Here is a 144179-nt window from a genome sequence, read left to right on the forward strand (position 1 = left end):
ATGGGGTGGGAGGTCGGGGAGCCAGGGGGAAGAGATACATACATTTAAGCTAAAAGGCTCCGAAGGAATTTCAGGAAAGAAAAGACACCCAGAAGGTGCTGGGGGTTTGGAATTCATTGTCTGGGACTTTAGTTGAGGTGGTGGATAATCTTTTCACATTAAAGAAAAAGGGTTGGTACAGCACTTAAAATGAAATAACATTCAAGGCAACGGGCCTATTGCTAAAACATGAGCCGAATGTGAACTTAGTGTGGCTTCAGTGGTTACAGACACAATGGAATGAAGTGCTTGTCCAATTCACACGGATGATCCCTGGAATGGTAGGCTTAACCTATGATGAATGGCTAAGGATCCTGGGATTGTACTCACTACAGTTTAGAAGGTTGAGGGGAGAACTAATAAAAACTTACAAGATAATGTATGGTTTAGAAGAGGTGGACGCTAGGAGGTTGTTTCCGTTAGGAGGGGAGACGAGGACCCGTGGGCACAGCCTTAAAATTCGAGGGGGTCAATTTAAAACTGAAATCAGACGACATTTCTTCAGGCAGAAAGTGGTGGGCTTGTGGAATTCATTGCCGCAGAGTGCAGTGGAGGCCGGGATGTTGGACGCCTTCAAGGCAGAGATCGACAAATTCTTGATCTCAAAAGGAATCAAGGGCTACGCGGAGAGTGCAGGGAAGTGGTGTTGAAATGCCCATCAGCCATGATTTAAATGGCGGAGTGGACTTGATGGGCCGAATGGCCTTACCTCCACTCCTATGTCTCATGGCCTTATGGTCTAATTCTGGAGAATTCTCTTATTCTATGATTCTGGAGCAGGGGACAGTAAGTGGACAGCACAGGACAATTCACCTAACTTCTCCTTTACCAATCTTCTGTCTGCCTCCCCACTTCTCCCTATTTTTTTCAGAATCCCCTTCTCCCCCCACCATTTTTGAAGAAGGGTGTCGACCCGAAACGTCAGCTTTCTTGCTTCTCTGATGCTGCTCGGCCCGCTGTGTTCATCCAGTTCTACTCCTTGTTCTCTCAGATTCTCCAGAATTGGCAAGTTCCTACTATCTCTCGAGGAAACTGACTTGTTTTTGCACCCAAACTGTGGTGAGAATGTGGAACGCACCGACTGTGTGGATGGTAGAGGCAGAAACCATGATAACACTTAACAAGTCTTTGATTGGTCATTTGCGATACCAAGGCATACAAGGCTCTGGGTCAAGTGCTGGGAAATGTGATGAGAATAGTTCGGGACTCGCATCTTGTGAGGGCACATACAATTTGCTGAAGGGTCTGTTCCATTGCCATAGCACTCTATTATGCTGTCCCTCAATGATCCTATGACAAGTAAGTGAAGGTTTGCACAAACAGGTACTTTTCAAGGACAATGCCAAAAGGAAAACTGATGCACAGACAAAGTGCATGTAAGAATTTAACCAAGGATTAACACCATTGAAGAGCTGGAATTTGTGCCAATGCACCAAACGTGCAGATGAAAATGCAGTGTCCAGTTTGATTGCAAACTGCAACAACCACCAGTTAGTAACATGATCAATGGAAATATCTGAATGCCTGCTGTTGTGATCTCAAGCATTTACCTGCGTCGAGTGAAACCCACCACCATAGTTCTGTTGCATCGTTAGCCACCTCGCAATCGGTGTTGCATAGTCAATATCATTCCTTGACAATGCTTGAAGCAAGGCATAAGCAGTGGTTTCCACAGTCATCGCAAAAGCCTGTGCTGCTTCAATTGGATACGGCTTCTCGTCCTCCAACAATGGAGGCTTTCCAGGAACCGACATCACAATCTGTCATTTGAGAAAGGGATTAGCTGAGAATAAAGTTTACATCATATAGATTTTTGTTTGCATTTCAACAACACAACAATGGTTTTGCTGGTCAAGATCCAGCATTGTCTCACCACTGATGTCGAGAACATTCTCCATACTTCCCGCTCAGTGATGGGTCCTTTTGTTTGGGAAAAATAGGCACCTTCGAATGCAAATGAATCAAGATGAGCTTTAGTTTCTCATCAGGCTACATGGCAGTTATTACAAGATGTTACGAACAAAAGGTGAAGGAGCAGATGAAACCATTCATAGCATCAGTCTGGATGATCTTCTTGCGCTCATCCTGAGGAGGCATCACAGATCTTTACTTACACGCAATTCAAATTATTTCACGCAATGACAAGACTGAATGTTCTGGATACTGCAAATGCCATAGCACCTGGCAGCATCCCACAAACTGTATTGGAACAATGTGCCCCAAGGTCAGCACACCAACAGTAAATGTTTTCCAGTACATTTTTAAACACTTGCGACACTCACATTTCAGAGAAAGATGACCTATCACGCAATCGGCAGACAAATTGTCCTGACCAATTATGACCTCAATGTATTCTCAATCATCAGCAAAGTAATGCAACATCTGGATGACAGTGCTGTCAAACAGCTGCACACTGAGGCTCAGTTTACTTTTCGTCATGCCACACTTCTCGCAACCTCATTCAGGATTTACCACAAATATGATCAGAGATCCTGAGCTTGAAAAGGAAGGAAACTGCAATCTGTCATTTCCACCCTGGCAACTTCTGATTGAATGTGGTGTTCAGCAGAGGAATAGGAAGTTGAGTCAGTGGCATTCACTGGATACCTGCACTGGTTGAAGTCATGTCTTCACTTGAACCAAAGTGGAGACATGAATGTTCATTGAATATTGTCCAGGTGTCCAGCAGAATTCATGACTTTTCCAACAGTGAAGTCAACGATGAGAAAATACAGTGAGACTTGGACAATTATCAGGCTTGGCCTGACAAAGGATAAGTAACATTTGCACCACACAAGTGCTAAGCAGCAATCAGCTCCAACAAGAGAGAATATGACCATATCACAAAATTCCATGTCCTTACCATCATCCTTACATTTGGTTTAAATGTGCAAGTGTTATCCAAGCCATGCAGGGCGATGGGCCAGGTGTTGGAAATGAGGTTAGAAAAATTCAGTGCTTGTCTTTGACTCTCACAGAATCCGTGAGCTTAAGAATTTATTTCTCCTGTACTGTAGACCACTGAGGTGCTTGGCTATCCACTTCATCAAGGTTAACACTGATCTAAAACTAAACCGGAACGGTTATATAATCAGCAGTAGCCAGGTCCGTTGTACAAACCGCCCTGCTGTGGGACAGGGTCAGGTAAATCCAAGTGAGTGATCGTGGTTGGAGACTCATTCGTTGGGGGCATAGTTTCTGTAGCCACATTTGAGATACCAGGGCTGTGTGTTGCCTCCCTGGTGCCAAGGTCAAGGAAATCTCTGAGTGGTTGCAACAAATTCTTAACGGGGAGGGTGAGCAGCCAGAGGCCATTGTGCACATTGGTACCAATGACGTAGGTAGAAAGAGGGATGTGATCCTGCGGACTGTGTATAAGGAGTTGGCAAAGAGGCTGAAAGGCAGGACCTAGAGGGTAATAATTTATGGGTTGCCACGAGTGCCACATGTTAGTGAGTTAAGTCAGAGAAAGATAGGTGAGATGAATGCATTGGTTAAGGAGCTGGTACTGGGGGCAGGCTTTCAGCTTCATGGATAATTGCGACCGCTTCTTGGGCAAGGGGTGACCTGTGTAAGAGGGATGGGTTGCACCTATACTGAACGGGAACAAATACCCTCAACAGGGAGGTTTGCTAGTGCTACTTGGGAGGATTTAAAGACTGGCAGGCAGCTGGGAACCAGAGCAGCAGGTCAGCAAGTAGATGAATTGATGGCAGGTACATGCTAGGACCAATAAATCAGAAAAGAATGGCAGCCAGAGACAGGTACATGAACATGGTGGCATGAACAAGCTGAAATATGTTTATTTCAGTGCAAGGAGTATTATAGGTAAGGCAGATGAGCTTAGAGCCTGGATCAGTACATGGGACTCTGATGTTGAGGCCATTACAGAGGCTTGGTTGAGACAGAGACAGGACTGGCTGCTCAATGTTCCAGGGTTTCATTGCTTCAGACAAGATAGAGGGGAAGGTAAAAGAAGGAGGTGCACTCCGAACCTGTGGGAAATGTTACATCTGCACCTCGAAAGGACATTCTGGAGGGCTTGCCCACTGAGGCAATAGAGGTAGCATTGAAAAATAAGATAGACACAATCACTCTGATCAGATTAAACTAATAGCCTGCTCCCCTGTAGCCACTGACACACTGAGGAACAAATATGTAGGCAGCTTTTGAAACGATGCAATAACTCAGAGTTGTCACAGTCAGTGAATTTCACCTCCCCGGTATTGACTGGGACTCCCTTACAACAAGAGTTTAAATGAGGCTGAATTTGTTAAGACTATCCAAGAGAGTTTCTTGACACAGTATGTGGATAGAAGATGGGCCATACTGGACTTTGTCCTGGTCAGGTAACTGGTGAGAAGGGTGGGAAAGCATTTTGGAAATAGTGATCACAACTCCTTCAATTTTAAGATTGCTATGAAGAAGGACAAGTCAGGACCTTGGGGGAGAGTAAATTATATCAGTTTTAGGTAGGAGCTGGGGAGTGTTAATTGGGAGGAGCTGTCACATTTGCCATTTGGGAATTGTTTAAAGGCCTGCTTATGAGTTTAGGATCAGGAAGGAGGAAGGACAAGGATGGCGAGGTAAAAGACCCTTGGATAATTGGGGAGGTTGTGAAGTTCGTCAAAAGGGAAAAACAAAAATATGTCAGGTTTACGAAGCTAAAATCGAACAGGGCCGACATAAAGAAAGCAGAGAAAGAAAGGCTATGAAATGACCTTGGCAAGGAGGGTTGAAGGAAATCCCAAGGCATTCTGTGCATACATCTAAAACAAGGGGATAAATAGCAAGAAGGTACGACCATTCAGGATAAAGGAGAGAACTTGTGTTTGGAAGCAGAGGATGTGGGCAAGATCCTAAATGAGTACTGTGCATCACTATTCACTCAGGCGAAGGGTATGGAGGATAGTGGGATTTGTGTGGAGCATGCGAATATGATAACAGCATTTTGAAATCAAGAAAGAGCATTAAGGTGGATAAGTCCTCAGGACCCAATGGTATCTACTCAAGGTTTTTGAGCGAGGTGAGAGAGGAGATTGTCGGGGCAGTCAGCAATATCTTTGTATCCTTGGTAGCCACTGGAGGGGTACTGGAGGATTAGCAAGTTGCTAAATGTTCTTCTTCTGTTCAAGAAGGGAAATAGGGTCAATCCAGGAAACTCTCGACTAGCGAGTTTCTCATCGTTCATTGGGAAGCTATTGGAGAGAATTCTTAGGGATTGTATTTATCTGTATTTGGAACAGCATGGCCTAATTAGGGACAGTCAGCATGGCTTTGTGCAGGGCAGGTCATGTCTTCCTAACTTGACTGAATTTTTTGAGGAGGTGACGAATGTGATCAATGAAGGTAGAGCAGTGGATATTGTTTTCATGGATTTCAGCAATACTTTCAACAAGGTGCCTCATGGTAGGATCATCCAGAAAATTAAGATGCACCGAGTCCATGGTGGCTTGGATGCTTGGATTCACAACTGGCTTGCCCAGAGAAGACAGAGGCAAGTGGTGGAAAGGTGCTTTTCAGGCTGTAGATCCAGGACGATTGGTGTTCCGCAGGGATCTGTGCTGGGACCTCTGCTGTTTGTGGTCTATACAAAATGACTGAGGTGAAAATATAGATGGATGGGTTAGCAAGTTTGCAGACAATAGAATGATTGGTAGAATCGTGATGAGTGTAGACGTCATAAAAGGATACAGATCAGTTGCAGAAACTGCAAGTGGATTTTAATCCATTAAATGTGAGATGCTCCACTTTGGGAAATCAACTATTACGGAAAAATATACAGTTAATGGCACCCCTCAGTGCAGACCCCCTCAGTGCAGAATTGTTAAGGTGGGAATGCAGGTGCACTCAATCTGTTCATTGAGAACTGTCGACGTGATATCACCTCAATTTCTCTGTTCCCCGCACCAAACCCAACCTACGTCCTGCCCAACTGACTGCCCTCCACGCACTCATATCTCACCCTGACTTTGTTATTAAGCCTGCCGATAAGGTGGTGCTGCTGTGGTCTGGTGAGCTGAAGTCTATCTTGCAGAGGCTGAGCGCCAGCTCTCAGATACCTCCTCCAACTTCTCCTGGATCATGACCGCACCGGGCCATTGTATCTACTACAGTAACTGATCTTGGTCTGTCCGGTGATCTTCCCCCTCTGCTTCCAAGCTGAAAGGCCACAGCTCCCCACAGGTTGCTCCTACGCCCCCTAAAAATCCACAAATGAGACTGTCCTGGCAGACCCATTGTTTCAGCCTGTTCCTGCCCCACAGAACTCATCTCTTCCTACCTTGACTCAATCTTCTGTCCCCTGGTCCAAGCCCTGCCCACGTACATCCAGAAATACTCTGACATCTTACGCAGGTTTAAAAACATCAGTTTGCCGGTTCCAGCTGCGTCCTCTTTACCATGAACATGTAATTCCTTTACACATCCATTCCCCACCGGGAGGTTCTTCGGGCTGTCCTCTTCTACCTGGAGCAAAGAACTGAACATTCCCCTCACACCACCACCCTCCTCCACTTGGTCGACCTCATCCTCACCCTCAACAACTTCTTGTTTAACTCCTCTCATTTTCTTCGGGTAAGAGGAGCAGCTCCGGGCACCTGCATGGGCCCGAGTTATACCTGTCTCTTCACGGGGTACGTGGAACATTCCCACCCACAACACTTTCTCCGATACATCAATGATATCATCCGGCTGCTTCTCTCTCTTGTCTGAAATTGGAAAACTTCATCAACTTCGCCTCCAATTTCCGTCCTGCCCTCACTTTCACCTGCTCTATCTCTGACTCCACCCTTCCCTTCCTCAACATTTCTGCTTCCATTCCTGGGGGTAGGCTTCGCACTAATATCCATTACAAACTCTCTGACTCTCACAGCTACCTGGTCTATATATCCTCACACCCCACTTTCTGTAAAGACTCCAACCTCTTCTTTCACTTCCTCCATCTCCATCGAATATGTTCTCATGAGGCCAACATCAACAAGGGAGCCTGCAAAATGTCCACCTTCTTCCTCAACTGAGGATTCCCCGGCTCCGCGGTCAACAAGGCCCTCAACTGTGTCCAACCCAGCTCCCGCACTTTTGCCCTCACCTTTTCTCTTCCCTCCCAAGACAGCAATAAGCTTCCACTTGATCTTACCTATCAACCCACATGCCCACATCCATACAAACATCAGGCACCATTTCCACCACCACCAGCAGGATGCCGCCACCAGACACATATTCCCCTCCTCTCCCTTATCCGCCTTTACCGGAGGACACGGAGGAAATGCAAGCAGACACGGGGAGAACGTGCAAACTTCGCACAGACGATTGCCCGAGGCTGCAATGCGAACCACTGAGCCACCGTGCTGCCCAGAATCTTGGTGGTGTGGATGAGCAGAGAGATCTCGGTGTCCATGTGTGTAGATCCCTGAAAATTGCCACGGAGATTGATAGGCTTGTTCAAAAGGCGTACGGCGTGTTAGGTTTTATTGGTACAGAGATTGAGTTTCGGAGCCATGAGGTCATGTTGCAGCTGTACAAAACACTGGTGCAGCCGCGCTTGGAGTATTGCGTACAGTTCTGATCGCCACATTATCGGAAGGATTTAGAGGGGGTTTGTTAGGATCTTGTCTGGTGTGGAAGGAAGGTCTTATGAGGAAAAGCTTCGAGACTTGAGGCTGTTTTTGTCAGAAGAAGGTGAAGAGGCAACTTAATGGAGACATACAAGATAATCAGAGGATTAGATAGGGTGGACAGCGACAGCCTTTTTCCTCGATGGTGATGGCGAGCACGAGTGGAGATAGGTTTAAATTGAGGTGAGATAGATATGGGACACATGTCAGAGGGAGGTTCTTTATTCAGAGAGTAGTATGGGTGCGGAATGCCCTGCCTGCAACAGGAGTAGATTGCCAAGTTTAAGGGCATTTAAATGAACATTGCTAAATATATGGATGGTAATGGAATAGTGTCGGTTAGATGGGCTTCAGGTTGGATTCACAGGTCGGCGCAACATCGAGGGCCGAAGGGCCTGTACTGCGCTGTAATGTTCTATGTTCTATGTCATAATACTTCAGTGAATTCTGGTTACCCTGCCGTCGGAAGAATGCTGTTAAACTATACAGAGTGCAAAAATAATTACAAAAGGTCATTGCCGGGACTGGAGGGTTTACGAGGAGTGGTGGATAGGCTCGGACTTTTTCCCTGGCGTATCGGAGACGAAGGGGTGACTTTCCAGAGGTGTAAAAAATCATGATGGGCATTGATAAGGGGAATAGCCAAGGTCGGGGAGTCCAAAGCTAGAAGGGAGGAGGTTCAAATGTGAAAGGGGAAAGATTTAAAAGTGACCCGAGAGGCAACTTGTCGCACACAGAGGGTGGTGCGTGAATGCAATGAGCTGCCAACAGACGTGGTAGAGGCAGATAATATTACAGTATTTAAAAGACATTTGGACAGGTACACAATGAGGAAAGGTTTAGACGGATACCAAACGCAGGCAAATGGGACCGGTTAAGTTTGGGACACCTGGTCAGTACAGATGATTGGGGCTGAAGGTCCTGATTCGGTGCTGTATGACTCTATGAATCTATGACTGAAGAGCTAACTAGGTGTGTGGATGAGGGCAATGCATTTGATACAGTCTACTTGGGCATCAGCAAAGCTTTTGACAAGATCCCCCATTTGAAGACTGTTAGAACAGGAAACAGTCCATGGGATCCGAGGACACATGTGCACAGGAAATCATAACTCATGTAATTTGAATGAGTTTTTTAAAGTAGTAATGAAGAGCATTGATTAAGGCAGAAAGATGGACGTATATGGGCTTCAGTAAGGCGTTCAAGAAGGTTCCTCACAGAGGTCCAGTAGGGAAGTTAAATCACACGGAGTACAGGGAGAGCTAGCCATAGAACATAGAACATAGAACATTACAGCACAGTACAGGCCCTTCGGCCCTCGATCTTGTGCCGACCTGTCATGTCGATCTCAAGCCCATCTAACCTGCACTGTTCCATGTACGTCCATATGCTTGTCCAATGACCACTTAAATGTACCGAAAGTTGGCGAATCTACTACCGTTGCAGGCAAAGCGTTCCAATCCCTTACTACTCTCTGAGTAAAGAAACTACCTCTGACATCTGTCCTATATCTTTCACCCCTCAATTTAAAGCTATGCGCCCTCATGCTCACCGTCACCATCCTAAGAAAAAGGCTCTCCCTATCCACCCTATCTCACCCTCTGATTATTTTACATGTTTCAATTAAGTCACCTCTCAACCTTCTTCTCTCAAATGAAAACACCCTCAAGTCCCTCAGCCATTCCTCGTAAGACCTTCCCTCCATACCAGGCAACATCCTAGTAAATCTCCTCTGCACCCTTTCCAAAGCTTCCACATCCTTCTTATAATGCGGTGACCAGAACTGTATACAATACTCCAAGTGCGGCCGCACCAGAGTTTTGTACAGCTTCACCATAACCTCTCGGTTCCGGAACTCGATCCCTCTATTAATCAAAGCTAAAACACTGTAGGCCTTCTTAACAGCCCTGTCAACCTGGGTGGCAACTTTCAAGGATCTGTGTTCATGGACACCGAGATCTCTCTGCTCATGTATACTCCTAAGAATCTTACCATTAGCCCTGTACTTTGCCTTCCGGTTACTCCTGCCGATGTGCATCACCTCACACTTGTCTGCATTAAACTCCATTTGCCACCTCTCAGCCCAGCTCTGCAGCTTATCTATGTCTCTCTGCAACCAATCCTTTGTCACTCTCCACAACTCCACCTATCTTAGTGTCGTCTGCAAATTTACTAACCCATCCTTCTACGCCCTCATCCAGGTCATTTATAAAAATGACAAACAGCAGTGGACCCAACACCCACCCTTGCGGTACACCACCAGTAACTGGTCTCCAGGATGAACGTTTCCCATCAACTACCACACTCTGTCTTCTTTCAGCAGGCCAATTTCCGATCCAAGCTGCTGTATCTCCCACAATTCCATTCCTCTGCATTTTGTACAATAGTCTGTTTTGGGGAACCTTATCGAACGCCTTGCTGAAATCCATATACTCCACATCAACCGGTTTACTCTCATCTACCTGTTTGATCACCTTCTCAAAGAACTCAATAAGGTTTGTGAGGCACGACCTACCCTTCACAAAACTGTGCTGACTATCCCTAATCAATTTATTCTTTTCTAGATGATTGTAAATCCTATCCCTCAGAACCTTTTCCAACACTTTACCAACAACTGAGGTAAGGCTCACTGGCCGATAATTACCAGGGTTGTCTCTACTCCCCTTCTTGAACAGAAGAACCACAATTGCTATCCTCCAGTCATCGGGCACTATTCCTGCAGACAATGATGAGTTAAAGATCAATACCAAAGGCTCGGCAATCTCCTCCCCGGATTCCCCGAGGATAAATCCCATCCGGCCCAGGGGTCATAGCTATCTTCACCCTCTGTAGGATTTCAAATACCTCTTCCTTGTGAACCTCAATCCCACCTAGTCCAGTAGCCTGTATCTCTGTATTCTCCTCGACAACATTGTTGTTTTCTAGAGTGAATACTGTTGAAAAATATTCATTTAGCGCTTCCCCTATCTCATCTGACTCCACACACAACTTACCACTACTATCCTTAATTGGACCTAATCTTACTTTTGTCATTCTTGTATTCCTTAAATACCGACAGAAAAGTTTACGGTTTACCCTGATCCTATCCGCCAACAACTTCTCATGTCTCCTCCTGGCTCTTCTGAGATCTCTCTTTCGGTCTTTCCTGGCTACCTTGTAACCTTCAAGCACCCCAACTGAGCATTCACATCTTATAGTAACAGAAGCCTTCTGCCTCCTCTTGACCAGAGATTCCACTTCCTTCGTAAACCATGGCTTCCGTGCTCTACAGCTTCCTCCCTGCCTGACAGGTACATACTTATCTAGGAAGCACAGGAGCTTTTCATTGAATAAGCTCCACATTTCTACTGGGCCCATCCCCTGCAGTTTCCTTCCCAATCCTATGCTCTCTAAATCTTGCCTAATCTCATCGTAATTGCCTTTCACCCAGATATAACTCTTGCCCAGTGGTGTACACCTATCCCTTTCCATCACTAAAGTAAACATAACAGAATTCTGATCGCTATCACCAAGGTGATCACCAACTTTGAAATCTAACACCTGGCCGGGCTCATGACCCAGTACCAAATCTGATGTGGTCACTGCACTCCAACTCCATTAGTCACTGCATCCCATTTCGCTAAGTCACTGCATCCCATTTCAGTCAGTCACTGCATCCCATTTCCCACAGTGACTGCATCTCCATTCCCCGAGTCACTGCACTTCATTTCCCTTGGTCACTGCATCCCATTTCACTCAGTCACTGCATCCCATTTCTCAAGGACGCTGCATCCAATATCCGTCAGGTACTGCATCCCATTTCCAGAGTCACTGCATCCCATTTCCCTCAGTCAGTGAATCCCATTTCCATCAGTCACTGCATCCCATTTCACTCTGTCACTGCATTCAATTTCCATCAGTTGCTGCATTCAATTTCCATCAGTCACTGCATCCCATTTCACTCAGTCACTGCATCCCATTTCCATCAGTCACTGCCTCCCTTTTCACTCAGTCACTGAATCCCATTTCACTCAGTCACTGCATCCCATTTCAGTCAGTCACTCCATCCCATTTCAGTCAGTCACTGCATCCTATTTCACGCAGTCACTGCAACCCATTTCACGCAGTCACTGCAACCCATTTCACGCAGTCACTGCATCCCATTCAAATGAGACAGTGCATCCATTTCCCTTCGTCACTGCACCCTATTCCCCACAGTCACCGCATACCATTTCCCTCAGTCACCGCTTCCCATGACCCTCACTCACTGCATCCCATTGCCCTCAGTCACTGCATCCCATTACCCTCAGTCACTGCATCCCATTACCCTCAGTCACTGCATCCCATTACCCTCAGTCACTGCATCCCCTTTCCATCAGTCACTGCATCCCCTTTCACTCAGTCACTGCATCCCATTTGACTCAGTCACTGCCTCCTACGTCACTCAGTCACTGCATCCCATTTCACTCAGTCACTCCCTCCCATTTCACTCAGTCACTCCCTCCCATTTCACTCAGTCACTCCCTCCCATTTCAGTCACTGCATCCCATTTCCCTCAGTCACTGCATCCCATTTCAATCAGCCAATGCATCCCATTTCAATCAGCCACTCCGTCATATTCACTCAGTCATTGCATCCCATTTCACGCAGTCACAGCATCCCATTTGACTCAGTCACGACATCCTATTTAACGGAGACAGTGAATCCTATTCAACTGATACAGTGCATCCATTTCCCTCAGTCACCTCACCCTATTCCCCACAGTCACCGCATTCCATTCCCCTCAGTCGCCGCATCCCATTTCACTCAGACACCGCATCCCATTTCCGTCAGTCACCGCATCCCATGGCCCTCACTCACAGCATCCAATTTCCATCAGTCACAGCTTCCCATTTCACTCAGTGACTGCATCCCATTTCACTCAGTGACTGCATCCCATTACCCTCAGTCACTGCATCCCGTTTCACTCAGTCACTGACACCCCCGTCACTCAGTCACTGACTCCCCCTTCACTCAGTCACTGACTCCCCCTTCACTCAGTCACTGACTCCCACTTCACTCAGTCACTGACTCCCACTTCACTCAGTCACTCCCATTTTAGTCAGTCACCGCACCCCATTCCACACAGTCACCGCATTCCATTTCCCTCAGTCATCGCATCCCATTTCCCTCAGTCACCGTGTACCATTTCCCTCAGTCACTGCATCCCATTTCACTCAGTCACTGCATCCCATTACCATCAGTCACTGCATCCCATTTCCCTCAGTCACTGCATCGCATTTCACTCAGTCACTGCATCACTTTTCACTCAGTCACAGCCTCCCACTTCACGCAGTCACAGCCACCCACTTCACTCAGTCACTGCCTCCCAATTCACTCAGTCACTCTGTCCCATTTCAGTCAGTCACGACCTCCAATTTCAGTCAGTCACGACCTCCAATTTCAGTCAGTCACTGCATCCTATTTTACTCGGTCACTGCATCCTATTTCACTCGGTCACTGCCTCCCATTTCACTCAGTCACTGCCTCCCATTTCACTCAGTCACTGCATCCCATTTCACTCAGTCACTGCATCCCATTTCACTCAGTCACTGCCTCCCATTTCACTCAGTCACTGCCTCCCATTTCACTCAGTCACTGCATCCCATTTCACTCAGTCACTGCCTCCCATTTCACTCAGTCACTGCCTCCCATTTCACTCAGTCACTGCCTCCCACTTCGTTCAGTCACTCCCTCCCATTTCAGTAAGTCACTGCATCCCATTTCCCTCAGTCACGGCATCCCATTTCCCACATTCACTGCATCTCCTTTCCCTCAGTCACCACATCCCATTTCACTCAGTCACAGCATCCCATTTCACTCAGTCACGGCATCCCATTTCACTCAGTCACGGCATCCCATTTCACTCAGTCACTGCATCCCATTTCACTCAGTCACTGCATCGCATTTCCCATAGTCACTGCATCTCCTTCCGCCATTAACTGCATCGCATTGAACTCAGTCACTGCATCACATTACCCTCAGTCACTCCATCCCATTTCACGCAGTCACTGCAACCCATTTCACGCAGTCACTGCAACCCATTTCCCACAGTCACTGCATCTCCTTTCCCTCAGTCACAGCACCCCATTTCACTCAGTCAGAGCATCCCATTTCACTCAGTCACTGCATCCCATTTAACTGAGACAGTGAATCTCATTGAACTGAGACGGTGCATCCCATTACCCTCAGTCACAGCATTCCATTTCCCACAGTCACTGCATCTAGTTACCCTCAGTAACTGCATCTACTTTCCTTCAGTCACTGCATCTCATTTCCTTCAGTCACTGCATCCCATTTGACTCAGTCACTACATCCTATTTAACTGAGACAGTGAATCCTATTCAACTGAGACAGTGCATCCATTTCCCTTAGTCACCGCACCCTATTCCCCACTGTCACTGCATACCATTTCCCTCAGTCACCGCTTCCCATGGCCCTCACTCACTGCATCACATGACGCTCAGTCACTGCTTCCCATGAACCTCAGTCACTGCATCACACTTCCCTCGGTCACAGCATCCCATTTCCATCAGTCACAGCATCCCATTTCCATCAGTCACAGCATCCCATTTCACTTAGTGACTGCATCCCATTTCACTCAGTGACTGCATCCCATTTTACTCAGTCACTGCATCCCATTTCACCTAGTCACTTCCTCCGACTTCGCTCAGTCACTGACTCCCATTTCACTCAGTCACTCCCTCGCATTTCAGTCAGTCACTCCCTGCCATTTCAGTCAGTCACTCCCTACCATTTCAGTCAGTCACTCCCTACCATTTCAGTCAGTCCCTACCATTTCACTCAGTCACTGCATCCCATTTCCCACATTCACTGCATCTCATTTCCCTCAGTCACTGCATACCATTTCCCCACTGTCACTGTATCACATTTCTGTCAGTCACTGCATCGCATTTCACTCAGTCACTGCATCCCATTTCACACAGTGACTGCACCCATTTCACACAGTGACTGCACCCATTTCACACAGTGACTGCACCCATTTCACACAGTGACTGCACCCATTTCACACAGTCACTGCATCTCCTTTTCCTCAGACACTGCATCCCATTTCACTCAGTCACTGCATCCTATTTCCCTCAGTCACTGCGTCACATTTCCGACAGTAACTGCATCACATTTCACTCAGTCTCAGCACCCCATTTCACTCAGTCACTGCGTCACATTTCCGACAGTAACTGCATCACATTTCACTCAGTCTCAGCACCCCATTTCACTCAGTCACTGCCTCCCAATTCATGCAGTCACTCCGTCCCATTTCACTCACTCAGTGCGTACCATTTCCCTCAGTCACTGCATCCCATTTCTATCAGTCGCGACATCCCATTTCCCTCAGTCACTGCATCCCATTACCATCAGTCACTGCATCCCATTACCATCAGTCACTGCATCACATTACCCTGAGTCACAGCATCCCATTTCACTCAGTGACTGCATCACATTTCACTCAGTGACTGCATCCCATTTCACTCAGTGACTGCCTCCCATTTCCCACAGTCACTGCAACCCATTTCCCACAGTCACCGCAACCCATTTCCCACAGTCACTGCGTCTCCTTTCCATCAGTCACAGCATCCCATTTCCCTCAGTCAGAGCATCCCATTTCACTCAGTCACTGCATCCCATTTAACTGAGACAGTGAATCTCATTGAACTGAGACGCTGCATCCCATTACCCTCAGTCACAGCATTCCATTTCCCACAGTCACTGCATCTCATTTCCCTCAGTCAATACATCTCATTTCCCTCAGTCAATGCATCTCATTTCCCTCAGTCAATGCATCTCATTTCCCTCAGTCAATGCATCTCATTTCCCTCAGTCACTGCATCCCATTTCACTCAGCCACTGCATCCCATTTCACTCAGCCACTGCATCCCATTTCACTCAGCCACTGCATCCCATTTCACTCAGCCACTGCATCCCATTTCACTCAGCCACTGCATCCCATTTCACTCAGCCACTGCATCCCATTTCACTCAGCCACTGCATCCCATTTCACTCAGCCACTGCATCGCATTTCACACAGTCACTGCATCCCATTTCACACAGTCACTGCATCCCATTTCACTGAGCCACTTCATCATATTCACTCAGTCATTGCATCTCATTTAACTGAGACAGTGAATCTCATTGAACTGAGACGGTGCATCCCATCACCCTCAGTCACAGCATTCCATTTGACTCAGTCACTACATGCTATTTAACGGAGACAGTGAATCCTATTCAACTGAGACAGTGCATCCATTTCCCTCAGTCACCGCACCCTATTCCCCTCAGTCACCGAATCCCATTTCACTCAGTCACGGCATCCCATTTCACTCAGTCACTCCCTCACATTTCAGTCAGTCACTCCCTCACATTTCAGTCAGTCACTCCCTCACATTTCAGTCAGTCACTCCCTCACATTTCACTCGGTCACTCCCTCCCATTTCACTCAGTCACTCCCTCCCATTTCACTCAGTCACTCCCTCCCATTTCACTCAGTCACTCCCTCCCATTTCACTCAGTCACTCCCTCTCATTTCAGTCACTGCATCCCATTACCCTCAGTCACTGCATCACATTTCACTCAGCCAATGCATCCCATTTCACTCAGCCAATGCATCCATTTTCACTCAGTCATTGCATCCCATTTCACTCAGTCACAGCATCCCATTTGACTCAGTCACGACATCTTATTTAACAGAGACATTGAATCCTATTCAACTGAGACAGTGCATCCCAGGAACTTCAGTCACCGCACCCTATTCCACACAGACACCGCATCCCATTTCCTACAGTTACCGAATCCCATTTCACTCAGTCACTGCATCACATTTCACTCAGTCTCTGCATCCCATTTCACTCAGTCACTGCATCCCAATTCACTCAGTCACTGCATCCCAATTCACTCAGTCACTGCATCCCAATTCACTCAGTCACTGCATCCCATTTCACTCAGTCACTGCATCCCATTTCAGTGACTCCCTCCCATTTCTCTCAGTCACTACATTACATTTCACGCAGTCAGTGCATCACATGTCTTTCAGTCTCTGCACCCCATTTCACTCAGTCACTGCATTCCATTTCCCATAGTCACTGGGTCTCCTTTCCTCAGTCACGGCATCCCATTACACTCAGTCACTGCATCCCATTTCACTCAGTCACTGCATCCCATTTCCCACATTCACTGCAACACATTTCCCACAGTCCCTGCATCTCCTTTCGCTCAGTCACCGCACCCTATTCCCCACAGTCACTGCATCCCATGACCCTCACTCACTGCATCCCATGACCCTCAGTCACTGCATCCCATTTCACTCAGTCACGGCATCCCATTTCCCTCAGTCACGGCATCCCATTTCCCTCTGTCACGGCATCCCATTTCCCTCAGTCACTGCCTCCCACTTCACTCAGTCACTGCCTCCCACTTCACTCAGTCACTGCCTCCCACTTCACTCACCGCACCCTATTCCACACAGACACCGCATCCCATTTCCTACAGTTACCGAATCCCATTTCACTCAGTCACTGCATCCCATTTCACTCAGTCACGGCATCCCATTTCCCTCTGTCACGGCATCCCATTTCCCTCTGTCACGGCATCCCACTTCACTCAGTCACTGCCTCCCACTTCACTCACCGCACCCTATTCCACACAGACACCGCATCCCATTTCCTACAGTTACCGAATCCCATTTCACTCAGTCACTGCATCACATTTCACTCAGTCTCTGCATCCCATTTCACTCAGTCACTCCCTCCCATTTCAGTCAGTCACTCACTCCCATTTCCCTCAGTCACTGCATACCATTTCAGTCTCTCCCTCCCATTTCCCTCAGTCACTGCATTGCATTTCCCTCAGTCAATGCATCACATTTCAATCAGTTACTGCATCACATTTCACTCAGTCACTGTATCACATTTCCCTCAGTCACTGTATCACATTTCCCTCAGTCAGAGCAGACCACTTCCCTCAGTCACTGCATCCCATTTCCCACATTCACTGCATCTCCTTTCCCTCAGTCACTGTATCACATTACCCTCAGTCACTCCAACCCATTTCCCATAGTCACAGCATCTCCTTTCCTCATTCACTGCATCCCATTTCACTCAGTCACTGCGTCCCATTTCCCTCAGTCAGTGCAACCCAATTCCGAAAATCACTGCAACACATTTCCCACAGTCACTGCATCTCCTTTCCCTCAGTTACTGCAGCCCATTTCACTCAGTCGCTGCCTCACATTACCCTCAGTCACTGCACCCCATTACACTCAGTCACTGCGTCCTATTTGCCTCAGTCACTGAGTCCTATCCTCAGTCACTGCATTGCATTTCCCTCAGTCACTGCGTCCCAGTTCACTCAGTCAGTGCATGCCATTACCCTCACTCACTGCATCCCATTTCACTCTGTCACTGCATCTCCATTCCCCGAGTTACTACATCTCCTTTCCCACAGTCACTGCACAACATTTCACACAGTCAAGGCACCCCATTTCCATCAGTCACTGCATCGCATTTCACTCAGTCACTGTATCGCATTTCACACAGTCACTGCATCGCATTTCACACAGTCACTGCATCTCCTTTCCCTCAGGCACAGCATCTCATTTCACTCAGTCACTGCATCCCATTTCAGTCAGTCACTGCATCCCATTTCAGTCAGTCACTGCATCCCATTTCACGCAGTCACTGCAACCCATTTCACGCAGTCACTGCAACCCATTTCACGCAGTCACTGCATCCCATTTCATGCAGTCACTGCATCCCATTTAACTGAGACAGTGAATCCCATTCAAATGAGACAGTGCATCCATTTCCCTTAGTCACTGCACCCTATTCCCCACAGTCACCGCATACCATTTCCCTCAGTCACCGCTTCCCATGACCCTCACTCACTGCATCCCATTGCCCTCAGTCAATTCATCCCATTACCCTCAGTCACTGGATCCCATTACCCTCAGTCACTGCATCCCATTACCCTCAGTCACTGCATCCCATTACCCTCAGTCACTGCATCCCCTTTCCATCAGTCACTGCATCCCATTTCACTCAGTCACTGCATCCCATTTGACTCAGTCACTGCCTCCTACGTCACTCAGTCACTCCCTCCCATTTCACTCAGTCACTCCCTCCCATTTCACTCAGTCACTCCCTCCCATTTCACTCAGTCACTCCCTCCCATTTCACTCAGTCACTCCCTCCCATTTCAGTCACTGCATCCCATTTCCCTCAGTCACTGCATCCCATTTCCCACATTCACTGCATCACATTTCACTCGGTCACTGCATCCCATTACCCTCAGTCACTGCATCCCATTTCAATCAGCCAATGCATCCCATTTCAATCAGCCACTCCGTCATATTCACTCAGTCATTGCATCCCATTTCACGCAGTCACAGCATCCTATTTGACTCAGTCACGACATCCCATTTAACGGAGACAGTGAATCCTATTCAACTGATACAGTGCATCCATTTCCCTCAGTCACCGCACCCTATTCCCCACAGTCACCGCATTCCATTCCCCTCAGTCGCCGCATCCCATTTCACTCAGACACCGCATCCCATTTCCGTCAGTCACCGCATCCCATGGCCCTCACTCACAGCATCCAATTTCCATCAGTCACAGCTTCCCATTTCACTCAGTGACTGCATCCCATTTCACTCAGTGACTGCATCCCATTTCACTCAGTGACTGCATCCCATTTCACTCAGTGACTGCATCCCATTACCCTCAGTCACTGCATCAGATTACCCTCAGTCACTGACACCCCCTTCACTCAGTCACTGACTCCCCCTTCACTCAGTCACTGACTCCCCCTTCACTCAGTCACTGACTCCCCCTTCACTCAGTCACTGACTCCCCCTTCACTCAGTCACTGACTCCCACTTCACTCAGTCACTCCCATTTTAGTCAGTCACCGCACCCCATTCCACACAGTCACCGCATTCCATTTCCCTCAGTCATCGCATCCCATTTCCCTCAGTCACCGTGTACCATTTCCCTCAGTCATCGCATCCCATTTCACTCAGTCACTGCATCCCATTACTATCAGTCACTGCATCCCATTACCATCAGTCACTGCATCCCATTACCATCAGTCACTGCATCCCATTTCACTCAGTCACTGCATCGCATTTCACTCAGTCACTGCATCACTTTTCACTCAGTCACTGCATCACTTTTCACTCAGTCACAGCCTCCCACTTCACGCAGTCACAGCCACCCACTTCACTCAGTCACTGCCTCCCAATTCACTCAGTCACTCTGTCCCATTTCAGTCAGTCACGACCTCCAATTTCAGTCAGTCACGACCTCCAATTTCAGTCAGTCACGACCTCCAATTTCAGTCAGTCACTGCATCCTATTTTACTCAGTCACTGCCTCCCATTTCACTCAGTCACTGCCTCCCACTTCGTTCAGTCACTCCCTCCCATTTCAGTAAGTCACTGCATCCCATTTCCCTAAGTCACGGCATCCCATTTCCCACATTCACTGCATCTCCTTTCCCTCAGTCACCACATCCCATTTCACTCAGTCACAGCATCCCATTTCACTCAGTCACGGCATCCCATTTCACTCAGTCACGGCATCCCATTTCACTCAGTCACGGCATCCCATTTCACTCAGTCACTGCATCCCATTTCACTCAGTCACTGCATCCCATTTCACTCAGTCACTGCATCGCATTTCCCATAGTCACTGCATCTCCTTCCGCCATTAACTGCATCGCATTGAACTCAGTCACTGCATCACATTACCCTCAGTCACTCCATCCCATTTCACGCAGTCACTGCAACCCATTTCACGCAGTCACTGCAACCCATTTCCCACAGTCACTGCATCTCCTTTCCCTCAGTCACAGCATCCCATTTCACTCAGTCAGAGCATCCCATTTCACTCAGTCACGGCATCCCATTTCACTCAGTCACGGCATCCCATTTCACACAGTCACTGCATCCCATTTCACTCAGTCACTGCATCGCATTTCCCATAGTCACTGCATCTCCTTCCGCCATTAACTGCATCCCATTTCACTCAGTCACTGCATCCCATTTAACTGAGACAGTGAATCTCATTGAACTGAGACGGTGCATCCCATTACCCTCAGTCACAGCATTCCATTTCCCACAGTCACTGCATCTAGTTACCCTCAGTAACTGCATCTACTTTCCTTCAGTCACTGCATCCCATTTGACTCAGTCACTACATCCTATTTAACTGAGACAGTGAATCCTATTCAACTGAGACAGTGCATCCATTTCCCTTAGTCACCGCACCCTATTCCCCACTGTCACTGCATACCATTTCCCTCAGTCACCGCTTCCCATGGCCCTCACTCACTGCATCACATGACGCTCAGTCACTGCTTCCCATGAACCTCAGTCACTGCATCACACTACCCTCGGTCACAGCATCCCATTTCCATCAGTCACAGCATCCCATTTCCATCAGTCACAGCATCCCATTTCACTTAGTGACTGCATCCCATTTCACTCAGTGACTGCATCCCATTTTACTCAGTCACTGCATCCCATTTCACCTAGTCACTTCCTCCGACTTCGCTCAGTCACTGACTCCCATTTCACTCAGTCACTCCCTCGCATTTCAGTCAGTCACTCCCTGCCATTTCAGTCAGTCACTCCCTACCATTTCAGTCAGTCACTCCCTACCATTTCAGTCAGTCACTCCCTACCATTTCAGTCAGTCACTCCCTCCCATTTCAGTCAGTCACTCCCTACCATTTCAGTCAGTCCCTACCATTTCACTCAGTCACTGCATCCCATTTCCCACATTCACTGCATCTCATTTCCCTCAGTCACTGCATACCATTTCCCCACTGTCACTGTATCACATTTCTGTCAGTCACTGCATCGCATTTCACTCAGTCACTGCATCCCATTTCACACAGTGACTGCACCCATTTCACACAGTGACTGCACCCATTTCACACAGTGACTGCACCCATTACACACAGTGACTGCACCCATTTCACTCAGTCACTGCATCCCATTTCACACAGTGACTGCACCCATTTCACACAGTGACTGCACCCATTTCACACAGTGACTGCACCCATTTCACACAGTGACTGCACCCATTACACACAGTGACTGCACCCATTTCACTCAGTCACTGCATCCCATTTCACACAGTGACTGCACCCATTTCACACAGTGACTGCACCCATTTCACACAGTCACTGCATCCCATTTCACACAGTGACTGCACCCATTTCACACAGTGACTGCACCCATTTCACACAGTGACTGCACCCATTTCACTCAGTCACTGCATCTCCTTTTCCTCAGACACTGCATCCCATTTCACTCAGTCACTGCATCCTATTTCCCTCAGTCACTGCGTCACATTTCCGACAGTAACTGCATCACATTTCACTCAGTCTCAGCACCCCATTTCACTCAGTCACTGCGTCACATTTCCGACAGTAACTGCATCACATTTCACTCAGTCTCAGCACCCCATTTCACTCAGTCACTGCCTCCCAATTCATGCAGTCACTCCGTCCCATTTCACTCACTCAGTGCGTACCATTTCCCTCAGTCACTGCATCCCATTTCTATCAGTCGCGACATCCCATTTCCCTCAGTCACTGCATCCCATTTCACTCAGTCACTGCATCCCATTACCATCAGTCACTGCATCCCATTACCATCAGTCACTGCATCACATTACCCTGAGTCACAGCATCCCATTTCACTCAGTGACTGCATCACATTTCACTCAGTGACTGCATCCCATTTCACTCAGTGACTGCATCCCATTTCCCACAGTCACTGCAACCCATTTTCCACAGTCACTGCATCTCCTTTCCATCAGTCACAGCATCCCATTTCACTCAGTGACTGCATCCCATTTCCCACAGTCACTGCAACCCATTTTCCACAGTCACTGCGTCTCCTTTCCATCAGTCACAGCATCCCATTTCCCTCAGTCAGAGCATCCCATTTCACTTAGTCACTGCATCCCATTTAACTGAGACAGTGAATCTCATTGAACTGAGACGCTGCATCCCATTACCCTCAGTCACAGCATTCCATTTCCCACAGTCACTGCATCTCCTTTCCCTCAGTCAATACATCTCATTTCCCTCAGGCAATGCATCTCATTTCCCTCAGTCACTGCATCCCATTTCACTCAGCCACTGCATCCCATTTCACTCAGCCACTGCATCCCATTTCACTCAGCCACTGCATCCCATTTCACTCAGCCACTGCATCCCATTTCACACAGTCACTGCATCCCATTTCACTGAGCCACTTCATCATATTCACTCAGTCATTGCATCTCATTTAACTGAGACAGTGAATCTCATTGAACTGAGACGGTGCATCCCATCACCCTCAGTCACAGCATTCCATTTGACTCAGTCACTACATGCTATTTAACGGAGACAGTGAATCCTATTCAACTGAGACAGTGCATCCATTTCCCTCAGTCACTGCACCCTATTCCCCTCAGTCACCGCATCCCATTTCACTCAGTCACTCCCTCACATTTCAGTCAGTCACTCCCTCCCATTTCACTCAGTCACTCCCTCCCATTTCACTCAGTCACTCCCTCCCATTTCACTCAGTCACTCCCTCCCATTTCACTCAGTCACTCCCTCCCATTTCACTCAGTCACTCCCTCCCATTTCAGTCACTGCATCCATTTACCCTCAGTCACTGCATCACATTTCACTCAGCCAATGCATCCCATTTCACTCAGCCAATGCATCCATTTTCACTCAGCCAATGCATCCATTTTCACTCAGTCACAGCATCCCATTTGACTCAGTCACGACATCTTATTTAACAGAGACATTGAATCCTATTCAACTGAGACAGTGCATCCCAGGAACCTCAGTCACCGCACCCTATTCCACACAGACACCGCATCCCATTTCCTACAGTTACCGAATCCCATTTCACTCAGTCACTGCATCCCATTTCACTCAGTCACTGCATCCCATTTCACTCAGTCTCTGCACCCCATTTCACTCAGTCACGGCATCCCATTACACTCAGTCACTGCATCCCATTTCACTCAGTCACTGCATCCCATTTCCCACATTCACTGCAACACATTTCCCACAGTCCCTGCATCTCCTTTCGCTCAGTCACCGCACCCTATTCCCCACAGTCACTGCATCCCATGACCCTCACTCACTGCATCCCATGACCCTCAGTCACTGCATCCCATTTCCCTCTGTCACGGCATCCCATTTCCCTCTGTCACGGCATCCCATTTCCCTCAGTCACTGCCTCCCACTTCACTCAGTCACTGCCTCCCACTTCACTCAGTCACTGCCTCCCATTTCAGTCAGTCACTCACTCCCATTTCCCTCAGTCACTGCATCCCATTTCAGTCTCTCCCTCCCATTTCCCTCAGTCACTGCATCGCATTTCCCTCAGTCAATGCATCACATTTCAATCAGTTACTGCATCACATTTCACTCAGTCACTGTATCACATTTCCCTCAGTCACTGTATCACATGTCCCTCAGTCACTGTATCACATTTCCCTCAGTCAGAGCAGACCACTTCCCTCAGTCACTGCATCCCATTTCCCACATTCACTGCATCTCCTTTCCCTCAGTCACTGTATCACATTACCCTCAGTCACTCCAACCCATTTCCCATAGTCACAGCATCTCCTTTCCTCATTCACTGCATCCCATTTCACTCAGTCACTGCGTCCCATTTCCCTCAGTCAGTGCAACCCAATTCCGAAAATCACTGCAACACATTTCCCACAGTCACTGCATCTCCTTTCCCTCAGTTACTGCAGCCCATTTCACTCAGTCGCTGCCTCACATTACCCTCAGTCACTGCATACCATTACACTCAGTCACTGCACCCCATTTCACTCAGTCACTGCGTCCTATTTGCCTCAGTCACTGAGTCCTATCCTCAGTCACTGCATTGCATTTCCCTCAGTCACTGCGTCCCAGTTCACTCAGTCAGTGCATGCCATTACCCTCACTCACTGCATCCCATTTCCCTCTGTCACTGCATCCCATTTCACTCAGCCACTGCATACCATTACATTCAGTCACTGCACCCCATTTCACTCAGTCACTGCGTCCTATTTGCCTCAGTCACTGAGTCCTATCCTCAGTCACTGCATTGCATTTCCCTCTGTCACTGCATCCCATTTCACTCAGCCACTGCATCCCATTTCACTCAGCCACTGCATCCCATTTCACTCAGCCACTGCATCCCATTTCACTCAGCCACTGCATCCCATTTAATGGAGACAGTGAATCCTATTCAACTGAGAGAGTGCATCCATTTCCCTCAGTCACCGCACCCTATTTCCCACAGTCACCGTATTCCATTCCCCTCAGTCACCGCATGCCATTTCGCTCAGTCACCGCATCCCATTTCCCTCAGTCACTGCATCCCATTGCCCTCAGTCACTGCATCCCATTTTCCACAGTCACTGCATCTCCTATCCCTCATTCACTGCATCTCCTATCCCTCATTCACTGCATCCCATTACCCACAGTCACTGCATCGCGTTACCCTCAGTCACTGTATCACATTACCCTCAGTCACTGCACCCATTTCCCACAGTCACTGCACCCATTTCCCACAGTCACTATATCCCATTTCCCACAGTCACTGCATCCCATTTCCCACAGTCACTGCATCCCATTGCCCTCAGTCACTGCATCCCATTGCCCTCAGTCACTGCATCCCATTGCCCTCAGTCACTGCAGCCCATTGCCCTCAGTCACTGCAGCCCATTTCAAACAGACACTGCATCTCCTTTCCCGCGGTCACTGCATCTCAGTTCACAAAGCCACTGCATCCCATTGCCCTCAGTCACTGCATCCCATTGCCCTCAGTCACTGCATCCCATTTCACTCAGTCACTGCATCCCATTTAACGGACACAGTGAATCCCATTTAACTCAGACAGTGCATCCATTTCACTCAGTCATTGCATCCCATTACCCTCAGTCACTGCATCCCATTACCCTGTCACTGCATCCCATGAACTGCAGTCACAGGATCCCATTTCAAACAGACACTGCATCTCCTTTCCCTCAGTCACTGCATCCCATTTCACACAGCCACTGCATCCCATTTCGCACAGCCACTGCATCCCATTTCACTCATTCACTGCAGCTCATTTCACTCAGTCACTGCATCCCATTTCACTCAGTCACTGCATCCCATTTCACTCAGTCACTGCATCCCATTTCACTCAGTCACTGCATCCCATTTCCCACATTCACTGCAACTCCTTTCCCTCAGTCAGAGCATCCCATTTCAGTCAGTCACTGCATCCCATTTCCCTCAGTCACTGAAACCCATTTCGCACTGTCAATGCATCTCCCTTCCCTCAATCACTGCATCACATTCCACTCAGTCACTGCATCCCATGACCCTCAATCACTGTATCCCATGACGCTCAGTCACAGCATCCCATTTCACTCAGTCACGGCATCCCATTTCACTCAGTCACTGCATTCCATTACCCTCAGTCACTGCATCCCATTACCCTCAGTCACTGCATCCCATTACCCTCAGTCACTGCATCCCATTTCACTCATTCACTGCATCGCATTTCACTCATTCACTGCATCCCATATCACTCAGTCACTGCATCACATTTCACTCAGTCACTGCAACCCATTTCCCATGGTCACTGCATCTCCTTTCCTCAGTCACTGCATCTCCTTTCCTCAGTCACTGCATCACATTACCCTCAGCCCCAGCATCCCATTTCACTCAGTGCCTGCATGCCATTTCACTCAGTCACTGCATCCCATTTCACTCAGTCACTGCATCCCATTTCACTCAGTCACTCCCTCCCATTACACTCTGTCACTCCCTCCCATTACACTCTGTCACTCCCTCCCATTTAGGTCAGTCACTCCCTCCCATTTCAGTCTCTCCTTCCAATTTCAGTCAGTCACTGCATCTCATTTCCCTCAGTCACTGCATCTTATTTCCATCAGTCACTGCATCCCATTTCACTCAGTCACTGCATCCCATTTCACTCAGTCACTGCATCCCGTTTTACACAGCCACTGCATCCCATTTCACACAGCCACTGCATCCCATTGCCCTCAGTCACTGCATCCCATTGCCCTCAGTCACTGCATCCCATTTCCCACAGTCACTGCATCTCCTATCCCTCATTCACTGCATCCCATTACCCACAGTCACTGCATCGCGTTACCCTCAGTCACTGTATCACATTACCCTCAGTCACTGCACCCATTTCCCACAGTCACTGCATCCCATTGCCCTCAGTCACTGCAGCCCATTTCAAACAGACACTGCATCTCCTTTCCCGCAGTCACTGCATCTCAGTTCACAAAGCCACTGCATCCCATTGCCCTCAGTCACTGCATCCCATTGCCCTCAGTCACTGCATCCCATTTCACTCAGTCACTGCATCCCTTTTAACGGACACAGTGAATCCCATTTAACTCAGACAGTGCATCCATTTCACTCAGTCATTGCATCTCATTACCCTCAATCACTGCATCCCATTACCCTGTCACTGCATCCCATGAACTTCAGTCACAGGATCCCATTTCAAACAGACACTGCATCTCCTTTCCCTCAGTCACTGCATCCCATTTCACACAGCCACTGCATCCCATTTCGCACAGCCACTGCATCCCATTTCACTCATTCACTGCAGCTCATTTCACTCAGTCACTGCAGCTCATTTCACTCAGTCACTGCAGCTCATTTCACTCAGTGACTGCAGCTCATTTCACTCAGTCACAGCATCCCATTTCACTCAGTCACAGCATCCCATTTCACTCAGTCACAGCATCCCATTTCACTCAGTGACTGCTACCCATTACTCTCAGTCACAGCATCCCATTTCACTCATTCACTGCATCGCATTTCACTCAGTCACTGCATCCCATATCACTCAGTCACTGCATCCCATTTCCCTCAGTCACTGCAACCCATTTCCCATGGTCATTGCATCTCCTTTCCTCCGTCACTGCATCACATTACCCTCAGTCACTGCATCACATTACCCTCAGCCCCAGCATCCCATTTCACTCAGTGCCTGCATGCCATTTCACTCAGTCACTGCATCCCATTTCACTCAGTCACTCCCTCCCATTACACTCAGTCACTCCCTCCCATTTAGGTCAGTCACTCCCTCCCATTTAGGTCAGTCACTCCCTCCCATTTAGGTCAGTCACTCCCTCCCATTTCAGTCACTCCTTCCAATTTCAGTCAGTCACTGCATCTCATTTCCCTCAGTCACTGCATCCCATTTCACTCAGTCACTGCATCCCATTTCACTCAGTCACTGCATCCCATTTCACTCAGTCACTGCATCCCATTACCCTCAGTCACTGCATCCCATTGCCCTCAGTCACTGCATCCCATTGCCCTCAGTCACTGCATCCTATTTTACTCGGTCACTGCATCCCATTTCACTCAGTCACTGCGTCTCATTTCACTCACTCAGTGCGTCCCATTTCACTCAGTCACTACCTCCCATTTCAGACAGTCACTGCATCCCATTTCCCTCAGTCACTGCGTCCCATTTCTCTCAGTCACTGCGTCCCATTTCACGCAGTCACTGCATCCCATTTCACGCAGTCACTGCATCCCATTTCACGCAGTCACTGCATCCCATTTCCCACAGTCACTGCTTCTCCTTTCCCTCAGTCTCAGCATCCCATTTCACTCAGTCACAGCATCCCATTTCACTCAGTCACTGCATCCCATTTAACTGAGACAGTGAATCTCATTTAACTGAGACAGTGAATCTCATTGAACTGAGACGGTGCATCCCATTACCCTCAGTCACAGCATTCCATTTCCCACAGTCACTGCATCTAGTTACCCTCAGTAACTGCATCTACTTTCCTTCAGTCACTGCATCTCATTTCCCTCAGTCACCGCATCCCATTTCACTCAGTCACCGCATCCCATTTCCCTCAGTCACCGCATCCCATTTCCCTCAGTCACCGCATCCCATTACCATCAGTCACCGCATTCCATTTCACTCAGTCACCGCATCGCATTTCCCTCAGTCACTGCATCGCATTTCCCTCAGTCACTGCATCCCATTTCCCTCAGTCACTGCATCCCATTTCCCTCAGTCACTGCATCCCATTTCCCTCAGCCACTGCATCCCATTTCACTCAGCCACTGCATCCCATTGCCCTCAGTCACTGCATCCCATTTCACTCAGTCACTGCATCCCATTTCACCGAGTCACTTCCTCCGACTTCGCTCAGTCACTGACTCCCATTTCACTCAGTCACTCCCTCGCATTTCAGTCAGTCACTCCCTGCCATTTCAGTCAGTCACTCCCTACCATTTCAGTCAGTCACTCCCTACCATTTCAGTCAGTCCCTACCATTTCACTCAGTCACTGCATCCCATTTCCCACATTCACTGCATCTCATTTCCCTCAGTCACTGCATACCATTTCCCCACTGTCACTGTATCACATTTCTGTCAGTCACTGCATCGCATTTCACTCAGTCACTGCATCCCATTTCACACAGTGACTGCACCCATTTCGCACAGTGACTGCACCCATTTCACACAGTGACTGCACCCATTTCACACAGTGACTGCACCCATTTCGCACAGTGACTGCACCCATTTCACACAGTGACTGCACCCATTTCACACAGTCACTGCATCTCCTTTTCCTCAGACACTGCATCCCATTTCACTCAGTCACTGCATCCTATTTCCCTCAGTCACTGCGTCACATTTCCGACAGTAACTGCATCACATTTCACTCAGTCTCAGCACCCCATTTCACTCAGTCACTGCGTCACATTTCCGACAGTAACTGCATCACATTTCACTCAGTCTCAGCACCCCATTTCACTCAGTCACTGCCTCCCAATTCATGCAGTCACTCCGTCCCATTTCACTCACTCAGTGCGTACCATTTCCCTCAGTCACTGCATCCCATTTCTATCAGTCGCGACATCCCATTTCCCTCAGTCACTGCATCCCATTACCATCAGTCACTGCATCCCATTACCATCAGTCACTGCATCACATTACCCTGAGTCACAGCATCCCATTTCACTCAGTGACTGCATCACATTTCACTCAGTGACTGCATCCCATTTCACTCAGTGACTGCCTCCCATTTCCCACAGTCACTGCAACCCATTTCCCACAGTCACCGCAACCCATTTCCCACAGTCACTGCGTCTCCTTTCCATCAGTCACAGCATCCCATTTCCCTCAGTCAGAGCATCCCATTTCACTCAGTCACTGCATCCCATTTAACTGAGACAGTGAATCTCATTGAACTGAGACGCTGCATCCCATTACCCTCAGTCACAGCATTCCATTTCCCACAGTCACTGCATCTCATTTCCCTCAGTCAATACATCTCATTTCCCTCAGTCAATGCATCTCATTTCCCTCAGTCAATGCATCTCATTTCCCTCAGTCACTGCATCCCATTTCACTCAGCCACTGCATCCCATTTCACTCAGCCACTGCATCCCATTTCACTCAGCCACTGCATCCCATTTCACTCAGCCACTGCATCCCATTTCACTCAGTCACTGCATCCCATTTAACTGAGACAGTGAATCCTATTCAACTGAGACAGTGCATCCATTTCCCTCAGTCACCGCACCCTATTCCCCTCAGTCACCGCATCCCATTTCACTCAGTCACGGCATCCCATTTCACTCAGTCACTCCCTCACATTTCAGTCAGTCACTCCCTCACATTTCACTCAGTCACTCCCTCACATTTCACTCAGTCACTCCCTCACATTTCAGTCACTGCATCCCATTACCCTCAGCCACTGCATCCATTTTCACTCAGCCAATTCATCCCATTTCAGTCAGTCACAGCATCCGATTTGACTCAGTCACGACATCCTATTTAACGGAGACATTGAATCCTATTCAACTGAGACAGTGCATCCCATGACCCTCAGTCACGGCACCCTATTCCACACAGACACCGCATTCCAATTCCCTCAGTCACCGCATCCCATTTCCTGCAGTCAGCGCATCCCATTTCACTCAGTCACCGCATCCCATTTCACTCAGTCACCGCATCCCATTTCACTCAGTCACCGCTTCACATTTCACTCAGTCACCGCTTCACATTTCACTCAGTCACCGCTTCACATTTCACTCAGTCACTGCACCCCATTTCACTCAGTCACTGCACCCCATTTCACTCAGTCACTGCACCCCATTTCACTCAGTCACTGCCTCCCATTTCAGTCAGTCACTCAGTCCCATTTCAGTGACTCCCTCCCATTTCCCTCAGTCACTGCGTCCCATTTCTCTCAGTCACTACATCACATTTCACGCAGTCAGTGCATCACATGTCTTTCAGTCTCTGCACCCCAGTACACTCAGTCACTGCATCCCAATTTCCCATCGTCACAGCATCTCCTTTCCTCAGTCACTGCATCCCATTTCACTCAGTCACTGCATCCCATTTCACTCAGTCACTGCATCCCATTTCACTGAGTCACTGCATCCCATTTCACTGAGTCACTGCATCCCATTACATTCAGTCACTGCATCCCATTTCACTCAGTCACTCCCTCCCATTTCACTCAGTCACTCCCTCCCATTTCACTCAGTCACTCCCTCCCATTTCACTCAGTCACTCCCTCCCATTTCAGTCAGTCACTGCATCTCATTTCCCTCTGTCACTGCATCTTATTTCCATCAGTCACTGCATCCCATTACCCTCAGTCACTGCATCCCATTACTCTCAGTCACTGCACCACTTTTCACTCAGTCACAGCCTCCCACTTCACGCAGTCACAGCCACCCACTTCACGCAGTCACTGCCTCCCAATTCACTCAGTCACGCCGTCCCATTTCACTCACTCAGTGCGTCCCATTTCAGTCAGTCACTGCATCCTATTTCCCTCAGTCACTGCGTCCCATTTCTCTCAGTCACTGCGTCCCATTTCACGCAGTCACTTCATCCCATTTCCCTCTGTCACTGCATCCCATTTCCCTCAGTCACTTCATCCCATTTCAATCAGTCACGGCCTCCCATTTCAATCAGTCACGGCATCCCATTTCCCTCTGTCACTGCATCCCATTTCCCTCTGTCACTGCATCCCATTTCACTCAGTCACTGCCTCCCATTTCAGTCAGTCACTCAGTCCCATTTCAGTGACTCCCTCCCATTTCCCTCAGTCACTGCGTCCCATTTCTGTCAGTCACTCAGTCCCATTTCAGTGACTCCCTCCCATTTCCCTCAGTCACTGCGTCCCATTTCTCTCAGTCACTACATCACATTTCACGCAGTCAGTGCATCACATGTCTTTCAGTCTCTGCACCCCAGTACACTCAGTCACTGCATCCCAATTTCCCATCGTCACAGCATCTCCTTTCCTCAGTCACTGCATCCCATTTCACTCAGTCACTCCCTCCCATTTCACTCAGTCACTGCATCGCATTTCCCTCAGTCACTGCATCGCATTTCCCTCAGTCAATGCATCACATTTCCCTCAGTCAATGCATCACATTACCCTCAGTCAGAGCATACCACTTCCCTCTGTCACTGCATCCCATTTCCCACATTCACTGCATCTCCTTTCCCTCAGTCACTGCATCCCATTACCCTCAGTCACTGCATCACATTTCCCTCAGTCACTGCATCACATTTCGCTGAGGCACTGCATCCCATTTCACTCAGTCACTGCATCCCAGGTCCCATAGTCACTGCATCTCCTTTCCTCAGTCACTGCATCCCATTACATTCAGTCACTGCATTCCATTACACTCAGCCACTGCACCCCATTTCACTCAATCACTGCAACCCATTTCCCAGAGTCACTGCATCCCATTACACTCAGTCACTGCATCCCATTTCATGCAGTCACTGCGTCCCATTTGACTCAGTCTGAGCATCCCATTTAACTGAGACAGTAAATCTCATTGAACTGAGACAGTATATCCCATTACCCTCAGTCACTGCATCTCATTTGCCTCAGTCACTGCATCTCATTTGCCTCAGTCACTGCATCTCATTTGCCTCAGTCACTGCATCTCATTTGCCTCCATCACTGCATCTCATTTGCCTCCGTCACTGCATCTCATTTGCCTCCGTCACTGCATCTCATTTGCCTCCGTCACTGCATCTCATTTGCCTCCGTCACTGCATCTCATTTGCCTCCGTCACTGCATCTCATTTCCCTCCGTCACTGCATCTCATTTCCCTCCGTCACTGCATCTCATTTTACTCAGCCACTGCATCCCATTTGACTCAGTCACAGCATCCCATTTGACTCAGTCACTACGTCCGATTTAACGGAGACAGTGAATCCTATTCAACTGAGACAGTGCGTCCATTTCCCTCAGTCACCGCACCCTATTTCCCACAGTCACCGCATTCCATTCCCCTCAGTCACCGCATCCCATTTCAGTCAGTCACCGCATCCCATTACCCTGTCACTGCATCCCATGAACTTCAGTGAAACGATGCCATTTCAAACAGACACTGCATCTCCTTTCCCTCAGTCAGAGCATCCCATTTCACTCAGTCAGAGCATCCCATTTCACTGAGACACTGCATCACATTACCCTCAGTCACAGCATTCCATTTCCCTCAGTCACGGCATCTCATTTCCCTCCGTCACTGCATCTCATTTCCCTCAGTCACTGCATCCCATTGCCATCAGTCACTGCATCCCATTGCCCTCAGTCACTGCATCCCATTGCCCTCAGTCACTGCATCCCATTTCCCACAGTCACTGCATCTCCTATCCCTCATTCACTGCATCTCCTATCCCTCATTCACTGCATCCCATTACCCACAGTCACCGCATCGTGTTACCCTCAGTCACTGTATCACATTACCCTCAGTCACTGCACCCATTTCCCAGTCACTGCATCCCATTGCCCTCAGTCACTGCAGCCCATTTCAAACAGACACTGCATCTCCTTTCCCGCAGCCACTGCATCTCAGTTCACAAAGCCACTGCATCCCATTGCCCTCAGTCACTGCATCCCATTTCACTCAGTCACTGCATCCCATTTAACGGACACAGTGAATCCCATTTAACCCAGACAGTGCATCCATTTCACTCAGTCATTGCATCCCATTACCCTCACTCACTGCATCCCATTATCCTGTCACTGCATCCCATGAACTTCAGTCACAGGATCCCATTTCAAACAGACACTGCATCTCCTTTCCCTCAGTCACTGCATCCCATTTCGCAAAGCCACTGCATCCCATTTCGCACAGCCACTGCATCCCATTTCACTCATTCACTGCAGCTCATTTCACTCAGTCACTGCAGCTCATTTCACTCAGTCACTGCAGCTCATTACCCTCAGTCACTGCATCCCATTCATCTCAGTCACTGCATCCCATTTCCCACATTCACTGCATCTCCTTTCCCTCAGTCACTGCATCCCATTTCCCACATTCACTGCATCTCCTTTCCCTCAGTCACTGCATCCCATTTCCCTCAGTCACTGCATCCCATTACCCTCAGTCACTGAATCCCATTACCCTCAGTCACTGCATCACATTTCACCCAGTCACTGCAACCCATTTCCCATAGTCACTGCATCTCCTTTCCTCAGTCACTGCATCACATTACCCTCAGTCACTGCATCCCATTTCACTTAGTCACTGCATCCCATTTCACTTAGTCACTGTATCGCATGACCCTCAGTCACTGCATCGCACGACCCTCAGTGACTGCATCGCACGACCCTCAGTGACTGCATCGCACGACCCTCAGTGACTGCATCCCATTTCACTCAGTCACTGCATCCCATTTCACTCAGTCACTGCATCTCCTTACGTCAGTCACAGCATCCAATTTCACTCAGTCACTGCATCCCAGTTCACTCAGTCACTGCATCTCATTTCAGTCAGTCACTCCCTCCCATTTCAGTCAGTCACTCCCTCCCATTTCAGTCAGTCACTCCCTCCCATTTCAGTGAGTCACTGCATCACATTTCCCTCATTCACTGCAACCCATTTCGCACTGTCACTGCATCACCATTCCCTCAGTCACTGCATCGCATTTCACTCAGTCACTGCATCCCATTTCACTCAGTCACTGCATCCCATTTCACTCAGTCACTGCATCCCATATCACTCAGTCACTGCATCCCATATCACTCAGTCACTGCATCACATTTCATTCAGTCACTGCAACCCATTTCATTCAGTCACTGCAACCCATTTCCCATGGGCACTGCATCTCCTTTCCTCAGTCACTGCATCACATTACCCTCAGTCACTGCATCACATTACCCTCAGTCCCAGCATCCCATTTCACTCAGTGCCTGCATGCCATTTCACTGAGTCACTGCATGCCATTTCACCGAGTCACTCCTTCCCATTACACTCAGTCACTCCCTCCCATTTCACTCAGTCACTCCCTCCCATTTAGGTCAGTCACTCCCTCCCATTTCACTCAGTCACTCCCTCCCATTTAGGTCACTCCTTCCAATTTCAGTCAGTCACTGCATCTCATTTCCCTCAGTCACTGCATCTCATTTCCCTCAGTCACTGCATCTCATTTCCCTCAGTCAGTGCATCTCATTTCACTCAGCCATTGCATCCCATTTCACTCAGCCACTGCATCCAATTTCACTCAGTCACTACATCCTATTTAACGGAGACAGTGAATCCTATTCAACTGAGACAGTGCATCCATTTCCCTCAGTCACCGCACCCTATTTCCCACAGTCACCGCATTCCATTCCCCTCAGTCACCGCATCCCATTTCAGTCAGTCACCGCATCCCATTTCAGTCAGTCACCGCATCACACTTCCATCAGTCACTGCATCCCATGATCCTCAGTCACTGCATCCCATGATCCTCAGTCACTGAATCCCATGATCCTCAGTCACTGAATCCCATGACCCTCAGTCACTGAATCCCATGACCCTCAGTCACTGCATCCCATTTCACACAGCCACTGCATCCCATTACCCTCAGTCATGGCATCCCATGAACTTCAGTGAAAGGATGCCATTTCAAACAGACACTGCATCTCCTTTCCCTCAGTCACAGGATCCTATTTCACTCAGTCAGAGCATCCCATTTCACTCAGTCAGAGCATCCCATTTCACTGAGACACTGCATCCCATTACCCTCTGTCACTGCATTCCATTTCCCTCAGTCACTGCATCTCATCTCCCTCCGTCACTGCATCTCATTTCCCTCCGTCACTGCATCCCATTTCACTCAGCCACTGCATCCCATTGCCCTCAGTCACTGCATCCCATTTCCATCAGTCACCGCATCCCATGACCTCAGTCACTGAATCCCATGATCCTCAGTCACTGAATCCCATAACCCTCAGTCACTGCATCCCGTTTCACACAGCCACTGCATCCCATTTCACTCAGTCACTGCATCCCATTGCCCTCAGTCACTGAAACCCATTGCCCTCAGTCACTGAAACCCATTGCCCTCAGTCACTGCATCCCATTTCCCACAGTCACTGCATCCCTTTTCCCACAGTCACTGCACCCATTTCCCACAGTCACTGCATCCCATTTCCCACAGTCACTGCATCCCATTTCCCACAGTCACTGCATCCCATTGCCCTCAGTCACTGCATCCCATTGCCCTCAGTCACTCCCTCCCATTTCAAGCAGACACTGCATCTCCTTTCCCGCAGTCACTGCATCTCAGTTCACAAAGCCACTGCATCCCATTGCCCTCAGTCATTGCATCCCATTACCCTCAGTCACTGTATCCCATTACCCTGTCACTGCATCCCATGAACTTCAGTCACAGGATCCCATTTCAAACAGACTCTGCATCTCCTTTCCGTCAGTCACTGCATCCCATTTCACACAGCCACTGCATCCCATTTCGCACAGCCACTGCATCCCATTTTACTCATTAACTGCACCTCATTTCACTCAGTCACTGCATCCCATTCATCTCAGTCACTGCATCCCATTTCCCAGATTCACTGCATCTCCTTTCCCTCAGTCACTGCATCCCATTTCAGTCAGTCACTGCATCCCATTTCCCTCAGTCACTGAAACCCATTACCCTTAGTCACTGAATCCCATTTCACTCAGTCACTGGATCCCATATCACTCAGTCACTGGATCCCATTTCATGCAGTCACTGCGTCCCATTTCACTCAGTCTGAGCATCCCATTTGACTCAGTCAGAGCATCCCATTTAACTGAGACAGTAAATCTCATTGAACTGAGACAGTAGATCCCATTACCCTCAGTCACAGCATTCCATTTCCCTCAGTCACTGCATCTCATTTCCCTCCGTCACTGCATCTCATTTCCCTCCGTCACTGCATCTCATTTCCCTCCGTCACTGCATCTCATTTCCCTCCGTCACTGCATCTCATTTTACTCAGCCACTGCATCCCATTTCACTCAGTCACAGCATCCCATTTGACTTAGTCACTACATCCGCTTTAACGTAGACAGTGAATCCTATTCAACTGAGACAGTGCGTCCATTTCCCTCAGTCACCGCACCCTATTTCCCACAGTCACCGCATTCCATTCCCCTCAGTCACCGCATCCCATTTCAGTCAGTCACCGCATCCCATTTCAGTCAGTCACCGCATCCCATTACCCTCAGTCATGGCATCCCATTACCCTGTCACTGCATCCCATGAACTTCAGTGAAAGGATGCCATTTCAAACAGACACTGCATCTCCTTTCCCTCAGTCAGAGCATCCCATTTCACTCAGTCAGAGCATCCCATTTCACTCAGTCAGAGCATCCCATTTCACTGAGACACTGCATCACATTACCCTCAGTCACAGCATTCCATTTCCCTCAGTCACGGCATCTCATTTCCCTCCGTCACTGCATCTCATTTCCCTCAGTCACGGCATCTCATTTCCCTCAGTCACGGCATCTCATTTCCCTCCGTCACTGCATCTCATTTCCCTCCGTCACTGCATCCCATTGCCCTCAGTCACTGCATCCCATTGCCCTCAGTCACTGCATCCCATTGCCCTCAGTCACTGCATTCCATTTCACTCAGTCACTGCATCCCATTTCCCACAGTCACTGCATCTCCTATCCCTCATTCACTGCATCCCATTACCCACAGTCACTGCATCGTGTTACCCTCAGTCACTGTATCACATTACCCTCAGTCACTGCACCCATTTCCCACAGTCACTGCATCCCATTTCCCACAGTCACTGCATCCCATTGCCCTCAGTCACTGCAGCCCATTTCAAACAGACACTGCATCTCCTTTCCCGCAGCCACTGCATCCCATTGCCCTCAGTCACTGCATCCCATTTCACTCAGTCACTGCATCCCATTTAACGGACACAGTGAATCACATTTAACCCAGACAGTGCATCCATTTCACTCAGTCATTGCATCCCATTACCCTCACTCACTGCATCCCATTACCCTGTCACTGCATCCCATGAACTTCAGTCACAGGATCCCATTTCAAACAGACACTGCATCTCCTTTCCCTCAGTCACTGCATCCCATTTCGCACAGCCACTGCATCCCATTTCGCACAGCCACTGCATCCCATTTCGCACAGCCACTGCATCCCATTTCGCACAGCCACTGCATCCCATTTCACTCATTCACTGCAGCTCATTTCACTCAGTCACTGCAGCTCATTTCACTCAGTCACAGCATCCCATTTCACTCAGTGACTGCAACCCATTACCCTCAGTCACAGCATCCCATTTCCGTCAGTCACTGCATCCCATTCATCTCAGTCACTGCATCCCATTTCCCACATTCACTGCATCTCCTTTCCCTCAGTCACTGCATCCCATTTCCCTCAGTCACTGAAACCCATTTCGCACTGTAACTGCATCTCCCTTCCCTCAGTCACTGCATCGTATTTCACTCAGTCACTGCATCCCATGACCCTCAGTCACTGCATCCCATGACGCTCAGTCACTGCATCCCATTTCACTCAGTCACTGCATCCCATTTCACTCAGTCACTGCATCCCATTACCCTCAGTCACTGCATCCCATTACCCTTAGTCACTGCATCACATTTCACCCAGTCACTGCAACCCATTTCCCATAGTCACTGCATCTCCTTTCCTCAGTCACTGCATCACATTACCCTCAGTCCCAGCATCCCATTTCACTCAGTCACTGCATCCCATTTCACTTAGTCATTGCATCCCATTTCACTTAGTCACTGTATCGCATGACCCTCAGTCACTGCATCGCACGACCCTCAGTGACTGCATCGCACGACCCTCAGTGACTGCATCGCACGACCCTCAGTGACTGCATCCCATTTCACTCAGTCACTGCATCCCATTTCCCATGGTCACTGCATCTCCTTACGTCAGTCACAGCATCCAATTTCACTCAGTCACTGCATCCCAGTTCATTCAGTCACTGCATCTCATTTCAGTCAGTCACTCCCTCCCATTTCAGTCAGTCACTCCCTCCCATTTCAGTCAGTCACTCCCTCCAATTTCAGTGAGTCACTGCATCCCATTTCCCTCATTCACTGCAACCCATTTCGCACTGTCACTGCATCACCATTCCCTCAGTCACTGCATCGCATTTCACTCAGTCACTGCATCCCATTTCACTCAGTCACTGCATCCCATATCACTCAGTCACTGCATCCCATATCACCCAGTCACTGCATCACATTTCATTCAGTCACTGCAACCCATTTCCCATGGGCACTGCATCTCCTTTCCTCAGTCACTGCATCACATTACCCTCAGTCCATGCATCCCATTTCACTCAGTGCCTGCATGCCACTTCACTGAGTCACTGCATGCCATTTCACCGAGTCACTCCCTCCCATTACACTCAGTCACTCCCTCCCATTTCACTCAGTCACTCCCTCCCATTTAGGTCACTCCTTCCAATTTCAGTCAGTCACTGCATCTCATTTCCCTCAGTCACTGCATCTCATTTCCCTCAGTCACTGCATCTCATTTCCCTCCGTCACTGCATCTCATTTCACTCAGCCACTGCATCCCATTTCACTCAGCCACTGCATCCCATTTCACTCAGCCACTGCATCCCATTTCACTCAGTCACTACAACCTATTTAACGGAGACAGTGAATCCTATTCAACTGAGACAGTGCATCCATTTCCCTCAGTCACCACACCCTATTTCCCACAGTCACCGCATTCCATTCCCCACAGTCACCGCATCCCATTTCCATCAGTCACTGCATCCCATGATCCTCAGTCACTGCATCCCATGATCCTCAGTCACTGCATCCCATGATCCTCAGTCACTGAATCCCATGACCCTCAGTCACTGAATCCCATGACCCTCAGTCACTGAATCCCATTTCACTCAGTCACTGCATCCCATTTCACACAGCCACTGCATCCCATTACCCTCAGTCATGGCATCCCATGAACTTCAGTGAAAGGATGCCATTTCAAACAGACACTGCATCTCCCTTCCCTCAGTCACAGGATCCTATTTCACTCAGTCAGAGCATCCCATTTCACTCAGTCAGAGCATCCCATTTCACTGAGACACTGCATCCCATTACCCTCTGTCACTGCATTCCATTTCCCTCAGTCACTGCATCTCATCTCCCTCCGTCACTGCATCCCATTTCACTCAGCCACTGCATCCCATTTCACTCAGCCACTGCATCCCATTTCACTCAGCCACCGCATCCCATTTCCATCAGTCACTGCATCCCATGACCTCAGTCACTGAATCCCATGATCCTCAGTCACTGAATCCCATAACCCTCAGTCACTGCATACCGTTTCACACAGCCACTGCATCCCATTGTCCTCAGTCACTGCATCCCATTTCCCACAGTCACTGCAACCCATTTCCCACAGTCACTGCAACCCATTTCCCACAGTCATTGCATCACGTTACCCTCAGTCACTGCATCACATTACCCTCAGTCACTGCATCACATTACCCTCAGTCACTGCATCACATTACCCTCAGTCACTGCATCCCATTTCAAGCAGACACTGCATCTCCTTTCCCGCAGTCACTGCATCTCAGTTCACAAAGCCACCGCATCCCATTGCCCTCAGTCACTGCATCCCATTACCCTGTCACTGCATCCCATGAACTTCAGTCACAGGATCCCATTTCAAACAGACACTGCATCTCCTTTCCCTCAGTCACTGCATCCCATTTCACTCAGTCACTGCATCCCATTTCAGTCAGTCACTCCCATTTCAGTGAGTCACTGCATCCCATTTCCATCAGTCACTGCAACCCATTTCGCACTGTCACTGCATCTCCATTCCCTCAGTCACTGCATCGCATTTCACTCAGTCACTGCATCCCATGACCCTCAGTCACTGCATCCCATGACCCTCAGTCACTGCATCCCATGACCCTCAGTCACTGCATCACATTTCACTCAGTCACTGCATCCCATGTCCCACATTCACTGCATCTCCTTTCCCGCAGTCACTGCATCGCATTTCACTCAGTCACTGCATCCCATGACCCACAGTCACTGCATCCCATTTCACTCAGTCACTGCATCCCATTTCCCACATTCACTGCATCTCCTTTCCCTCAGTCACTGCATCGCATTTCACTCAGTTACTGCATGCCATGACCCACAGTCACTGCATCCCATTACGCTCAGTCACTGCATAGCTTTTCGCTCAGTCACTGCATCCCATGACGCTCAGTCACTGCATCCCATGACGCTCAGTCACTGCATCCCATTTCGCACAGCCACTGCATCCCATTTCGCACAGCCACTGCATCCCATTTCGCACAGCCACTGCATCCCATTTCACTCATTCACTGCAGCTCATTTCACTCAGTCACTGCAGCTCATTTCACTCAGTCACAGCATCCCATTTCACTCAGTGACTGCAACCCATTACCCTCAGTCACAGCATCCCATTTCCGTCAGTCACTGCATCCCATTCATCTCAGTCACTGCATCCCATTTCCCACATTCACTGCATCTCCTTTCCCTCAGTCACTGCATCCCATTTCCCTCAGTCACTGAAACCCATTTCGCACTGTAACTGCATCTCCCTTCCCTCAGTCACTGCATCGTATTTCACTCAGTCACTGCATCCCATGACCCTCAGTCACTGCATCCCATGACGCTCAGTCACTGCATCCCATTTCACTCAGTCACTGCATCCCATTTCACTCAGTCACTGCATCCCATTACCCTCAGTCACTGCATCCCATTACCCTTAGTCACTGCATCACATTTCACCCAGTCACTGCAACCCATTTCCCATAGTCACTGCATCTCCTTTCCTCAGTCACTGCATCACATTACCCTCAGTCCCAGCATCCCATTTCACTCAGTCACTGCATCCCATTTCACTCAGTCATTGCATCCCATTTCACTTAGTCACTGTATCGCATGACCCTCAGTCACTGCATCGCACGACCCTCAGTGACTGCATCGCACGACCCTCAGTGACTGCATCGCACGACCCTCAGTGACTGCATCGCACGACCCTCAGTGACTGCATCGCACGACCCTCAGTGACTGCATCCCATTTCACTCAGTCACTGCATCCCATTTCCCATGGTCACTGCATCTCCTTACGTCAGTCACAGCATCCAATTTCACTCAGTCACTGCATCCCAGTTCATTCAGTCACTGCATCTCATTTCAGTCAGTCACTCCCTCCCATTTCAGTCAGTCACTCCCTCCCATTTCAGTCAGTCACTCCCTCCAATTTCAGTGAGTCACTGCATCCCATTTCCCTCATTCACTGCAACCCATTTCGCACTGTCACTGCATCACCATTCCCTCAGTCACTGCATCGCATTTCACTCAGTCACTGCATCCCATTTCACTCAGTCACTGCATCCCATATCACTCAGTCACTGCATCCCATATCACCCAGTCACTGCATCACATTTCATTCAGTCACTGCAACCCATTTCCCATGGGCACTGCATCTCCTTTCCTCAGTCACTGCATCACATTACCCTCAGTCCATGCATCCCATTTCACTCAGTGCCTGCATGCCACTTCACTGAGTCACTGCATGCCATTTCACCGAGTCACTCCCTCCCATTACACTCAGTCACTCCCTCCCATTTCACTCAGTCACTCCCTCCCATTTAGGTCACTCCTTCCAATTTCAGTCAGTCACTGCATCTCATTTCCCTCAGTCACTGCATCTCATTTCCCTCAGTCACTGCATCTCATTTCCCTCCGTCACTGCATCTCATTTCACTCAGCCACTGCATCCCATTTCACTCAGCCACTGCATCCCATTTCACTCAGCCACTGCATCCCATTTCACTCAGTCACTACAACCTATTTAACGGAGACAGTGAATCCTATTCAACTGAGACAGTGCATCCATTTCCCTCAGTCACCACACCCTATTTCCCACAGTCACCGCATTCCATTCCCCACAGTCACCGCATCCCATTTCCATCAGTCACTGCATCCCATGATCCTCAGTCACTGCATCCCATGATCCTCAGTCACTGCATCCCATGATCCTCAGTCACTGAATCCCATGACCCTCAGTCACTGAATCCCATGACCCTCAGTCACTGAATCCCATTTCACTCAGTCACTGCATCCCATTTCACACAGCCACTGCATCCCATTACCCTCAGTCATGGCATCCCATGAACTTCAGTGAAAGGATGCCATTTCAAACAGACACTGCATCTCCCTTCCCTCAGTCACAGGATCCTATTTCACTCAGTCAGAGCATCCCATTTCACTCAGTCAGAGCATCCCATTTCACTGAGACACTGCATCCCATTACCCTCTGTCACTGCATTCCATTTCCCTCAGTCACTGCATCTCATCTCCCTCCGTCACTGCATCCCATTTCACTCAGCCACTGCATCCCATTTCACTCAGCCACTGCATCCCATTTCACTCAGCCACCGCATCCCATTTCCATCAGTCACTGCATCCCATGACCTCAGTCACTGAATCCCATGATCCTCAGTCACTGAATCCCATAACCCTCAGTCACTGCATACCGTTTCACACAGCCACTGCATCCCATTGTCCTCAGTCACTGCATCCCATTTCCCACAGTCACTGCAACCCATTTCCCACAGTCACTGCAACCCATTTCCCACAGTCATTGCATCACGTTACCCTCAGTCACTGCATCACATTACCCTCAGTCACTGCATCACATTACCCTCAGTCACTGCATCACATTACCCTCAGTCACTGCATCCCATTTCAAGCAGACACTGCATCTCCTTTCCCGCAGTCACTGCATCTCAGTTCACAAAGCCACCGCATCCCATTGCCCTCAGTCACTGCATCCCATTACCCTGTCACTGCATCCCATGAACTTCAGTCACTGCATCCCATTTCAGTCAGTCACTCCCATTTCAGTGAGTCACTGCATCCCATTTCCATCAGTCACTGCAACCCATTTCGCACTGTCACTGCATCTCCATTCCCTCAGTCACTGCATCGCATTTCACTCAGTCACTGCATCCCATGACCCTCAGTCACTGCATCCCATGACCCTCAGTCACTGCATCCCATGACCCTCAGTCACTGCATCCCATGACCCTCAGTCACTGCATCACATTTCACTCAGTCACTGCATCCCATGTCCCACATTCACTGCATCTCCTTTCCCGCAGTCACTGCATCGCATTTCACTCAGTCACTGCATCCCATGACCCACAGTCACTGCATCCCATTTCACTCAGTCACTGCATCCCATTTCCCACATTCACTGCATCTCCTTTCCCTCAGTCACTGCATCGCATTTCACTCAGTTACTGCATGCCATGACCCACAGTCACTGCATCCCATTACGCTCAGTCACTGCATAGCTTTTCGCTCAGTCACTGCATCCCATGACGCTCAGTCACTGCATCCCATGACGCTCAGTCACTGCATCCCATGACGCTCAGTCACTGCATCCCATGACGCTCAGTCACTGCATCCCATGACCCTCAGTCACTGCATCCCATTACCCTCAGTCACTGCATCCCATTACCCTCAGTCACTGCATCCCATTACCCTCAGTCACTGCATCCCATTACCCTTAGTCACTGCATTCCAATAATTTCAGTCACAGGATCCCATTTCAAACAGACACTGCATTTCCTTTGCCGCAGTCCCTGCATCCCAGTTCACACAGCCACTGCATCCCATTGCCCTCAGTCAGTGCATCCCATTTCACACAGCCACTGCATCCCCTTTCACACAGCCACTGCATCCCATTTCACTCAGTCACTGCATCCCATTGCCCTCAGTCACTGCATCCCATTTCACTCAGTCACTGCATCCCATTTCACACAGATACTGCATCCCATTTCACTCAGACAATGCATCCCATTACCCTCAGTCACTGCATCCAATTACCCTCAGTCACTGCATCCCATTTCCATCATTCACTGCATCCCACTTCACTCAGTCACTGCATCCCATCTCCCTCAGTCACAGCATCCCACTTCTATCATTCAGGGCGTCTCCTTTCCCTCAGTCACTGCGTCCCATTTCCATCAGTGACTGCATCCCATTTCCCACAGTCACTGCATCCCATTTCACTCAGTCACTGCATCACATTTCACTCAGTCAGTGCATCCCATCACCCTCAGTCTCTGCATCCCATTTCACTCAGTCACAGCATCCCACTTCTATCAGTCACTGCATCCCATTTCACTCAGTCACTGCGTCCCTGTCCATCAGTGACAGCATCCCATTTCCCTCAGTCACTGCATCCCATTGCCCTCAGTCACTGCATCCCATTTCCCTCAGTCACTGCATCCCATTTCCATCATTCACTGCATCCCACTTCACTCAGTCACTGCATCCCATTTCTCACAGTCACTGCACCCATTTCAGTCAGTCACTGCATCCCATTTCCATCATTCACTGCATCCCATTTCACTCAGTCACTGCATCCCATCTCCCTCAGTCTCTGCATCCCATTTCACTCAGTCACAGCATCCCACTTCCATCAGTCACTGCATCCCACTTCCATCAGTCACGGCGTCTCTTTTCCCTCAGTCACTGCGTCCCATGTCCATCAGTGACTGCATCCCATTTCCCACAGTCACTGCATCCCATTGCCCTCAGTCACTGCATCCCATTGCCCTCAGTCACTGCATCCCATTGACCTCAGTCACTGCATCCCATTGACCTCAGTCACTGCATCCCATTTCAAACAGACACTGCATCTCCATTCCCACAGTCACAGCATCTCAATTCACACAGCCACTGCATCCCAGTTCACACAGCCACTGTATCCCATTTCACACGGCCACTGCATCCCATTGCCCTCAGTCACTGCATCCCACTGCCCTCAGTCACTGCATCTCATTTCACTCAGTCACTGCATCTCATTTCACTCAGTCACTGCATCCCATTTCACTCAGTCACTGCATCCCCTTTCCTCAGTCACTGCATCTACTTTCCTCAGTCACTGCATCCCATTTCACTCAGTCACTACATCCCATTTAACAGTCACTGCACCCCATTTCACAGAGTCACTGCATCCATTTCCTTCAGTCACTGCATCCCATTTCACTCAGTCACTGCAGCTCATTTCACTCAGTCACTGCAGCTCATTTCACTTAGTCACAGCATCCCATTTCACTCAGTGACTGCAACCCATTACCCTCAGTCACAGCATCCCATTTCCATCAGTCACTGCATCCCATTCATCTCAGTCACTGAATTCCATTGCCCTCAGTCACTGCATCCCATTTCCATCAGTCACTGCATCCCATTCCCCACAGTCACCGCATCCCATTCCCCACAGTCGCAGCATCCCAATTCACTCAGTCACTGCATCCCATTTCCCTCAGTCACTGCATCCCATTTCCCTCAGTCACTGCATCCCATTTCCCTCAGTCACTGCATCTCCTTTCCTCAGTCACTGCATTTACTTTCCTCAGTCACTGCATTTACTTTCCTCAGTCACTGCATCCCATTCCACTCAGTCACTACATCCCATTTAAAAGTCACTGCATCCCATTTCACAGAGTCACTGCATTCCATTTCCTTCAGTCACCTCATCCCATTACCCTCAGTCACTGCATCCCATTTCCCTCAGTCACTGCATCCCATTTCCATCATTCACTGCATCCCACTTCACACAGTCACTGCATCCCATCTGCCACAGTCACTGCATTCCACTTCCATGAGTCACTGCATCCCACTTCCATCATTCACGGCGTCTCCTTTCCCTCAGTCACTGCGTCTCATTTCCATCAGTGACTGCATCCCATTTCTCACAGTCACTGCACCCATTTCAGTCAGTCACTGCATCCCATTTCCATCATTCACTGCATCCCATTTCACTCAGTCACTGCATCCCATCTCCCTCAATCTCTGCATCCCATTTCACTCAGTCACAGCATCCCACTTCCATCAGTCACTGCATCCCACTTCCATCAGTCACGGCGTCTCTTTTCCCTCAGTCACTGCGTCCCATGTCCATCAGTGACTGCATCCCATTTCCCACAGTCACTGCATCCCATTTCCATCAGTCACTGCATCCCATTGCCCTCAGTCACTGCCTCCCATTGACCTCATTCACTGCATCCCATTTCAAACAGACACTGCATCTCCATTCCCAAAGTCACAGCATCTCAATTCACACAGCCACTGCATCCCAGTTCACACAGCCACTGTATCCCATTTCACACAGCCACTGCATCCCATTGCCCTCAGTCACTGCATCCCATTGCCCTCAGTCACTGCATCCCATTTCACTCAGTCACTGCATCCCATTTCACGCAGACACTACATCCCATTTCCCTTAGTCAGTGCATCCCATTACCCTCAGTCACTGCATCCCAGTTCACACAATCACTGCCTCCCGTTTCACTGAGTCACGGCATCCCGTTTCACTGAGTCACTGCATCCCGTTTCACTGAGTCACTGAATCGCATTTGTTGTTTTCACTTGAATGCAATGGTCATGAATCTCCTCCAATGGCTGGTCATGTATTTCCAATGCAAAATTTTACCAAGTTTTGATTTTCAATTTTGATTACATGTGTCTCCTCTATTCTATAAGATGCTGCAATAAACTCAAATTTGACAAATCATAATTCAACCACCATTACCTACAGAGTTAATTTCATCAAACAGATCCAATTAGAATTGTCACATTCCCAAATCCTGATTCAAGGTTTTCTCATTATGGGCCACGTGGTTAAGAAAAAAGACACTTAGAATCAGAGAGATGTACAGTGGGGAAACAGATCCTTTGGCCCAATTTGTCTCTGTTGACCAGATATCCTAAGTTAATTTAGTCCCATTTGCCGGCATTTGGCCCATATTCCTCTCAACCCGTCCTATTCATATACCCATCCACATGCCTTTTAAACGTACAAGCCTCCACCACTTCCTCTGGCAGCTCATTCCATACATGCTGTTCGCTCTATCCACGTCCCTCGTAATTGTATAAACTTCCATATGGTCAGCCCTGAACTCCAAAGTTCCAAGAAATAGCTGCCTGTTCAAGCCCACGGTATACCTCCAACCTCCGATGCTCGTAACATCCTTGTAGATCTTCTCTGAACCCTTTCAAGTTTACAACATACAACAAGACGGCACAGAATAGGCCCTTCGGCCCTCAATGGTGCGCCGACAACTTTCCTCTCGCAAGGAGACCAAAATCGATTGCAGTATTCCAAAAGCAGCCGAATCAATGTCCTACATGGCTGCTAAGTGATCTCCCAACTCCTATACTCAATGCACTGACCGATAAAGGTGAGCACACCAAATGTCTCCTTCATATCCTTTCTACCGGTGGCTGTACTTTGATGGAACTACGAAACTGCACTCCAGCGTCTCTTTATTAAGCAACACTCCCCACAACCTTCAGTGTATACGTGCTGCCCTGATTTGCCTTTCCAAAATGTAGCACCTCACATTTATCTAACCTCAACTCCATCTGCCACTCCTCAGTTTATTGGCCCTTGTCAATGTCCCATTGCATTCTGAGGTGACCTTCTTGGCTGGCTACTACACCTTCAATCATTGGGAAACTTACTAACCACACCTTCTATTTTCATATCCAAATCATTGCATCACTTCAACTCCCCCTCCCACTCCCTGGACGACATGTCCATCCTGGGCCTCTTCCAGTGTCACAACCATACCACCCAGAAAGTAGAAGAGCAGCACCTCATATTCCGTCTCAGGAGCTTCCAACTCAAAAGCCTCAATATGGACTTTGCCACCCTCAAAATCTCCCCACCCGCTAGCCTCATCCCAAGACTAGTTCCTCCCCTCATCCCTGCCTCCATGACCTGTCCGCCTTCTCTCCCACCTATCCACTCCTCCCACCTCACTGACCAACTCCCACCACTGCTTGGAATTATTATTCTTTTCACACTTCATCAGCTCGACGTGATTTCGAAAATCTATTTTCCAATTGTTGGAAAAAGTGAGATAAAGTAAAAGAAGTTACATTCTCACCACTCGGGAAATCTCTGAATATTCTTCTGTTGAAAGGCCGCCAAGGAACGATGCAATTCTTGTGTCACAAACGCTGTGAGGGAGACATCTTTTTCGGTTCCACTAACTCCACCCTCAGGAAGACAAACCCACATAACATATCTAGCGACTTAAAGCATACTCTATTGTTGCCCAAGGTGGAGAGCTGGATGAACACAGCAGGCCAAGCAGCATCAGAGGAGCAAGAAAGCTTGTGTTTCGGGACGAGACCCTACTTCAGAAAATTGGCGCTGGAGAATCTGAGATGACAAGGTGTAAAGCCGGATGATACTGCTTGGCCTGCTGTGTTCATCCAGCTTTACACCTTCTTATCTCAGATTCTCCAGCATCTGCAGTTCCTACTGCCTCTATTGTTGCCCTTTCACTTTACTGAACTAATATGAGCCAGTAGTTTTGTTTAGGCCCGTGTAATCTGACAGTTATTGGCCTGTACAAAATCCTGAATTAATTTTGATCGACTGACAGGAGGAGAGATGAATTTTATAGAAATTTTTGTTTTCTACCAATTTGCAGAGGGCATTGTGGGCGATTGGAGGACAGTGTTATTATCCTCCAGGTCTGCGGACTGCATCGTTACCAACTTGCCCATTTGCATATACATACAATATTCATTATGTACCAATGAAACATAATAAACCAATACTGCGTACTAAAAACAACCCTCACATATCAATGGAAATTTAATATTTATCACAGAGCTTGAAGGATTGAATTCAATGATACAAAGCAAAAACCAGTGAAGATGAGTGCAGTTGGTCAGCACTTTTGCCTCTAAGTGGAGGTTTGCAGTTTGAGGCCACCCAGGAACAAGCAAGCTCTGTCTAACTCCAAGGGCAGCACGGTGGCTCAGTGGTTAGCACTGCTGACTCACAGCGCCAGGGACCCAGGTTCGATCCCACCGTTGGGCGATCTTCTGTGCGGAGTTTGTACATTCTGCCCATGCCTGCATGGGTTCCTGCTGGGTGCTCTGGTTTCCTCCCACAGTCCAAAGATGTGCACGCTAGGTGTCTGGGCCATGCCAAACTTGCCCATTGTGTTTAGGGATGTGTAGATTAGGTGTGTTAGTCATGGGAAATGTAGGGTTACTGAGGAAAGGGTCGGGGGATGAGTCAGGGTGAGATGCTCTTTGGAGGGTGGCCGTGGACTTGTTGGGTCAAAAGGGGCTTGTTTCCACACTGTAGGGATTCTATGATATGGAAGTATCTTTTGAAGTAGGCATTCATGGGTATGCTGTAACAGAGACCTTGAAATACTGCACAACAAATATTTGGAACTAGACTGTCAATTCAGACATAGCATCAAAAAAGGTCATAGAAGTTGTCACCGATATAAAGCAGGATTGATGAAAATCCAGCAGGAAATGGTGTCAAAAGGCTCAGTATCTTTTATTCATCTCCAGTTATTTTGTCCAAGGCACTGGATGCTGGCAGGATTGAAACATTTAAGAAATGCTTCACAAATCACATATAAGGACCTGCACATCTTTGAACAATGGGAGGAAACTGGCAGAAGCCCCTCGCAGACGCGGGGAGGACGTGTCAATTCCACACAGATAGTTACCCAAGACTGGAATCTCAACTGGCTCCCCAGTGCATGAGCAGCTCTAACCACTGAGCAACTACCTTGCCCAGAAGGGGTTTTATAAGCGCATACTTTATTTCCATTCATAGTTGGGGAAAGACAGATCCAATGCTGTATGTCCAACCAAAATAACCTATTGTAGATATCATGACAACAATCATAAATGATTTTGAATAAGTAAATCAAAAAAATTGAAATAGTTTCCAAGCCTAAATACTCAATATGGTGCATTTAAGATGAATAGCGCAACAACAAAAAGGCCATATTTTATGTGACCATCGGTAACACTTGAAAACTTGCAACAATATAGTCACCAGGAGAGATCTGGACTGGCTTGATGATGCACTCCTTCATACACTGCAATGAAACTCCAAAGATCACAAATTCTCCTTCAATACAGTGTTATAACAGTGACTGCATCAACCTGTGTTTATGGGCCTGACTGGAAGCCCACACAACATGCATAAACAAAAAAATAATCTAAGGTGATAGGTGAAATAAATGTATGTATGCAACGTCTTTGAAAAGCAATCATTTCTAGCGGATGCAAGCCCATAAGGAATCTCGTTTCGCAGATTATATTCATTTGCACTCCAGTTCACGCCAGTCAGAATCAGTTTTCGTTTCATGACAGAAAACTAAAATGTCCAAAACAATGAACTTTGTTTGATCAGAAGATTTTAAGTAAGGACTATGTCTTGTGTGAGCTGATGGCATTCGGGGATGGAGAAGGTACACTCACTGCTGGCATCTTGACACCATTGAATGAGCAAGCGTGGACGCAAAGGTTGTAACAGGTAACAATTGGACAGGCAATATCTTTTGAGCTCCTTCCCAGCAGGCCTGTAATACTCTCAAGCTGTGCTAGACCCTCACTTACTCCACCTTACGTACTCTGCCTTTTTCTTTTCGACAAGAAGCACCTCTGTACCAGTCATCCAAGGCTCCTTAATCTTACCCCTTCTTACCTGTCTCAGAGGAACAAATTTATACATCACTCGCAACAACTGCTCCTTGAACAGCTCCACATGTCTGCTGTGCCCTTTCTGTGGAACAATTGCTCCCAATCTGTAGTTCCCAATTCCTGTCTGATAGCATCATAGTTTCCTTGACCCCAGTGAAATATCTTCCCCTTGTAACTGCTCCTTTCCCTTTCCATGGCGATGGTAAATGTGAGGCTGTTGTGGTCACTGTCGCCAAAGGGCTCTCCCACCACGAGATCTGACACCTGTCCTGGCTCATCGCCGAGCACCAAATCCAAAATGGCCTCCCCCCTCGGCCTGTCCACATACTGAGTCAGGAAACCCTCCTGAACACACCTGACAAAAACGGCTCCATCCAAACCATCTGCACTAAGGAGGTTTCAATCTATATTGGAAAAGTTGAAGTCACCCACAACAACAACCCTGATACGTTTGCACTTTTCAACAATCTGCCGGCCAATGAGTTCTTTGATCTCCCAACTGCTATTAGGGTCCGTAGAAAACCCCCAGTGAGGTGACTACTGCCTTGCTGTTCCGAACTTCCACCCACACTGACTCAGTCGACAAACCTTCCTTGGCAACCTCAGCCCATACCACCTCGGTAGACGAGTCCTCAGAGGTTCTTTCAGCCGCTGTTATACTGTCCTTGACCAACAAAGCCACACCTCCCCCTCTTTTACCACCTTCCCTGACCTTAATCAAAGATCTAAACCCTGGAACCTGCAACATCCATTCCTGACCCTGCTCTATCCATGTCTCCGAAATGGCCACAACATCGAAGTCCCAGGTACCTATCCAAGCTGCAACCTCACCTAACTTATTTCGGATACTCCTGGCATTAAAGTCGTCACACTTCAATCCAGCTTGCTGTCTGCCAGCACACTCCTGTGATAGTGAGGTCCTGACCATATCCTCCCTACGCTCATCCTCCTGTGTACTAGGACTACACCTCAGTTTCCCATCCCCCTTCTGAGCTCGTTTAAATCCACCCGAATGGCACTAGCCAATTTTCCACCCAGGATATTCGTGCCCCTCTGGTTCAAGTGGAGACCGTCCTGTTTGTACAGGTCCCACCTTCCCCAGAATGAGCCCCAATTGTCCATGTACCTGAAGCCCTCCCAACTGCATCATCCCTGCAGCCACGTGTTCAGCTGAAATCTCTCCCTGTTCTTTGCCTCGCTATCACGTGGTACGGGTGACAAACCAGAGATGACCACTCTGCTTGTTCTAGCTCTCGGCTTCCACCCTAGCTCCCTCAAATCCTGCCTGACATCCCTATCCCTCTTTCTACATATGCCGTTGGTGCCTATGTGGACCACGACTTGGGGCTGGTCACCCTCTCCCCTCAGGACCCGAAAGAGACGATCCGAGACATCACAGACCATGGCACCTGGTAGGCAATACACCAATCGTGAGTCTCTTTCGTTCCTGGCAAATCTTCTATCAGTCCCTCTAACTGTTGAGTCCCCAATGACTATCACTCTCTTCCTGTCCCCCCGCCGTCCCTTCTGTGCAAGAGGGACAGACTCGGTGCCAGAGATCTGCACCCTACCGCATGCCCCTGGTAAGTAGTCCCCCGGAACAGTATCCAAAACGGTATACTTGTTTTTCAGGGGAGCAACCACAGGGGATTTCAGGGGAACGACCACAGGGGAAGGTTGGTCAAGCTACACCGGGTAAACGTACATTTTTGGCTGAAGAAACATGTGTTTCAGTGTGAGCTAATGGAAGAAGCCATGGAGTCAAAGCTAAACATTTCGACAATAAGACAACCATTCTTAAAAGCAGCAGAGAGCATGAAAAAGAAATGAGCGGCTTTAATATCCACTTAAAATTTATGTGGAATATCAGATGGAATTTTCTTATTGACTCCATTGTGCAATCATGTCAATCTAAAAATGTGAACTGCATTCATTAATACTAACCAGAAACGGACTTTGTAGTAAATGGTTTGACGATTTTCTGGATCTGGAACATCCCTTTTCCTTCTCCAACGAAGATCGTACCAACCTATGGTACCAAACTGTGAGTCAAACGGACACGACTCGTAATCTTTAAATTCCTCATCAAAACAGTCTCATCGTATGGTTCTGTGCAATAAAAGAGAAAGAATAAACATGTTTCCCACAATTTTGCTGATGTTTACGAACAGAATGCACAAATTCAAAAAGTTTGGGCTGGCATGTCTGCTTCCTCCAGCCTGTTTAAACTGTTCCATTCAATGTGAAATTTGTGATACGTTTTAGCACACAGGTCTATTTGATCTGTGCCACCACCTTCTATTCGTCATACATGCTTTCCCCACCTTCCTGTAATACATTCCTTGAAGTGTTCAATGAGATTTTGATTTTAAATCTTATTGTCATATTCTTTTGATTCTCAAGCATCAATGAATCTGATGTTGCCGCCATTCCATGCAGTGCATAGCACGTCAAACAGGAGTCTTACTCTTGCCATGAGCTCTGAGGTAGTACGGGATCATAACTGTCTCACAGTTCAGAAAGAAATTCTACATATAGGGCTATGTAGAGTCATGCAGTTAATTTTATTTGACATGCTATTTCTTTTCTTCACAAATATGCTGGATTTAAAGTGATCTTCACCCTCATTTAAAATGAATCCAATATCCAACCATCTGTAAAACTAGCATATCCAAATTTTAGTTTGAGTTTAGTGTTTCACAAATATATTACTTTTTTAAAAATTATATTTGAGTCAACATTAACATTTCATTCCCTGACAGCGGGTGAACTTACTTTTAAACTCCAATTTTCCTTCGGTATGAACGGAGAGGTGAGCCTTTTTGCAAGCACCGAAAGTCTCCACCAGTTTACGCTAAAACTTGCGGAACTGTAAGTTTCACAAATATGTTCCTATTAAACACGAATTCCTATTGAAGCAGTATGAAGCTAAATGCATTCAACTGGACAGCAAAAACGGTCAAGATTTTAAAAGCAAGTTACCATTTTGAAGTCACTCTTTGAACTAAATTCCATCTTGGTGTCTGAGAGTCCATAGGTTCCTCACTCTCAACGAACCAGTCAAACTGTCATGCAATTACTGAAACACACAGACAAAAAACATCAATGTTGACGGTCACGAAGATTTTGAGAGTGATTTGGAATTCGTACTCAATACCCACTGGGGAAAATCTGTTCCAATCTGGATAGTACTCACTTATTACCATCCCACCTACCTTCCCCAGCACCTCCTCCCCCTCCACACTCATTGTTTCTGAGCTCCCTTCCACCCTCCATTTCTCAGGAAGGGTCCTGACCCAAAACCTCAACTTTCCTCAGCCTCTGATGCTGCCTGCCCTGCTGTGTTCCTCCAATGTGTTATCTCAGACGCCAACATTGGCAGTTCTTACTATCTGGATAAATCATTCTCACCTTGTAACAAGTGATTTTAGGAATCACTTAAACACTCAAAGTCCTCACAGTCAGTGTCCCATTTCCTTGACCAGTCAATTTGATGTGAATCTTTCTTCCAAGCGGAAGCTATAACAACAATTATATTTGAGAATCAAACTCTTCATTGCATCACCAATATTTCCTTGTCTGTTTGAAACATAAGATAATGAAATAATCATGGACAGATTGGCCAACAGTGTAATTTAATGCGTGTTACAACCATTGAAGTGATCTTTAAAAAGCTGTTGTCATACAACACACCACTTTTTGAGATGCAGTGATGAACAAACTTCCTGAGACGCAAATAATATATGCCGAATTAATTCCAAAGAATAACTTTACAATTAAAAAGAAGCTAAAAATTTCTTTACATTGTCATGCTTGTCAGATTGCTATTAGTCAATGGAAATCGTGCAGAATAATTATTTATTCCCAGATGAAAAGGAAGCGTATACATTTCATTTTCACATCTTATCCAAGAGAGAAAAAAAAACACCTTCATGAATGCATTGTCAAACAAGAAGACTCACAAAAAAAGTCATTTGGCCCATTGAATTTCCTCCATCATTCGGTGAGATCATGGTTGATCTCATTACATTTATCACGACACAACATTTCCACCAAACCCTCCCTATAGCTAATACATTCCGATCCAAGTAACATCCTGGTAAATCTCTGTTTCTGTGCCATGCCTTGTCTTTCTAAATATTTTTTCAGTCATCTACAAATTTAGCCACAGCACATGCACCTCTTTCCTCCAAGTCATGAAAAAACAAGCACAAGAGCTGTGGTTCCTTCAGCGCGACCTCATTTCTTACTGACAAGCCAACCCTGGCATCTCTGTCTATTTGTATCGGAGATAATGGGAACTGCAGATGCTTCAGAATCCAAGATAACAAAGTGTGGAGCTGGATGAACACAGCAGGATGAAGACACAGAAGTAGAAGGGTCTCGGCACGAAACGTCAGCTTTTCGCTCCTGAGATGCTGCTTGGCCTGCTCTGCTCATCCAGCTCCACACTTTCTTATCTCTGTCCATTTGCCTGTTCTTTCTATCGGACATGAATCATTGGCTATTTCGTTCCCAACACTTATCCCCTAACAACCACCTCTCTGTGATACCCAGAGTGATGTATCTGTCAATTTCAATCTGCTCCACAAACTCATTCACTTTGTTTCATACACTCCCTGCAATTCAATACAAGATCTTCAGTCTGGCATTTACAGCCACCCTTCTTATCTGCTGCAGCTGAAGTGAGACTCCTGACCATTTCCATACTTTTTGTCCTATTACTTGCTCTGGCAACTTTGCTGAGCACTTACCAGCTTCTAACTCTTTCCACAATTTTCCATGCAACTGAGCTCACCCGCTCCACACTTTTTATTTTAACACCCTACCCCAAGACCGAGCCCTGTATTTTGCCAGGATACTTGTCCCAAAATGATTCTCATCGAGCCTATAACACCAAGAATGGCTCCCTCCTTCCCTGTACCGATGCCAATGTCCCATGAATTCAAACACATTTCTGCCAGGCTACCATTTAAACAATGCATTTGCATCTATAATTATGCTCACACCGTGCCAAATTGCTCAGATAATAATCCAGAGATTATTACCATTCTGGTTCTGCTTTCTCATTCAGCACCTCGGTGCTCATAATCCCTCAGCAGAACCGCTTTCCTCTTTCTTCCATATCAATTGTACCTGTGTGTACCACAATAGCTGGATTTCTACTCCTCCCACTTCAAGTTCCTTTGTAGCCGAGATGGAATATCCTGAACCTGGGCACCAGGCAGGCAACACGACTTTTGAGACTCTCGATCCTAGTCACAACGAACAGTTTTCATTCCCCAAACTACACTACCTCTGATTATAACTACATTTCACTTTTTATCCCCTCCTGAATGTCCCCCCTGTACCACAGTGCTATCGTCAGTTTACTCATCTTCCCTATACCCTGCACTCTCATCCACACACGAAGAAAGAATCTCAAAGCTGTTAGATAAGATCAAAGGCCAAGGTTCCTTCTGCACTACATTCTGGAACCTTCCACCTGCCCTGTTCTTTGTCACAGTCTCACGTCTCTGGCCACTGACCGAGTTTCAGCTAGTTAATCTAAGGTGTGTGACTGCCTCCTGAAGCAGAGCAATCCCTGCTAACTCTGCCCCACACGATTTGTTGATTGGTCAAAACTGAGATTCCAGTTCATCAACCCTGAGCTGGAGTATGGGGTCTGACCACTCCGCCTTCATGTAGGTATAAATCATCATCTGGCCTGGCATCTCCATTTCAATTACTTCGATCTTAATTTGATTTGAAAACATTCTGGTCTTTTAGTTTGTAGCCTGTAAATATTTCTCCGGTTTACTTTCAATCTGAAAGCTGCCGATAATAGATTCTTAAACCAGAAGCGATCACCAACGAATGAGCCTGATTCACCCTCCGGGTCCCTGATTCTGGCTTCAATTTACTCTGTCTCAAAAAAAAAATGCTTCCAAACTATCAGGCAAAAAAAGCAAGCAAATGGCACCTCTTGCACTCTGCACTGACTTACCGCATTGCCACCAAGTTCCCCAAAATATATATTCACTTGGTGCATTTCACTCGAGATGTCATCTCTCCTTCCAGAACGTGCAAAGCATACTGATCCAAAGCAATATACTACCTTCAAAACCTCAGCTCTCAGCTTATTACTTTTGAGTATATTCTCAAATGCTTTCTCCAAGTCCAAACACAACACATTTACTGGTTTTCCTCTATTAATTCTCCTTCCAAAACTTCCTCCAAAAACCCAAACAAATTAGCCAGACACAATTTCTCTTTCAGCAGGCTGTGGTGATTCTGTTTGATTAGATTCTGATTTTCCAAATGTCCTGCTACTATTTTCTTCACAGTTGATTGCCACCTATTTCCAACAATAGATGTTAGGCTGGTTCGGTTGTAGTTATCTGCTTTTTGCCTCTCTCCTTTTTAAATAGGGATATCACATCGGCATTTTTCCAGCCCTCAGATGCTTCTCTCGTATCAAAACTTTTTGGGAAATTACAATCAATGCATACACCGACTCTGAAGCTCATTGTTTAGAATCCTAGAAAGTAAACCATCACGGCCAAGAGTCTAATCTGCTTTCACTCCATTAGATTGTCTACTGCTACTTCTCTCATGGTACTGATGGTGTGGTAGTGATGTGTTTAATTCCTCCCTGTATTCTTTACTAATAAGGGGATCCTTGAAGTATCTTCCACTGGAAAGACTACCCTTCTCTCATTGTCGTTGTTCCTTGATTTAAAAATTAACCTGGCCATCTCAGCCGAGCATATAATTAATGGCATTACCTCTAAAACCTTCTCTGCTAAAGTGTTCAATAGATTGCTACAACCTGAAACATGTAATTCTCCCCCTAAATTAATAGGCAACCAATTTGAAAATGTGGCCTCTGGTCGCAAAATCTTTGACAAATAGGAGTAATCTCTACGGATATACACTATCAAGTCTCTTAAGAATCTTAAATGTTGAAAAAATAAGATTTTTTAAAATCTTATAAACGCCAATGAATGTCGTCCCAGCCTGCCCAACATTCTTACGCATGGCAATTCCCTCTGCCATTTCCGAAATCAACCCAGTCAACATGAGGTGTACGGCCTCCGCAGCATTCACTCTGTGGCCGTACATGACTTTAAGTTACCATCCTGCTGCTACTTCTCGACTTCTATTTGCGATGCAGTCCTCTGTCCATCCTAACATACTACTCTTGAACACATGGGCTCTTTTCTTTTGAGACACCTTATGAGCTGTACCTTATCAAATGCTTTGTTGAAATCTCAATGGACTACATCAACTGGTGGTCCTTCATCAGTAATGTTTGTTTCCTTCTCAAAGCACTGTAGCAAGTTTGTCAAGTATTATTTCCCCTTTATAAAAGGATGTTAACTCTGTAGGATGTTATAGCACACTCAGTACCCTGTTATTTCATCTTTCATTGCCGGCATGAACATCTACCCAGGTTGACCTAAATTGGCAATAATTGCTTGCTATTTTATCGAAGTATTTTTCTCATCATGGTGTTATGTTCACAATCTTTCAATCCTCTGAGAATTTCCCCCAATCTAAGGATTTTTGCGACATTATCATCAGTGCATCCCTAGTATCTGTAGCTGCATTGTTCAACATGAGAGGATACAACTCATCATACCCCTTGGATATTTTCTCTACTGATTGGAGTCATGTTTGGAATTCTATGCAGTGACATTCATTTTTAACAGTTTGCGAAATACTACCAGGAACAGAAATTGTGATCCAGCTGCAACTAAGCGATAGCTTTCAGCACAGAAGAAAGTATTTGAATTCATTATGACCCGAATCACTCCTGAAAAGGGCAATACAATTTGCCTCAGTCCATAATGTTCTTTCTCGAACATCCTGAGATGTATTATCTGTATTTCTTCAAATTTACCACAGATTCTGTTTCAATCACCCTTTCAGCAACACGCATGACAACATTTCGGCATTCTTAGTCCCCCTGTAGCCTCCGTTGCACGTGTGCATTGTTAGACGATTATTTGTTTGTGTGCCTGCTTTTTTGCTCAAATGGTTAAAGGTAAGTTGGTGTTCTTTTGTCATCAGAGCTATTGCCTCCTCATTCTCATCTTCCTTGTTTTATCCCTCTGCTGGAATATTTAATTTGTTGACATATCTGAAATATGTTGTTGAATGGATTGGGTTTTGTAACATGGCATTCCCCATAGACCACCTACCGATACTGTTGCTTGTTCTGACAGTTATTATCTTGCAGAGTGGAAAATGGAGTTTGAAAGCAATGGAACATTATTGATGAAGAAGTTGATGCATAAATTGCTGCGATCTTCCAAACTACAAACTCACCCTCAATTCTTTCTCGGTCAGAGCATTATGCCGGCGCAAATGAATCGTGTTCTCAGTGGGACTTCCAAAACCATGGAATTGAATTTGCATGTTGATTTCTTCTTCCCTCTTCAGAAATGCAATGTCGTATCGTGATGAAGCTTCCAAGGCAATGATTGTGTCCTTCAATGAAGGGAAAAGTGACTTTTAGATTCATGGAAATATTTCAGTACTTCCACATACATGAAATACAAACATTCTCCCTGCATGCTGACCCAACTCCGCAAGGCTAGGGCATGACCCAGTCTCATTTTATCGTATCTTTCCGATTTTACATGCCACGGGATAATCATTCAGGTGTAACAGAAATGTTGATCATGGAAATTTATCAGTGTTTTAATAAATAATGGCAAATTTTCAACATCTTGCAAGTGTATGAAGGCTCAATCTCATGACACCTTGCCTGCTGCACAAAGACATTCTTACACTGCTTTGAGTGTTAGGGCTCAAACAAAACACAATCATTACACAAATGCATCAACACGCTACTTTCAATAGGATCTGGCGCAGGCTTGGAGGGCCGAAGCGCCTGTTCCTGTGCTGTAATTTTCTTTGTTCTTTGACCAGATAAAAAGGAAAAGGGAGGTGTATAACAGTCATCAAGGGAACAAGAGTCCCTGTGGACGCACTAACGTCAACCAGGCCAACATCCCCAGCACTGAGGCACTGACCATCCTCGATCAGCTACAATGGGCTGGACACTTCATCTGTATGACTGACACGAGACTCCCCGCATGTTCTCATCCCAGCTTCAAAACAGCAGGCGAGACCCAGATGTGCAGAGGAAGCACTCGGTGATAAACTCAAGTCCTCAATGGCGAAGTGCGACATTCCTGCAGACACCTGGGAATCGCCGGTCTCAGACGGCCGAAAGCCTGAAGAGCACCTGGGAAGGCATCAAACACTTTGAGGCTTGCCTTTGGAAGCAGCGGAAGCCATGCAGCCACACCAACACCTCCCTCACCCCATCCCACGACTGCCTTCTGCCCCGAGTGCAACAGAGCCAACGGTAGCTGCATCGGTCTGTGCAGCCGGCGATCAATTCAGCCTGAGAGTGGGAGAGTGTCATCCATATCTGCGAGAAACCACCATGATGATGATGATGTATAGTGTGCAGGGGCATCTCGTCACAGCAAATCAGAGAACAAATACAGGGCAACAGAACACTGGTGACCAAGATTAGGATGAGGGAGAATCTCAAAATCTTCTGCAAGTGTCTCAGAGGGAAAGAGAAAACCCAGGGAAAACCAGGTCTCATTAGGGATGAAGAGGCAAATGAACGGTTTGAACTGGAGGGCAATGTCAGGTGTTAAACGAGAATTTCACATCAGCTTTTACATGTGAGAAGGAGCACACAATTCTCGGACAGAATTAACAGAGACTGGGGAGATGTTCGGTGTTTTGGTGAATTTAAAATTGGACAAATCCCAGGTTTGGATGAGGTGTATGCCACGATGCCCAGGGAGATGAGAGAAAAAATTCCACTCGCCCTCATACAGAGCTTTCAAAAGTACCAAAGGACTGGAGAACAGGTAACATAGTTCCACTTATCAAAATGCGTGACAAACATAAAGCAGAGTATTACAGACCGGTGAGTATCACATCAGTAGATAGGAAAATATTGGAGAAAATTCTGAACGGCAGACGTAATTTCCATTTCAAGAAGTGGGGTCTGATCAGCGACCGTCAGCATAGCTTTGTCAGAGGGAGGTCACACCTCACAAACTTAGATGATTCTTTCAAAGAGGTGACAGAGTGTGCAGATGGGAGTTGATGTAGTGAAAATAGATTTCAGCAAAGACTTGGACAGGGTCCCAAATGGGAGCGTGGCAAAGAAGGTAAAGCTCGGGGGGTCCAGGAAAATACAGCAAGTCGAATCCAAAGTTACAGATTGGTCAAATGGGCAGGTCAACGGTAGATGGAATGTTAACCCTGATCAATAAGGCAATTTGGACAAACTAACAAGGCAAGGAATCATTCAAAGAAATGCCAGGACACTAGGAAGATCAGAGGAATGGTGTGATCTTGGGGTGCTTGTCCACAGATTCCTGAACATGGAATGGCAGCTTAAAGGGACAGTTCAGAAAGCATATGGCTCAAGAGCTGTGCAGGACTTTTGTTAGGCCCCAGCTGAAGTGCTCAGTGCAGTTCTGGTCTCTCCATTATAGAAAGGAGGTGTTTGCATTTGAGCATGTGTGGAGGATATTCATCAGGATGTTCTGAGGGGGTGAAGCATTTTAACTCTTGGGAGAGTCTGGATACGTTTGCGTTAGCAATAACTGCTAATGCTGGAGTCTGAGATCACACAGTGTGGAGCTGGGGGAACACTGCAGGCCAGGCAGCATCACTGTTGCCGATCTCTGATTAAAGGTCTAGGCCTGAAACATCAGCTTTTGTGCTCCCGAGATGCTGCTTGGCCTGTTGTGTTCAGCCAGCTCCACACTGTTCTCTTGGATTCTCCAGCATCTGCAGTTCCCATTGTATCTAGCATCACTGTTTTATCTGGATAAGGTTGGCTTGTTTTCTTTCGAGTAGAGAAGGTTGAAGGAGGTCCTGAAAAAATTGTTTAGATTAATATGGGTATAGGCGAGGTAAAAAGAAGGTCCATAATGGGGTCGGTCGGGGGGCGGTGGTGGTAGAGGAAGAGATACATACATTTAAGCTAAAAGCTCAAGGACAATGCCAAAAGGAAAAGTGATGCACAGGCAAAGTGCATGTAAGAATTTAACCAAGGATTAACACCATTGAAGAACTGGAATTTGTGCCAATGCACCAAACCTGCAGATGAAAATGCAGTGTCCAGTTTGATTGCAAACTGCAACAACCACCAGTTCGTAACATGATCAATGGAAATATCTGAATGCCTGTTGTTGTGATCTCAAGCATTTACCTGCATCGAGTGAAATCCACCACCATAGTTCTGTTGCATCGTTAGCCACCTCACAATCGGTGTTGCATAGTCAATATCATTCCTTGACAACGCTTGAAGCAAGGCATAAGCAGTGGTTTCCACAGTCATCGCAGAAGCCTGTGCTGCTTCAATTGGATACGGCTTCTCGTCCTCCAACAATGGAGGCTTTCCGGGAACCAACATAAGAATCTGTCATTTGTTAAAGGGATTAGCTGAGAATAAAGTTTACATCATATAGATTTTTGTTTGCATTTCACCAACACAACAATGGTTTTCTGGTCAAGATCCACCATTGTCTCACCACTGATGTCTATAACATGCTCCATACTTCCCGCTCAGTGATGGGTCCTTTTGTTTGGGAAAAATAGGCACCTTCGAATGCAAATGAATCAAGATGAGCTTGAGTTTCTCATCAGGCTACATGGCAGTTATTACAAGATGTTACGAACAAAAGGTGAAGAGGCAGATCAAACCATTCAGAGCATCAGTCTGGATGATCTTCTTGCCCTCATCCTGAGGAGGCATCACAGATCTTAACTTACTCGCAAATCAAGTTATTTCACGCAATGACAAGACTGAATGTTCGGGATACTGCAAATGCCATGGCACCTGGCAGCATCCGACAAACTGTATTGGAACAATGTGCCCCAAGGTCAGCACACCAACAGTAAATGTTTTCCAGTACATTTTTAAACACTTGCGACACTCACATTTCAGAGAAAGATGACCTATCATGTAATAGTCAGACAAATTGTGCTGACCAATTATGGCCTCAATGTATTCTCAATCATCAGCAAAGTAATGCAACATCTGGATGACAGTGCTGTCAAACAGTTGCACACTAAGGCTCAGTTTACTTTTCGTCAGGCTCACACTTCTCATAACCTCATTCAGGATTTACCACAAATATGATCAGAGATCCTGAGCTTGAAAAGGAAGGAAAGTGCAATCTGTCATTTCCACCCTGGCAACTTCTGATTGAATGTGGTGTGAAGCAGACGAATAGAAAATTGAGTCAGTGGCATTCACTGGATACCTGCACTGGTTGAAGTCATGTCTTCATTTGAACCAAAGTGGAGACATGAATGTTCATTGAATATTGTCCAGGTGTCCAGCAGAATTCATGACTTTTCCAACAGTGAAATCAATGATGAGAAAATACAGTGAGACTTGCACAACGATCAGGCTTGGCCTGATAAACGATAAGTAACATTTGCACCACACAAGTGCTAAGCAGCAATCAGCTCCAACAAGAGAGAATATGACCACATCACAAAATTCCATGTCCTTACCTGAACATCATCCTTACATTTTTGTTTTAAATGTACAAGTGCTATCCAAGCCACGCAAGGCTATGCGCCAGGTGTTGGAAATGAGGTTAGAAAAATTCACTGCTTCTCTTTGACTGTCACAGAATCCGTGAGCTTAAGAATTTAATTAAGTCTATCCAAGAGAGTTTCTTGACACAGTATATGGATAGAAGATGGGCCATGCTGGACTTTGTCCTGGTCAGGTAACTGGTGAGAAGGGTGGGAAAGCATTTTGGAAATAGTGATCACAACTCCTTCAATTTTAAGATTGCTATGAAGAAGGATAAGTCAGGACCTTGGGGGAGAGTAAATTATATCAATTTTAGGTAGGAGCTGGGGAGTGTTAATTGGGGGGAGCTGTCACATTTGCCATATGGGAATTGTTTAAAGGCCTGCTTACGAGTTTAGGATCAGGAAGGAGGAAGGACAAGGATGGCGAGGTAAAGACCCTTGGATAATTGGGGAGGTTGTGAAGTTAGTCAAAAGGGACAAAAACAGAAATATGTCAGGTTTAGGAAACTAAAATCGAACAGGGCCGACATTAGAAAAAGCAGAAAAAGAAAGGGCGATGAAATGACCTTGGCAAGGAGGGTTGAAGGAAATCCCAAGGCATTCTGTGCATACATCAAAAACAAGGGGATAAATAGTGAGAAAGTAGGATCATTCAGGATAAAGGAGGGAACTTGTGTTTGGAAGCAGAGGATGTGGGCAAGATCCGAAATGAGTACTGTGCATCACTATTCACTCAGGCGAAGGGTGTGGAGGATAGTGGGATTTGTGTGGAGCATGCTCATATGATAACAGCATTTTGAGATCAAGAAAGAGCATTAAGGTGGATAAGTCCTCAGGACCCAATGGTATCTACTCAAGGATTTTGAGAAGGGTGAGAGAGGAGATTGTCGGGGCATTCAGCAATATCTTTGTATCCTTGGTCACCACTGGAGATGTACTGAGGACGAGCAAGTTGCTAAATGTTCTTCTTCTGTTCAAGAAGGTAAATCGGGTCAATCCAGGAAACTATAGACTAGAGAGTCTCTCATCGTTCATTGGGAAGCTATTGGACAGAATTCTTAGGGATTGTATTTATCTGTATTTGGAACAGCACGGCCCAATTAGGGACAGTCAGCATGGCTTTGTGCAGGGCAGGTCATGTCTTACTAAATTGATTGAATTTTTTGAGGAGGTAACTAATGTGATCATTGAAGATAGAGTGGTGGATATTGTTGACATGGATGTTAGCAAGGCTTAAAACAAGGCGCTTCACCGTAGGATCATCCAGAAGATTAAGATCCATGGGGTCCGTGGTCACTTAGCTGCTTGGATTCACAACTGGCTTGCCCAGAGAAGGCAGAGGGTGGTGGTGGAAACGTGCTTTTTAAGCTGCAGATCCAGGACTATTGTGTTCTGCAGGGATCTGTACTGGGACCTCTGCTGTTGTGGTATATATATAAAATGACTGAGGTGACAAGATAGATGGATGGGTTAGTAAGTTTTTAGACGATAGAATGATTGGTAGAGTGGTAGTTAGGGTAGAAAGTCATAAAAGGATACAGAAGGATACAGATCCATTGCAGAAATGGCAAGTGAATTTTAATCCATTAAGTGTGAAGTGCTCCACTTTGGGAAATTAAATGTTAAGGAAAAATATACAGTTAATGGCAGGACCCTGAGCAGCATTTGTGTACACAGGGATCTTGGGATTCAGTTCATAGCTCCCCGAAAGGGGCCACACAAGTTGATAGAGTGGCAAAGAAGACGCATGGCATGCTTGCCTTTATTAGTTCGGGAATCGAGCACAAGAATCAGGATGTCATGTTCCAGCTTTAGAACACTTCGGTTCGGCCTTAAGTATTGCACTCTTAAGAATTGTATCCAATTCTGGTCGTCATGTTACAGGAAGGACGTGGAGGTTTTGAATAGGGTGCAAAAGAGGTTGCCTGGATTTGAGGGCTTGAGCTAGAAAGGAGAGGCTGCAAAGACTCAGGCTGTTTTCTCTGCAGTGGCAGAGGTTGAGGGAAGACTTGATAGAGGTTTACAAATTTATGACATGCAGAGACAGATTCTGACTGTAACCCTTCTCCCAGATTTGAAATGTCTAAAACTGGGGGCATGTATTTAAGGTGAGAGGGGGAAAGTTCAAAGGAGATGTCAGAGACAATTCTTATATACAGAGAGTGGTAGGAGTCTGAAAAGCACTGCCGGGGTGGCTGTGGAAGCAGATACAATAGGGCCGTTTAAGACACTTTTATATACGTACATGAATATACAAGGAATGTAGGGATATGAATCAAGGACATTCAGAAGGCTTTAGCTAAATTTGGCATCATGTTTGGCACAACATTGCATGCCAAAGGGCCTGTTCCTCTGCTGAAGTGTTCTTGGATCTATGTTAATCAATGTGACTGGAACCGTAGATCAGAGACAATAGATTCTACAGCAAGTAGACTTCTCAACATCTGTCCACTGCCGATAAACTCCAAATCCGGGTGCCAATGAAATACTCTTCACTCAGCTGAACGAGTGCGACTCAGACAACACTATCGATAAACAACAGCAATGCAGTCAAATCATCCCATTGATTGATCCCCCTTCTTTCGTAAGGATATAGGAAAACAAGTCAGCCATTCAACCCTTCAAACACTTTCTACCATCCAATGAGGTTATAACTTAATTGTGGCCTACCTCCATAATGCCTTTGGTCCATATCCCTCAATACTGTTTTTCCTTTCGGTCGAACTGAAAATTTACAATTAACAATGGATCGAGAATGAACTGTTGTTTGAGATGGGGAGTTACAATGAGACAATGCACCAATTCATCAAACTCCTTCCACAGTACCTGATAATTGTGTGAACCCTACCACCCAAAAATATTTAAAGAGCAGCTCCAGAATCTGCATGTTCCCTGTCAAAATCAGCAGAATCCTGATCTGGAACTGTATGACTGTTCCTTCATTTCCACTGAGTAAAAGCAATTCATCTCCTGTCCTCAGTAGTTCATTAATATATTCATACCACGTGCATTGCAGCTATTCAACAGGCCGATTCTCCACAACCTTCTCAACAGCAATTCTGGATGGATAGCAAATGCAGCCCAAGAAAGCAACATCAATGACATGCTCGTGAATTTTAAAAATTATAATGACAATATTTGCGGATTATAACAAATCTCCGACTTCATGACGTCTCAAATCCATTCTCACCCTCTCCCCACTGCTTGGATGTGCATTCATGATTGTGATTTACAAAGAACAGCAACTAATTTGAAACAATTCACTTGCAAAAATAGAACAGAAATCTAGTTTTGTGCAAAACCGATGCAAAACAGATAGTAGCGGATAGCGAAGGGGACTGTTGGAGAATGCAGAATATAGACAGATTGGAGAGTTAGGTGGAGAAATGGCAGCTGGAGTTCAATCCGGGCAAATGCGAGGTGATGCATTTTGGAAGATCCAATTCAAGAGCGAACTGTACGGGAAATGGAAAAGCCCTGGGGAAAATTGATGCACAGAGAGATCTGGGTGTTCAGGTCCATTGCACCCAGACGGTGGCAACGCAGGTCAATAGAGTGGTCAAGAAGGCATACGGCACGCTTTCATTCATCAGACGGGGTATCAAGTATAAGAGTTGGCATGTCATGTTGCAGTTTTATCGGACTTTGATTCACATTTGGAATACGGCGTACAGTTCTGGTCGCCACATTACCAATAGGACGTGAATACTTTGGAGATGGTGCAGAGGAGGTTCACCAGGATGTTACCTGGTATGGAGGGCACTAGCTATGAACAGAGGTTGAGTAGATTGGGATTATTTACATGAGAAACACGGAGGTTGAAGGGGGGGACCTGATTGATGTCGACAAAATCATGAGAGGTACAGGCAGGGTGGATAGCAAGAAGCTTTCCATCTCAGAGTGGGGGGATTACTGGACGTCACAATTTCAAGGTGAGAGGGGAAAAGTTTAAGGTATATGAGTGGAAAGTTCTTTATGCAGAGAGTCGTGGGTGCCTGAAACGCGTTGTCAACGCAGGCGTTCGAGGCGGGCACAATAGCGTCATTTAAATGTATCTAGACAGAAACATGAATGGGCAGGGAGCAAAGGGAACAGATCCTTGGAAAACAGGCGACAGGTTTACATAAAGGATCTGGAACGGCGCATGCTTGGAGGGCCAAAGGGCCTGTTCCTGTGCTGTAATTTTCTTTGTTCTTTTCCTCTTTGAAACACTTTGAAGGCTGGCTATCAGCTAGACAACAGCAGCGATCCCTGGGATTGGTCATTAGAAACATGAAGGAGTTTCCAACATCAATTGGACAGAGAGCGTATATGAAGATTCAAGTCACTATTTCATCTACAACTTTCCACCCACACCGGTGCAATGCCCTTTCAGAACTACAGTGCACGTTAGTCCAGAACATGCTGCACTCAAGCCACTTCCATTTTTCCACTTCCTGAACTACAATTTGATCCCTTCATTTCCTGGTTTGTTTGCTTTTATGTTTTTCTAGTCTTGAAGATTTCTACAGTACAAATTTACAGTTGCCCTATTTTAGAAGGATATTTTTAAGCAAGAGTGGGCACAGAAGAAATTTACCAGATTGTTGCTGAGCATGGAAGGTTTCAGTGATAAAGGAGGGTTGGGTCAGCTGGAACTTTTTTCACTGGAGCAAAGGGGATAAAAGGTGACCTGATCGAGGTTTATAAATAGGACAAGGCTGAATGGATATGGGCCACGAAGAGGCAGTTGGGACTAGTTTAGTTTGGGATAATGTTGGACCTAAGGGCCCATTTCCACGCTGTACGACTATGACTCTATAAAATAGGCTGACAAGGTCAAGTAACACATACCGTACCAAAACGAGAAAAAAAAAGCACAGCATCCCCTTCAAATTACATCTCACCACAGGACAAGTTAAGGCCAGGCTACTACATAGAACAAACATCAACACTGCATCTCAAACCTCCACTGGAATTGAATAGTTTTGCATTTATCTTGATAAGTGAAACCACATTCTGTTCTCCAACCCTCTGGTACTTCCCTTGTGAGAAGAATTGAAAAACTGGTCAGGGCCACTGAGATTTTCTTTGAGGTAACAAGGTGTACAGCTGGACGAAAACAGCCGGCCAAGCAGCATCAGAGCAACAGGAAGGCTGACGTTTCAGGCCTAGACACTTCTTCAGAAATGGAGGAGGGAGAGGGGGTTCTGAAATAAATAGGGAGAGAGCGGGAGGCGGATAGAAGTTGGATAAAGGAAAAGATAGGTGGACAGGAGACAGGCAGGTCAAAGAAGCATGGATGGAGTGCAGGTGGGAAGTTAGGGAGCAGACAGGGCAGTCCAGAGAGGACGAACAGGTCAAGGGGGCGGGAAGAGGCTAGTAGGTAGGAGGTGGGGGTGGGGCTTGAGGTGGCAGGATGGAATAGGTGGGTTGGTTTTGGGTTGCGGGAGCAGGAGGGCAGATTTTGAAGCTTGTGAAGTCCACATTGATACCACTGAGCTGCAGGGTTCCCAAGCGGAATATGAGGTGCTGCTCCTGCAATCTTCTGGTGGCACTGCAGGAGACCCAGGATGGACATATAATCTGAGGATTGGGAGGGAGAGTTGAAACGGTTCGCAACTGGTAGGTGCAGTTCTTTCGTGCATTCGTGACTTGCAAAGGTCCCGAAGCCTCCGCTTGGTTTCCCCGATGTAGAGGCGGCTACAATGGGAACAGCGAATACAGTATATCACATTAGCAGATGTGCAGGTGAACATCTGCTTGATGTGGAAATTTCTTCTTGGCGCCTGGGATGGGGGTGAGGGGGGAGGTATCGAGACAGGTGAAGCACTTCCTGCAGTTGCAGGGAAAAGTGCCGCGTGTACGGGGTGCTGGAGGGGAGTGTGGAGCGCATAAGGGAGTCACCTAAGGGTGGCGAGGGAAAAAATGTCTTCGGTGGTAGGGTCAGAGTGCAGATGGCAGAAGTGTCGGCGATGATGCATTGAATCCGAAGGTTGGTGGGGTGGTACGTGAGGGCGAGGAGGACTCTGTTTTGGTTGTTGTTACGGGGAGCGGGTGTGAGGGGTGAGTTGTGGGAAATGTGGGTGACCCGGTCGAGGGTGTTTTCGACCACTGCGGGGGGGTGGGGGGTAGTTGCGGTCCTTGAAAACTAAAACTTCTCTTTCAAATCCTCCCACCTCCTACAGGCCAAGTGGGTGGCCAGGGTATCCACATGGGCCCAAGCTATGCCTGCCTCTTTGCAGGTTACATGGAACGATCCCTCTTCCGTACCTACACTGGCCCTAAACCCCATCTCTTCCTCCGTTACATTGATCACCGTATCGGCGCCACTAATGTGGTATGCTGCAAAATGTGCTATGTGGTAATCCTTTCACCATGTATATTTCGTAATCAAACAACAAACTAAAGGAAGACAACAAAATGTGGGGCTGGATGAACACAGCAGGCCCAGCAGCATCTCAGGAGCACAAAAGCTGACGTTTCGGGCCTAGACCCTTCATCAGAGAGGGGGATGGGGAGAGGGCTCTGGAATACATAGGGAGAGAGGGGGAGGCGGACCGAAGATGGAGAGAAAATAATATAGGTGGAGAGGAGAGTATAGGTGGGGAGGTAGGGAGGTGATATATCAGTCCAGGGAAGACGGACAGGTCAAGGAGGTGGGATGAGGTTCAGAGGCAGAAAATGGAGGTGCGGCTTGAGGTGGGAGGAAGGGATGGGTGAGAGGAAGAACAGGTTAGGGAGGCAGAGACAGGCTGGGCTGGTTGTGTGATGCAGTGGGGGGAGGGGACGAACTGGGCTGGTTTTGGGATGCGGTGGGGGAAGGGGAGATTTTGAAGCTGGTGAAGTCCACATTGATACCATTGGGCTTCAGGGTTCCCAAGCGGAATACGAGTTGCTGTTCCTGCAACCTTCGGGTGGTATCATTGTGGCATTGCAGGAGGCCCAGGATGGACATGTCGTCTGAGGAACGGGAGGGGGAGTTAAAATGGTTCGCGACTGGGAGTTGCAGTTGTTTATTGTGAACCGAGCGGAGGTGTTCTGCAAAGCGGTCCCCAAGCCTCCGCTTGGTTTCCCCAATGTAGAGGAAGCCACACAGGGTACAATGGATACAGTATACCAACTGCACCTCCCAGTCGCGAACCAATTTAACTCCCCCTCCCATTCTTTAGATGACATGTCCATCATGGGCCTCCTGCAGTGCCACAATAATGCCACCCCAAGGTTGTAGTAACAGCAACTCATATTCCGCTTGGGAACCCTGCAGCCCAATGGAATCAACGTGGACTTCACCAGCTTCAAAATCTCCTCTTCCCCCACCGCATCCCAAAACCAGCCCAGCTCATCCCCTCCCCCCACTGCAACCCAAAACCAGTCCAGCCGGTCTCCGCTTCCCTAGCCTGTTCTTCCTCTCACCCATCCCTTCCTCCTACCTCAAGCCGCACCTCCATTTCCTACCTACTACCTCATCCCGCCTCCTTGACCTGTCCGTCTTCCCTGGACTGACCTATCCCCTCCCTACCTCCCCACCTATACTCTCCTCTCCACCTATCTTCTTTTCTCTCCATCTTCGGTCCGCCTCCCCCTCTCCCCCTATTCATTCCCGAACCCTCTCCCCATCCCCCTCTCTGATGAAGGGTCTACACCTGAAACGTCAGTTTTGGTGCTCCCGAGATGCTGCTCGGCCTGCTGTGCTCATCCAGCTTCACACTTTATTATCTTGGATTCTCCAGCATCTGCAGTTCCCATTATCTCCTGGGGGTTACCACTGACTAGAAACTCAACTAGGCTTGGCACACAAATAGATTGGCTACAAGAGCACATCAGAGGCGAGGAATACTGTGGTGAATAATTTACCTCTTGACTCCCTAAAGCCTGTGCATCGTCGACAAGACACAAGTCAGGAATATGATGGAATACACCCTTCTCGCCTGGACAGGTGCAGCTCCAACATTCAAGAAACTTGACACCTTCCAGGACAAAGCAGCATGCTTGATTGGTCCCACATCCTTTCCCACGACTACTGACACTCAGTAGCAGCACTCTGTACTATCTACAAGATGCACTGCAGAAATTCACCAAAGACTCTCAGACAGCACCTTCCAAATCCACTACCAATTCCATCTAGGACAAGCACAGCAAATACATGGGAACACCACCACATGCCTGTTCCCCTCCGAGCCACTCAGCATCCTGACTTGGAAATATATCACTGTTTTTTTTCCACTGTTGCGAGGTCAAAAGACTGGAATTCCCTCCCGAACAGCATGCGGATTGCAGTGGTTCAAGAAGGCAGCTCACCTCCACCTTCCCAAGGGTAACCAGGGACGGGCAATAATGCTGACCCAGATAGTGATGGCCCACGTCCCACAACTGAATAAAAATAAACATAAGAACACACACACAGTAACATGACAATGACTAGAAAATCTGTTTTTTTTTGTTTGCTTTCATGATACTTATTGTGGGAATAAATCCCAGCCAGATTAGCAAGAAGAATGTCCATGATTACATGTGGGATTTTTTGCATCGAGCTGAGAGGGTTAATGTTTCATCTTAATTACAATACCTCAGGCAGTGTAGCACTCTATATGTCGTCCCCTGCTGTGGGATTTGAACCCCTGAACTACCAGGCAATATATCTCATAAATTTCACTTCTGAGGGTAGGAGATAATAACTTGCAGAAACTATCCTGATGTATCAATGGATTTCCCCTTAGACACAGAACCTTTTCATCATGTTTGTGCAGAAATGACCAAGTTTCTGCATTCAAAGGACAAGCAACAGCTAACACTGCTGGAGAGACTCAGAGAGAGAGAGAGAGAGAGAGAGAGAGAGAGAGAGAGAGAGAGAGAGAGCACCAAAAGATGAAAGCGCCATGTGAAGAAATTTCAGTGAGAAATGCAAAAACGTTCCAAATGAAAATTCAAACACAGAAAGCACAATTGCAGTATTATACTGAACGCTGAATTTAATGGAAGTGATGGACATTAGGCGAAGAAAAAAAACAACACTGAACGGTTTGTGTCTTGTATTTTATAGCTGTACTAGCATGATAGATTTTCATACAGCTCCTGGTCCATTATTAATTGGTGGGTTTTCAGTGATGGTAGCTATACCCATATTTAAAGCCCACCTCTAGCTGCCCGCAGTGAATTGTATTGAATTATTTATTGTCACTTGCAGTGAATAATACGGTAAGATACAGTGAAAAGCTCCAACTGTTTCCGCAATACAGTGCCATTATGGATGGTCTGAGAATAAAAAGAGTAAAAAGAAAGTTTTTGTTCCACTGCCTCCAGGATGACTCTGAGCCGGCTCACCAAAGACATCTGCACTGCCAGCCCTCTTGCGCCATCTGTGCCAGGTCCACCAACTTAGGTGTCGCCACTCTTCAGGAGCCTTGCCACGGGGCTCACATCACTGTCACCAAGTCCCGTGCTCAACACATAATCGCCCCACATACGGGAATTCCCGACTGCAATCCGTCGCCACCTTGCCAATAACCAGGGGTCCCTGCTCCAGGCCTGCAATCAGCGGTGCCTGCCCGCACTGCCACCTTGATGATGCCAGGAGTTCCCACTCTAGGCCCACCACATCCAGGAGTCCCTCGCCCACCTCGCCAAGAGCCTCGCTCTGGCTGCCTTCACCCAAGGTGTTCTCTTGCCGGTGCCGCCATCTTGAAGCGTGCACAGCAGCTGCTGGCCCCACGTGAGGACGTCCCTGATGCCATTGCCATGGTTTCTGACTGCCAGGAAGCAGCTACCAGTCTTCACGTGGCCCGTGCTCACTGCAACGTCAATCCGGGTGACTCACACGTCAAAAAGATAATCCAGGAAAAAAAAGCAGAAATAAAAAGAATAAAAAGTGAAAGAAAACAGATGGGAGTGGGTGAGCCCCAGGCAAGAGCCCAGACACAACCCTGCTACTCCCTCCTACAAGCAGTGCAGTGGTTTCAGGCACTTGAAGAGTTTGAGTAACAGGCTGAGGTCCAGTTCCTGTTCCTATCTCAGCCAGAGATAACAAGGTGTAGAGTTGGATGAACACAGCAGGCCAAGCAGCATCATAGGAGCAGGGAAGCTGACGTTTTGGGCCTAGGCCCTTCTTCAGAAATTTATGAAGAAGGGCCTAGGCCCGAAACATCAGGTCTCCTGCTCCTATGATGCTGCTTGGCCTGCAGTGTTCATCCAGCTCTACACCTTGTTATCTCAGATTCTCCACCATCTGCAGTTCCTACTGCTTATGTCAACCATCTTGTGTGGAAATGTTGTTCACTGCAGAAAATACAACAAATGCAGACTAGCGTGGTGGCTTGCCTGACAGATATCAGGATGCCATTTAGGAGTTTGCGACAAACCAAAAGCTTTTGTCGTCATTTCCTGATGCCAGTCTGTTGTTTCCAGCATGCACTGAGAGACCACTTACTGACTGATTTTCAATCATGAAGGAGCCACGGGTTTCCATGAAAGACACTTGGAACATTGAAGGCAATGCCAGAGGCTCATGTCTTTGGAGTGTTCTGCCAGTCATGTCTAAAATAGACCAGCAGGTGAAGCAAAGTGATAATGGCAACTGCAGATGCTGGAGAATCCAAGATCATAAAATGTGAGGCTGGATGAACACAGCAGGCCCAAGAGGCATCCTGAGATGCTGCTGGGTCTGCTGTGTTCATCCAGCCTCACATTTTATTATTAAGGTGAAGCAAAGGGCAGTTTTCAACCTTAAAAGCTCCAACACGCAGCCACAATCAGCAGCTCTCACTGCACAATGGACGGTTCCTGCTTATTATTTCACGTTTGGAGTGCGCTCTAATGAGTACAGTTCATTTTTAATACACGAATTATTTCAAACATCAATTCAGAATGCGTAAACATTTTTGCATTAATTCAGCTTTAATTGGCCAATTTGCTCTCATAACAAGCATTGTTGCAAAACAATCTGACCCAGATCTGAAAGATTAAAACATCCTGTAAAAGCCAACACATGAGAATTGTTAAGAATGATATTTACTCGTTCACATCACCCATTTGGATCTTTGCAGCTCTTAAAAAGGTGAATCCTGCTCTCTGTGTTTGAATAGGTTTCCAGTGGATGCTTCTGTTGCTGGTCATGAATGCCTCTGTTGGCATTGCAGAGATTTGACTGCTCTGCGCTAACCCTCTACTAATTTTGCATTTATGGGCCTTATATCATACTAATGTACCTATCACAGCAACTTTATTCAGAACTGCAGATCATCCAGCTTGTTTAAATCTGAGCAAGGTGAAGAACTTTGAATATGGGAAAAGAAAAGCATACTTTGTGTATCATTGTCAGCTGTTTATCTCTAGCATTAGAAAGTTAGGCAGTTCTGAACAGTTTGATTAGAAAAGTAGGTCAATCATAATTTCTATTTAAAAAATGGACTGAAAGAGTGGGCACTGCAGGGGATAGGGTGCTTTATTTCCCCATGAGAAGAAAGAAAGCAAAAAGGGGAAAAAATCTCGGCAGTTATGATTCCATTATTTCCCACTCCCAGACTTAGAGTTCCACTACCTTGAATCAGTATTCAACAACCTTTTGTCATCCAACCATCCTGAGAGACTAATTGGAACAGTCTTAAAGAAAAACTGCATTAGTGCAATGCTTTTCACAAGTTCAGGGCATCTCAAAGCAATCAAAGCCAATGAAATACTTTCTGAATTGTAGTCACCACTGTAAAGTAGAAAACAGCAAACTACTGCAAGCAACAATGTAACCATGTTTTGGCCATGAAAACACAAATTTTGTTTGTATTATGATAACTGTTGAGCTCAATGACATTCAAAAAGAAAGCCAGAATTCCATTTAATAGTTAAAAACAGTAACACTACTGAAACTTATATTTTAAAACCTGTACTGCAACAGATGACCAAAACACCATTGATTAAGCATTATTATGAAAGACAACTTAGATTTTGAACTACAAAAAGGATCATTTGCCTTTTAAACTTACCCACACATTGCACATTCCATGCACATTGTAAACCATATGCAGTAGCTCCAACCCTACAATGGATTTGTATTTCCATGTTTTACATTCTAGCAGCTTCAAGTGGCCCTCTCCAGGTACTTCCCTCAATTTTTATAGTTTCCTAATCCACCAGGAGTAGTAAAGTCTATCTCAATGGATTTTCTTCCCCGACCATGTCGAGACAAATCTCCTGCAATCTTTATATCTCTATGCCTATGAAATGCATCTCTTCAACTAGAGTTGGTCTCATACCACAGCCAGTTCACAAAGTCAAGTGATAATGGGAACTGCAGATGTTGGAGAATCCAAGATCATAAAATGTGAGACTGGATGAACACAGCAGGCCCAGCAGCATCTCAGGAGCACAAAAGCTGACGCTTTGGGCCTAGACCCTTCATCAGAGAGGGGGATGGGGTGAGGGTTCTGGAATAAATAGGGAGAGAGGGGGAGGCACACCGAAGATGGAGAGAAAAGAAAATAAGTGGAGAGGAGAGTATAGGTGGGGAGGTAGGGAGGGGATAGGTCAGTCCAGGGAAGACAGACAGGTCAAGGAAGTGGGATGAGGTAAGTAGGTAGGAGATGGAGGTGTGGCTTGGGGTGGGAGGAAGGGATGGGTGTGGTGCAGTCGGTGGAGGGGACGAACTGGGCCCAGTTCGTCCCCTCCCCCCACTGCACCACACAACCAGCCCAGCTCTTCCCCTTCACCCACTGCATCCCAAAAGTTTAGGGAGGCAGAGACGGGCTGGACTGGTTTTGGGATGCAGTGGGTGGAGGGGAAGAGCTGGGCTGGTTGTGTCGTGCAGTGGGGGGAGGGGACGAACTGAACTGGTTTTGGGATGCGGTGGGGAACTAAAAAAAAATTATACAGGTTTTAATCAAACAGAGACACAAAAAAGGAGTGGGTTGGAGGTGACGTTGGTGGTAGGAAAGAGCTCAGAGGGGCAAAATCAAATGATGTTACAAAGGGGGAATTGGGCAGGTCTGACTCTACGTTGTGGATAAGTGATTGGAAGCTCATCTCAGAGTCACATATGACACCACCGAGTGCGCAAACAGGCTCCAGCCTCTGACAGATGCCAGGAAAAGGAATCTGTGGCCAGGAAGCGTAGTTTGTTTTGGGTTTGAAGATAATGGTTTGCATTACAGAATAGAATCACGACAAAAGGGAGATGAAAAATCGAGCACAATATCGGATTCCTCATATAACGAAAATCTCATAACAATGACGTGATTGCAAGCTTTCAGGATCTCTGCCATATATTCATTAAGTGGTCATGGAAAACAATGTTGCATTGTTTGGATACAAGTGCATTTTTACAGTAGAAACATTAGAAAAAAAATTATACTGCAATATAGACAGATTAGAGAGAAGTTAAAAATAGTCTTCTGAACTTAAGTTGATGAAAGCTCCGTTAAGCCGATGGTTATGGATCTGTGCCGTTCTTTGCATTAAATCTGTCAGTGCTGGAATTTCACAGAATCTCAAACAGGGCTTTGGGTCAGCTTGGATTGAGGTGAAGTCCAAGACAAATATACAGCTATTATCACAATTCTCCAGCACAAAATAGCCACAAAACATGTGGAAGCAAACAAGACCCCATTTTCTGTTGTCAAAATTGGTTCTGCACCAACAGAATATACAGATGCAAAGACGGCATTCTGAAAAGATTCAACACTGACCAGTGGGCCGTCTAAAAACTGGATTGAGGCCATTGGCTATTGTGTGTGAACAGTCCTTCCACCTCTCAGGAAGAAACTTGTGAAAACGGCAAAGGAAATGAGAATGCTTCTTGGCCTGTAGCAATGTAGAACCAATGAGATAAAGGAGAAAAATTGGGTTTCTGATATACAGCGGAAGGGGCAGTATGGTGACTCAGTGGTTAGGCCTCAAGTGCCAGAGACCCAGGTTCGCAGATGAGTGTCTGTGTGCAGTTTGCACGTTCTCCCTCTGTCTGTGTAGGTTTCCTCCAGGTGTTTTGGTTTTCTCCACAGTTCAAACAAGTGCAGGTTAGGTGGATTGGCCATGCTAAATTGTCCATAGTGCCCAGGGATGCGCAAGCTGGGTGGGTTAACCATGGGAAATGCAGGGTTACGGTGATAGGGGGTTGGGTTTGGGTGGGATACTCTTTGGAAGGTCAGTGTGAGCTCAATGGGTCGCATGGTCTGCTTCCATTCTGTGGGCATTCTACGAACTGAATTATCAGTGAGGAGGACCTGATCTTCAAACTTTACATGAGATAAATCAAAACATCTTCTAGCCACACTCTGATAAATGAGCACATATCAGAAATCAGCTTTTAGCATACAAGAGCAGCTACAGCTAAATGCATTGTTACTGTTGATTACTGGCTTTAGATATGTAGAAGTAGTACATCCAACAGATTTTCATGTAGGCAGTGTGGTATTCTGCAAAGCTGCATTTGGTCAGTTGATGAGGACACTACTTCTACAACCTCCTCTTAAACAAGCAGATCTCTGATCTCCTACAACTCAGGCCTTGTGTGCAAGCCTTACTCCTTTGACCCATTGCTGGTCAAGCATTTAGCCATTTCCAACCTGAGGTTTGGAATTCATTCCAGAGACCTCTTTATCCCTGTCTCCTCCTATAAGATACTTCTCAAACACTTTCTTTCACTCAGTATGGCTCCCTGTTTGATTCTGCTCCTCTGACATGCCTTGGGGCTTGGTAGCTATGGCAAAGGCACTATACAAATGCAACTTTGATTACAGATGGCAAGTGAATGTGAAGTGTACAGAATCTGTTAGTTCGTGCCAGTTTTAGCAGCTCTGCTGATAGGTTCCTAAAGATTAGCCCTTAGGATCATCCAGACACTTGACTGCATTTACTTAATCCTGGAAAGCATCATTTTGGTCCACTTATCAATAACATTCACACTCGGAGAGAAACAAAAAATGTTGCCAAACCAGAAGTTTGTTGATTTAACAAAACAGAAATAAATCAAGAGTTAAAGAAAAATCTGCTCTCATAAAGACAGATCAGAATATCTGTTTATTTGACAATCATCCAGGACTCTAAGGGCACAGATCTTCACCTCGTCATTGAGCTAGCTAGGAAAACACATTGCATTGAACGGAACTAATTACAATGGGAAACAAAAACACTTGTCAATAGAAGGGTGACAACTGATAGTCCGCATGTGACATTGCTGTGTTGCTGTTGCCAGGTCTATTTAAGTCACCGTAAACCTTTAGGCTCCTTGTGTCTTAGAAACAGCAGCAGCTTTCCTGAATAAAATACTACAAAGTCATTAGATTTCTGACAGCCTGGAACAGTAGAGTAGCAAGGCCAGATTTGAAACAATAGCTGGTTGAAAATAGGCCACATAAGAATCTATGCATGAGGTTTTTCTGTACTTGGGATGAAAATCTAATGTCTCATTTAGTTAAAGAACAAAGCAAAACAAAGGTCATTTTAAAAAATTTAAAAATGCAATCAAAGTTCAACAATGAAGAGAAGGAACACTTGCACTCAAACAGGGAAGTTGGTGCTTAATCGTACAAATTGATTGCTTTGGTTTTGTGTGAATTATAATTGCACTTTTACTTCACACTTAATTTTCAACCTTTTGACTGAGGCGGTCAGTCATACACAGGAAAGTTGAGTTGTGTGTGCACGTGCTCCGTTTTATCTGTCCAGAAAATAAGAACAGGAGGCCATTCAGTCCTTGAACTTCTTCCACTGTTCAATTACATCATGACTGTTCTCTGATTTAACTCCAAAAGCCCAACTTGCTTCAACAAGACTCTTATAAAATCTCAATCACCTTCCAAACTGGTGATCACTACTATTTAGATAAACAAGGAGAACTGACTCATGGGAGCACCACCTTAAAATCACTCACTATACGTACTTGGAACTATATCGCTGCTTCTTTGCTGCTGAGTCAGATCCTTCAAACTCCCTCCCTGACAACACTGTGATGTCCTACACCACATCAAAAGCAGACGTTCAAGAAGGCAGTTCATGACCTTTTTCTCAAGCGCAGATAGGGATGAACAATAAATATGCATTCCAAACTCAAACAGACAAAAAGGATTGATCTCCCACCTCGATAGGTTTTGAGGGGAAGAGCTTTCCAATGCTTTCAGCAACCTTTGTTCAAGAAGTACGTCTGGAACAGCCTAGCTCTGATTTCAAGGTTACACGCTCCTTGAGCTGCAATAGGATGAAACTGACATTGAGGGTCCTGAGCTCGCTGGGCCTGACATCAGTGAGTTCCAGCTGGTTTCAGAGCTCCATGTGTAGAAATTGCATTGTAAATGCATGTTTTGCAATGAGTTCGGAAACCACCCCATCTATCAGCATCACTGAGAGCACTTTCACTGCACAAACTGCCAGCAATTCAGCAAGGCAGCCCCTTTCGCAAGTTCAATAAACAATGATCAGCAAATGTCGACTTTGTCACCAACATCCCAGGAGTTATTTTTTTACAAAAACACATTGCAAAACATTGAAATTTCTTTTACCAAGATAAAGATCTTTTACCGCATGACTGTCAACCGGAATTGCCACTGAACATATTCTTGGACTATAATCACACAAGATGTCCAAGTACTGGACTGTTTTCCTCTATTTCCAAAATTTGTTTAATTAAGAAATTGAAGTATTTAAAGAAACACCATTTTCAACGTCCCTGGATTTTTCTCTCACAATCTTCAATCCTCAAGGAATTCCAGAGAAATCCGAGAAGGTTGGAAATCCTACTCTAAGCCATGTTGATTACAGTTCAGCCACATGAAGACCCACAGCAGAAATTTGCAATCCTGAGTAGACATCATCCTCAAATGCAGGGATAGCTGATGATGGTGACTAACAATGGTGGGCTTACAATGGAAGTTAGACAAGTACATGAATAAAAAAGGAGCAGAAGGACGTGCTGATAAAGTGAAGATGAGGAAGGTATGAGGACTCATACGAAGTATAAATAGCAGCTTACCCTAGTTGAGCAGAATGGCCTGTTTCTGTGCTGTAAATTCAACATAATTCTACACAGGAGTCAGGAAATATATCCTGTACGATCAAACATTGAGAAGGCCATGATGAGACTGAGCTGGCAAAAACCAATTCTATCATACTCCCATATTAAAAAAACCTGAAGAGTTCTGAGGAATGGTCACTGGACCCGAAACATTAACTCTGTTTTTCCCTTTGCAGATGCTGCCAGACCTGCTGAGCTTTTCCAGCATCTTTGTTTTTGTTCTATCATACCCTTTCTGGATAGAAACACAAAAAAATAGGAATAGGAGTAGGCCATTCAGCCCTTTGAGCCAGCTCTGCCATGATGATCGTGCTGGTCATCCAACTCAAGTACCCTGTTCCCTCTTTTAACTATACTGTCTCATCCCTTTCACTGCAGGAACTATGCTTGTCTCCTTCTTGAAAATATTCAATGTATTGGCCCCAGCTGATTTCTTTGGCAGTGAATTCCACAGGCTCACCACTCTCTGCGTGAAGGAATCTCTCCTCATCTAAGTCCTAAATGGCCTACCCATATCTTTACATTATCATTCCTGGTTCTGAACTCCCCACTCCTCAGAAATATCCTTTCTTGGGTTTACTCTGCCTATCCCAGTTAGAATTTTACAGGTGTTTCGGATGCACCCCTTCCCCCCACCCACCCCCAATCTGCTGAACAGCACTGAATACAGTTCAAATTGATCTTGACTCTCTTCATACAACAATCCTGTCATCCCAGGAATCAGTCAATTTCAACCTCAACATTGGATTGAATATTTCATGGTATTATTTCAAGAAATTCAGTAGCAGTGCCCAAGTATGAATACAGTGTAGGTCAATATTTTTTTCTCAGCTTTGCTAAACAATTCCAGATTATCAGAGGGTATTTGGGATGTTTTTGTCTGCACAATGATATTGGGGCTACAAGAGTTCAAGTGTGGGGCAGGCTGCAAAAACTTGGCTTAATTCCCAAATTTAGAAGATTAGGGAGTTTACAAATTGATCTGCTTAAAATGATTTGATGAGGTATATGAAGAGAAACTATTTTTTTCTGGTCATACAGTCTGAAATAAGGGAATATAATGTTAAACTTAGAGCTAGGCTGTTCAGGCTGATGTCAGAAAGCATTTCTTCACCCACTGCAGAGTTGAATCCTGAAATTGGGACCTCACCCCCACCAACTCAAACCCCCTCAAAAAGCTGTTAAATGTGAGGATCAACTGAAAATCTCAAATCTGAATTTATTTATTTAGGTAAGGGTAGTAAGGAATACAGAATCAAGTTAGGAAATCTATTTTTTAAAAATTCATTCACGGGACCTGGGAATCTCTGGCTACATTAACATTGATTGTTCATCGATAATCACCTTTGACTACCAGCGAAGGTAGTGAGAAGCATTTTTTGAATCACTGCATGTTCTGAAATGTAGAAACACCACATGAAAGGAATTTCCAGGATTTTGCCCCAGTTGACAGTGAAGGAATAATGATAAATATTTCTGAGTCAGGATCATGTGTGACTCGGAGGGGAACCTGCAGGTGGTGGTGATCCTATGTATCTACTGGCCCAATCCTTCGAGCTGGGAGAGGTCGCAGATTTGGAAGGTACTGTCAAAGGAGCTATAGAGAGTATTTCACTGCTTTTTCCACATGGTAGCTGTCACTGTCCATCCTGTGGTTGGAGGGCATGACTGTTGAAGTTGGTGGATGGGGTACCAATCAAGTGAGTTGTTTTAGCTGGGCTGGAGTCACACTGCTCAAGTATTGTCGGGGTTATACTAATCAAGACAGTGGCCCCAGTTTGCTGTTAGCTGTTTGGATGTGCTGGGAAAGCAGGGCTTAGAGCTGATTTGTTTCTGGGCTGACCTTAGCTCTGTCTATCACTGAATGGCATGCAAGTAGTCCCATGTTGTGGCTTCACCAGGTTGACACCTCATTTTTAGGTATGTCTGGCATTGCTTCTAGCATGTCCTCCTGCCCTTTTCACGGAAGAAGGGTTGTTGCCCTAGTTTGATGGTAAGGGTAGAGTGGGGGATATGTTTGGATGTGATTATGTAAGAGTAAAATTCCGCTGCTGTTGATGCCCCTTCTGAATGCCCAGTCTTAAGCTGATGCCCTTTTGGAATGCCCAGTCTTGAGCTGCTAGATGTGTTTGAAGCCTGTCCCATTTACCATGGTGTTAGTGCCACATGACAAAATGGAGGGTACACTCAAAGCCAAAACAAGACTGTCTCCGCAAAGACTGTGTAGTGGTCTCTCTCACCAATACAGTCAGGGACAGACACCTCTTGGTGAGAACAAGATCAAATAGATTTTTCCCTCTTGTTGGTTCTTTCAGCACCTGCCACAGATCCAGTCAAGCAGGCTCGTCCTTTCAGACTTGACCAATTCGATCAGTAGGGTACTTAATGAAACAGTCCAGAGCAGAGTTAGTAGTGAAGTCCCTCACCCAGAGAGCCCTGTGTGCCTTTAACACCCTCGATGCCACCTCCAAGTGATGTTCAACATGGAGCAGCTGTGGCTTTGAGTGTACCCTCCATTTTGTCATGTGGCACTAACACCATGGTAGATGGGACAGGCTTCAAACACATCTAGCAGCTCAAGACTGGGCATTCCAAAAGGCCATCAGCTTAAGACTGGGCATTCAGAAGGGGCATCAACAGCAGCGGAATTTTACTCTTAACATAATCACATCCAGACATATCCCCCACTCTACCCTTACCATCAAACGAGGGCAACAACCCTTCTTCCGTGAAAAGGGCAGGAGGACATGCTAGAAGCAATGCCAGACATACCTAAAAATGAGGTGTAGGTAGTAATCAGTGGGATGTTTCCTTGCTCATGTTTGATTTGACGCCATCAGACTTCATATGGGCTAGAATCAAAACCAGGGACTCGCAGGGTAATTGCTTCTTGGCTGTAGTTTCTGTGCTACCATCTCTGTCAGGTCTGTCCTGTTGGACCGGGCACACCCAGGGTGGTAATGGTGGTGTCTGGGTTATTGTCTGTCCGCTATGACTCAGTGAGCATGAGAATGACAGGTTGTCGATTGCCTCGTTTGTGGAACAGCTCTCCCTATTTTGGTGCAGATTTTAAGAAGGAAGGCTTTGCAGCGTCAGGGGGTGTTAGGTTTACCATTGGTTTGACGCTGACCAGTCAATCTACTTTAGTCCCTTTGTATGGGCTTTGTAGTAGTTTGACTGGCTTGCCGAGCCATTTCAGGGGGCAGTCAAGAGTGAACCATATTGCAATGGGTCTGGAGTCACATGTAAGCCAGTCCAGGTAAAGACAGCAGATGTCGTATCCTAAAGGACACTGGCAAACCAGCTGAATTTTCATGACAATTAGCAATAATTTGATTGCTGCCATTAGTCTCTTTTTTATCTCCAGATTTTATTGAATTAAAATTTCACCATCTGCTGCCTTGGGATTTAAGGCCAATCAACCTTAATCTAACTGCATAATAGCACCAGCTTTAGAATGATGTGTCTTCTAGATATGATATGGTCTGAGTGCTGTCCTATATGTTAGCTCACATAACATATACCACAAAGACTGGGTACTCCTTGAGACAGATGTCTTGAAGTTCATTAACAACACTAACTATTTACACTGCTATAGCATCCCGTACTCATAGTCTGGTTTCAGTGCTTATTGATGTTACTACAAATTACATGCACGTAGCTGACTGAACATGCCAGACTGACCTAATTGTCTGAGAGCTTGACTGAAGGTGAGGTGGGTATCTTTATGCAAGAGTGTTACACATGATGTCAAGTAACTGTTTTAAAGGTACACTGCCTGTCTGCGCTGGAATCTCTGTAATAACAAACAGAAAAGCTGATTGGCCTACACCAGTTCATATGTCAGACAAGGAAAGGCAGCAAGTTAGCCATTATTTGAAGTTTTTTAGTCAATATGCATCTAACAGTGCAGTGTAGGCACAGCCATTATACAAAAGCAGTGTTGCACTCCAGTATCCCACAAAGTCTTTAACAGGCTGGTAGAGCTTATAGGCACCACTGCAAAGTATTTAATTTCCATCAGATGGTGTCCTTTCAAGTGCAAGAATTTGTTTGCAGACCATCAGTCAAACCTGGCTGTTAAAATTATCCCCATTACTACAAAACACCAATTCTGCAACACTCTTTAAAAGAACTACTGAGGTGGGAGATCAGCATTTATTCATAGTGATAATGGGAACTGCAGATGCTGGAGAATCCAAGATAATAAAATGTGAGGCTGGATGAACACAGCAGGCCAAGCAGCATCTCAGGAGCACAAAAGCTGACGTTTCGGGCCTAGACCCTTCATCAGAGAGCATTTATTCATACATCTGTTTAAGGTCACGAGTGAGCCGAGTCGAAAAACATCAGGCTCCAAGGTTGGGTACACATAATTCTATGTTTCTTCCCAAATCTGTCCTCCCCGCTACGTCTGCAAAACTACAATTATTCTTGGCATTTAAAAGCCGGAAGAAAAGAGTGGTGTTTAGAAAGGTGGGGGGACGGGGGGAGAAAGAGGGAGAGCTGCACATCTTATTTGTCATGAAAGGAGAAGCTTCAATTTGTAATTAGATTAAGTGACTGTAGTCGCAAATATGACCATTCTTATCAACAACTCCTCAAGTCAATTAGCTGTAGAGAGCTCTTTTCCAATCGAGTGCTGGGGAGAAAGAGAGTGATAAAAAGCTGCTTCATTAAAAAAAGAGACAGAATTTTAATAGCCTGCCAGAGAAGAGTGGACTCACCTCTTAAAGGAACAATGGCAAACATGGACAGATGATTTTTTTTCAGGCAACTTTGGTTCGTGGGAGTTGTCACGTATTAGAGTGTCATCCCAAACCCTGCAGTAGGTACATTTTTGTTTATTTAAAAATATAATGCTGCTTTATTTGAAATGAAATGTCTGTGTGGATTTCCTCCAGGTGCTCCAATTTCCTTCCACAAGATGTGCAGGTTAGGTGGACTGGCCATTCTACATTGCCCATAGTGTCCAGGGGTGTGTGGGCTAGCCATGGGAAATGCAGGGTATTAGGGATAGGATGAATTGGGTGGGATGCTCTTTGGAAAGTCGGTGCAGATTCACTAGGCAGAATCTTGTAGGGATTCTATGATTCTAGGAAATTCCAACAAAAGTGAAGTTGTGGTTGATCTGAAGTCAAGGACAATGATGTTGTTGTCATCAAATATGGCTGCAAGAGAAGTCACCCTTTAAAATGAAATAGCCTTTCTGCCAGCATGAAGCTTATTTCTGAATAGAACAATTAAAACTAATAGCAAACTTGCATAAGTGTTGCTTAAGAATGTATTTCTTCAGGAGGGAAGTTTCAAATTGACAGTGTACTTGGCAACATTTCCCAGAAATTATTATGTTTTCTATATGCCAGGATGTCTCAGCTGAGAAAAGGAAAGGCTTTCCAGACCTTGCATCTTGTACCAATATCAAGCACTCCTAGGTCAGGTAGAATATGGCTTGATAGTAGGGAATTGGTCCCATACTGAAAATGTATGACATTATCCATCACATGAACTATTGTTTTAGAGATTCTAAGACTGCCAATGCCGTGCCAAGTAATTCCAAATCAGAATTACAGCAGCAATGGTTTACTTTATGTGGACCAATGAATAATCTAATTGCATATATTTGGTGGTTTTCACCACTGTTCTTTTTCAACTAGCATCCTATCCTCCCCATCTGAAATAAGCATCAACCAAATGCACCAAAATGGACCACATCAGCTGAATAGTTAGTTTCTATGCTGTAAAAATCTATGTAAATGTTAAATCACTCCATTCCCTATCTGTGGGATCTTTCTGTGCATGGGTAGCCACCAGCTTTGTCTACGAATTGTCATTGTACTGTAAGATGATCTACTGTAAGAGTTACTTTGAAAGATTTCTGAGGGCTAGGCATGTTTTTTTTCCTTCGAAACTGGCTGGCTCTATGAAAGACATTGGAACATGTTCATTGGCTTCCATCATTGTAAAAGATTTCTGACTTCCCGTTGCTCACTGAGGACAACTAGTGGCAGAAACTCAGTGCTGCAGCTTTAGCGCAGCACTCCATGTGATCTTTCCCAAAATGATCTGAAATGTTGAGGCTACAGGTTCTGAGGTAGGAATGATATTCACAAAGTTCTGACCATGTTCTATCAACTGTGTGCCTATTCTAACAGTTTCCTGTTCTCACAGGCCACCCAACAACTCACAACTTCCCCCAATGACCCCGCACCCATACATGCCTCACAGAGGGGATGCAAGATGTTTTAGGCCTCAAAATGGGTCACAGTGGCAAGATGTTTAAGGAGCACTGGCTCATTGGATCCTAACTCAGTTCCCAGTGTGTACACCAGCCACAGACTCCAGTTTTAGACAAATGTGGCTATCTGTTTGACATACTATTAATATGGCACAGTGGCTCAGTGGTTCGCACTGCTGCCTCACAGCACCAGGGACCCAGTTCAATTCTAACCTCTGGCAAATGTCTGTGTGGAGTTTGCACATTCTGCCCTTTGTCTGCGTGGGCTTCCTCTAGGTGCCCCAGCTTCCTCCCACAGTCCAAAGATGTGCAGGTCGGGTGGATTGGCCATGGTAAATTAAGACCGTGAGACCATAAGACATAGGAGTGGAAGTAAGGCCATTCGACCCATCAAGTCCACTCCGCCATTTAAATCATGGCGGATGGGCATTTCAACTCCACTTCCCTGCACTTTCCCCGTAGCCCTTGATTCCTTCTGAGATCAAGAATTTGTTGATCTCTGCCTTGAAGGCATCCAACGTCCCGGCCTCCACTGCACTCCGTGGCAATGAATTCCACAAGCCCACCACTCTCTGGCTGAAGAAATGTCGTCTCATTTCAGTGGGGGGGTGGGGTTCATGAATGGAAGGAGCTGCCAACAGATGTGGTCGAGGCAGATAAAATTGCTGTATTTAAAAGACATTTGGACAGGTACACAATTAGGAAAGGTTTAGACGGATACCAAACACAGGCAAATGGGACCGGTTAAGTTTGGGACACCTGATCAGTACAGATGATTGGGACTGAAGGTCCTGATTCTGTGCTGTATGACTCTATGAATCTATGACTGAAGAGCTAACTAGGTGTGTGCATGAGGGCAATGCATTTGATACAGTCTACTTGGGCATCAGCAAAGCTTTTGACAAGATCCCCCATTTGAAGACTGTTAGAACAGGAAACAGTCCATGGGATCCGAGGACACATGTGCACAGAAAATCATAACTCATGTAATTTGATTGAGTTTTTTAAAGTAGTAATCAAGAGCATTGATTAAGGCAGAAAGATGGATGCATACGGGCTTCAGTAAGGCGTTCAAGAAGGTTCCTCACGGTAGTCCAAGAGGGAAGTTAAATCACACGGAGCACAGGGAGAGCTAGCCATAGAACATAGAACATTACAGCACAGTACAGGCCCTTCGGCCCTCGATCTTGTGCCGACCTGTCATGCCGATCTCAAGCCCATCTACCTGCAGTCTTCCATGTATGCCCATATGCTTATCCAATGGCGACTTAAATGTACCTAAAGTTGGCAAATCTACGACCGTTGCAGGCAAAGCGTTCCATTCCCTTACTACTCTCTGAGTAAACAAACTACCTCTGACATCTGTCCTATATCTTTCACCCCTCAATTTAAAGCTATGCCCCCTCGTGTTCGCCGTCACCATCCGAGGAAAAAGGCTCTCCCTATCCACCCTATCTAACCTTCTGATTATTTTATATGTCTCAATTAAGTCACCTCTCAACCTTCTTCTCTCGAATGAAAACAGCCTCAAGTCCCTCAGCCATTCATTCTAAGACCTTCCCTCTATACCAGGCAACATCCTAGTAAATCTCCTCTGCACCCTTTTCAAAGCTTCCACATCTTTCTTATAATGCGGTGACCAGAACTGTACACAATACTCCAAGTGCGGCCGCACCAGAGTTTTGTACAGCTTCACCATAACCTCTTGGTTCCGGAACTCGATCCCTCTATTAATCAAAGCTAAAACACTGTATGCCTTCTGAACAGCCCTGTCACCCTGGGTGGCAACTTTCAAGGATCTGTGTTCATGGACACCAAGATCTCTCTGCTCATCTATACTACTAAGCATCTTACCATTAGCCCTGTACTTTGCCTTCTGGTTACTCCTACCAAAGTGCATCACCTCACACTTGTCTGCATTAAACTCCATTTGCCACCTCTCAGACCAGCTCTGCAGCTTATCTATGTCCCTCTGCAACCAATCCTTTGTCACTATCCACAAGTCCACCGATCTTAGTGTCATCTGCAAATTTACTAACCCATCCTTCTACGCCCTCATCCAGGTCATTTATAAAAATGACAAACAGCAGTGGACCCAACACCCACCCTTGCGGTACACCACCAGTAACTGGTCTCCAGGATGAACGTTTCCCATCAACTTCCACGCTCTGTCTTCTTTCAGCAAGCTAATTTCCGATCCAAACTGCTATATCTCCCACAATTCCATTCCTCTGCATTTTGTACAATAGTCTGTTATGGGGAACCTTATCGAATGCCTTGCTGAAATCCATATACACCACATCAACCGGTTTACTCTCATCCACCTGTTTGGTCACCTTCTCAAAGAACTCAGTAAGGTTTGTGAAGCACGACCTTCCCTTCACAAAACAATGCTGACTATCCCGAATCAATTTATTCTTTTCTAGATGATTGTAAATCCTATCCCATATAACCTTTTTCAACACTTTACCGACAAGTGAGGGAAGGCTCACTGGCCGATAATTACCAGGGTTGTCTCTACTCCCCTTCTTGAACAGGGGAACCACAATTGCTATCCTCCAGTCATCTGGCACTATTCCTGTAGACAATGATGAGTTAAAGATCAATGCCAAAGGCTCGGCAATCTCCTCCCTGGATTCTCAGAGGATCCGAGGATAAATCCCATCCGGCCCAGGGGTCATAGCTATCTTCACCCTCTGTAGGATTTCAAATACCTCTTCCTTGTGAACCTCAATCCCACTTAGTCCAGTAGCCTGTTTGTCTGTATTCTCCTCGACAACATTGTGGTTTTCCAGAGTGAATACTGTTGAAAAATAATCATTTAGCGCTTCCCCTATCTCATCTGACTCCACACACAACTTACCACTACTATCCTTGATTGGGCCTCATCTTACTTTTGTCATTCTTTTATTCCTTAAATACCGATAGAAAGCCTGAGGGGATACCCTGATCCTATCCACCAACAACTTCTCATGTCTCCTCCTGGATCTTCTGAGCTCTCTCTTTCGGTCTTTCCTGGCTACCTTGTAACCCTCAATCACCCTAACTGAGCCTTCACATCTGAAAGTAACAGAAGCCGCCTTCTTCCTCTTGACCAGAGATTCCACTTCCTTCATAAACCACGGCTCCCGCACCCTACAGCTTACTGCCTGCCTGACAGGTACATACTTATCTAGGACACACAAGAGCTTTTCCTTGAATAAGCTCCACATTTCTATTGTGCCCATCCACTGCAGTTTCCTTCTCCATCCTATGCTCCCTAAATCTTGCATAATCTCTTCGTAATTGCCTTTCTGCCAGCTATAACTCTTGCCCAGTGGTGTACACCTATCCCTTTCCATCACTGAAGTAAACATCACAGAATTGTGATCGCTATCACCAAGGTGATCAACGACTTTGAAATCTAACACCTGGCCAGGATCATCACACAGTACTGATGTGGTCACTGCACCCCAATTCCATCAGTCAATACATCCCATTTCACTCAGTCACTGCATCCCACTTCCCTCAGTCACTGCATCCCATTTCACTCAGTCACTGTATCCCATGTCCCTCAGTCACTGCATCCCATTTCACTCAGTCACTGTATCCCGTTTCTCACTGAGGCTGCATTCAATTTCCGTCAATCACTGCATCCCATTTCCGTCAGTCAAGGCATCCCAATTCCCATAGTCACTGCATCCCATTTCCCTCAGTCACTGCATCCCATGTCCCTCAGTCACTGCATCCCATTTCACACAATCACTGCATCTCCTTCACCACAGTCACTGCGTCCAATTTCCATCAGTCACTGTTTCCTATATCTCGCAGACGCTGCATTCAATTTCCCACACTCACTGTATCCCATTTTCCATCGTCACAGCATCTCCTTTCCCTCAGTCTCTGCATCGCATTTCACTCAGTGATTGCATCCCATTGCCCTCAGTCACTGCATCCCATTTCCCTCAGTCACTGCATACCATTTCCGTCAGTCACTGCATCCCATTTCACTCAGTCACTGCATCCCAGGTCCCTCGGTCACTGCACCCCAAGCCCGCTCGGGCACTGCATCCCTATTAACACACTCACTCCTTCCCAGTACCTCAGTCACTGCATCACATTTACATCAGACACTGCATCTCATTTCACTCAGTCACTGCAGCTCATGTCACTCTGTCACTGCATCCAATTTCCATCAGTCACTGCATCCAATTTCCATCAGTCACTGCATCTCATTTCACTCATTCACTTCATCCCATTTCACGCAGTCACTGCATCCCATTTCACTCAGTGACTGCATCCCATTTCACTCAGTGACTGAATCAAATTTCACTCAGTCACTGCATCCCATTTCACTCAGTCACTGGATCCCATTTCAAGCAGTCACTGCATCCCCTTTCACGCTGTCACTGCATCCCCTTTCACGCTGTCACTGCATCCCCTTTCACTCAGTCACGGAGTCCCATTTCCCTCAGTCACTGGATCCCATTTCAAGGAGTCACTGCATCCCATTTCACGCTGTCACTGCGTCCCATTTCACTCAGTCACTGCATCCCATTTCCATCAGTCACTGCATCGCATTTCACGCAGTCACTGCATCCCATTTCACTCAGTCACTGCATCCCATTTCACTCAGTCACTGCATCCCATTTCACTCAGTCACTGCATTTCCTTTCCCCGAGACACTGCATCCCATTTACATTAGACACTGCATCCCATTTCCATCAGACAATGCATCCCATTTCACTCAGTCACTACATTCAATTTCCTACAGTCACTGCATCCTATTTCCATCAGTCAGTGCATCACATTTCTGTCAATCACTGGATCCCATTTCATTCAGTGATGCGTCCCATTTCACTCAGTGACTGCAACACATTTCACTCAGAGACTGCATCCCATTTCACTCAGTCACTGCATCCCACTTCACTCAGTCACTGCATCCCATTTCACTCAGTCACTGCATCACATTTCTCTCAGTCACTGCATCACATTTCTCTCAGTCACTGCATCACATTTCACTCAGTCACTGCATCACATTTCACACAGTCACTGCATCCAATTTCACTCAGTCACTGCATCTCCTTCACCATAGTCACTGCATTCCTTTTCCATCAGTCACTGTTTCCCGTATCTCACAGGCGCTGCATTCAATTTCCTACACTCACTGCATCCCATTTCCCATAGTCACAGCATCTCATTTCACTCAGGCACTGTATCCCATTTCCCTCACTCACTGCACCCCAAGTCCGCTCGGGCACTGCATCCCCATGAACTCAGTCACTCCTTCCCAGTACCTCAGTCACTGCATCCCATTTCCATCAGGTACTGCATCACATTTCCCTCAGTCACTGCATCTCATTTCACTCAGGCACTGTATCCCATTTCCCTCACTCACTGCACCCCAAGTCCGCTCGGGCACTGCATCCCCATGAACTCAGTCACTCCTTCCCAGTACCTCAGTCACTGCATCCCATTTCCATCAGGTACTGCATCACATTTCCATCAGACACTGCAGCTCAAGTCACTCTGTCACTGCATCCCATTTCCCTCAGTCACTGCATCCCATTTCACGCAGTCACTGCATCCCATTTCACGCAGTCACAGCATCACATTTCACGCAGTCACTGCATCACATTTCACTCAGTCACTGCATCCCATTTCACTCAATCACTGCATCCAATTTCCATCAGTCACTGTTTCCCATATCTCACAGACGCTGCATTCAATTTCCCACCCTCACTGCATCCCATTTCCCATCGTCACAGCATCACCTTTCCCTCATTCTTTGCATTGCAATTCCCACAGTCACTGCATCCCATTTCCATCAGTCACTGTATCCCATTTCCATCAGTCATTGCAACCCATTTTCCTCAGTCACTGCATCCCATTTCACACAATCAGTGCATCCCATTTTATTCAGTGACTGCATCACATTTCACTCAGTCACTGCATCCCATTTCCCTCAGTCACTGCATCCCATTTGCATCCGTCACTGCATCCCATTTGCATCCGTCACTGCATCCCATTTCACGCAGTCACTGCATCCCATTTCACGCAGTCACTGCATCAGAGTTCACTCTGTCACTGCATCACATTTCACGCAGTCACTGCATCCCATTTCACTCAATCACTGCATCCCATTTCACTCTGTCACTGCATCACATTTCACGCAGTCACTGCATCCCATTTCACTCAATCACTGCTTCCCATTTCACACAGTCACTGCATCCCATTTCACGCAGTCACTGCATCCCATTGCACTCAGCCACTGCATCTCATTTCCGTCAGTTACTGCATCATATTTCCATCAAACAAGGCATCTCATTTCACTCAGTCACTGCATCGCATTTCACTCAATCAGTGCTTCCCATTTCACTTAGTCACTGCATCTCATTTCACTTAGTCACTGCATCCCATTTCCCTCAATCACTGCATCCCATTTCACTCAGTGATGCATCCCATTTCACTCAGAGGCTGCATCCCATTTCACTCAGTCACTGCATCCCATTTCACTCAATCACTGCTTCCCATTTCACACAGTCACTGCATCCCATTTCACGCAGTCACTGCATCCCATTGCACTCAGCCACTGCATCTCATTTCCGTCAGTTACTGCATCATATTTCCATCAAACAAGGCATCTCATTTCACTCAGTCACTGCATCGCATTTCACTCAATCAGTGCTTCCCATTTCACTTAGTCACTGCATCTCATTTCACTTAGTCACTGCATCCCATTTCCCTCAATCACTGCATCCCATTTCACTCAGTGATGCATCCCATTTCACTCAGAGGCTGCATCCCATTTCACTCAGTCACTGCATCCCATTTCACTCAGTCACTGCATCCCATTTCACTCAGTCACTGCATCACATTTCTCTCAGTCACTGCTCCCATTTCACTCAGTCACTGCATCTCCCTCACCATAGTCACTGCATTCCAATTCCATTAGTCACTGTTTCCCGTATCTCAAAGGCACTGCATTCAATTTCCCACACTCACTGCATCCCATTTCCCATAGTCACAGCATCTCCTTTCCCTGAGTCTCTGCGTCGCATTTCACTCAGTCAATGCTTCCCATGTCCCTCAGTCACTGCATCCCATGTCCCTCACTCACTGCCTCCCATTTCCCTCAGTCACTGCATCACATTTCACTCAGTCACTGCATCGCAATTCACTCATTGATTGCATCCCATTTCCCTCAGTCACTGCATCTCATTTCACTCGGTCAGTGCATCCCATTTCACGCAGTCACTGCATCCCATTTCACTCAGTCACTGCATCCCCTTCACCACAGTCACTGCATCCCATTTCCATCAGTCACTGTTTCCCGTATCTCACAGACAGTGCATTCAATGCTTCTCATTTCACTCAGACACTGCAGCTCATGTCGCTCTGCCACTGCATCTAATTTCCATCAGTCAGTGCATCTCATTTCACTCAGTCAGTGCATCTCATTTCACTCAGTCAGTGCATCGCATTTAACTCAGTCACTCCTTCCCAGTACCTCAGTCACTGCATCACATTTCAATCAGACACTGCATCTCATTTCACTCAGTCAGTGCACCTCATGTCACTCTGTCACTGCATCCAATTTCCATCAGTCACTGCATCCCATTTCACTCAGTGATGCATCCCATTTCACTCAGTGACTGCATCCCAATTCACTCAGTGACTGAATCACATTTCACTCAGTCACTGCATCGCATTTCACGCAGTCACTGCATCTCCTTCAACTCAGTTACTGCATCCCATTTCCGTCAGTCACTGTTTCCCGTATCTCACAGACGCTGCATTCAATTTCACACACTCAGTGCATCCCATTTCCCATAATGACAGGATCTCCTTGCCCTCAGTGTCATCAACTCATTTCACTCAGTGATTGCTTCCTTCTTCCCACAAATACTGCACGCCATTTCCCTCAGTCACTGCATCCCATTTCCGTCAGTCACTGCATCTCATGTCACTCGGTCAGTGCATCTTATTTCCCTCAGTCACTACATCCGATTTCACTCAGTCACTGCATCCCATTTCGCTCAGTGATGCATCCCATTTCCCTCAGTCAATGTATCCCATTTGCATCAGTCACTGCATCCCATTTGCATCAGTCACTGCATCCCATTTGCATCAGTCACTGCATCCCATTTCACACAATCACTGCATCCCATTTCACTCAGACACTGCATCTCATTTCCTTCAGTCACTGCATCCCATTTCCCTCAGTCACTGCGTCCCATTTCCATCAGTCACTGCATCACATTTCCGTCAATCACTGCATCCCATGCCCGTCAGTCAAGGCATCCCATTTCCGTGTGTCACTGCATTCCAATTCACTCAGTCACTGCATCGCATTTCCCACAGTCACTGCATCCCATTTCCATCAGTCATTGCAACCCATTTTCCCTCAGTCACTGCATCCCATTTCACTCAGTCACTGCGTCCCATTTCCCTCAGTGACGCATCCCATTTCACTCAGCGACTCCATCCCATTTCACTCAGTGACTAAATCACATTTCACTCAGTCACTGCATCCGATTTCACTCAGTCACTGCATCCCATGTCAAGCAGTCACTGCATCACATTTCACTCAGTCACTGCATCCCATTTCACTCAGTCACTGCATCACATTTCCATCAGTCACTGTTTCCCGTATCTCACAGACGATGCATTCAATTTCCCACACTCACTGCATCCCATTTCCCATAGTCACAGAATCTCCTTTCCTTCAGTCTCTGCATCGCATTTCACTCCGTGATTGCATCCTCCTTGCTACAAATACTGCATCCCATGTCCCTCAGTCACTGCATCCCATTTCCCTCAGTCACTGCATCGCATTTCCCTCAGTGACTGCATCCCATTTCCCTCAGTGACTGCATCCCATTTCCATCAGTCACTGCATCACATTTCCGTCAATCACTGAATCCCATTTCCGTCAGTCAAGGCATCCCATTTCCGTGTGTCACTGCATCCCAATTCACTCAGTCACTGCATCGCATTTCCCACAGTCACTGCATCCCATTTCCATCAGTCACTGTATCCCATTTCCATCAGTCATTGCAACCCATTTTCCCTCAGTCACTGCATCCCATTTCACACAAACAGTGCATCCCATTTTATTCAGTGACTGCATCACATTTCACTCAGTCACTGCATCCCATTTCACTCAGTCACTGCATCCCATTTCACTCAGTCACTGCATCCCATTTCCCTCAGTCACTGCATCTCATTTCCCACAGTCACTGCATCTCATTTCCCTCAGTCACTGCATCCCATTTCCATCAGTCACTGCATCACATTTCCGTCAATCACTGAATCCCATTTCCGTCAGTCAAGGCATCCCATTTCCGTGTGTCACTGCATCCCAATTCACTCAGTCACTGCATCGCATTTCCCACAGTCACTGCATCCCATTTCCATCAGTCACTGTATCCCATTTCCATCAGTCATTGCAACCCATTTTCCCTCAGTCACTGCATCCCATTTCACACAAACAGTGCATCCCATTTTATTCAGTGACTGCATCACATTTCACTCAGTCACTGCATCCCATTTCACTCAGTCACTGCATCCCATTTCACTCAGTCACTGCATCCCATTTCCCTCAGTCACTGCATCTCATTTCCCACAGTCACTGCATCTCATTTCCCTCAGTCACTGCATCCCATTTCCATCAGTCACTGCATCACATTTCCGTCAATCACTGAATCCCATTTCCGTCAGTCAAGGCATCCCATTTCCGTGTGTCACTGCATCCCAATTCACTCAGTCACTGCATCGCATTTCCCACAGTCACTGCATCCCATTTCCATCAGTCACTGTATCCCATTTCCATCAGTCATTGCAACCCATTTTCCCTCAGTCACTGCATCCCATTTCACACAAACAGTGCATCCCATTTTATTCAGTGACTGCATCACATTTCACTCAGTCACTGCATCCCATTTCACTCAGTCACTGCATCCCATTTCCCTCAGTCACTGCATCCCATTTCCCTCAGTCACTGCATCTCATTTCCCTCAGTCACTGCATCTCATTTCCCTCAGTCACTGCATCCCATTTCCCTCAGTCACTGCATCCCATTTGCATCCGTCACTGCATCACATTTCACGCAGTGACTGCATCACATTTCACGCAGTCACTGCATCCCATTTCACTCAATCACTGCATCCCATTTCACTCAGCCACTGCATCACATTTCACTCAGTGACTGAATCACATTTCACTCAGTCACTGCATCCCATTTCACGCAGTCACTGCATCCCATTTCACTCAACCACTGCATCTCATTTCCGTCAGTTACAGCATCATATTTCCATCAAACAAGGCATCTCATTTCACTCAGTCACTGCATCGCATTTCACTCAATCAGTACTTCCCATTTCACTTAGTCACTGCATCTCATTTCACTTAGTCACTGCATCCCATTTCCCTCAATCACTGCATCCCATTTCACTCAGAGACTGCATCCCATTTCACTCAGTCACTGCATCCCATTTCACTCAGTCACTGCATCCCATTTCACTCAGTCACTGCATCACATTTCACTCAGTCACTGCATCTCATTTCACTTCGTCACTGCATCCCATTTCCCTCAATCACTGCATCCCATTTCACTCAGTGATGCATCCCATTTCACTCAGTCAATGTATCCCATTTGCATCAGTCACTGCATCCCATTTCACTCAGTCACTGCATCACATTTCTCTCAGTCACTGCATCACATTTCACACAGTCACTGCATCACATTTCACACAGTCACTGCATCCCATTTCACTCAGTCAATGCATCTCGTTCACCATAGTCACTGCATTCCATTTCCATCGGTCACTGTTTCCCCTATCTCACAGGCGCTGCATTCAATTTCCCACACTCACTGCATCCCATTTCCCATAGTCACAGCATCTCCTTTCCCTCAGTCTCTGCATCGCATTTCACTCAGTCAATGCTTCCCATGTCCCTCAGTCACTGCATCTGATTTCACTCAGGCACTGTATCCCATTTCCCTCACTCACTGCACCCCAAGTCCGCTCAGGCATTGCATCCCCATGAACTCAGTCACTCCTTCCCAGTACCTCAGTCACTGCATCCCAATTCCCTCAGGTACTGCATCACATTTCCATCAGATACTGCAGCTAATGTCACTCTGTCACTGCTTCCCTTTTCCCTCAGTCACTGCATCCCATTTCACTCAGTCAGTGCGTCCCTTTTCGGTCAGGCACTGTATCCCATTTCCCTCAGTCACTGCACCCCATGCCCGCTCGGGCACTGATTCCCTATTAACTCAGAAACTCCTTCCAGTACCTCTGTCACTGCAGCTCATGTCCCTCAGTCACTGCATCCTATTTCCCTCAGTCACTGCATCCCATGTCCCTCAGTCACTGCATCCCATGTCCCTGAGTCACTGCATCCCATGTCCCTTAGTCACTGCATCCCATGTCGCTCAGTCACTGCATCCCATTTCACACAATCAGTGCATCCCATTTCACACAATCAGTGCATCTCATTTCCCTCAGTCACTGCATCCCATTTCCCTCAGTCACTGCAACCCATTTCCCTCAGTCAATGTATCCCATTTCCCTCAGTCACTGCATCCCATTTCCCTGAGTCACTGCATCCCATTTCCCTGAGTCACTGCTTCCCATTTCCCTCAGTCACTGCATCCCATTTCCCTCAGTCAGTGCATCCCATTTCCCTCAGTCACTGCATCCCATTTCACATAATCACTGCATCCCATTTCACTCAGACACTGCATCTCATTTCCCTCAGTCACTGCATCCCATTTCCCTCAGTTACTGCATCCCATTTTCATCAGTCACTGCATCACATTTCCATCAATCACTGCATCCCATTTCCTTCAGTCAAGGCATCCCATTTCCCTGTGTCACTGCATCCCAATTCACTCAGTCACTGCATCGCATTTCCCACAGTCAGTGCATCCCATTTTCATCAGTCACTATATCCCATTTCCATCAGTCATTGCAACCCATTTTCCCTCAGTCACTGCATCCCATTTCCCACAGTCACTGCACCCCATTTCCATCAGTCACTATATCCCATTTCCATCACTCATTGCAACCCATTTTCCCTCAGTCACTGCATCCCATTTCACTCAGTCACTGCATCCCATTTCCCTCAGTCACTGCATCTCATTTCCCTCAGTCACTGCATCTCATTTCACTCAGTCACTGCATCCCATTTCACTCAGTGATGCATCCCATTTCACTCAGTCACTGCATCCCATTACCCTCAGTCACTGCATCCCATTTCACTCAGTCACTGCATTCCATTTCACTCAGTCGCTGCATCCCTTTCACCACAGTCACTGCATCCCATTTCCATCAGTCACTGTTTCCCGTATCTCACAGACAGTGCATTCAAAGCTTCTCATTTTACTCAGTTTCTGCAGCGCATGTCGCTCTGTCACTGCATCCAATTTCCATCAGTCAGTGCATCTCATATCACTCAGTCAGTGCATCGCATTTCACTCAGTCACTGCATCGCATTTCACTCAGTCACTCCTACACAGTACCTCAGTCACTGCATCCCATTTCCCTCAGTCACTGCATCACATTTCAATCAGACACTGCATATCATTTCACTCAGTCACTGCACCTCATGTCACTCTGTCACTGCATCCAATTTCCATCAGTCACTGCATCCCATTTCACTCAGTGATGCATCCCATTTCACTCAGTGACTGCATCCCAATTCACTCAGTGACTGCATCCTATTTCCCTCAGTCACTGCATCCCATTTCACACAATCACTGCATCCCATTTCACTTAGACAATGCATCTCATTTCCCTCAGTCACTGCATCCCATTTCCGTCAATCACTGAATCCCATTTCCGTCAGTCAAGGCATCCCATTTCCGTGTGTCACTGCATCCCATTTCCCTCAGTCACTGCATCACATTTCCATCAGTCACTGCATCACATTTCCGTCAATCACTGAATCCCATTTCCGTCAGTCAAGGCATCCCATTTCACACAAACAGTGCATCTCATTTCACTCAGACAATGCATCTCATTTCCCTCAGTCACTGCATCCCAATTCACTCAGTCACTGCATCGCATTTCCCAAAGTCACTGCATCCCATTTCCATCAGTCACTGTATCCCATTTCCATCACTCATTGCAACCCATTTTCCCTCAGTCACTGCATCCCATTTCACAAAAACAGTGCATCCCATTTTATTCAGTGACTGCATCACATTTCACTCAGTCACTGCATCCAATTCCCATCAGTCACTGCATCCCATTTCACTCAGTGACTGCATCCCAATTCACTCAGTGACTGAATCACATTTCACGCAGTCACTGCATCGCATTTCACGCAGTCACTGCATCGCATTTCACTCAGTCACTGCATCCCATTTCACTCAGTCACTGCATCCCATTTCACTCAGTCACTGCATCTCCTTCAACACAGTTACTGCATCCCATTTCCCTCAGTCACTGCATCCCATTTCCCTCAGTCACTGCATCTCATTTCCCTCAGTCACTGCATCTCATTTCTTTCAGTCACTGCAACCCATTTCCCTCAGTCAATGTATCCCATTTGCATCAGTCACTGCATCCCATTTCACACAATCACTCTATCCCATTTCACTCAGACACTGCGTCTCATTTCCTTCAGTCACTGCATCCCATTAACCTCAGTCACTGCGTCCCATTTCCATCAGTCACTGCATCACATTTCCGTCAATCACTGCATCCCATTCCCGTCAGTCAAGGCATCCCATTTCCGTGTGTCACTGCATTCCAATTCACTCAGTCACTGCATCACATTGCCCACAGTCACTGCATCCCATTTCCATCAGTCATTATATCCCATTTCCATCAGTCATTGCAACCCATTTTCCCTCAGTCACTGCATCCCATTTCACTCAGTCACTGCATCCCATTTCCCTCAGTGATGCATCCCATTTCACTCAGCGACTGCATCCCATTTCACTCAGTGACTAAATCACATTTCACTCAGTCACTGCATCCGATTTCACTCAGTCACTGCATCCCATTTCAAGCAGTCACTGCATCCCATTTCAAGCAGTCACTGCATCCCATTTCACTCAATCACTGCATCACATGTCCATCAGTCACTGTTTCCCGTATCTCACAGATGATGCATTCAGTTTCCCACACTCACTGCATCCCATTTCCCATAGTCACAGCATCTCCTTTCCCTCAGTCTCTGCATCGCATTTCACTCCGTGATTGCATCCTCCTTCCTACAAATACTGCATCCCATGTCCCTCAGTCACTGCATCCCATTTCCCTGAGTCACTGCATCCCATTTCCCTCAGTCACTGCATCCCATTTCACACAATCACTGCATCCCATTTCACTCAGTCACTGCATCCCATTTCACTCAGTCACTGCATCTCATTTCACTCAGTCACTGCATCCCATTTCCCTCAATCACTTCATCTCATTTCACTCAGGCACTGTATCCCATTTCCCTCACTCACTGCACCCCAAGTCCGCTCAGGCACTGCATCCCCATGAACTCAGTCACTCCTTCCCAGTACCTCAGTCACTGCATCCCATTTCCCTCAGGTACTGCATCACATTTCCATCAGTCACTATATCCCATTTCCATCACTCATTGCAACCCATTTTCCCTCAGTCACTGCATCCCATTTCCCACAGTCACTGCATCCCATTTCCATCAGTCACTATATCCCATTTCCATCACTCATTGCAACCCATTTTCCCTCAGTCACTGCATCCCATTTCACTCAGTCACTGCATCCCATTTCCCTCAGTCACTGCATCTCATTTCCCTCAGTCACTGCATCTCATTTCACTCAGTCACTGCATCCCATTTCACTCAGTCGCTGCATCCCCTTCACCACAGTCACTGCATCTCATTTCCATCAGTCACTGTTTCCCGTATCTCACAGACAGTGCATTCAATGCTTCTCATTTTACTCAGTCTCTGCAGCGCATGTCGCTCTGTCACTGCATCCAATTTCCATCAGTCAGTGCATCTCATATCACTCAGTCAGTGCATCTCATATCACTCAGTCAGTGCATCGCATTTCACTCAGTCAGTGCATCGCATTTCACTCAGTCACTGCATCGCATTTCACTCAGTCACTCCGACACAGTACCTCAGTCACTGCATCCCATTTCCCTCAGTCACTGCATCACATTTCAATCAGACACTGCATATCATTTCACTCAGTCACTGCACCTCATGTCACTCTGTCACTGCATCCAATTTCCATCAGTCACTGCATCCCATTTCACTCAGTGATGCATCCCATTTCCCACAGTCACTGCCTCCCATTTCCATCAGTCACTGCATCACATTTCCGTCAATCACTGCATCCCATTCCCGTCAGTCAAGGCATCCCATTTCCTTGTGTCACTGCATTCCAATTCACTCAGTCACTGCATCGCATTTCCCACAGTCACTGCATCCCATTTCCATCAGTCACTATATCCCATTTCCATCAGTCATTGCAACCCATTTTCCCTCAGTCACTGCATCCCATTTCCCTCAGTGATGCATCCCATTTCACTCAGCGACTGCATCCCATTTCACTCAGTGACGAAATCACATTTCACTCAGTCACTGCATCCCATTTCACTCAGTCACTGCATCCCATTTCAAGCAGTCACTGCATCCCATTTCACTCAATCACTGCATCACATTTCCATCAGTCACTGTTTCCCGTATCTCACAGATGATGCATTCAATTTCCCACACTCACTGCATCCCATTTCCCATAGTCACAGCATCTCCTTTCCCTCAGTCTCTGCATCGCATTTCACTCCGTGATTGCATCCTCCTTCCTACAAATACTGCATCCCATGTCCCTCAGTCACTGCATCCCATTTCCCTCAGTCACTGCATCGCATTTCACTCAGTCACTGCATCGCATTTCACTCAATCACTGCATCCCATTTCCCTCAGTCACTGCATCCCATTTCACACAATCACTGCATCCTATTTCACTCAGCCACTGCATCCTATTTCACTCAGTGACTGCATCACATTACCCTCAGTGACTGTATCACAGTTCACTCAGTGACTGAATCACAGTACACTCAGTGAGTGCATCATATTTCACTCAGTGACGGAATCACATTTCACTCAGTGACTGAATCACATTTCACTGAGTCACTGCGTCCCATTTCACGCAGCCACTGCATCCCATTTCACGCAGTCACTGCATCGCATTTCACGCAGTCACTGCATCGCATTTCACGCAGTCACTGCATCGCATTTCACGCAGTCACTGCATCCTATTTCACTCAGTCACTGCATCACATTTCACTCAGTCACTGCATCCCATTTCACTCAGTCACTGCATCACATTTCACTCAGTCACTGCATCCCATTCCACTCAGTCACTGCATCCCATTCCACTCAGTCACTGCATCCCATTCCACTCAGTCACTGCATACCATTTCACTCAGTCACTGCATACCATTTCACTCAGTCACTGCATACCATTCCACTCAGTCACTGCATACCATTTCACTCAGTCACTGCATCCCATTTCCCTCAATCACTTCATCTCATTTCACTCAGGCACTGTATCCCATTTCCCTCACTCACTGCACCCCAGGTCCGCTCAGGCACTGCATCCCCATGAACTCAGTCACTCCTTCCCAGTACCTCAGTCACTGCATCCCATTTCCCTCAGGTACTGCATCACATTTCCATCAGATACTGCAGCTCATGTCACTCTGTCACTGCATCCCTTTTCCCTCAGTCACTGCATCCCATTTCCCACAGTCACTGCATCCCATTTCCATCAGTCACTATATCCCATTTCCATCACTCATTGCAACCCATTTTCCCTCAGTCACTGCATCCCATTTCACTCAGTCACTGCATCCCATTTCCCTCAGTCACTGCATCCCATTTCACTCAGTCACTGCATCCCATTTCCCTCAGTCACTGCATCTCATTTCCCTCAGTCACTGCATCTCATTTCACTCAGTCACTGCATCCCATTTCACTCAGTCACTGCATCCCATTTCACTCAGTCACTGCATCCCATTTCACTCAGTCGCTGCATCCCCTTCACCACAGTCACTGCATCCCATTTCCATCAGTCACTGTTTCCCGTATCTCACAGACAGTGCATTCAATGCTTCTCATTTTACTCAGTCTCTGCAGCGCATGTCGCTCTGTCACTGCATCCAATTTCCATCAGTCAGTGCATCTCATATCACTCAGTCACTGCATCGCATTTCACTCAGTCACTCCGACACAGTACCTCGGTCACTGCATCCCATTTCCCTCAGTCACTGCATCACATTTCAATCAGACACTGCATATCATTTCACTCAGTCACTGCACCTCATGTCACTCTGTCACTGCATCCAATTTCCATCAGTCACTGCATCCCATTTCACTCAGTGATGCATCCCATTTCACTCAGTGACTGCATCCCAATTCACTCAGTGACTGCATCCCAATTCACTCAGTCACTGCATCCCATTTCCCTCAGTCACTGCATCTCCTTCAACACAGTTACTGCATCCCATTTTCCTCAGTCACTGCATCCCATTTCCCTCAGTCACTGCATCCCATTTCCCTCAGTCACTGCATCTCATTTCTTTCAGTCACTGCAACCCATTTCCCTCAGTCAATGTATCCCATTTGCATCAGTCACTGCATCCCATTTGCATCAGTCACTGCATCCCATTTCACACAATCACTGCATCCCATTTCACTCAGACACTGCATCTCATTTTCTTCAGTCACTGCATCCCATTTCCCTCAGTCACTGCGTCCCATTTCCATTAGTCACTGCATCAAATTTCCGTCAATCACTGCATCCCATTCCCGTCAGTCAAGGCATCCCATTTCCGTGTGTCATTGCATTCCAATTCACTCAGTCACTGCATCGCATTTCCCACAGTCACTGCATCCCATTTCCATCAGTCACTATATCCCATTTCCATCAGTCATTGCAACCCATTTTTCCTCAGTCACTGCATCCCATTTCACTCAGTCTCTGCATCCCATTTCCCTCAGTGATGCATCCCATTTCACTCAGCGACTGCATCCCATTTCACTCAGTGACTAAATCCCATTTCACCGAGTCACTGCATCCGATTTCACTCAGTCACTGCATCCCATTTCAAGCAGTCACTGCATCCCATTTCACTCAATCACTGCATCACATTTCCATCAGTCACTGTTTCCCGTATCTCACAGACGATGCATTCAATTTCCCACACTCACTGCATCCCATTTCCCATAGTCACAGCATCTCCTTTCCCTCAGTCTCTGCATCGCATTTCACTCCGTGATTGCAACCTCCTTCCTACAAATACTGCATCCCATGTCCCTCAGTCACTGCATCCCATTTCCCTCAGTCACTGCACCCCAAGCCCGCTCGGGCACTGCATCCCTATTAACTCAGTCACTCCTTCCCAGTACCTCCGTCACTGCATCCCATTTCACTCAGTCACTGCTTCCATTTCCATCAGTCACTGCATCCCATTTCACGCAGTCACTGCATCCCATTACCCTCAGTCTCAGCATCCCATTACCCACAGACACTGCATTTCATTTCCGTAAGTCACTGCATCGCATTTCACTCAGCCACTGCATCCCAGTTCACACAGTCACCGTATCCCAGTTCACACAGCCCCTACATCCCATTTCAAACAGTCACTGCATCTCATTTCACACATTCAATGCTTCACATTCCACTCAGTCACTGCTTCCCATTTCCCACAATCAGTGCATCTCCTTTCCTCAGTCACTCAATCCCATTTCACTCAGTTACTGCAGGCCATTTCTCTCAGTCACTGCATCCCATTACCATCTGTCACTACATCCCATTACCCTCAGTCACTGCATCACAGTACGCTCAGTCACAGCATCCCATTTCCCTCAGACACTGCATCCCATTTCCCTCAGACACTGCATCCCATTTCCATCAGTCACTGCATCCCATTTCCATCAGTCACTGCATCCCATTACCCTCAGTCACTGCATCCCATTTCACTCAGTCACTGCATCCCATTTCCCATAGTCACTGCATCTCCTTTCCTCAGTCAAAGTATCCCATCTCACTCAGTCACTGCATCCCATTTCCCACAGTCACTGCATCCCATTTCCAACAGTGACTGCATCCCATTGCCAACAGTCACTGCAATCCATTTCCAACAGTCACTGCATCCCATTTCCAAGAGTCAGTGCATCCCATTTCACTCAGCCACTGCATCCCATTTCCCACAGTCACTGCATCCCATTTCCAACAGTGACTGCATCCCATTGCCAACAGTCACTGCAATCCATTTCCAACAGTCACTGCATCCCATTTCCAAGAGTCAGTGCATCCCATTTCTCTCAGCCACTGTATCCCATTTCCCTCGGTCACTGTACTCCAAGCCCGCTCGGGCACTGCCTCCCCATTAACTCAGTCACTCCTTCCCAGGACCTCAGTCACTGCATCCCATGTCCCATAAAAGCTGCATCCCATTTCCATCAGGCACTGCAGGTCATGTCACTCTGTCACTGCATTCAATTTCCATCAGTCACTGCATCTCATTTCACTTATTAACTGCATCCCATTTCAATCAGACACTGCATCCCATTTCACTCAGTCACTGCATCCCATTCCACTCAGTCACTGCATCCCATTTCCCTAAGTCACTGCACCGCAAGCCCGCTCGGGCACGGCATCCCTATTAATTCAGTCACTCCTTCCCAGTACCTGAGTCACTGCATCACATTTCACTCAGCCACTGCATCCCAGTTAACACAGTCACCGCATCCCAGTTCACACAGCCACTGCATCCCATTTCAAACAGTCACTGCATCTCATTTCACTCATTCAATGCTTCACATTCCACTCAGTCACCGCTTCCCATTTCCCACAGTCACTGCATCTCCTTTCCTCAGTCACTGCATCCCATTTCACTCAGTCACTGCAGGCCATTTCCCTCAGTCACTGCATCCCATTACCATCAGTCACTACATCCCATTACCCTCAGTCACTGCATCACAGTACGCTCAGTCACAGCATCCCATTTCCCTCAGACACTGCATCCCATTTCCATCAGTCACTGCATACCATTTCCATCAGTCACTGCATCTCATTTCACTCAGTCACTGCATTCCATTTCCCTGAGTCACTGCATCCCATTTCCCTCAGTCACTGCATCCCACTTCCCTCAATCACTGCATCCCACTTCCCTCAGTCAGTGCATCCCATTTCACTCAGTCACTGCATCCCATTTCACTCAGTCACTGCAACCTATTTCACTCAGTCACTGCATCCCATTTCGTTCAGTCACTGCATCCCATTTCCGTCAGTCACTCCATCCCATTTCCCTCAGTCGCAGCATCCCATTTCCCACAGACACTGCATTTCCTTTCCTTAAGTCACTGCATCCCATTTCACTCAGTCACTGCACCCCAAGCCCGCTCGGGCACTGCATCCCTATTAATTCAGTCACTCCTTCCCAGTACCTCAGTCACTGCATCGCATTTCACTCAGTCACTGCATCCCTTTTCACTCAGTCACTGCATCCGTTTCCATCAGTCACTGCATCACTTTACCCTCAGTCGCAGCATCCCATTTCCCACAGACACTGCATTTCCTTTCCCTAAGTCTCAGCATCTCATTTCCACCAGTCACTGCATCCCATTTCACTCCCCACTGCAACCCATTTCACTCAGCCACTGCATCCCATTTCACTCAGCCACTGCATCCCAGTTCACATTGTCACCGCATCCCAGTTCACACAGTCACCACCTCCCAGTTCACACAGTCACCACATCCCAGTTCACACAGTCACCACATCCCAGTTCACACAGTCACCGCATCCCAGTTCCGTCAGTCACTGCATCCCATTTCCATCAGTCACTGTATCCGATTTCAATCAGTCACTGCGCGCATTTCACTCAGTCGCTGCATCCCATTCCACTCAGTCACTGCATCCCATTTCACTCAGTCAGTGCATCACATTTCACTCAGGCACTGTATCCCATTTCCCTAAGTCACTGCACCCCAAGCCCGCTCGGGCACTGCATCCCTATTAATTCAGTCACTCCTTCCCAGTACCCGAGTCACTGTATCGCATTTCACTCAGCCACTGCATCCCAGTTCACACAGTCACCGCATCCCAGTTCACACAGTCACCGCATCCCAGTTCACACAGCCACTGCATCCCATTTCAAACAGTTACTGCATCTCATTTCACTCATTCAATGCTTCACATTCCATACAGTCACCACTTCCCATTTCCCACAGTCACTGCATCTCCTTTCCTCAGTCACTGCATCCCATTACCATCAGTCACTACATCCCATTACCCTCAGTCACTGCATCACTGTACGCTCAGTCACAGCATCCCATTTCCCTCAGACACTGCATTCCATTACCCTCAGTCACTGCATCCCATTTCACTCAGTCACTGCATTCCATTTGCCATAGTCACTGCATCTCCTTTCCTCAGTCACAGTATCCCATTTCACTCAGTCACTGCATCCATTTCCCTCAGTCACTACATCCCATTACCCTGAGTCACAGTATGCCATTTCCCACAGTCACTGCATCTCCTTTCCCTTAGTCACTGCATCTCATTTTCACCAGTCACTGCATCCCATTTCACTCCCCACTGCATCCCATTTCACTCAGCCACTGCATCCCATTTCACTCAGCCACTGCATCCCAGTTCACATAGTCACCGCATCCCAGTTCACACAGTCACCACATCCCAGTTCACAAAGTCACCGCATACCAGTTCCGTCAGTCACTGCATCCCAGTTCCATCAGTCACTGTATCCGATTTCTATCAGTCACTGCGTGCATTTCACTCAGTCACTGCATCTCATTTCACTCATTCACTGCATCCCATTTCGCGCAGTCACTGCATCCCATTCCAGTCAGTCACTGCATCCCATTTCACTCAGTCAGTGCGTCACATTTCACTCAGGCACTGTATCCCATTTCCCTAAGTCACTGCACCCCAAGCCCGCTCGGGCACTGCATCCCTATTAACTCAGTCACTCCTTCCCAGTACATCCGTCACTGCATCCCATTTCACTCAGTCACTGCTTCCATTTCCATCAGTCACTGCATCCCATTACCCTCAGTCACTGCATCCCATTCCACTCAGTCACTGCATCACATTTCCCTCAGTCACTGCATCACATTTCCACCAGTCACTGCATCCCATTTTATTCCCCACTGGATCTCATTTCACGCAGTCACTGCATCGCATTTCACTCAGTCACAGCATCACATTCCACTCAGTCACTGCATCCCATTTCACTCAGTCAGTGCGTCACATTTCACTCAGGCACTGTATCCCATTTCCCTAAGTCACTGCACCCCAAGCCCGCTCGGGCCCTGCATCCCTATTAATTCAGTCACTCCTTCCCAGTACCCGAGTCACTGTATCGCATTTCACTCAGCCACTGCATCCCAGTTCACACAGTCACCGCATCCCAGTTCACACAGCCACTGCATCCCATTTCAAACAGTTACTGAATCTCATTTCACTCATTCAATGCTTCACATTCCATTCAGTCACCGCTTCCCATTTCCCACAGTCACTGCATCTCCTTTCCTCAGTCATTGCATCCCATTTCACTCAGTCACTGCAGGCCATTTCCCTCAGTCACTGCATCCCATTACCATCAGTCACTACATCCCATTACCCTCAGTCACTGCATCACTGTACGCTCAGTCACAGCATCCCATTTCCCTCAGACACTGCATCCCATTTCCATCAGTCACTGCATCCCATTACCCTCAGTCACTGCATCCCATTTCACTCAGTCACTGCATTCCATTTGCCATAGTCACTGCATCTCCTTTCCTCACTCACAGTATCCCATTTCACTCAGTCACTGCATCCATTTCCCTCAGTCACTACATCCCATTACCCTGAGTCACAGTATGCCATTTCCCACAGTCACTGCATCTCCTTTCCCTCAGTCACTGCATCCCATTTCCCACAGTCACTGCATCCCATTTCCAACAGTGACTGCATCCCATTGCCAACAGTCACTGCCATCCATTTCCAACAGTCACCGCATCCCATTTCCCACAGTCACTGCATCCCATTTCCAACAGTGACTGCATCCCATTGCCAAAAGTCACTGCAATCCATTTCCAAAAGTCACTGCATCCCATTTCCAAGAGTCAGTGTATCCCATTTCACTCAGCCACTGCATTCCATTTCCCTCAGTCACTGCATCCCAAATCACTCAATCACTGCAGGCCATTTCACTCATTGACTGCATCCCATTTCACTCATTGACTGCATCCCATTTCACTCTGACACTGCATCCCGTTTCCCTCAGTCACTCCATCCCATTACCGTCCGTCACTCCTTCCAATTACTGTCAGTCACCGCATCCCATTTCGATCAGTCACTGCATTCCATTTCCACCAGTTACTGCATCCCATTTCACTCAGCCTCTGCATCCCATTTCACTAAGACAGTGCATCCCATTTCTCTCAGCCACTGAATCCTATTTCCCTCAGTCACTGTACTCCAAGCCCGCTCGGGCACTGCATCCCTATTAACTCAGTCACTCCTTCCCAGGACCTCAGTCACTGCATCCCATGTCCCACAGTAACTGCATCCCATTTCCATCAGGCACTGCAGCTCACGTCACTCTGTCACTGCATTCAATTTCCATCAGTCACTGCATCTCATTTCACTCATTAACTGCATCCCGTTTCAATCAGACACTGCATCCCATTTCACTCAGACACTGCATCCCATCTCACTCAGACACTGCAACCCATCTCACTCAGTCACTGCATCCCATTTCCATCAGTCACTGGTTCCCGTATCTCATAGACGCTGCATTCAATTTCCGACACTCACTGTATCCCATTTCCCACTGCATCTCATTTCAATCAGTGATTGCATCCCACTTCCCACATATACTGCATCCCATTTCGCTCAGTCACTGCATCTCATTTCACTTGGTCACTGCATCCCATTTCCCACAGTCACTGCTTCCCATTTCCCTCAGTCACTGCATCTCATTTCCGTCAAACAATGCATCTCATTTCACTCAGTCACTGCTTCCCATTTCACTCAGTCAGTGCATCGCATTTCACTCAGTCACAACATCGCATTTCACTCAGTCACTGCATCCCATTTCACTCAGTCACTGCATCCCAATTCCCGCAGTCACTGCAACCCATGTCCGTGTGTCACTGCATCTCATTTCACTCAGTCACTGCATCCCATTTCCATCAGTCACTGCATCCCATTTCCCTCAGTCACTGCATCCCATTTCACTCAGTCACTGCACCACATTTCACTCAGTCACTGCATCCCATTTCACTCAGTCACTGCATCCCATTTCACTCAGTCACTGCACCACATTTCACTCAGTCACTGCATCCCATTTCACTCAGTCACTGCATCCCATTTCACTCAGTCACTGCATCCCATTTCACTCAGTCACTGCACCACATTTCACTCAGTCACTGCATCACATTTTACTCAGTCACTGCATCCCATTTCACTCAGTCACTGGATCTCCTTCACCATAGTCACTGCATTCCATTTCCATCAGTCACTGTTTCCCGTATCTCACAGGCGCTGCATTCAATTTCCCACACTCACTGCATCCCATTTCCCAGAATCACAGAGTCTCCTTTCCCTCAGTCTCTGCATCGCATTTCTGTCAGTCAATGCATCCCATGTCCCTCAGTCACTGCCTCCCATGTCCCTCAGTCACTGCATCCCATGTCCCTCAGTCACTGCATTCCATTTCACTCAGTCAGTGCATCCCATTTCGCTCAGGCACTATATCCCATTTCCCTCACTCACTGCACCCCAAGTCCGCTAGGGCATTGCACCCCCATGAACTCAGTCACTCCTTCCCATTACCTCAGTCACTGACTCCCATTTCCCTCAGGTACTGCATCACATTTCCATCAGATACTGCAGCTCATGTCACTCTGTCACTGCATCCCATTTCACTCAGTCACTGCATCCCATTTCACTCAGTCACTGCATCTCCTTCGCCACTGTCACAGCATCCCATTTCAAGCAGTCACTGTATCACATTTCACTCAGTCACTGCATCGTATTTTACTCAGTCACTGCATCCCATTTCACTCAATGACTGCATCTCCTTCTCCACAGTCACTGCGTCCAATTTCCATCAGTCACTGTTTCCCGTATCTCACAGACGCTGCATTCAATTTCCCACACTCACTGCATCCCATTTCCCACAGTCACAGCATCTCCTTTCCCTCAGTCTCTGCATCGCATTTCACTCAGCCGATGCATCCCATGTCCCTCAGTCACTGCATCCCATGTCCCTCAGTCACTGCATCCCATGTCCCTCAGTCACCGCATCTCATTTCACTCAGTCACCGCATCCCATTTCACGCAGTCACTTCATCCCATTTCACTTAGTCACTGCATCCCATTTCCCTCAGTCACTGCATCCCATGTCCCTCAGTCACTGCATCCCATGTCCCTCAGTCACTGCATCTCATTTCACTCAGTCAAAGCATCCCATTTCCCTCATTCACTGTATCCCATTTCCATCAGTCACTGCATCCCATTTCACTCAGTCACTGCATCCTATTTCCGTGAGCCACTGCATCCCATTTCACTCAGTGACTGCATCACAGTTCACTCAGTGACTGAATCACAGTTGACTCAGTGACTGAATCACAGTACACTGAGTGAGTGCATCATATTTCACTCAGTGACGGAATCACATTTCACTCAGTGATTGAATCACATTTCACTGAGTCACTGCATCCCATTTCACGCAGCCACTGCATCGCATTTCACTCAGTCAAAGCATCCCATTTCCCTCATTCACTGTATCCCATTTCCCTCAGTTACTGCATTCCATTTCACGAGGTCAATGTATCTCATTTCACTGAGTCACTGCATCCCATTTCCATCAGTCACTGCATCCCATTTCACTCAGTCACTGCATCCTGTTTCCCTGAGCCACTGCATCCCATTTCACTCAGTGACTGAATCACAGTTGGCTCAGTGACTGAATCACAGTTGGCTCAGTGACTGAATCACAGTTGGCTCAGTGACTGAATCACAGTTGGCTCAGTGACTGAATCACAGTACACTGAGTGAGTGCATCATATTTCACTCAGTGACGGAACCACATTTCACTCAGTGAGTGAATCACATTTCACTGAGTCACTGCATCCCATTTCACGCAGCCACTGCATCGCATTTCACGCAGTCATTGCATCCCATTTCACTCAGTCACTGCATCCCATTTCACTCAGTCACTGCATCCATTTTCCCATCGACACAGCATCTCCTTTCCCACAGTCTCTGTATCTCATTTCAATCAGTGATTGCATCCTACTTCCCAAAAATCGTGCATCCCATTTCGCTCAGTCACTGCATCCCATGTCCCTCAGTCACTGCATCCCATGTCCCTCAGTCACTGCATCCCATGTCCCTCAGTCACTGCATCCCATTTCCCTCAGTCACTGCATCTCATTTCCGTCAGTTACTGCATCATATTTCCATCAAACAATGCATCTCATTTCACTCAGTCACTGCAGCTCACGTCACTCTGTCACTGCATCCAATTTCCATCAGTCCGTGCATCTCATTTCACTCATTCACTGCATCCCATTTCACTCAGTCACTGCATCCATTTCATTCAGTCACTGCATCCCATTACCCTCAGTCACAGCATCCCATTTCCCACAGACACTGCATTACCTTTCCCTTAGTCATTGCATCTCATTTCCACCAGTCACTGCATCTCATTTCACTCAGCCACTGCATCCCATTTCACTCAGCCACTGCATCCCATTTCACTCAGCCACTGCATCGCATTTCACTCAGTCACTGCAGCTCATGTCACTCAGTCACTGCAGCTCATGTCACTCAGTCACTGCATCCAATTTCCATCAGTCAGTGCATCTCATTTCACTCAGTGACAGCATCACAGTTCACTGAGTCACTGCATCACAGTTCACCCACTGACTGAATCACAGTTCACTCAGTGAGTGCATCACAGTTCACTCAGTGAGTGCATCACATTTCACTCAGTGACGGAATCACATTTCACTCAGTGACTGAATCACATTTCACTCAGTCACTGCGTCCCATTTCCCTCAGTCACTGCATCCCATTTCCCTCAGTCACTGCATCCCATTTCCCTCAGTCACTGCATCCCAGTTCCCTCGGTCATTGCATCCCATTCCACTCAGTCACTGCATCTCCTTCAACACAGTCAGTGCATCCCATTTCCATCAGTCACTGTTTCCCTGATCTCACAGACGCTGCATTCAATTTCCCACATTCACTGCATCCCTTTGCACATAGTCACAGCATCTCCTTGCCCTCAGTCTCAGCATCTCATTTCACTCAGTGATTGCATCCTTCTTCCCACAAATACTGCATCCCATTTCCCTCAGTCACTGCATCCCATTTCACTCGGTCAGTGCATCCCATTTCACTCAGTCACTGCATCACATTTCACTCATTCACTGCAGCTCATGTCACTCTGTCACTGCATCCAATTTCCATCGGTCACTGCATCCCATTGCACTCAGTGATGCATCCAATTTCAAGCAGTCACTGCATCACATTTCACTCAGTCACTGCATCCCATTTCACGCAGCCACTGCATCCCATTTCACTCAGTCACTGCAACACATTTCACTCAGTCACTGCAACCCATCTACTCAATCACTGCATCTCCTTCACCACAGTCACTGCATCACATTTCCATCAGTCACTGTTTCCCGCATCTCACAGACGATGAATTCAATTTCCCTCAGTCACTGCATCCCATTTCCCTCAGTCACTGCATCCCATTTCCCTCAGTCACTGCATCCCATTTCCCTCAGTCACTGCAGCTCATGTCACTCTGTCACTGCATCCAATTTCCATCGGTCACTGCATCCCATTGCACTCAGTGATGCATCCAATTTCAAGCAGTCACTGCATCACATTTTACTCAGTCACTGCATCACATTTCACTCAGTCACTGCATCACATTTCACTCAGTCACTGCATCCCATTTACTCAATCACTGCATCTCCTTCACCACAGTCACTGCATCACATTTCCATCAGTCACTGTTTCCCGTATCTCACAGACGATGCATTCAATTTCCCACACTCACTGCATCCCATTTCCCTCAGTGACTGCATCCCATTTCCCTCAGTCTTTGCATCCCATTGCACTCAGTGATGCATCCCATTGCACTCAGTGACTGCATCGCATTTCACTCAGTCACTGCAACCCATTTCACGCAATCACTGCATCCCATTTCCCTCAGTCACTGCATCCCAATTCCCTCAGGTCACTGCATCCCATGTCCGTGTGTCACTGCATCCCATGTCCCTAAGTCACTGCATCCCACGTCCCTCAGTCACTGCATCCCATTTCACCCAGTCAGTGCGTCCCTTTTCGGTCAGGCACTGTATCCCATTTCCCTCAGTCACTGCACCCCAAGCCCGCTCGGGCACTGATTCCCTATTAACTCAGAAACTCCTTCCCAGTCCCTCTGTACCTGCAGTTCATGTCACTCTGTCATTGCATCCCATTTCCCTCAGTCACGGCATCCAATGTCCCTCAGTCACTGCATCCCACGTCCCTCCGTCACTGCATCCCATGTCCCTCAGTCACTGCATCCCATGTCCAACAGTCACTGCATCCCATTTCACTCAGTCACTGCATCCCATTTCACTCGGTCACTGCATCCCATTTCACTCAGTCACTGCATCTCATTTCACTCAGCCACTGCATCCCATTTCACTCAGTGACTGCATCACAGTACACTCAGTTACTGAATCACAGTACACTCAGTGAGTGCAACATATTTCACTCAGTGACGGAATCACATTTCACTCAGTCACTGCGTCCCATTTCACGCAGTCATTGGATCCCATTTCACGCAGTCACTGCATCGCATTTCACGCAGTCACTGCATCCCATTTCACGCAGTCACTGCATCCCATTTCACGCAGTCACTGCATCACATTTCACTCAGTCACTGCATCACAATTGACTCCATCACTGCAGCTCCTTCACCACAGTCACAGCATCCCATTTCCATCAGTCACTGGTTCCCATATCTCACAGACACTGCATTCAATTTCCGACACTCACTGTATCCCATTTCCCATAGACTCAGCGTCTCCTTTCCCACAGTCTCTGCATCTCATTTCAATCAGTGATTGCATTCTACTTCCCAAAAATACTGCATCCCATTTCGCTCAGTCACTGCATCTCATTTCACTCGGTCACTGCATCCCATTTCCCTCAGTCACTGCATCCCATTTCCCACATTCACTGCATCCCATTTCCCACATTCACTGCATCTCCTTTCCCTCAGTCAATGCGTCACATTCCAGTGAGTCACTGCCTCCCATTCCACAGTGTCACAGCATCACATTTCACTCAGTGACTGCAACCCATTACCCTCAGTCACTGCATCCCATTCATCTCAGTCTCTGAATCCCATTTCCCTCATTCACTGCATCCCATTTCCATCAGTCACTGCATCCCATTTATCTCAGTCACTGAATCCCATTTCCATCAGTCACTGCATCCCATTCCCCACAGTCACTGAATCCCATTTCCCTCATTCACTGCATCCCATTTCCATCAGTCACTGCATCCCATTTATCGCAGTCACTGCATCCCATTCCGCACAGTCACTGCATCCCATTCCCCACAGTCACTGCATCCCATTTATCGCAGTCACTGCATCCCATTCCGCACAGTCACTGCATCCCATTCCCCACAGACACGGCATCCCATTCACTTGAGTCGCTGCATCCCATTTCAAACAGACACTGCATCTCCTTTCCCTCAGTCACTGCATCCCTATTCACACAGTCACTGCATCCCAGTTCACACAGCCACTGCATCCCATTTCTCACAGCCACTGCATCCCATTTCACACAGCCACTGCATCCCATTTCACACAGCCACTGCATCCCATTTCACTCAATGCTTCACTTTACACTCAGTCAGGGCATCCCATTTCCATCTGTCACTGCGTCCCATTTCCTCAGTCACTGCATCTTCTTTCCACAGTCACGGCAATCCAATTTCACTCAGTCACTGCATCCCATTGCCCTCAGTCACTGCATCCCATTTCACTCAGTCACTGCATCCCATTACCTTCAGTCGCAGGATCCCATTTCCAACAGACACTGCATCCCATTTCCGTCAGTCACTGCATTCCATTTCCCTCAGTCACTGCATACCATTTCCATCAGTCACTGCATCCCAGTTCACTCAGTCTCGGCATCTCATTTCCCTCAGTCACTGCATTCCATTTCCCTCAGTCACTGCATACCATTTCCATCAGTCACTGCATACCATTTCCATCAGTCACTGCATCCCAGTTCACTCAGTCACTGCATCTCCTTTCCGTCAGCCACTGCATCCCACTTCACTCAGTCACTGCATCCCATTTCACTCAGTCACTGCATCCCATGAACCTCAGTCGCAGGATCCCATTTCACACAGACACTGCATCCCATTTCCGTCAGTCACTGCATCCCATTGCCCTCAGTCACTTCATACCATTTCCCTCAGTCACTTCATACCATTTCACTCAGTCAATGTATCTCTTTTCACTCAGTCACTGCATCCCATTTCCATCAGTCACTGCATCCCATTTCCATCAGTCACTGCATCCCATTTCACTCAGTCACTGCACCCCAAGCCCCCTCGGGCACTGCATCCCTATTAACTCAGTCACTCCTTCCCAGTACCTCAGTCACTGCATCCCATGTACCACAGTAACTGCTTCACATTTCTATCTGGCACTGCAGCGCATGTCACTCTGTCAGTGCATCCAATTTCCATCAGTCACTGCATCTCATTTCACTCATTAACTGTATCCCATTTCACTCAGACACTGCATCCCATTTCCCACAGTCACTGCATCCCATCTCACTCAGTCACTGCATCTCCTTTCCCCAAGTCACGGCGTCTCATTTCCATCAGTCACTGCTTCCCATTTCACTCAGTCACTGCATCCCATTTCCCTCAGTCACGGCATTCCATTTCCCTCAGTCGCTGGATCCCATTTCTCTCAGTCACTGCATCCCGTTTCTCACTGATGCGGCATTCAATTTCCGTCAGACACTGCATCCCATTTCCATCAGTCACTGCATCTCCTTTCCATCAGTCACTGCGGCCCATTTCACTCAGTCACTGCGTCCCATTTCACACAGTCACTGCATCCCATTTCCCAGTCACTGCATCCCATTTCACTCAGTCACTGCATCCCATTACCCTCAGTCACGGCATCTCATTACCTTCAGTCGCAGGATCCCATTTCCAACAGACACTGCATTCCATTTCCATCAGTCACTGCCTCCCATTTCCCTCAGTCACTGCATACCATTTCCATCAGTCACTGCATCCCAGTTCACTCAGTCTCGGCATCTCATTTCCCTCAGTCACTGCATCCCATTTCCCTCAGTCACTGCATCCCATTTCCTCAGTCACTGAATCCCATTTCCTCAGTCACTGCCTCCCATTTCCTCAGTCACGGCATCTCCTTTCCACAGTCACGGCAATCCCATTTCACTCAGTCACTGCATCCCATTTCACAGAGTCACTGCATCTCCTTTCCATCAGTCACTGCGTCCCATTTCACTTCGTCACTGCGTCCCATTTACATCAATCACTGCATCCCATTTCCCAGTCACGGCATCCCATTTCTCTCAGTCACTGCATCCCATTGTCATCAGTCACTGCAACCCACCTCACTCAGTCACTGCATCCCATTTCACTCAGTCACTGCATCCCATTAACTTCAGTCACAGGATCCCATTTCAAACAGACACTGCATCCCATTTCCGTCAGTCACTGCATCCCATTACCCTCAGTCACTGCATACCATTTCCATCAGTCACTGCATCCCGTTCACTCAGTCGCGGCATCTCATTTCCCTCAGTCACTGCATCCCATTTCCGTCAGTCACTGCATCCCATTTCACTCAGTCACTGCATCCCATTTCACTCAGTCACTGCATCCCATTTCACTCAGTCACTGCAACACATTTCACTCACTGACTGCATCCCATTTCACTCACTGACTGCATCCCATTTCACTCAGTCAGTGCTTCCCATTTCACTCAATCACTGCATCTCCTTCACCACAGTCACTGCATCCCATTTCCAACAGTCATTGTTTCCCGTATCTCACAGACGCTGCATTCAATTTCCCACACTCACTGCATCCCATTTCCCACAGTCACAGCATCTCCTTTCCCTCAGTCTCTGCATCGCATTTCACTCAGCCGATGCATCCCATGTCCCTCAGTCACTGCATCCCATGTCCCTCAGTCACTGCATCCCATGTCCCTCAGTCACTGCATCCCATGTCCCTCAGTCACCGCATCCCATTTCCCTCAGTCACCGCATCTCATTTCACTCAGTCACCGCAACCCATTTCACGCAGTCACTGCATCCCATGTCCCTCAGTCACTGCATCCCACGTCCCTCATTCACTGCATCCCACGTCCCTCAGTCACTGCATCCCACGTCCCTCAGTCACTGCATCCCACGTCCCTCAGTCACTGCATCCCACGTCCCTCAGTCACTGCATCCCATTTCACTTAGTCACTGCATCCCATTTCCCTCAGTCACTGCATCCCATGTCCCTCAGTCACTGCATCCCATGTCCCTCAGTCACTGCATCTCATTTCACTCAGTCAAAGCATCCCATTTCCCTCATTCACTGTATCCCATTTCCCTCAGTTACTGCATTCCATTTCACTCAGTCAATGTATCTCATTTCACTGAGTCACTGCATCCCATTTCCATCAGTCACTGCATCCCATTTCACTCAGTCACTGCATCCTATTTCCCTGAGCCACTGCATCCCATTTCACTCAGTGACTGCATCACAGTTGACTCAGTGACTGAATCACAGTACACTGAGTGAGTGCATCATATTTCACTCAGTGACGGAATCACATTTCACTCAGTGACTGAATCACATTTCACTGAGTCACTGCATCCCATTTCACGCAGCCAATGCATCGCATTTCACGCAGTCATTGCATCCCATTTCACTCAGTCACTGCATCCATTTTCCCATCGTCACAGCATCTCCTTTCCCACAGTCTCTGTATCTCATTTCAATCAGTTATTGCATCCTACTTCCCAAAAATCGTGCATCCCATTTCACTCAGTGACTGCATCCCATTTCACTCAGTGACTGCATCCCATTTCACTCAGTGACTGCAACACATTTCACTCAGTGACTGCAACACATTTCACTCAGTGACTGCAACACATTTCACTCACTGACTGCATCCCATTTCACTCACTGACTGCATCCCATTTCACTCAGTGACTGAATCACATTTCACTCAGTCAGTGCTTCCCATTTCACTCAATCACTGCATCTCCTTCACCACAGTCACTGCATCCCATTTCCAACAGTCATTGTTTCCCGTATCTCACAGACGCTGCATTCAATTTCCCACACTCACTGCATCCCATTTCCCACAGTCACAGCATCTCCTTTCCCTCAGTCTCTGCATCGCATTTCACTCAGCCGATGCATCCCATGTCCCTCAGTCACTGCATCCCATGTCCCAGAGTCACTGCATCCCATTCCCTCAGTCACTGCATCCCATTTGCCTCAGTCACCGCATCTCATTTCACTCAGTCACCGCATCCCATTTCCCTCAGTCACTGCATCCCATGTCCCTCAGTCACTGCATCCCATGTCCTTCAGTCACTGCATCTCATTTCACTCAGTCAAAGCATCCCATTTCCCTCATTCACTGTATCCCATTTCCCTCAGTTACTGCATTCCATTTCACTCAGTCAATGTATCTCATTTCACTGAGTCACTGCATCCCATTTCCATCAGTCACTGCATCCCATTTCACTCAGTCACTGCATCCTATTTCCCTGAGCCACTGCATCCCATTTCACTCAGTGACTGCATCACAGTTCACTCAGTGACTGCATCACAGTTGACTCAGTGACTGCATCACAGTACACTGAGTGAGTGCATCATATTTCACTCAGTGACGGAATCACATTTCACTCAGTGACTGAATCACATTTCACTGAGTCACTGCATCCCATTTCACGCAGCCACTGCATCGCATTTCACGCAGTCATTGCATCCCATTTCAATCAGTCACTGCATCCATTTTCCCATCGTCACAGCATCTCCTTTCCCACAGTCTCTGTATCTCATTTCAATCAGTTATTGCATCCTACTTCCCAAAAATCGTGCATCCCATTTCGCTCAGTCACTGCATCCCATGTCCCTCAGTCACTGCATCCCATGTCCCTCAGTCACTGCATCCCATTTCACTCAGTCACTGCATCCCATTTCACAGAGTCACTGCATCTCCTTTCCATCAGTCACTGCGTCCCATTTCACTTCGTCACTGCGTCCCATTTCCATCAATCACTGCATCCCATTTCCCAGTCACGGCATCCCATTTCTCTCAGTCACTGCATCCCATTGTCCTCAGTCACTGCAACCCACCTCACTCAGTCACTGCATGCCACCTCACTCAGTCACTGCATCCCACCTCACTCAGTCACTGCATCCCACCTCACTCAGTCACTGCATCCCATTAACTTCAGTCACTGCATCCCATTAACTTCAGTCACAGGATCCCATTTCAAACAGACACTGCATCCCATTTCCGTCAGTCACTGCATCCCATTACCCTCAGTCACTGCATACCATTTCCATCAGTCACTGCATCCCGTTCACTCAGTCGCGGCATCTCATTTCCCTCAGTCACTGCATCCCATTTCCCTCAGTCACTGCATCCCATTTCCCTCAGTCACTGCATCCCATTTCACTCAGTCACTGCATCCCATTTCACTCAGTCACTGCATCCCATTTCACTCAGTCACTGCATCCCATTTCACTCAGTCACTGCAACACATTTCACTCACTGACTGCATCCCATTTCACTCAGTGACTGAATCACATTTCACTCAGACAGTGCTTCCCATTTCAGTCAATCACTGCATCTCCTTCACCACAGTCACTGCATCCCATTTCCAACAGTCATTGTTTCCCGTATCTCACAGACGCTGCATTCAATTTCCCACACTCACTGCATCCCATTTCCCACAGTCACAGCATCTCCATTCCCTCAGTCTCTGCATCGCATTTCACTCAGCCGATGCATCCCATGTCCCTCAGTCACTGCATCCCATGTCCCTCAGTCACTGCATCCCATGTCCCTCAGTCACCGCATCCCATTTCCCTCAGTCACCGCATCTCATTTCACTCAGTCACCGCAACCCATTTCACGCAGTCACTGCATCCCATGTCCCTCAGTCACTGCATCCCACGTCCCTCATTCACTGCATCCCATGTCCCTCAGTCACTGCATCCCATGTCCCTCAGTCACTGCATCTCATTTCACTCAGTCAAAGCATCCCATTTCCCTCATTCACTGTATCCCATTTCCCTCAGTTACTGCATTCCATTTCACTCAGTCAATGTATCTCATTTCACTGAGTCACTGCATCCCATTTCCATCAGTCACTGCATCCCATTTCACTCAGTCACTGCATCCTATTTCCCTGAGCCACTGCATCCCATTTCACTCACTGACTGCATCACAGTTGACTCAGTGACTGAATCACAGTACACTGAGTGAGTGCATCATATTTCACTCAGTGACGGAATCACATTTCACTCAGTGACTGAATCACATTTCACTGAGTCACTGCATCCCATTTCACGCAGCCACTGCATCGCATTTCACGCAGTCATTGCATCCCATTTCACTCAGTCACTGCATCCATTTTCCCATCGTCACAGCATCTCCTTTCCCACATTCTCTGTATCTCATTTCAATCAGTTATTGCATCCTACTTCCCAAAAATCGTGCATCCCATTTCGCTCAGTCACTGCATCCCATGTCCCTCAGTCACTGCATCCCATTTCACTCAGTCACTGCATCCCATTTCACTCAGTCACTGCATCTCCTTTCCATCAGTCACTGCGTCCCATTTCACTTCGTCACTGCGTCCCATTTCCATCAATCACTGCATCCCATTTCCCAGTCACGGCATCCCATTTCTCTCAGTCACTGCATCCCATTGTCCTCAGTCACTGCAACCCACCTCACTCAGTCACTGCATGCCACCTCACTCAGTCACTGCATCCCACCTCACTCAGTCACTGCATCCCACCTCACTCAGTCACTGCATCCCACCTCACTCAGTCACTGCATCCCATTAACTTCAGTCACTGCATCCCATTAACTTCAGTCACAGGATCCCATTTCAAACAGACACTGCATCCCATTTCCGTCAGTCACTGCATCCCATTTCCCTCAGTCACTGCATACCATTTCCATCAGTCACTGCATCCCGTTCACTCAGTCGCGGCATCTCAGTTCCCTCAGTCACTGCATCCCATTTCACTCAGTGACTGCATCCCATTTCCCTCAGTCACTGCATCCCATTTCACTCAGTGACTGCATCCCATTTCACTCAGTGACTGCATCCCATTTCACTCAGTGACTGCAACACATTTCACTCAGTGACTGCAACACATTTCACTCAGTGACTGCAACACATTTCACTCACTGACTGCATCCCATTTCACTCACTGACTGCATCCCATTTCACTCACTGACTGCATCCCATTTCACTCACTGACTGCATCCCATTTCACTCAGTGACTGAATCACATTTCACTCAGTCAGTGCTTCCCATTTCACTCAATCACTGCATCTCCTTCACCACAGTCACTGCATCCCATTTCCAACAGTCATTGTTTCCCGTATCTCACAGACGCTGCATTCAATTTCCCACACTCACTGCATCCCATTTCCCACAGTCACAGCATCCCATGTCCCTCAGTCACTGCATCCCATGTCCCTCAGTCACTGCATCTCATTTCACTCAGTCAAAGCATCCCATTTCCCTCATTCACTGTATCCCATTTCCCTCAGTTACTGCATTCCATTTCACTCAGTCAATGTATCTCATTTCACTGAGTCACTGCATCCTATTTCCCTGAGCCACTGCATCCCATTTCACTCAGTGACTGCATCACAGTTGACTCAGTGAGTGAATCACAGTACACTGAGTGAGTGCATCATATTTCACTCAGTGACGGAATCACATTTCACTCAGTGACTGAATCACATTTCACTGAGTCACTGCATCCCATTTCACGCAGCCACTGCATCGCATTTCACTCAGCCACTGCATCGCATTTCACTCAGCCACTGCATCGCATTTCACTCAGCCACTGCATCGCATTTCACTCAGCCACTGCATCGCATTTCACTCAGCCACTGCATCCATTTTCCCATCGTCACAGCATCTCCTTTCCCACAGTCTCTGTATCTCATTTCAATCAGTTATTGCATCCTACTTCCCAAAAATCGTGCATCCCATTTCGCTCAGTCACTGCATCCCATGTCCCTCAGTCACTGCATCCCATGTCCCTCAGTCACTGCATCTCATTTCCGTCAGTTACTGCATATTTCCATCAAACAATGCATCTCATTTCACTCAGTCACTGCAGATCACATCACTCTGTCACTGCATCCAATTTCCATCAGTCACTGCATCCCATTTCACTCAGTCACTGCATCCATTTCCATCAGTCACTGCATCTCATTACCCTCAGTCACTGCATCCCATTACCCTCAGTCGCAGCATCTCGTTTCCCACAGACACTGCATCCCATTTCACGCCCCACTGCATCCCATTTGACTCAGCCACTGCATCCCATTTCACTCAGCCACTGCATCCCATTTCACTCAGCCACTGCATCGCATTTCACTCAGCCACTGCATCGCATTTCACTCAGCCACTGCATCGCATTTCACTCAGCCACTGCATCGCATTTCACTCAGCCACTGCATCGCATTTCACTCAGCCACTGCATCGCATGTCACTCTGTCACTGCATCCAATTTCCATCAGTCAGTGCATCTCATTTCACTCAGTGACAGCATCACAGTTCACTGAGTCACTGCATCACAGTTCACCCACTGACTGAATCACAGTTCACTCAGTGAGTGCATCACATTTCACTCAGTGACTGAATCACATTTCACTCAGTCACTGCGTCCCATTTCCCTCAGTCACTGCGTCCCATTTCCCTCAGTCACTGCGTCCCATTTCCCTCAGTCACTGCATCCCAGTTCCCTCGGTCATTGCATCCCATTCCACTCAGTCACTGCATCTCCTTCAACACAGTCAGTGAATCCCATTTCCATCAGTCACTGTTTCCCTGATCTCACAGACGCTGCATTCAATTTCCCACATTCACTGCATCCCTTTGCACATAGTCACAGCATCTCCTTGCCCTCAGTCTCAGCATCTCCTTTCACTCAGTGATTGCATCCTTCTTCCCACAAATACTGCATCCCATTTACCTCAGTCACTGCATCCCATTTCACTCGGTCAGTTCATCCCATTTCACTCAGTCACTGCATCACATTTCACTCATTCACTGCAGCTCATGTCACTCTGTCACTGCATCCCATTGCACTCAGTGATGCATCCAATTTCAAGCAGTCACTGCATCACATTTCACTCAGTCACTGCATCCCATTTCACGCAGCCACTGCATCACATTTCACTCAGTCACTGCATCACATTTCACTCAGTCACTTCATCACATTTCACTCAGTCACTGCAACTCATCTACTCAATCACTGCATCTCCTTCACCACAGTCACTGCATCACATTTCCATCAGTCACTGTTTCCCGCATCTCACAGACGATGAATTCAATTTCCCTCAGTCACTGCATCCCATTTCCCTCAGTCACTGCATCCCATTTCCCTCAGTCACTGCATCACATTTCCATCAGACACTGCAGCTCATGTCACTCTGTCACTGCATCCAATTTCCATCGGTCACTGCATCCCATTGCACTCAGTGATGCATCCAATTTCAAGCAGTCACTGCATCACATTTCACTCAGTCACTGCATCACATTTCACTCAGTCACTGCATCCCATTTCACTCAGTCACTGCATCACATTTCACTCAGTCACTGCATCCCATTTCACTCAGTCACTGCATCACATTTCACTCAGTCACTGCATCACATTTCACTCAGTCACTGCATCCCATTTACTCAATCACTGCATCTCCTTTCACCACAGTCACTGCATCACATTTCCATCAGTCACTGTTTCCCGTATCTCACAGACGATGAATTCATTTTCCCAGACTCACTGCATCCCATTTGCCTCAGTCACTGCATCCCATTTCCCTCAGTCACTGCATCACATTTCCTTCAGACACTGCAGCTCATGTCACTCTGTCACTGCATCCAATTTCCATCAGTGACTGCATCCCGTTTCACCCAGTCACTGCATTCCATTGCACTCAGTGATGCATCCCATTTCAAGCAGTCACTGCATCACATTGCACTCAGTGACTGCATTGCATTTCACGCAGTCACTGCATCCCAATTCCATCAGTCACTGCATCCCATGTCCGTGTGTCACTGCATCCCATGTCCGTGTGTCACTGCATCCCATGTCTGTGTGTCACTGCGTCCCATGTCCCTCAGTCACTGCATCGCATTTCACTCAGTCACTGCATCCCATTTCACGCAGTCACTGCATCCCAATTCGATCAGTCATTGCATCCCATGTCCGTGTGTCACTGCATCCCATGTCCCTCAGTCACTGCATCCGAAGTCCCTCAGTCACTGCATCCCATTTCACTCAGTCACTGCTTCTCATTTCACTCAGTCACTGCTTCTCATTTCACTCAGTCACTGCATCCCATTTCACTCTGCCACTTCATCCTATTTCACTCAGTGACTGAATCACAGTTCACTCAGTGACTGAATCACAGTACACTCAGTGAGTGCATCATATTTCACACAGTGACGGAATCACAATTCACTCAGTGACAGAATCACATTTCACTGAGTCACTGCGTCCCATTACACGCAGTCACTGCGTCCCATTTCACGCAGTCACTGCGTCCCATTTCACGCAGTCACTGCATCCCATTTCACGCAGTCACTGCATCGCATTTCACGCAGTCACTGCATCGCATTTCACGCAGTCACTGCATCACATTTCACGCAGTCACTGCATCGCATTTCACGCAGTCACTGCATCGCATTTCACGCAGTCACTGCATCCCATTTCACTCAGTCACTGCATCCCATTTCACTCAGTCACTGCATCACATGTCACTCAGTCACTGCATCACATTTCAGTCAGTCACCGCATCCCAATTCACTCCATCACTGCATCTCCTTCACCACAGTCACTGCATCAAAATTCTTTCAGTCACTGTTTCCCGTATCTCACAGACGATGAATTCAATTTCCCACACTCACTGCATCCCATTTCCATCAGTCACTGCATCCCATTTCCCTCAGTCACTGCATCACATTTCCATCAGACACTGCATCACATTTCCATCAGACACTGCATCACATTTCCATCAGACACTGCAGCTCATGTCACTCTGTCACTGCATCCAATTTCCATCATTCACTGCATCACATTTCACTCAGTCACTGCATCACATTGCACTCAGTGACTGCATCGCATTTCACTCAGTCACTGCATCGCATTTCACGCAGTCACTGCAACCCATTTCACGCAGTCACTGCATAATAATTCCCTCAGTCACTGCATCCCATGTCCGTGTGTCACTGCATCCCATGTCCGTGTGTCACTGCATCACATGTCCCTCAGTCACTGCATCCAATGTCCCTCAGTCACTGCATCACATTTCACTCAGTCAGTGCGTCCCTTTTCAGTCAGGCACTGTATCCCATTTCCCTCAGTCACTGCACCCCATGCCCGCTCGGGCACTGATTCCCTATTAACTCAGAAACTCCTTCCCAGTACCTCTGTCACTGCAGCTCATGTCACTCAGTCACTGCATCCCATTTCCCTCAGTCACTGTATCCCATTTCACCCAGTCACTGCATCCCATGTCCGTGTGTCACTGCATTCCATGTCCCTCAGTCACTGCATCCCATGTCCCTAAGTCACAGCATCCCATGTCCCTAAGTCACAGCATCCCATGTCCCTACGTCACAGCATCCCATGTCCCTCAGTCACTGCATCCCATTTCACTCAGCCACTGCATCCTATTTGACTCAGTGACTGCATCACAGTTCACTCAGTGACATAATCACATTTCACTCAGTGACGGAATCACATTTCACTGAGTCACTGCGTCCCATTTCACGCAGTCACTGCATCCCATTAAACTCTGCCACTACATCACATTTCACGCAGTCACTGCATCCCATTTCCATCAGTCACTGCATCCCATTTCACACAGTCACTGCATCGCATTTCAGTCAGTCACTGCATCCCATTTCACTCAGTCGCTGCATGCCCTTCACCACAGTCACTGCATCCAATTTCCATCAGTCACGCAATCCCATTTCACTCAGTGATGCATCCCATTTCACTTAGTGACTGCATCCCAATTCACTCAGTCACTGCATCGCATTTCACGCAGTCACTGCATCCCATTTCACTCAATCACTGCATCCCATTTCACTCAGCCACTGCATCCTATTTCACTCAGTGACTGCATCTCATTACACTCAGTGACTGAATCACAGTACACTCAGTGACTGAATCACAGTACACTCAGTGAGTGCATCATATTTCACTCAGTGACGGAATCACCTTTCACTCAGTGAGTGATTCACATTTCACTGAGTCACTGCGTCCCATTTCACGCAGTCACTGCATCCCATTTCACGCAGTCACTGCATCCCATTGCACTCAGTCACTGCATCCCATTACACTCAGTCAGTGCATCCCATTTCCCTCAGTCACAGCATCTCATTTCACTCGGTCACTGCATCCCATTTCCCTCAGTCATTGCCTCCCAATTCTCTCAGTCACTGCATCCCATGTCCGTGTGACAGTGCATCCCATGTCCGTGTGTCACTGCATCACATGTCCCTCAGACACTGCATCCCATTTCACTCAGTCACTGCATCACAGTTCACACAGTGACTGAATCACAGTTCACTCAGTGACTGAATCACAGTACACTCAGTGACTGAATCACAGTACACTCAGTGAGTGCATCATATTTCACTCAGTGACGGAATCACCTTTCACTCAGTGAGTGAATCACATTTCACTGAGTCACTGCGTCCCATTTCACGCAGTCACTGCATCCCATTTCACGCAGTCACTGCATCCCATTTCACGCAGTCACTGCATCCCATTTCACGCAGTCACTGCATCCCATTGCACGCAGTCACTGCATCCCATTGCACGCAGTCACTGCATCCCATTACACTCAGTCACTGCATCCCATTACACTCAGTCACTGCATCACATTTCCATCAGTCACTGCATCACATTTCACGCAGTCACTGCATCCCAATTCACTCCATCACTGCATCTCCCTCACCTCAGTCACCGCATCCCATTTCGATCAGTCACTGCATCCCATTTTAACCAGTTACTGCATCCCATTTCACAGAGCCACTGCATCCCATTTCACTAAGACAGTGCATCCCATTTCTCTCAGCCACTGCATCCCATTTCCCTCAGTCACTGTACTCCAAGCCGGCTCGGGCACTGCATCCCTATTAACTCAGTCACTGCATCCCATTTTACTCAGAGACTGCATCCCATTTCACTCAGAGACTGCATCCCATTTCACTCAGTCACTGCATCCCATTTCACTCAGTCACTGCATCCCATTTAACTCAGTCACTGCATCACATTTCACTCAGTGACTGCAACACATTTCGCTCAGAGACTGCATCCCATTTCACTCAGAGACTGCATCCCATTTCACTCAGTCACTGCATCCCATGTCCCTCAGTCACTGCATCCCATTTTACTCAATCACTGCATCCCATTTCACTCAGTCACTGTATCCCATTTCCCTCAGTCACTGCATCTCCTTCACCACAGTCACTGCATCCCATTTCACGCAGTCACTGCATCACATTTCACTCAGTCACTGCATTGTATTTTACTCAGTCACTGCATCCCAATTCACTCAATCACTGCATCTCCTTCACCATAGTCACTGCATCCCATTTCCATCACTCACTGTTTCCCTTATCTCACAGACGCTGCATTCAATTTCCCACACTCACAGCATCCCATTTCCCATCGTCACAGCATCTCCTTTCCCTCAGTCTCTGCATCTCATTTCAATCAGTGATTGTATCCTACTTCCCAAAAATAATGCATCCCATTTCGCTCAGTCACTGCATCTCATTTCACTCAGTCACTGCATCCCATTTCCCTCAGTCACTGCATCCCATTTACCTCAGTCACTGCATCGCACTTCCCTCAGTCAGTGCATCCCATTTCACTCAGGCACTGCAACCAATTTCACTCATCACTGCCACCCATTTCGCTCAGTCACTGCATCCCATTTCCGTCAGTCACTCCATCCCATTTCCCTCAATCGCAGCATTCCATTTCCCACAGACACTGCATTTCCTTTCCTTAAGTCACTGCATCCCATTTCACTCAGTCACTGCACCCCAAGCCCGCTCGGGCACTGCATCCCTATTAACTCAGTCACTCCTTCCCAGTACCTCAGTCACTGCATCGCATTTCAGTCAGTCACTGCATCTCATTTCAGTCAGTCACTGCATCCCATTTCACTCAGTCACTGCATCCCATTTCACTCAGTCACTGCATCCCATTTCACTCAGCCACTGCATCCCATTTCAATCAGCCACTGCATCCCATTTCGGTGACTGCATCACAGTTCACACAGTGACCGAATCACAGTTCACTCAGTGAGTGAATCACAGTACACTCAGTGAGTGCATCATATTTCACTCAGTGACGGAATCACCTTTCACAAAGTGAGTGAATCACATTTCACTGAGTCACTGCGTCCCATTTCACGCAGTCACTGCATCCCATTTCACGCAGTCACTGCATCCCATTTCCGTCAGTCACTGCATCCCATTTCCCTCAGTCACTCCTTCCCAGTATCTCAGTCACTGCCTCCTATTTCCCTCAATTACTGCATCACATTGCACTCAGGCACTGTATCCCATTTCCCTCAGTCACTGCACCCCAAGCCCGCTCGGGCACTGCATCACTATTCACTCAGTCACTGCATCCCATGTCCCACAGTAACTGCATCACATTTCCATCAGTCACTACATCTCATTTCACTAAATCACTACATCTCATTTCACTAATTCACTGCATCCCATTTCACGCAGTCACTGCATCCCATTTCCCTCAGTCACAGCATCTCATTTCACTCGGTCACTGCATCCCATTTCCCTCAGTCACTGCATCCCAATTCTCTCAGTCACTGCATCCCATGTCCGTGTGACAGTGCATCCCATGTCCGTGTGTCACTGCATCCCATTTCCCTCAGTCACTGCATCCCATGTCCCTCAGTCACTGCATCCCATGTCCCTCAGTCACTGCATCCCATGTCCCTCAGTCACTGCATCCCATTTCACTCTGTCACTGCATCTCATTTCCGTCAGTTACTGCATCATATTTCCATCAAACAAGGCATCTCATTTCACTGAGTCACTGCATCGCATATCACTCAGTCAGTGCTTCCCATTTCACTCAGTCACTGCATCCCATTTCCCTCAGTCACTGCGTCCCATTTCACTCAGTGATGCGTCCAATTTCAGTCAGTGACTGCAACACATTTGGCTCAGAGACTGCATCCCATTTCACTCAGTGACTGCAACACATTTCGCTCAGAGGCTGCATCCCATTTCACTCAGACTGCATCCCATTTCACTCAGAGACTGCATCCCATTTCACTCAGAGACTGCATCCCATTTCACTCAGTCACTGCATCCCATGTCCCTCAGTCACTGCATCCCATTTTACTGAATCACTGCATCCCATTTCACGCAGTCACTGCATCACATTTCACTCAGTCACTGCATTGTATTTTACTCAGTCACTGCATCCCAATTCACTCAATCACTGCATCTCCTTCACCACAGTCACTGCATCCCATTTCCATCACTCACTGTTTCCCTTATCTCACAGACGCTGCATTCAATTTCCCACACTCACTGCATCCCATTTCCCATCGTCACAGCATCTCCTTTCCCTCAGTCTCTGCATCTCATTTCAATCAGTGATTGCATCCTACTTCCCAAAAATAATGCATCCCATTTCGCTCAGTCACTGCATCTCAATTCAATCAGTCACTGCATCCCATTTCCCTCAGTCACTGCATCCCATTTTCCTAAGTCACTGCATCGCACTTCCCTCAGTCAGTGCATCCCATTTCACTCAGTGACTGCATCACAGTTCACACAGTGACTGAATCACAGTTCACTCAGTGACTGAATCACAGTACACTCAGTGAGTGCATCATATTTCACTCAGTGACGGAATCACCTTTCACTCAGTGAGTGAATCACATTTCACTGAGTCACTGCATCACATTTCACTCAGTCACTGCATCCCAATTCACTCCATCACTGCATCTCCCTCACCTCAGTCACCGCATCCCATTTCGATCAGTCACTGCATCCCATTTCCACCAGTTACTGCATCCCATTTCACTCAGCCACTCCATCCCATTTCACTAAGACAGTGCATCCCATTTCTCTCAGCCACTGTATCCCATTTCCCTCAGTCACTGTACTCCAAGCCGGCTCGGGCACTGCATCCCTATTAACTCAGTCACTGCATCCCATTTCACTCAGTCACTGCATCCCATTTCACTCAGTCACTGCATCCCATTTCACTCTGTCACTGCTTCTCATTTCCGTCAGTTACTGCATCATATTTCCATCAAACAAGGCATCTCATTTCACTCAGTCACTGCATCGCATTTCACTCTGTCAGTGCTTCCCATTTCACTTAGTCACTGCATCCCATTTCCGTCAGTCACTGCATCCCATTTCCCTCAGTCACTCCTTCCCAGTACCTCAGTCACTGCATCCTATTTCCCTCAATTACTGCATCACATTGCACTCAGGCACTGTATCCCATTTCCCTCAGTCACTGCACCCCAAGCCCGCTCGGGCACTGCATCACTATTCACTCAGTCACTGCATCCCATGTGCCACAGTAACTGCATCACATTTCCATCAGTCACGACATCTCATTTCACTAATTCACTACATCTCATTTCACTAATTCACTGCATCCCATTTCACGCAGTCACTGCATCCCATTTCCCTCGGTCACAGCATCTCATTTCACTCGGTCACTGCATCCCATTTCCCTCAGTCATTGCATCCCAATTCTCTCAGTCACTGCATCCCATGTCCGTGTGACAGTGCATCCCATGTCCGTGTGTCACTGCATCCCATGTCCCTCAGTCACTGCATCACATATCCCTCAGACACTGCATCACATGTCCCTCAGACACTGCATCTCATTTCCCTCAGTCACTGCATCCCATTTCCCTCAGTCACTGCATCCCATGTCCCTCAGTCACTGCATCCCATGTCCCTCAGTCACTGCATCCCATTTCCCTCAGTCACTGCATCCCATTTTCCTCAGTCACTGCATCCCATTTCTCTCAGTCACTGCATCGCATTTCCCTCAGGTCACTGCGTCCCATTTCACTCAGTCACTGCATCCCATTTCCCTCAGTCACTGCGTCCCATTTCACTCAGTGATGCGTCCAATTTCAGTCAGTGACCGCAACAAATTTCGCTCAGAGACTGCATCCCATTTCACTCAGAGACTGCATCCCATTTCACTCAGAGACTGCATCCCATTTCACTCAGAGACTGCATCGCATTTCACGCAGTCACTGCATCCCATTTCACTCAGTCACTGCATCTCCTTCAACACAGTTGCTGCATCCCATTTCCATCAGTCACTGTTTCCCGTATCTCACACACGCTGCATTCAATTTCCCACACTCAGTGCATCCCATTTCCCATCGTCACACCATCTCCTTGCCCTCAGTCTCATCATCTCATTTCACTCAGTGATTGCATCCTTCTTCCCACAAATACTGCATCCCATTTCACTCAGTCACTGCATCACATTTCCCTCAGCCACTGCATCACATTTCACTCAGTGACTGCATCACAGTTCACTCAGTGGCTGCATCACAGTTCACTCAGTGACTGAATCACAGTACACTCAGTGAGTGCATCATATTTCACTCAGTGACGGAATCACATTTCACTCAGTGACTGAATCACATTTCACTGAGTCGCTGCATCCCATTTCCCACCGTCACAGCATCTCCTTTCCCACAGTCTCTGCATTTCATTTCAATCAGTGATTGCATCCTCCTTCCCAAAAATAGCGCATCCCATTTTGCTCAGTCACTGCATCTCATTTCACTCGGTCACTGCATCCCATTTCCATTAGTCACTGCATCCCATTTCCCTCAGTCACTGCATCCCATGTCCCTCAGTCACTGCATCCCATGTCCCTCAGTCACTGCATCTCATTTCACTCGGTCACTGCATCCCATTTCCCTAAGTCACTGCCTCCCATTTCCCTCAGTCACTGCATCTCATTTCCGTCAGTTACTGCATCATACTTCCATCAAACAATGCATCTCATTTCACTCAGTCACTGCAGCTCATGTCACTCTGTCACTGCATCCAATTTCCATCAGTCAGTGCATCTCATTTCACTCATTCACTGCATCGCATTTCACTCAGTCACTGCATCGCATTTCACTCAGTCACTGCATCGCATTTCACTCAGTCACTGCATCGCATTTCACTCAGTCACTGCATCGCTTTTCACTCTGTCACTGCATCTCATTTCCGTCAGTTACTGCATCATATTTCCATCAAACAAGGCATCTCATTTCACTCAGTCACCGCATCGCATTTCACTCTGTCAGTGCTTCGCATTTCACTCTGTCAGTGCTTCCCATTTCACTTAGTCACTGCATCCCATTTCCGTCAGTCACTGCATCCCATTTCCCTCAGTCACTCCTTCCCAGTACCTCAGTCACTGCATCCTATTTCCCTCAATTACTGCATCACATTGCACTCAGGCACTGTATCCCATTTCCCTCAGTCTCTGCACCCCAAGCCCGCTCGGGCACTGCATCACTATTCACTCAGTCACTGCATCCCATGTCCCACAGTAACTGCATCACATTTCCATCAGTCACTACATCTCATTTCACTAATTCACTACATCTCATTTCACTAATTCACTGCATCCCATTTCACGCAGTCACTGCATCCGATTTCCCTCAGTCACAGCATCCCAATTCTCTCAGTCACTGCATCCCATGTCCGTGTGACACTGCATCCCATGTCCGTGTGTCACTGTATCCCATTTCCCTCAGTCACTGCATCCCATGTCCCTCAGTCACGGCATCCCATGTCCCTCAGTCACGGCATCCCATTTCACTCTGTCACTGCATCTCATTTCCGTCAGTTACTGCATCATATTTCCATCAAACAAGGTATCTCATTTCACTGAGTCACGGCATCACATTTCACTCAGTCAGTGCTTCCCATGTCACTCAGTCACTGCATCCCATTTCCCTCAGTCACTGCGTCCCATTTCACTCAGTGATGCGTCCAATTTCAGTCAGTGACTGCAACACATTTCGCTCAGAGACTGCATCCCATTTCACTCAGTGACTGCAACACATTTCGCTCAGAGACTGCATCCCATTTCACTCAGAGACTGCATCCCATTTCACTCAGTCACTGCATCCCATTTCACTCAGTGACTGCAACACGTTTCGCTCAGAGACTGCATCCCATTTCACTCAGAGACTGCATCCCATTTCACTCAGTCACTGCATCCCATGTCCCTCAGTCACTGCATCCCATTTTACTCAATCACTGCATCCCATTTCACTCAGTCACTGTATCCCATTTCCCTCAGTCACTGCATCTCCTTCACCACAGTCACTGCATCCCATTTCACGCAGTCACTGCATCACATTTCACTCAGTCACTGCATTGTATTTTACTCAGTCACTGCATCCCAATTCACTCAATCACTGCATCTCCTTCACCATAGTCACTGCATCCCATTTCCATCACTCACTGTTTCCCTTATCTCACAGGCGCTGCATTCAATTTCCCACACTCACTGCATCCCATTTCCCATCGTCACAGCATCTCCTTTCCCTCAGTCTCTGCATCTCATTTCAATCAGTGATTGCATCCTACTTCCCAAAAATAGTGCATCCCATTTCGCTCAGTCACTGCATCTCATTTCACTCAGTCACTGCATCCCATTTCCCTCAGTCACTGCATCCCATTTTCCTCAGTCACTGCATCGCACTTCCCTCAGTCAGTGCATCCCATTTCACTCAGTCACTGCAAACCATTTCACTCAGTCACTGCCACCCATTTCACTCAGTCACTGCATCCCATTTCCGTCAGTCACTCCATCCCATTTCCCTCAGTCGCAGCATTCCATTTCCCACAGACACTGCATTTCCTTTCCTTAAGTCACTGCATCCCATTTCACTCAGTCACTGCACCCCAAGCCCGCTCGGGCACTGCATCCCGATTAACTCAGTCAATCCTTCCCAGTACCTCAGTCACTGTATCGCATTTCACTCAGTCACTGCATCTCATTTCACTCAGTCACTGCATCTCCTTCAACACAGTTGCTGCATCCCATTTCCATCAGTCACTGTTTCCCGTATCTCACACACGCTGCATTCAATTTCCCACACTCAGTGCATCCCATTTCCCATCGTCACACCATCTCCTTGCCCTCAGTCTCATCATCTCATTTCACTCAGTGATTGCATCCTTCTTCCCACAAATACTGCATCCCATTTCACTCAGTCACTGCATCACATTTCCCTCAGCCACTGCATCACATTTCACTCAGTGACTGCATCACAGTTCACTCAGTGGCTGCATCACAGTTCACTCAGTGACTGAATCACAGTACACTCAGTGAGTGCATCATATTTCACTCAGTGACGGAATCACATTTCACTCAGTGACTGAATCACATTTCACTGAGTCGCTGCATCCCATTTCCCACCGTCACAGCATCTCCTTTCCCACAGTCTCTGCATTTCATTTCAATCAGTGATTGCATCCTCCTTCCCAAAAATAGCGCATCCCATTTTGCTCAGTCACTGCATCTCATTTCACTCGGTCACTGCATCCCATTTCCATTAGTCACTGCATCCCATTTCCCTCAGTCACTGCATCCCATGTCCCTCAGTCACTGCATCCCATGTCCCTCAGTCACTGCATCTCATTTCACTCGGTCACTGCATCCCATTTCCCTAAGTCACTGCCTCCCATTTCCCTCAGTCACTGCATCTCATTTCCGTCAGTTACTGCATCATACTTCCATCAAACAATGCATCTCATTTCACTCAGTCACTGCAGCTCATGTCACTCTGTCACTGCATCCAATTTCCATCAGTCAGTGCATCTCATTTCACTCATTCACTGCATCGCATTTCACTCAGTCACTGTATTCCAAGCTGGCTCGGGCACTGCATCCCTATTAACTCAGTCACTGCATCGCATTTCACTCAGTCACTGCATCGCTTTTCACTCTGTCACTGCATCTCATTTCCGTCAGTTACTGCATCATATTTCCATCAAACAAGGCATCTCATTTCACTCAGTCACCGCATCGCATTTCACTCTGTCAGTGCTTCGCATTTCACTCTGTCAGTGCTTCCCATTTCACTTAGTCACTGCATCCCATTTCCGTCAGTCACTGCATCCCATTTCCCTCAGTCACTCCTTCCCAGTACCTCAGTCACTGCATCCTATTTCCCTCAATTACTGCATCACATTGCACTCAGGCACTGTATCCCATTTCCCTCAGTCTCTGCACCCCAAGCCCGCTCGGGCACTGCATCACTATTCACTCAGTCACTGCATCCCATGTCCCACAGTAACTGCATCACATTTCCATCAGTCACTACATCTCATTTCACTAATTCACTACATCTCATTTCACTAATTCACTGCATCCCATTTCACGCAGTCACTGCATCCGATTTCCCTCAGTCACAGCATCCCAATTCTCTCAGTCACTGCATCCCATGTCCGTGTGACACTGCATCCCATGTCCGTGTGTCACTGTATCCCATTTCCCTCAGTCACTGCATCCCATGTCCCTCAGTCACGGCATCCCATGTCCCTCAGTCACGGCATCCCATTTCACTCTGTCACTGCATCTCATTTCCGTCAGTTACTGCATCATATTTCCATCAAACAAGGTATCTCATTTCACTGAGTCACGGCATCACATTTCACTCAGTCAGTGCTTCCCATGTCACTCAGTCACTGCATCCCATTTCCCTCAGTCACTGCGTCCCATTTCACTCAGTGATGCGTCCAATTTCAGTCAGTGACTGCAACACATTTCGCTCAGAGACTGCATCCCATTTCACTCAGTGACTGCAACACATTTCGCTCAGAGACTGCATCCCATTTCACTCAGAGACTGCATCCCATTTCACTCAGTCACTGCATCCCATTTCACTCAGTGACTGCAACACGTTTCGCTCAGAGACTGCATCCCATTTCACTCAGAGACTGCATCCCATTTCACTCAGTCACTGCATCCCATGTCCCTCAGTCACTGCATCCCATTTCCCTCAGTCACTGCATCCCATGACCCTCAGTCACTGCATCCCATGTCCCTCAGTCACTGCATCTCATTTCACTCAGCCATTGCATCCCATTTCACTCAGTGACTGCATCACAGTTCACTCAGTGACTGCATCACAGTTCACTCAGTGACTGCATCACAGTACACTCAGTGAGTGCATCATATTTCACTCAGTGACGGAATCACATTTCACTCAGTGACTGAATCACATTTCACTGAGTCACTGCATCCCATTTCGCTCAGTCATTGCATCTCATTTCACTCGGTCACTGCATCCCATTTCCCTCAGTCACTGCATCCCATTTCCCTCAGTCACTGCATCTCATTTCCGTCAGTTACTGCATCATACTTCCATCAAACAATGCATCTCATTTCACTCAGTCATTGCAGCTCATGTCACTCTGTCACTGCATCCAATTTCCACCAGTCAGTGCATCTCATTTCACTCATTCACTGCATCGCATTTCACTCAGTCACTGCATCGCATTTCACTCAGTCACTTCATCCCATTTCACACAGTCACTTCATCCCATTTCACACAGTCACTTCATCCCATTTCACACAGTCACTTCATCCCATTTCACTCAGTCACTGCATCCCATTTCCATCTGTCACTGCATCCCATTTCACTCAGTGATGCATCCCATTTCACGCAGTCACTGCACCGCATTTCACGCAGTCACTGCACCACATTTCACGCAGACACTGCATCCCATTTCACTCAATCACTGCATCTCCTTCACCACAGTCACTGCATCCCATTTTCATCACTCACTGTTCCCCGTATCTCACAGACGCTGCTTTCAATTTCCCACACTCACTGCATACCATTTCCCATAGTCACAGCATCTCCTTTCCCTCAGTCTCTGCATCGCATTTCACTCAGTGATTGCATCCTACTTCCCAAAAATACTGAATCCCTTTTCCCTCAGTCAGTGCATCTCATTTCACTCAGTCCCTGCATCCCATTCAACTCAGTGATGCATCTCATTTCACTCAGAGACAGCAACAGATTTCACTCAGTCACTGCATCTCATTTCACTCAGTCACTGCATCTCATTTCATTCAACCACTGCATCCCATTTCACTCAGTAACTGCATCACAGTTCACTCAGTGAATGAATCACAGTACACTCAGTGAGTTCATCATATTTCACTCAGTGACGGAATCACATTTCACTCAGTGACTAAATCACATTACACTCAGTCACTGCGTCCCATTTCACGTCGTCACTGCATCCCATTTCACGCAGTCACTGCATCGCATTTCACGCAGTCACTGCATCGCATTTCACGCAGTCACTGCATCACATTTCACTCAGCCGCTGCATCACATTTCACTCAGTCACTGCATCCCCTTCACCACATTCGATGCATCCCTTTCCATCAGTCACTGTTTTCGTATCTCACAGACAGTGAATTCTAAGCTTCTCATTTCACTCAGTCACTGCATCCCATGTCGCTCTGTCACTGCATCCAATTTCCATCAGTCAGTGCATCTCATTTCACTCAGTCACTGCATCGAATTTCACTCAGTCACTCCTTCCCAGTACCTCAGTCACTGCATCCCATGTCCCACAGTAACTGCATCACATTTCCATCAGTCACTACATCTCATTTCACTAATTCACTACATTTCATTTCACTAATTCACTGCATCCCATTTCACGCAGTCACTGCATCCCATTTCCCTCAGTCACTGCATCACATTTCATTCAGTCACTGCACCTCATGTCACTCTGTCACTGCATCCAATTTCCATCAGTCACTGCATCCCATTTCACTCAGTGATCCATCCCAATTCACTCAGTGACTGAATCACATTTCACTCAGTCACTGCATCGCATTTCACGCAGTCACTGCATCCCATTTCACTCAGTCACTGCATCCCATTTCACTCAGTCACTACATCTCCTTCAACACAGTTAATGCATCCCATTTCCATCAGTCACTGTTTCCCGTATCTCACACACGCTGCATTCAATTTCCCACACTCAGTGCATCCCATTTCCCATAGTCACAGCATCTCCTTGCCCTCAGTCTCATCATCTCATTTCACTCAGTGATTGCATCCTTCTTCCCACAAATACTGCACCCCATTTCCCTCAGTCACTGCATCCCATTTCCGTCAGTCACTGCATCCCATTTCCCTCAGTCACTGCATCACATTTCATTCAGTCACTGCACCTCATGTCACTCTGTCACTGCATCCAATTTCCATCAGTCACTGCATCCCATTTCACTCAGTGATCCATCCCAATTCACTCAGTGACTGAATCACATTTCACTCAGTCACTGCATCGCATTTCACGCAGTCACTGCATCGCACTTCCCTCAGTCAGTGCATCCCATTTCACTCAGTCACTGCAAACCATTTCACTCAGTCACTGCCACCCATTTCACTCAGTCACTGCATCCCATTTCCGTCAGTCACTCCATCCCATTTCCCTCAGTCGCAGCATTCCATTTCCCACAGACACTGCATTTCCTTTCCTTAAGTCACTGCATCCCATTTCACTCAGTCACTGCACCCCAAGCCCGCTCGGGCACTGCATCCCGATTAACTCAGTCAATCCTTCCCAGTACCTCAGTCACTGTATCGCATTTCACTCAGTCACTGCATCTCATTTCACTCAGTCACTGCATCCCATTTCACTCAGCCACTGCATCACATTTCACTCAGTCACTGCATCACATTTCACTCAGTCTCTGCATCCCAATTCACTCCATCACTGCATCTCCCTCACCTCAGTCACCGCATCCCATTTCCCTCAGTCACTGCATCCCATGACCCTCAGTCACTGCATCCCATGTCCCTCAGTCACTGCATCTCATTTCACTCAGCCATTGCATCCCATTTCACTCAGTGACTGCATCACAGTTCACTCAGTGACTGCATCACAGTTCACTCAGTGACTGAATCACAGTACACTCAGTGAGTGCATCATATTTCACTCAGTGACGGAATCACATTTCACTGAGTCACTGCATCCCATTTCGCTCAGTCATTGCATCTCATTTCACTCGGTCACTGCATCCCATTTCCCTCAGTCACTGCATCCCATTTCCCTCAGTCACTGCATCTCATTTCCGTCAGTTACTGCATCATACTTCCATCAAACAATGCATCTCATTTCACTCAGTCATTGCAGCTCATGTCACTCTGTCACTGCATCCAATTTCCACCAGTCAGTGCATCTCATTTCACTCATTCACTGCATCGCATTTCACTCAGTCACTGCATCGCATTTCACTCAGTCACTTCATCCCATTTCACACAGTCACTTCATCCCATTTCACACAGTCACTTCATCCCATTTCACACAGTCACTTCATCCCATTTCACTCAGTCACTGCATCCCATTTCCATCTGTCACTGCATCCCATTTCACTCAGTGATGCATCCCATTTCACGCAGTCACTGCACCGCATTTCACGCAGTCACTGCACCACATTTCACGCAGACACTGCATCCCATTTCACTCAATCACTGCATCTCCTTCACCACAGTCACTGCATCCCATTTTCATCACTCACTGTTCCCCGTATCTCACAGACGCTGCTTTCAATTTCCCACACTCACTGCATACCATTTCCCATAGTCACAGCATCTCCTTTCCCTCAGTCTCTGCATCGCATTTCACTCAGTGATTGCATCCTACTTCCCAAAAATACTGAATCCCTTTTCCCTCAGTCAGTGCATCTCATTTCACTCAGTCCCTGCATCCCATTCAACTCAGTGATGCATCACATTTCACTCAGAGACAGCAACAGATTTCACTCAGTCACTGCATCTCATTTCACTCAGTCACTGCATCTCATTTCATTCAACCACTGCATCCCATTTCACTCAGTAACTGCATCACAGTTCACTCAGTGAATGAATCACAGTACACTCAGTGAGTTCATCATATTTCACTCAGTGACGGAATCACATTTCACTCAGTGACTAAATCACATTACACTCAGTCACTGCGTCCCATTTCACGTCGTCACTGCATCCCATTTCACGCAGTCACTGCATCGCATTTCACGCAGTCACTGCATCGCATTTCACGCAGTCACTGCATCACATTTCACTCAGCCGCTGCATCACATTTCACTCAGTCACTGCATCCCCTTCACCACATTCGATGCATCCCTTTCCATCAGTCACTGTTTTCGTATCTCACAGACAGTGAATTCTAAGCTTCTCATTTCACTCAGTCACTGCATCCCATGTCGCTCTGTCACTGCATCCAATTTCCATCAGTCAGTGCATCTCATTTCACTCAGTCACTGCATCGAATTTCACTCAGTCACTCCTTCCCAGTACCTCAGTCACTGCATCCCATGTCCCACAGTAACTGCATCACATTTCCATCAGTCACTACATCTCATTTCACTAATTCACTACATTTCATTTCACTAATTCACTGCATCCCATTTCACGCAGTCACTGCATCCCATTTCCCTCAGTCACTGCATCACATTTCATTCAGTCACTGCACCTCATGTCACTCTGTCACTGCATCCAATTTCCATCAGTCACTGCATCCCATTTCACTCAGTGATCCATCCCAATTCACTCAGTGACTGAATCACATTTCACTCAGTCACTGCATCACATTTCTCGCAGTCACTGCATCCCATTTCACTCAGTCACTGCATCCCATTTCACTCAGTCACTACATCTCCTTCAACACAGTTAATGCATCCCATTTCCATCAGTCACTGTTTCCCGTATCTCACACACGCTGCATTCAATTTCCCACACTCAGTGCATCCCATTTCCCATAGTCACAGCATCTCCTTGCCCTCAGTCTCATCATCTCATTTCACTCAGTGATTGCATCCTTCTTCCCACAAATACTGCACCCCATTTCCCTCAGTCACTGCATCCCATTTCCGTCAGTCACTGCATCCCATTTCCCTCAGTCACTGCATCACATTTCATTCAGTCACTGCACCTCATGTCACTCTGTCACTGCATCCAATTTCCATCAGTCACTGCATCCCATTTCACTCAGTGATCCATCCCAATTCACTCAGTGACTGAATCACATTTCACTCAGTCACTGCATCGCATTTCACGCAGTCACTGCATCCCATTTCACTCAGTCACTGCATCCCATTTCACTCAGTCACTACATCTCCTTCAACACAGTTAATGCATCCCATTTCCATCAGTCACTGTTTCCCGTATCTCACACACGCTGCATTCAATTTCCCACACTCAGTGCATCCCATTTCCCATAGTCACAGCATCTCCTTGCCCTCAGTCTCATCATCGCATTTCACTCAGTGATTGCATCCTCCTTCCTACAAATACTGCATCCCATGTCCCTCAGTCACTGCATCCCATGTCCGTGTGTCACTGC

General features: G+C 47.2%; 1 protein-coding gene across 5 annotated transcripts; it reads right to left on the reverse strand.

The window, feature by feature from the left end:
• Window positions 1–1246: 1246 nt before the first annotated feature.
• On the reverse strand, window positions 1247–59952 carry LOC132207813 (complement C5-like). Of its 5 annotated transcripts, none has more exons than XR_009443859.1 (6): window positions 59898–59952; window positions 54567–54663; window positions 54360–54453; window positions 53529–53693; window positions 49001–49113; window positions 1247–1799 (listed from the first exon to the last, which is right to left on the reverse strand). XR_009443859.1 is itself a non-coding variant. In XM_059643663.1 (2 exons), exons 1-2 carry the CDS (start codon window positions 1928–1930, stop codon window positions 1578–1580), a joined length of 240 nt encoding a protein of 79 aa, XP_059499646.1. In that variant the 5' UTR covers window positions 1931–1978; the 3' UTR covers window positions 1247–1577. The 5 variants fall into 5 exon arrangements, 1 of the variants encoding a protein (XP_059499646.1); XR_009443860.1 differs by lacking the exon at window positions 59898–59952 and adding an exon at window positions 55044–55282; XR_009443858.1 differs by lacking the exon at window positions 54360–54453.
• Between the last annotated feature and the right edge of the window lie 84227 nt (window positions 59953–144179).

The sequence above is a fragment of the Stegostoma tigrinum genome, unplaced genomic scaffold (assembly GCF_030684315.1).
Source record: "Stegostoma tigrinum isolate sSteTig4 unplaced genomic scaffold, sSteTig4.hap1 scaffold_165, whole genome shotgun sequence".
Classification (NCBI taxonomy): Eukaryota; Metazoa; Chordata; class Chondrichthyes; order Orectolobiformes; family Stegostomatidae; genus Stegostoma; species Stegostoma tigrinum.